Source organism: Erpetoichthys calabaricus, chromosome 12 (genome assembly GCF_900747795.2).
Source record: "Erpetoichthys calabaricus chromosome 12, fErpCal1.3, whole genome shotgun sequence".
Classification (NCBI taxonomy): Eukaryota; Metazoa; Chordata; class Cladistia; order Polypteriformes; family Polypteridae; genus Erpetoichthys; species Erpetoichthys calabaricus.
Window position 1 is genome coordinate 119,231,006 of NC_041405.2, and position 144,179 is coordinate 119,375,184.

The 144,179-nt window shown below is 38.5% G+C and overlaps 2 protein-coding genes across 5 annotated transcripts; both read right to left on the minus strand.

The window, feature by feature from the left end:
* Positions 1–34,670: 34,670 nt before the first annotated feature.
* Positions 34,671–108,369, minus strand: LOC114662540 (long-chain-fatty-acid--CoA ligase 4-like). Of its 4 annotated transcripts, none has more exons than XM_051935089.1 (17): positions 108,288–108,369; positions 77,491–77,567; positions 72,947–72,995; positions 68,065–68,296; positions 63,495–63,672; positions 62,355–62,464; positions 61,370–61,508; positions 60,104–60,254; positions 56,046–56,169; positions 55,498–55,569; positions 54,311–54,450; positions 53,108–53,280; positions 52,291–52,365; positions 48,851–49,039; positions 45,550–45,664; positions 45,298–45,455; positions 34,671–41,314 (listed from the first exon to the last, which is right to left on the minus strand). In XM_051935089.1, the coding sequence occupies exons 4-17, from the start codon at positions 68,290–68,292 to the stop codon at positions 41,151–41,153; spliced, it is 2,016 nt and encodes a 671-aa protein (XP_051791049.1). In that variant the 5' UTR covers positions 68,293–68,296; positions 72,947–72,995; positions 77,491–77,567; positions 108,288–108,369; the 3' UTR covers positions 34,671–41,150. The 4 variants fall into 4 exon arrangements, with proteins under 4 accessions (XP_051791049.1, XP_028671896.1, XP_028671894.1 ...); XM_028816063.2 differs by having other exon boundaries at positions 68,065–68,681; XM_028816061.2 differs by lacking the exon at positions 108,288–108,369 and adding an exon at positions 79,996–80,209 and having other exon boundaries at positions 68,065–68,681.
* Positions 108,370–132,357: 23,988 nt separating this feature from the next.
* On the minus strand, positions 132,358–132,663 carry LOC114663135 (potassium voltage-gated channel subfamily E member 2-like). The gene has a single exon (XM_028816891.1). It carries the CDS (start codon positions 132,661–132,663, stop codon positions 132,358–132,360), a length of 306 nt encoding a protein of 101 aa, XP_028672724.1.
* Between the last annotated feature and the right edge of the window lie 11,516 nt (positions 132,664–144,179).

Sequence of the window (144,179 nt, forward strand, 5' to 3'; positions counted from 1 at the left end):
TCTATACAGCCTCCAGTTAATCCAAAATGCTGCTGCAAAAATTATTACAAGAACAAGAAAATACGAACACATAACTCCAGTTCTTAAATCCTTACACTGGCTTCCGGTTAAGTTTAGGGCAGATTTCAAAATCCTCCTTTTAACATATAAAGCATTAAATGGCCAAGGTCCGGCTTACTTGTCTGAACTTATCATGACTTACAAACCAGAGCGCACATTAAGATCTCAAGATACTGGTCTGCTTATGATTCCAAGGATTAATAAAATAACAGTGGGAGGTCGAGCTTTTAGTTACAGGGCCCCTAAACTGTGGAATGGTCTGCCTGCTACTATAAGAGATGTCCCTTCGGTCTCAGCTTTTAAATCCCGGCTGAAAACTCACTACTTCAGTTTAGCATATCCTGACTAGAGCTGCTGATTAACTGTACAGACTGCATCTCTGTTGTTGGTCATTAGCACTAAAACATAATTAATATACAGTAAGTAATAGTTATAATTTGTTACTAAGGTAAAGTCATCTTTGATGGAGGATGACAGGAATCGTCAGGTAGAGGGGTCCTTGAATTGGCTGGCCCAGCACTATCCCAGCTGTGGAATGGCCAATTGAGGGAGACAGCTTGATGACTGAGGTCTCCAGGAGAGTAAACAAATCCAAATCATATTATGTGATATCATCTACTGTTAAATTCTGCTCTGTACTTGTAATATTTTTATTTTAGTATTATACTGTATTGAAGATTATTTGTGTTTTGTTCTGAGTATTGTATTGTATTGACCCCCTTCTTTTTGACACCCACTGCACGCCCAACTACCTGGAAAGGGGTCTCTCTTTGATCTGCCTTTCCCAAGGTTTCTTCCATTTTTTCCCTACAAGGGTTTTTCAGGGGTTTTTCCTTGTCTTCTTAGAGAGTCAAGGCTGGGGTGCTGTCAATAGGCAGGGCCTGTTAAAGCCCATTGTGGCACTTCTTGTGTGATATTGGGCTATACAAAAATAAATTGTATTGTGTATTGTATTGTAAAGTGTAAGACTTCAGGAAATTTACTTCTGTCAGTCCTAAATGATATATTGAAATAAGTTACATTTGGTGACACTATATGGCAGCAATTGGGTTTGTAAGATAGATGGATAGATAATGCTTTTATATACTCAATCTAACTAAAAATAGAACCCAAAAACATTACTGGAAGAAAAGAATCTGTGTATTGAGTTATTATATTAGCAATATTAGCACAGTGGGTGGGTGCCTCACGGACTTAAGGAGATGCTCCACACTTTAAAAAATAGTTTTTACTGGAAGGATTGTTCTTGTCTATCTATCTATCTGTCTATCTAAACTCATCAGGGACGATCACAGTAACCTCTCTGTATATTTACTGTGGGATCAATGAAGCAGAATGGACAGGCATCCAGGGCTGATTCACTCTTGTGTAGAATGCTGCCAAGATATGGAAGACTTACAAAAATAATATATGCTTCTGGTTATTTGGTTCCTTATTCTTCATTCAAGTGTTTCCTAAATGAAAAAGAGCAAATAATAAGCTGAACTTTATTGCCACATGTAAGGAATCTGGTGAAGGTCTATGTGCACCAAGATTCAACATGTAGCTTCTGTCCAGTGCTATGATAAGCAAGTATTACTGGTCAAATGTGGACCTGGCCTTGAAACCTTCGGAATTTGGGGATTTCACATAAAGGTCTAAACTAACAATGAAGAGAGAATGGGAAAGAACGAGAACTAATTAAGAAATGGCGCAAAACCAAGTTATTCAGTCAGCTAAAGTGTTATGAAATGGAACAGATAACAGTGCTGCACTTGCGCACATCAGAGAGATGACTACTAAAGAATGCATTTCATTTCAATTAAGTGGCAAATGCCTCAAAGCTCCTTTAGCTTTTCTCACATCATTCAGTTCTAAATGGTTTTACACGATTTGTTCCCTAAAAATTTCGAACAAGCATTTCGCGTCTGCCATTTACTCGAGCGGCAGCTCTTTAGCTTGGCTAGGACAGGAACTGAGAAGTGGGTTTAAATTGATAACGGCTTAACAAGTAATAATCTACGAAGCATACGTAGGGATGTGCAGCACTGGAAACCTTATAAAGCTGGCATACTGCTTCGGCATATTTTACAGTGCTTAACTTATTAAGGGCTTGCATCTCCTCGCGTTGCCGACAAGAGGGGTGCAGTGGGCGGTGGCTGGCCCCCACCATGGTATTCGCGAGCACTGCCAGAATGCCAAAATGGGAGAAACATGGGCTTCGCTTACGAACATCGGACAAGTTATTGGGAGAGCAGGACGACTGCGATCAGGGGCTAAAGCTCCGGAAGCCCATTCTCGACGCCATGTTTTCTTCAAAACTATCAAATAGCAGGTGGATTTCCATGAAATGAAGAGACTGCATAAATAAAAATACCGTCTTTTAATAAACTCGGCACACCAGTTCCACGCCCGAAGGCTTCTTTGTCTTTCTCGCCCACTTGGCAGCTGACTGGCCACGCCGCTCACGCACCTTATAGTCGATGCGGCTGTCAGCCGCGGCTGGGCGACAAAGAAAATTAATCCAAACAAATACATAAGATTTATTATGTGGCTGGCGCTTCTCGGTTTAATTCACAGGCCGGTCTGTGTCTCTCGCCGTAGGTGTAATCAACGACGTTTAAATATATGATAATCGAGTGTGAATGCACACTAGTGTGCCCTTTGAATGCCTAGCATCCCCGATTGGTATAACATGAAGAGTTTCAAATGCCCTCAAACTGAAAAAAAAAATCACACACACACTGAAACGTGCCATTTAAAATGAATAGTTAAAAGCTAGAAAGGTTTTATTAAAGCTGTATGTCACAGTCTTAACTTTGGATGGATGGGTGACCCGTCTCGAGCTAGGTCTGTTATCCATCCATCCATCCATTACCCATCCATTCATCCATTTTCCAACCCGCTGAATCCGAACACAGAGTCACGGGGTCCGCTGGAGCCAATCCCAGCCAATACAGGGCGCAAGGCAGGAAACAAATCCCGGACAGGGCGCCAGCCCATCACAGAGGTCTGTTATTTAGGGTGTTATTGCTTCACCCAATGATGTATAAGATAAAGAGGGAGGAGAAATGAAAACGTTAATTTCAACATACGTGTTGAGCAACAGTTCTTTAGATTTCCGTCTGATGCTTATAAAACGGTAGCTGCATAGTCTCCATTAATGTGCCTCATCAGACATGTCTGATATTATTTCGTTTGCAATGTGTGTACAAGTATTGCGTCTATTTTTTAGTTTCTTTTTTCTGTATTTTATGTATCTATTAGTTTGCTTTGCTTACATATAGCGCCTTTCACTAACTTGCATTATATTACACGTTTTATCTATCTCGAGTATTAGTAACATATTTGACCCCTTTGGTATTTCGTGCGGTCATAAGCGCTTTTCCACGTTGAGCTCTCGACACAACCGCCGTTTAGACAAACTGGCCTCGGGTGTGGTTCACCTGGTCGGCATTTTCAAAAAACCTGGCAAGGAGGTGCTTTGCATTTAACGTTTTTTTTAAACCAAAGCCAGTCAGCCCAGTCGCGGTTACAGCGGATGATCTTCACTTTAAAAGACACGAATTTGTCACTTGATTGTCTTCTAGCATATTCTCCAGTAGGATTTCTAAGTTTAGTGTTTTGTAAAGGATGTGACAAGAAACAACCGAATGTATCTGTAATTTTAACCAAATGTTAACGGAGTGTCATTTTTAAAAATTTCGTTCACTTAGTCTACAGGATTAAATTACATTTTAAAAATATAAACCCATTAAAAAATGTTTCTTGGCGCAGCAGGTGGTATCACCTCCTCATACAGCCATATTCCTGTCCTGTTTCCGGCTTGGGTGCCTTCTGTTTTCCCAGTGTTTATGTGGTTTCCCTCCTACAATCCATTACATTAAAGTGGCCAGCTGCGAATGAATATGATGGGTGGGGGCACATCCTATGACAGGCTGGCATCCCATCCTGGATAAAATCCTCCTGCTTCATCCAGTATGCGCTATTAATACTTGCCATTCCCAGAAAACAAGCTTATAAATGTGGAGAAGGACGAACACTTATTAAGACTTACTTATTCACAATATAATTAATCGCCATGATACATTTAACTACAAGAAAACTTGAAAATAATTAAGTGATATACCGATAAAGACGACCCAGCTGTAGCATTTCTGACACCCTAGGTATATACAGTAAATATTCCAAACCTCAGAGTTTTCAGGGCATAGTCTGGGGGATAGACGTATATTATAGAGAAGATTGGGCAAATCAGACCCGCCCCCCCTTGTTGTTTAGACTGCGCTGAGAGACGTTTATTATATATATAGGAGTTTTGGGGGCGGTTCCCTTAGTGTTATATTGAGTTAGAGTGTTTCTACGTTAGATATGTAATCCTTAAAAAAAAAAAAAAAAAAAGGTGGTCCCTGTAGCTGAGCCGGCCCTGGATAAAGCAAACTAAACTTAAAAAGTTAAATAGGAAACACATTTCTATAAAAAAGATGGCACTACTGAATTCTTTATACAACATAACAATAAGGTACGTTAAACATATGTATTTGGTTATGCTATATTACAAGATCAATATTACATTTTTGGATTATCATTAAAGACAGAAGGATAAACACATAGCAAGATAAAGGCATAAAGACAGGCAGGCATATAGTGGAGGCACTACATTAGATTGATAGATGTATAATAAATGCACCGTGTCCGATAGAAGGTAGACTGGCACAATATAGCACACTGAGGTAGATATGATTGGCACTATACAACAGACGGACAGAAATGACACAGTATAAAACAAATTGAAATATACGAATGAAAACCTACAACTGGCAGACAAATATGAACGGCACTACGTAATACATGATAGGTGTTTTCAAATACGGAATTTTCTGAAGAATCTATGTTTTTATATAGTTGGTCATAATATGTCAATTTAAAAGCACACAAAATGCCAATGTAAAACCAGCATAACAAAGTGCAGTACACAATTTTGGTCAAGTGTACACACAGGACAGAAAAGCTGGGGTTTCAGGTGCGATTTAATTGTTAACACTAATACAGCCTCTCCGGTGAACACAGGAAGACATTACAGACATATTGGCCCATCACAGAAATGTGGGGCATTACAACGATGTCATATTACATATGCCACAGTTTCTTAAAAATCACGTTTAAAATATTTTTTTAGTCGCACGGCTATATAAATCAGTATATTGACACTCTGGATATTTTTAGAAATCAGTCTATTTAGAGCAAAACAGTTAACTGTGGTTATTAAGATATTCAAAGATAGTGAACAATTTTAGTACAGTACTGAGCATTTAGGTTTTAAGACCTGTCAGTAGTCTTCGCACATCTGCTTATTAAAGGCACATTTACATTACTTTGCTTTTGACTACATTCTGAATGGAATCTCTCACATTTTCCATTTTTCATCTTACCGTTGAGTTTATACAGACACCTACAAAACAGCATTGCTAATGCAGCATTAGTTTAGAATTATATGAAGACACTCAGTCCCCGTTTTGAAATCCTGACATGAATTATCCAACACTGTAGTAATAGTATTATCCCCTTTACTCGCTTAAACAGCCGAAGGCTGCGGTGCACTGCCGGACTCCCCGAGTACATTCGGTCCTGGTGTTCCCGAGGCATTCTGGGGCGCCCCACAATTCCAGAGGCGCGTCTCCTGAGAATTCAGTCAAGTCCTGTGAAAAGCGGGGACCGCGAATTGTCTCGTCCTGTTCCAGTAGCAGAAGTCATTAGCGGTGGTGGTGGTAAGCTGTTCACTGTCTTCAAGCATAACTCATAAACTTCACTGTATTTTATTTATTTGCTTAGTAAGCTCCCGGTTCGTTCGGCTCTTGACCCAATGCACTCGCGTTACAGTTCGAACCTGACGGACCCTCCTGCGGCTCCATCAGTCCTTGCCCTCATTTCTTCCGCCAGGCTCCAGTTGTTCTTCATGTAGATGTGGTACGGGTCGTTCTTGTTCACGTTCCTTCTCTCCCTCATATTGTCCCACAGGAGAATAACCACTAGGGCGGCGAACAGAAACATAACAGTTAAAACATAGACGAAGGCGTAATCGTTGCGGGTCGCCTCGCCCAGTGTCTTTTGACTTTCAGTTCCTCCGAAAAACTTCAGCAGGCAGGAGGGTAGGATGTCGGTGCAGTTCATGTCTTGGTGCCGTCCAGTTCCGGGATGGCCGCACGTGGAGTGAAGTCGGTGCGGTCTTCAAGGATCACAATGTACCTCGGAGCCGGGCGTCATTACTTAACTTAGCGCTCTAGCAGTAGTCCCACAGAGCCTCCTGACAGCTACCAGTTTATCACTTCTCAGCAGCTGTTGAAAACTTTCTGCCTGCTGGGCTTGCACATTTCCTCTGTCTGGCTCGACACGGAACCGTCTTTCATTTTAAAAAGACAGTAGCATAATTTCAGCCGGTGGATCACGTGGAGACTGCCTCTTTTCAAGTCATGGTATTTTTTTTTTACGTTGCTACGTTATAATCATTATTGACAAGAATTAATTGAGGAAGTCATTGGGAATTTCTTTGCCTTTTCTTAGTAACCTCTCTTTGATAGTACAATGACCTTACTGCTGCTGCAATCAGTTTTGACAAAGGTCCAAATTAGTGATGTCACAGTTTTTGCATTTGATTACCAGTACCAGTTAAATTTAATAATACTTGATCGCTGTTAGGTACCACATCAAAAACAAAAAAACATTCAACAGGTTTATATTAAAATTATTATTATTTGTGAATTTCTCCTTGGGATTAATAAAGTATCTATCTATCTATCTATCTATCTATCTATCTATCTATCTATCTATCTATCTATCTATCTATCTATCTATCTATCTAAAAGTACCTCCATTATTCATGCATACAATATTTTAGCACTGCTTAGTGCTTTCCAGTGCTGACCCATTGGATTCATGCTCATTTTATGATCTTTTAGCAGCATGCTATCCTTAAAAGGACCACTAGCTTTAAGCCACACTTTGCAGGCTTGCTGTTTTTATAGGTGCACCTGCCACTGGTGATATTAGGGCTTGTATCCTCTCAAACGTACGGTGACTCATCCCTGGCTGATGTCACTTATCCAGGCTGCTGCATAGCCTTCCTTTTGAAGTTGCTGTCCCCAGTGACCACTTTTAGCTCCCTGTAACAGCACACAAACTCGTCAAAACTGTGAGGTGGTCTTCTCTTCAGCTTCTGTTGTGCAGCCAGTGATGAGAGCACATCTGTAGGGATCGTGAGTGCTGTGTTGTCAGATGGCGCAGCAGGGAGTACTGTGCTGTCATTTAGTGCATCAGGGGTGTTTGACACTGCCTTGCAGGTTTCTGAATTTGACTTCCACTTATGATAGTATGGGGCCAACCAGTCATGGTGCACCACCACTGCCCGGCGTCCAACTTTTTTACCTGATATTCTTCCTCAGAAAACCTAGCCAGGATAATACATGAACCTTACCCGCTGTGGGCCAATTTAGGGCAGAGTCCCCTTTTTCGACATAGGTTGTACAGCTACACCAGGTTACCAGGATGTACTGGGTTCCCTTGGCATTGATTATAATATATCCTTTTTTGTCAATTGTTTGCATCTTTTTGATGGTTCCGAGCTAGCATGTAAACAATCTCAAGACTCCCCCGCAAGTCCTGCACTTAGTGAGACCCTGGAGTTTGTTGATATTAGGCTTAGGGGCATCCCAAAGGCCAGGTTTAGAGACTGGAGAGGTGTGTGCAGTGCAGTCGTCACAGAAGTGGACGCACAGCTAGCTCAGTGTTCTGCCTACAGGCTGCCCAGTGGAATTGTTGTTCCAGCAAGCACAGTGTCTTAGAAACTCCAAGGCATCCCACTCATGGCAGTCAGCGTACTCCCTGAGGGACTTGGTAACATAGGCACTGTGGCACCAGCAAAATTTAGTGTCCCAGAAGTGGGCTTTCTCATCTTTAATAAAGCAGTTGACCTCGGAGCTCCAAACTGTTTCATTGCGAGTAGTATGCCTTCACTGTGGGCCTGTAGGGTATGACTTCAGTCCATGGTGGGCGCTGTCTCCCTGCTAACCATCCTTGAACTGCAGCCAATTCTGGGTCTTCGTCCTGTATCTTGTGGAATTAAGTTATGCTGATGCCATGCAGTGTGGTCAGCTCTTTAAGTTTCTCTTGTATTGCACTGCTAGGATAGTCTGTTGTTGATTGGTCCTGACACAATGACTGCAGTTCTCCAGGAAGTAAAGGTTCATGAGAGGGCATCAGCATTGCAGTGTCGCCTTCCGGCTCTGCTTGATGACAAACTCATACTCCTACAGTGCTTTTATCCAGCTTGCCACCTGACCCTCCAGCTCTTTCAAATTCCGAAGCCAAATGAGTGAGACATGGTCTGTCTGTAAAGTAAGCTGTGTAAAGGCCAACCCTGACACAGACAGAACCAGGACACAAGTTCAAAGCACACAGGGCTTTTATTTCCTTTTTCTTCCTTCGTGGAGAACATCTTCCCCCGTTCCCACACACACACAACACAGTCCCAGAAGCACAGTACCACATAATTCTTCTTGTCTTTACTCTTTTCTCGTCCACTCCTCTCTGGCAAGCTTTGTCTCCCTCCTCTGGCTCACGGAGTAGTGGCTGCTGGCTCCTTTTATACTGCACCCAGATGTGCTTAAGGTGCTTGAAGACCTAATTCCGTCAGCACTTACGGTTGTGGCAGAAGAGCTGCTCTGTAGGGCTCAGCAGCAGCAGCTACAGCACCCCCTGGCGGCACTCACGGATCCCAACAGGGCTGCACCAAACTCCAACTCCCATGAAGCCCTGTGGGAGTCCTAAGCACTGCTGCAACCCAGGGGGGCTGCCATCTAGCATTCCGGGGGAGGTACTGTCCTGACCAGGCTTGCTCCCCCAGTCCATACAGTGAAGAGGCGTCCCGGCCGGACAAGGACCCCGGCCGTCTGTGACAGCTGGTACCCATAAAAGTATGGAAGGAAGTGCCACAGACTGAAGACCACTGCCAGGAATGCCTGGCACATCACACGGTAATTTCATTCTGGTCAGTTCAGGCAGTGGCTATAGTAGCTGATCACTCTCTCTGTCTCTCCTTCCATCTGGGAAAGGACTGCTCTAATGCCCTGATTACTAGCATCTGTGTTAGGATCAGCCAAAACAAGTGCAGAGATCAAACACAGTCTCAAATTCTGGCATTCACTGGTAAACACTGTCCCGGTTAGCTAGTGCATTTAATGGTGCTACTGTGTCTGCAAATTCTCTCATGAACCGCCGTTAATAAGATGCCAGTCCCAGGAAATATAAGAAATCCTGCACATTATTGAGCTGTGGCCAACCACCCACACTGGCAATCTTCTCATGGTCAGTAGCTATCCTCACTGTGATGATCATGTGACCCAAAAACTTGATTTCTCTCCCAGCAGGTAACACTGTGCTAGGTTCAGTTTAAATTCTGCAGTCTGGAAGGTGGTGAACACTTCCTTTTGGTGGGCTAGGACTCAGTCAAAGTCAGAGGTGTGCACCAAGATATCCAAAATACAACACCCAGCAGCTTAGCGTAATGCCAGCCATCACTCACTCCATGAGGCATTCAAAGGTGGCTGGGGCATTATATGATCCAAAAGGTATAACCTTGAAATGCCACGACTCTTGCCCGATGGCGAAGGCAGTGATTTCTCTGGCCTTTGGCTTTATAGTCACTATAAAGTGGCCTGTAGCCACTGCGTAAGTCCAAAGAGCTAAACCAGCTGGAGCCACTTATGTGATCCAAGGTGTAATCTATACGGGGCAGCGGGTAAGAATCAGGCTCAGTGACAGCGTTTAACTTCATGTAGTCAACATAAATGTACCAAATGCCATCCTTTTTCTTAATGAGGATTGCTGGAGTTAACCACAGGTTTTATGACAGTTCAATCACAGCCATTTCCCGGATCTCTTTTTCAGCTATCTGACATTTAGCAATGCCTACTGTTGTTATCACACATGGATTGGAAGAGCACTACCTGTCTTGATGTGCTGCTGACTTAAATCTATTTTGTTGCAGTCCTTATTACAAGTAGCAAAGATGTCTAAATGCTCATCCAGCAGAAGGCAAAGTTATTGACATTGGTGTTCTGTCAGATCAGCTGTACTGTGTTGCCATAAAGCCATGACAGCTGTATTGGTAATGGTGGATGGAGGCCATCCAGGTGGGTGTTCAGGTCTTTTAGCTTTTTAGAGCCTTTGGACAAATGCCACTGTCATTGTTTCTTGCCAGTGGTTTTGGACCTGTTTAGGCTGTGGTCGTAGTGTGTTTCTAGCAACAAGTATTACTCTCCTGTCCAGACACAGCTTTCCTTATTCAAAGCTCAGGACTGCTCTTTGTGCTGCCAAAAATTTACTCCAAGGATGCACTGGTCCAAATGCCTCATAAATCTATTTAACTCAATCCTATATTAAGACTTGAGCCACACATTAGTCCTTCTAATGTCTTCCAGTGTTTCCTAAACAGGTGTGTGGCAGAGGAAGAACTTCAGAGAAGACCACCTTGGCAATTTTGAGCCTCAGCTTGACATGTAACTCTTAAAATCTGAATTGCAACTGTTGTCCCAACCTTGACAGTGTCAACTGGATCCACTTTCAATCTAGATAGAGGTTATTCGTCCTTCCAGAATGGTCTTCTACTTGTGTACCCATAAGGCAACACACCATATGAGACTGTCTGTCTTCTGAGTGAACCTGCATCTTAATCCCTCTCAATGATTATGGCCCCCACTATCACTACTTCTCTCTTTCTGGATACTGGTTTTGAGATACCCTTTGGGGCTCCTCATCCCTACATATCACCTCAGAGGTATCAGAAGTATTACCCTGCTCTTCAAGGTCCTGAAAATGGCTGTATACCTCACCCTCCGGATTGACATCTCTGAACAGTGTAGATCACTTTCATTGCAATTACATCCTACCTCTTTGATTTGGAGTCTCCTCCTGTGCTAATTTGTACTCCATCTCCCCAAAGTGACATCTGGGCAAGATGTATTAATTTATTTGCTACAATGCTGGCTAGCCACTTCCTTCTCAAGTTCAGCAACCCTGAGCTCAAGGTGTTGGATCAACTGACATTTTCCACAGATGCATGTCTCCTAGGAGCTGACATCACCAGACCCAGCTTCCAAAACGTCCAACATCATATGGGACTTCATTGTACTGGCCTTGTGATTTGTTTAGGTGACAATTAAGTCCTGAATTAATTTTGAGTTCTGCAGTGCGTTGGCACCCTGCCCAGGATTGGTTCCCTGCCTTGTGCCCTGTGTTGGCTGGGATTGGCTCCAGCAGACCCCCGTGACCCTGTGTTCGGATTCAGCGGGTTGGAAAATGGATGGATTAATTTTGAGTTTAATGAACGACAGCACCAGTTTAATGCATACTGTTGCTCTCTGGGCCCAGTCATTTTTGTTAAAGAGACCGCACTATTGCAAGCATTCTTCCCTCTACTGCTGACACAATTTAAACTGCCTGCTCAATGTGTTTTATATCTTACTAGACTTTCCCTTACACCTGCCTGCTTCCCTAAGAAACACTCCCTTCGCTGCTTCATTTCTTTGTAACCCAAGGCAGAGATCAATATTGTAACTGCATAAATGCCCTACTTTTTAAATGTGCTCTTTACCCTCACCTTCAACTTGTGCAAAATGTACTCAAATCAGTGCTGTCACCATAAGTGTAGAGTTTGCATGTTCTCCCAGTGTACATGCATGTGAACGTGTCTGGCATTGGACTGGCATCCCTCTTCAGAATGCCAGAATAGTTTCCAGTCCTCAATACCCTTAACTAAATTGAGACAAGGAATGCCACTTTCCATAGTTAATCTGGGAATTTAGTTTAAAATATTTTCAATTTTTACTTTCATTTGTTATAGGCTGCACTTAATTTTACTTTGGATTTAAGCACAAAAAGGTAGTTTAAATTACTAAATGGGAAGCCCATATTTTATGCTGCTGATGAGGCCTAACTGAGATGGATGTCACTACCTTAGGGATGGAGTTTATTAGGTCTGGGAGTCAAACCAGAGCAATGGGTGCATTGATCTTTAAATAAGGATTTTGGGCTTGTTCCAATAGCAAGAGCATTGAAGAGGGTTGTGTGTAAGATCTGGGGTTCTTTGGAGGAGGAGTGTAGTGAAGGAGCATCCCAAAAACTGTGTTCAATTCTTAAACATCCATTTCATCAGGAAATGTGGTTGTAATAAGGGGACAAGGAATCACTCCAAAACAGCTAAATCAAAGTTCATAAAGTTTTGTTTCTATATTACTGTCAACTTAAAAGCTGTGGTCAAGGGCTTGCCTTGTGACATTTGGTGGCAGATGTAGAATCCTTTAGTGAGACTAGTGAATTTTTTTTCCTTCCCAGAAATAGCACCAAGGAAAGTTTTTCTGTCAGTGGATGATGATGTGGTTGCCAAGTCATCTGATGGCCTGGATAAGGTTGCATCTGGAAATGTTGCAATAATTTCAAGTGGCCCATAAACAGTGGGAAGGATATTAAGTGAGTTCATGTTAGAGCAGCAGAAGAAAGAAACATCAAGAACAGTACCAATTTAACCAGTCACAGGCTGAAGTAACATTGATCTGTGGAAAGAACAGCAAGTGGCAAGGAGGTGATGGAGTCTAGAGAACCTGTTACTGCTCAGGCCAACAATATAAGCAAACCAAGTCAATCTGTTAATGTTCATGTAATGGATCCATCCATCCATTATCCAACCCGCTATATCCTAACTACAGGGTCATGGGGGTCTGCTGGAGCAAATCCCAGCCAACACAGGGCACAAGGCAGGAAACATACCCTGGGCAGAGTGCCAGCCAACCGCAGTCATGTAATGAATATACCCATTGAAACATATAAAAGCCGGATGTGATGCCAAGGGCCTCACAGCTTCTTATGATCGTGATTGCTGTCTGAACATCTTTTGTTTAAAGAAAAGCAGAGCTACACTTGTCACTGTGTCTGCAAGTAACCCTGTTACTAATATCAGTTTCGCCTGTTGTAACTTTAGTACTTGATTTACGGTGTACAGAGATAGTGAAATAAAGAAAAGCAGTTGGTGTGTGGTCAAACCGCTTCCAGTTTGCGCAGGTTTTTACACACATGCGCAATTCTAAGTTTAAAGCCGGTGTCCTAGCCAGGTGTCTATGAGCTGTCAGAAAGGCTCACTTGGACTCGCATGGGGGGAGCAACAGTTTAAGGCAGGCCCATTTTCAGTATTCATTTTGGGTTAAAAATTGTTCAGTCTTGGTGATTCAGAGGATTTTGTTTTCTTATTATGTGTAGTTTTTTTGTGTTCAATTTAAGGCTGCAGTACTGGATGGAAATGTAAAAGAAGTTTATAGAGTGTGGTCAGTTTTCTCCACTAAGATGGTTGAGTTGAAGAGCCGAGCAGGGGAACGACTGAAGCCTCTATATAAACTCAGTGATAGCATTAGTACATGGCCGATCAAACTACACCAGAGCGTTTTGTGAGAGCAGAGCCCGCCAGTGAAAGAGCAGTGTTGTGGCTCAGCAATTGGCTGTCAAGAGAAGTTATGAGTGTACTCCTATGTGTGAGCCAGGTTAGGCTCCTGATTATTTTGTGGTGAGGCTTTATTAATTGGATTGCAGGATGAAGTAAGCAATGATTTTTTTTACTTTTTATTGGGGGGTTGATATTTTACCTTAATTTTTGTTGTATAGCTGTGTAATTTTTTCAGTTGCTCTTTTTTAGAGTGACACAGTGAGGTTTATTTTCTGTGTGTTTTTGCATTTTATTATCTACTTGTGTATATTTGACCTGAACTGTATTTTTGAATACACCTCTTTTACACAGTGAATATTTATCACTTTAAGAACTTTCTTTTTGGAACTAACCTATTGTTGAAGAAATATCAACTTGTTATCTTTAACATCAGCTGCCACCACAATGCCATTATTTTATTTTTTTCTCTGCCTCCCGCTTTATATCTTTGATCCCAGTCAGTCCTGAACTACCAGCAAGCTGTCTGTCTCTCAGTTTTCTTGTGATGTTGGAAAGGTCCAAAGAAGCACCCATATAATATCAAAGAAGATACAGACATTATTTAGCAGTATTTGAGTGGGTATCACTAGTTTGTGCCTGGAGATACGTTTGTAGGTATGGACATTGCTGAATATTTTGGACTGTGATAAATTGAAAAAGGCTGTATTACATAAGCGGCACGGTGGCGCAGTGGGTAGCGCTGCTGCCTCGCAGTTGGGAGATCTGGGGACCTGGGTTCGCTTCCTGGGTCCTCCCTGCGTGGAGTTTGCATGTTCTCCCCGTGTCTGCGTGGGTTTCCTCCGGGCGCTCCGGTTTCCTCCCACAGTCCAAAGACATGCAGGTTAGGTGGATTGGCGATTCTAAATTGGCCCTAGTGTGTGCTTGGTGTGTGGGTGTGTTTGTGTGCGTCCTGTGGTGGGTTGGCGCCCTGCCCAGGATTGGTTCCCTGCCTCGTGCCCTGTGTTGGCTGGGATTGGCTCCAGCAGACCCCCGTGACCCTGTGTTCGGATTCAGCGGGTTGGAAAACGGACGGACGGACGGATGTATTACATAAATTTGACCTATAGGCTCTGGTTTCGATCTGCAAGGCAAAGTGAAGGCGAGTCATCAAAAGAGCTACAGGCTACATAGAAGAATTTGTATGTTAAACGGATTGATCCAGTGAATCATACAAAGGAAGAAATGGGTAAAATAATTATTCTAGAACAGTTTCTGCAAGTGGCTGATCTGGAGATGAGAACATGAATATTGGAGCATACCCCAACATCATCAATTGAAGCAGCACATCTAGCAGAAGTATACATTACAGCTCATCAGACACTCATAGATATCTCACAAAATAGATAGTGTATAGAGGACATATGGGTGTATCAAAAAAAGTCAATTTATAGGTCATCTTCAATCTTAAAGACCTAGTGTTAGTGCAAAAGCAGGTTGCCCAAGTTGTAAGTTTTAGATGTGGCAAGAAGGGCCTTAGAAATCCCAATTGTCCTCCAGAGAAATCTTAGATTTGTACCTTATCCTATTCCTGATAAGCAGCTCCTCCCAAGTCAGGAAAGATTAGTGTGGGTAAATATAGCTGGTAAATGTCGCCAAGGTTTCATAGGTATGGGAAGTTCCTAGTCCTTAGTACGAAGACATTATTTTGGTATAAAAGCATTAGAAACTGATGTACAGCAGGTGCCAAGTTGTGTTCATTGGGATAAGGTTGCATATCCATTTGTTAAGACCATGATGGAGGTAAGAGAGGAGGCAATTGTTTTCTGTGTTTTGAGGTTCTTGATTCAGTACCTATGCTGTACTTCTTGTTTTGGATATGCTCTATATTGATGGGTTATTTAAGCCTAAGAAGGCTTGAAGGGTAGTAACTCAAGCCCAGACAGCATGTCAGCATTTCTGTAATCAGGAAGGCTGGAATACTTTGCCATTTGGGTCCCATGAAACAGGCATGGTTCATAAGATGAGAAGGCAAAGAAAACAGGCAAGGATTATGGAAACTCTCAAGACTGAGAGTCTCATCTACTGTTTCTTTAGATCTGGACCTTACAATTCCTGCAGATGTTGTGACTTTGCAGCTTAATGACATCAGCTTGCGGACATGTTTTCAGAAAGCACATGAAAATAAAAGCTTGAGAACTGGGAAAATGTTTATGGGAAGTAGCAATCTGCATTATACAGATGAATATGGGAAGCAGCGTGTTGCACCTACTTTAGTAAGAAAAAATATACTGTACTTCAACTATGGCACAGTATTCCTTGGGCAGGTCACATGGGACAAGCAAAGACTAATATAAGGATTGCCCATCATTGTTATTGGCAAGGACTGAATAGAAATATTGCCAAGTTTTCTACGGCATGTCCTGATTGTTAGTTGATGAGGTGGAAGCTATCCATAATGGACACCGTCCAACTACCAAAATAAAGTAAACATGATAGACTGACTGATAGAGCACTTTTGGTACCACCACCTAGTGTTGATGTGCCATTTTCACATATTGCAGTTGACATTGTAGGACCTGTGGAAAGAAGCAAAAGTGGGAATAGATGTAGGTACTTGTGGTGGGTGACCATGTAACTCATTATCTTGAGGTTTTCCCTCTTTAAGAAGTTGAGGTCTACACAGATTGCCAATGCATTAATGCAGTTATTTTCTAGACTGGAAATACCAGGAGAAGTCATAATTGATCAAGATTCTAATTTTAGCTCCACTCTTATAAAACAAGTATATAATTTATTAGGAAGTAAGTGGATACGGACTACTCCATACCTTCCTCAATCTGATGGTTTTGTTGAAAGATTAATTCAGACCCTCAGGAACATGCTAAGAAAATACTGGTTGTGACTAGTATCGGTGGTTGACTTACCTTATGTTTCCTTATTAGGAGGTTCTACTAGTCTCTACAGGAGAAACCACGTGAGCAGTTGAATGTTGTTTAGTATGCGTTCAAGATGTTAGAGAAAATGAACTCCGTATCAATTATTAGTTCATGAAAATATGGTCAAGGCCTAACAAAATCAGAAATGTTGGTTTGATCAAACTTCAGGTAACAAACTTTCTAACAAGCCAGTAGGTATTATTATTATTATTACCAACTTCTGAGAGCAGAATTCTGGATAATAGCCTGAAATAGTATCTCAGAAATGACCTGTCACCTGTGAAGTAATTATGCCTAATAGGTTTGAGAACAAAAGGGAGATTTCTCATGTTAATTTGTTGAAAGAATGTTGAAGCTGATACAGAGCCACAGCTTTTTGTTTGTAAGACTGGGGAGGAAGACAAACAGTCAGAGTAATATTTTCTAGTTTCCATCACAAACCAGCAACTTGAATTCTATAATCCATCAATGGAACAAAGTGATGACAAAGGTAGTACCTTTAAATTTGTTTGGTGAAAGGCTTGGTTGAACAAATCTTGTTCACCATAACACCCAGTTAACATCTCAATGGTCTATTAGATGGTCTGGTACAGGATTCCTGCTCATCTGAAGGACTGCTCAAGAGGAACTTGACAGTATGTTGCAGTTGAGGATAGGTTAACGTTCATCTGGTGAGTGGAGTAGCCCTGTTGGTCCCAAAAATAATGGTCAGTTTCAAAGTGCTATTTTAGCATTAGATGTATAACCAATGCCCAGAGTGGATGAGCTAAGTGAGAATTTAGGTCCAGCCAAGTTTTTATTTACATTAGATATATGTAAGGGTGATTAGCAGGTGCCATTAACAGAGGTATCTAAACTGTTAACAGCTTTGAAGGCCCCCTTCTGGGCTGCACCAATCTAACATTGTGTCTTTTGGTATACACAGAGCAGCATCCAGTTTTCAAAATTTGATGGACCAGGAGACCACGCCAAGGCTTAAACAGATGATGTGATTTTCAGTAGCAGTTGGGAGGAGCATTTACAACATTTGAAAGATGTGTTTCATTTTTTACCAGCTGCTCGATTAGTAGTTATCCCAAACAAATGTTGTGGAATTGGAGTATTTGGGATACAACCAGCAGTTGACAAGATGGAAGCTATCCATAACAGACTCCATCTAACTACCAAAGGACAGTTGCAGTCATTATTGGGTGTAATAGAATGGTATCAACATTTTATTCCTGACTTTTCCAAGAAGGCTGTTTCACTCACAGAACTACTTAGGAACAATCAGTGAAATCCTTTAACTTGGGACACTGATGTTGAAATAGAAAGTTACAGAAAAAGAAAAACAAAAAAGATTTGGTAAGAATATTAATGAATAAGTAACAACAAAAACAATCTACAGAATATACAGTATATAAAAACAGATATATAACTAGTAGAGGAGTAGCATCCTTATACAATATCATAATGTAAGTCTCCAAAGATGAGCTCAGTGATAAGCTAAGATGACCGGGAGAACAGAAAAAACAAAGCAAACAAACAAACAAACAAAAAACTCTGCAGGGGTTCCAAGGGCAGGAGAAAGGGCATTCTACCCAAAATACATTGAGTTAAATATGATCTTTTAGGAGGAGATGGAGACTTCAAGGTAGAGATGGACAACACAGCTTTAAAGTGGCTGAAACATATGTGGTATGTTAATGCCAGGATAAGTCGCTGGTATTTATCTCTGCAGCCATTTAAATTTAAAGTTCATTATATAAAGGGACAGGAGGATGTTACTGCTGACCTCTTATCTTGACCTATGGGGGTGTGGGGGGTGGGGGGTTTGTAACAAAGAATGTCATCCTCTACAATTAATCTGGAGATTTAGTTTAAAATGTTCACAGTTTTTATTTTCATATGTTATAGGTTACACTTATTTTTACTTTGGATATAAGCACAAAAAGATAGCTTTAGTTAATAATTGGACAACTTATATTATATGAGAGATGCTGCTGATAAGGCCTAGCTGAGATGGAAGCCACAGTCTAGGGGGAGAAGCTGGTTAGGTCTGTGAGCCAAACCAGAGCATTGGATGCTGCTTTCGGGTTTATGTAGGAATTTTAGGCTTCTTCCAATAGCGAGAGTGTTGAAGAGGGTTGTGTGCAGGTTTTGGAGTAGGTGGGGGAAAAATTGAATTTTCCCTTTTAAGTAATGGAACATGAGATGTATATTTTATGGGTTACTTTAATTAGTTTTATTTGTTGATTTGAGAGTCCCTGTTGAGATGGTACATCCTGGTCTTACCCTATTGGTTGAAAGTACCTGCAGAAGCATAGAGCCTCAGAGTATTTGCGTAATTTTTAAACACAAAAATTCTCTAAAGTTTTAGTTACTTTCAAATCCATATACCCAATTTTTTGAACTTCTACTCAATTAGTATCGGCTTAAAAATCATGAAGAGTCTTGAATTCACACTACACAGATTCAGCTCTCAACACTTATGAGCATGCACTAAATTTCCTAAGAAACATTCATTCTTGACTTTTAGTGTCCTCAATGCTTTCACTGTAGATATACAAATATAGATACACATCTTTCCAACCTGGAAAATATAAAGTCAGTTTTTTCATTATAACTAGGGGGCTTCACCCCCTGCTTGCTTCGCTCGCCAACCCCCGTGTTTGGTTTTCCGGATACACACTTTTAAGATTTTTTTTTCTTTGAATTGTTGCAATTTCATTAGTTTCACTTTTATTTCAGAAAATATGCAAAAACAATATTTGGAATTTTTCGAGTCCCAATATGCTGAATCTGTTAAATGAGGTCAGTGAGACATGTGTTTAATGACTTTGTTAGGTTAGAGATAATGAAAACTGGAATTCAAAAGACTCAAATAAAATGTAGGCGTGAAACACATGCAGAGCAAGATATAGAATATGAAAGCAGAAAAAAACGAAAGTGTCAAAAAAAAAGTAAACATCTCATTATCGCAAAAAGAGAAATTATTACTTGGAAAAATAACAAAATGGCGAATAGAGATCAAATATATGGACACAGGTGATATGTCAGAAGTATGTAAATATTGTAAGGCTTTGAAGTTTCAGTCAGAGAATTTCAAAAACGGGGTTTACCTCAAATGCATTTATTGGTTACTTTGCAAAAAAAATTATTAACTGATGATGATGTACGTAGATCACTTTGTCTGTGCTGAAATTCCAAACAGAGAACCCTATCCTGAATTATCTCTAACCAGCTCTGCATGTGTTTGACCCTTTTGTTTTGTAACCTCTTTATGACGTTTTACTTTCTTTCCTACTCTGTCTTTTATTTCTGACCTCACTTTGTCCTGCTTTTTTTTCAATGACACCTGGTCCATGGTGATTATTTTCCCTTTTTCAAGTATTAATTTCCATTTATTTGCGCTACTACGATCTTTACTTTCTTTTTTTTATACTTTCTAATTTTCCTACTTTCATATTCTTTAACATTCTCCACATTTGTATCGTGCATACGTTTTTTTTTTTTTTTTTTGGAGACTTTCGAATTCCACTGTTTTAATAATCTGCTCTGTATGTGTATAGCACCAACGTTTGTGAACGTCTTTATGAAGCTCTACTTTGTCTTTTACTCTGTCTTTTAATTTTGAGCCCGATTGGATGTGCTTTGTTTTAATTCCATGTGTTACAGGCTGATAATTACTTGCCTTATTTTCTGAATTTGCGCCTAGATTATTTTTTCTTTTTTGCTCTTTTTTCTCTCCAACGCTTTTGAGTCTCTTTTCTCCATGCTGCTTTCTTCTTCGCTTATTTGTCGATGTTTCATTTATAATGTATTGTCCTTATACACTTTATATGTGCTGAGACCCTGGATCTGTGTGTGCTCACATCCTTCACAAGACTGAATGTTTTGCTGCCCCGTTGTCTTATTTGATATTGATTGTAAGTAGGGCGTGTCTTGCAAGAATCTCATGTTCTATGTCATCGCGAGACGGTCCTGGGTCAATCTCTTGGCACAATGTCTCATGTTTAAGGTCCTCGCGTGTCTTTTAGCTATCGTCCGTGATCATCTCCTAGTCATTCACTCCCACAGGATTTTTTTTTACAATAGAGAGACAATCTATATAGATAAAATCAAAATAAACTCTGTCTTTAGAATTTTTCAGCACTGTTTGATGTTATGTATTATATTACACACTATGGACCTCATTTCATCCCATGCATTGTCTAATTGTACACCAGTCACGCAAGAATGGCTGAACTGATTCTTGAAATTTTGCATGTAGGCTACCACTGGTCCAGTTTAAAATACAGCCTTAAAGACATGTACAAATTTGTTGGTACCGTTACGGCTCTTTGAAAAGTGCTGTAAGCCTCCTGAAAAAGGATTAAATGAAAATAATTCATACCTTTGATACATAATCGAGTAAAACAAAGCAAGTGTGAAAAGAGATGAAGCATTGCTTATTCTACAAAGATGTTCTAAATGGCCTAGACACATTTGCTGGTGTCCCTAGAAAATATCATAAATAACTGGGCTACAGTGATTTTTCTAACTAGCTATTTTCTTAGTATCACACGTTTCCAATGCTACAATCAGCCATTCAGGGTATTGAAAAGGATAAAAGTAGTCACTCTGCTGTTTGGTATCTTCATGTGTCCCAAACTGAACACGGACCAGAGAAAGCAAAGGAGAGAGTTGTCTGAGGAGATAAGAAAGAAAATTACAGACAAGCACGATAAAGGCAAAGGCTAGAAGACCATCTTCAAGCAGGCTGATGTTCCTGTGACAACAGTTGCAAATATTAATAGGAAGTTTAAGGTCCATGGAACTGTAGCCAACCTCCCTGGATGCAGCCACAAGAGGAAAATCAACCCCAGAAAGGGCAGAAGGACAGTGAGAATAGTAGAGAAAAAGCCAAGGACAACTTAGCTGAACTCCAAGGTCAAGGTCCATCAGTGTCTGTTCACACCATTGCTTTTTCAGTAACAGTGTGCTCAATGGAAGAAAAACATAAAAAAGTCACAATGGAATTTGCTAAAATGTATACTGACAAGCCATAATGCTTCTGGGAGAATGTCTTATGGACAAATGAGACAAAACTGGAGCTTTATGGTACAAGACATCAGCTGTGTGTCCACAAATAAAAAAATGAAGCTCTCAAAGGAAAGAACACCATACCCACTGTGAAACATTGAAGATGCTGTGTTATGTTTTGGGGCTGCTTTGTTACATCTGGCATGGGGTGCCTCAAGTCTGTGCAGGGAACAATGAAATCTCAAGACTACCTCATTCTGGAGTGAAACATATTGGCCAGTGTCAGAAAGCTCTGTCTTTGTTGCAGGTCTTGGATCCTCCAACAGGATAACAACCCAAAACAATAGCTATAAGCACCCAAGAATGGCTAAGAACAGAACACTGGACCATTCTCAAGTGGCCTTCTATGAGCCCTGATGTGAATCCTATTGAGCATTTCTGGAAAGAGCTAAAACATGAAGTCTGGTAAAGGCCTCCTTCAACTCTAACACAACTGGCGCAGTTTGCTCAAGAAGAGTGGGACAAACTACCTATGGACAGGTGCAGAAGTCTCCAGAAACCCCTTGTTTACTTTGATTGCCTCTAAAGGTTGTGCAACAAAATATTAGGTTAAGGGTCCCATCATATTTGTCCATGCTGTTTTCATTTGTGTTTTTATTTGAAATCTTCTGTTGAATCAAAATTCTAAAGCAAAGTCTGAATTTCGTTAAATGCTGATGCTAATCAATGATGGATGCTAATTATTTTTATCAGTTTCAACTTATTTCAGAGACGATTGTGGGTTCTTCATTTTACATAGAGGGGTACCATCAAATTTATCCTCTTCTGCATATTAAGGTTTTTCAAAAAATTCATCAGGGACAGGAAATATAATGAGGGGACAAGCCAAAAACTGTGTGTTATTCCAAAACAAGTAAGTTAATCTTAATGAAGTTTTTCAAGTATTAAACCAGCTGAACGAACCTAAAATCCAGGCTGCATGGCAATGTCTTCAGGAAAGGTGGTTATAATGAGGAAACAAAATGCATCACTTCACAATGGCTAAGTCAGAGTTCATAAACTTTTGTATGTATATTACTGTTTGTACAACTTGAAAGCTAGACTTGAAGGCCTTTCAAAAGTTCCATTGAGGAATGGGGATGTAATGGGAGGTGGGTGGTGCTGAGTGTGGACTGGGTGGGGCAGAAAGCCAAAACTGCATTAAAACAGCAAAACAGTTTAGCCAACGGTAATGCATTTGGCGCTACTTATAGTGAAGGCTGCATTCCACATCAACAGTGGCAGAGAGGATGTAAATAGCGGACCAACACCAATATCACGCATCTCTCTAAAGCGGCTCTGTCTATTTTCACAAAATTTTCTGTTTAGATTATTGTTCTTGTAATTTCAAATATGGGCTTCATGGAGTCTCACAATTTCATTAGAGAGTCTTAATGGGAGGGTCATCTCCAGAAAAAGCAATTGTTACCTCAAAACAGACAAGTGGATGTTCATGAAATTTTTGCATGTATTTTAAAATTAAGCCAAATTAGGGTTAGAGTTTAGGGAGTTTCAAAATTTTCATTATGAATATAGGGAACAACACAAAAACTGGTAGTTTTGCCCAGCTTACATGCCATTTCAATAATTCAATTATTCAGCAATTCCTCCACTCTTGTACGTCACCCTCCCTCTTCTTAAAATACGTATTCACCATAGTCATATCCAAAATCCACTATCATCTGACCATCTTCATTCCCCTCCTTGACATCATACCTACCCATCACCTCCTCATCTCCTCTTTTCTCTTCACCAACATGTCCATTGAAATCCGCTCCAATCACCAGTTTCTGTCCCTTGGGTACACTGTCCGTCACTTCATCCAACTCACTCCAAAAATTTTCTTTCACCTCCATCGCACACCCAACATCAACAACAACAACAACATTTATTTATATAGCACATTTTCATACAAAAAGTAGCTCAAAGTGCTTTACATAATGAAGAAAAGAAGAATAAAAGACAAATAAGAAATTAAAATAAGACAACCTTAGTTAACATAAAAAGGAGTAAGGTCCGATGGCCAGGGTGGACAGAAAAAACAAAAAAAAACTCCAGAAGGCTGGAGAAAAAAATAAAATCTGTAGGGGTTCCAGGCCACGAGACCGCCCAGTCCCCTTTGGGCATTCTACCTAACATAAATGAAATAGTCCTCTTTGTAGTTAGGGTTCTCACGGAGTCACTTGATGCTGATGGTTATACAGACTTCTGGCTTTTAATCCATCCATCATTGTTGGAACATCATGGTGCTTTGGGTAGATGGTGGTGGCACAAGCCACCACCAATAGGACACCGGAAAAGGAAACAGAAGAGAGAGTAGGGGTTAGTACAAATTTTGAATGAATAGTTATTATAATGAATTGGATATACAGAGTGTCAGGATTAAATTACAGTGAAGTTATGAGAAGGCCATGTTAAAGTAATGTGTTTTCAGTAGTTCTTTAAAGTGCTCCACTGTATTAGCCTGGCGAATTCCTACTGGCAGGCGATTCCAGATTTTAGGTGCATAACAGCAGAAGGCCGCCTCACCACTTCTTTTAAGTTTTGCATGTGGGGCATATGCACTAACAACATTCATCATCACACCTCCACTTTCCATCACATGTTCATTTTCCAGCTTCATAATCATTACTCTGCCTGACACTCTTTTCACCTCCAAAACACTCTTGACATACTGTTCCTTCAGAATAACTCCTACCCCATTTCTCCTCCCAACCACACCATAATAGAACAATTTGAATCCACCTCTGATCCACCTGGCCTTACTCACCTTCCATTTAGCCTTTTGCATGCACAATATATCAGACGTCCTTCACTCCATCATATCAGCTAACTCTCTCCCCTTACCAGTCATACTGCCAATATTCAAAGTTCCTACCCTCAGTTCCACTCTCTTTATCTTCCTCCTCTCCTCTTTCCTCTGGACATGTCTCCTGCTTCTTCTCCTTCTTCTTCGGCCAACAGCAGCCCAATTTCTGCCAGCATCCTGTTGGCTAACAGTACTGGTGGCGGCTGGTATTAACCTGGGCCTTGACTGATCTGGTATGGAAATTTGTATTGTTGACTACATATTGATCTGGCAAAATCTTACACTGGATGCCCTTCCTGACCTAACCCTCCCCATTTATCCAGGCTTGGGACCGACATGAAGAAACACTTAGCTTTGTGCATCCCCTGTGTGAAAGCCATAGTTTATTAAAGTGGGATTAAACGTCTACTATATTTATGAAACTACAGGAAAATAAGAAATACAAAGAAGTAGACTTCATGGTTCTAACCTAGCAAGAAATTATCATAATTGTAGAATCCAATCATACAAATTTTCGACTCGTGGGAGCAGAGAAACTGATAAAGAGGTGGCATTGATGATGGATGGGACACTTATGTGCATTCTGACCTTAATTTTTTATGGAGATGTAGCTGAGCAATGCCAGTACTTCAGATATAAAATATTCAGAAAGTGTAAAAAAGATATTTCTTCGATTGCAAAGTATCACAGATCCATTTGTCAGGCACTGTGTTTCTACAAAACAGCAGAGGGGCCATATTATCTACACTTCAGGGACAGTAGTCAGTTCTCTCATGAATGGATATCCTGTCAAAATGTTCCCAAGACTGTAGCATAAAACTTTTCATGAAGTTACAAGGTATTCTGGAATAACATTTGGGCCTCACTCACCTGAGTTAAAGACGTTAGGCATAAATGGGACCCACAGCAAAGTGACAAAACAGAAAATGTTACCCACTGATAAGAATGTGAGACGTGGCCACAAGCCTGGCTAAATGCATCATCCTCAAGGGATCTGGAACAGTTTTCAATAGACAGGCAAGCTGAAAGGGTTAACTTTTGACTGATATGCCTGGCATAAGTGAGCTTAGCAACCGCCTGTGGTCTCATGGTCAGTTTTGGAGCCCCAGAAAGGCTTGAGACAGTCCTGTGGATGACTGAGGTACACTAACACTGAATGACACAGTATGAAGCACAAACCAGCAGTGAACCACAGCGTCACACTGCACTAGCACCATAATCGAAGGACCACGGAATCCGCTCTAATCAAAGGATTCTTTAGGGGAAAATGTGGGCCGTGCATGCACAACAGTTAGAAATTCAAAAAAGAATGTCAAAAAAGGGAAATTAGCTTTTAACAGTGGTCTGTCCGGGTCCCATTTCTATCCAATGAGGATGTTGCGGCACAGCTTGAAATGTCCAATCTGAAGCAGTTTTATATGGAGGACATGGCCAGACCTCCTCCAGCGTGTTGCAAAGTCCTGATGAATAACTTACTGAAACTAAGGGGCAATTACTATTTCTCAGAGGGTGTAGGTGTTACATAACTTTATTTGACAAATATCAATGTGTTGTGCTCCCTCAGAATATTTTTTATCAAGTATTAGAAAAATGGAAATGTTACAGTAATAGAGAAAATACATTTTCACTTTGAGCTGCCATCTATAAAAATGAATAATTTCAATTGTACTGGAGTGCACAGCAGGTTTATTGATGCAGTGCTACACTGGAGTGCAAGGTCATTGTGCCTTATGTAGACTGTCCTCTAGAGGCGGTTCTGAATTACTGCACCAGTCTCATGAAGCCTGTTGAGATGTTAGTTAAGGTGTAACTGATGATTGGAGATCTTCTCTCATGTCAGTGGTTTTGAGCCAAGCAGAAACCCATTCTTTTATCAAGAGATTCCACCAAGTTATGTTTTATTTACATAGCTTCTTGTAGCTACATTCAACCTTGTTTCTTCAGTTTGGGTTCTTGTTAGGGTTATACATTGAGCTTCATCTTGTTAGTGAGCACCTCGTGTCCTTAGAGGCAGGCACGTTTTAATAATAAGATTAATTAAGTTCGAATCCCGTAAATGCCAATAGGAACTCTGCTCTGTTGGGCCCTTGAGCAAGGCCCTTAACCTGCAATTGCTGAGTGCTTTGAGTAGTGAGAAAAGCGCTATATAAATGCAAAGAATTATTATTATTATTAAGATGCTTCTTCAGAGTGGCTGCTTTTAGTGTTATTGAGTGCCACGTTTTGCTTTTAATGACTGAAATGCAAGTGCACCTCAACAGTCTGGCCACCAGTCTGGTGTGTAGTAATCTGCACAGCTAGAAATGGCTGGTAGCCTTGGAATCCCTGGTAAGACGACCCCTGTTTAATGAAACTCTGATTATCTCAAGTTGGTGCGAGTTCCCCTCCTGAACCTCACATGACAGTATCATCAGTAAACCAGGGCTGTAGGACTGCTGAATAGTATGGCAGTGATGACACGTAGACGGCTTTTCTTACTTAGCTCTCCACTTTAACATTATGCCTTCATTGTCTGCTACTGACTGTGCAGATGTTTTGAAGTGCTAGTGTAGGAGTCTGTGAATGCACAAACGTATGGCTGTTGTAGCTCGTGTCTACCACTTGTCTCATTGGACTTTATAAATGACAATTCAAGGATGCCGTGTGAATTTCTTCAACATAACAGCACTTGCCAGCACAGCTAAAGTACACATTTGAGAAACAAAGGATTAACACCATCAGAAACTAGTGGAGAAGAGCTTGCTGGTGCTCTTCAGTGGCGGTGCAATGTGGGCTTGTGCTTTATCTGTGTTACTGCCTACTCTGAATCGACTGCTTAAACCAAGCCTCTGTGTGTGAGTTTTTTTTTCTTGGAGTCCTTGTTGAGTTGTGGGTGGGATGTAAGTTACAAAAAACGCTCGTTTGGATTTTGGGGTAGAGAGTGAGTGGAAAAAGGACTTGTGTTTTAATAGAGCGAGGTATGCAGACTTAGGCCTGGGATATACTTAAGGCTATGAGGACGCTGCTGCTACACGATCAGTGTACTGTCTACACTTGGGCATGTACTTTAAGAAAATCTGGAAGATTCCACCAGATGGCAGTGCGAGAATTCATCATGGTGAGGAAACAACGTCCCATTTTGCTGTGTTGTGAGTTGAGGTAAGAAAGATGTTAAAGATAAAAATTCTTTGCATTCTGATGCTGTTGAGAAGATCCAAAACATGTTGATAGCGAACAACAATGTTGATGTCACGTTCCAAAGCCTGAACACACACGCCACCCATATTTTTCCTGGTAGTGTAACTCGCACATGTGCCACATTAATTTCTGGCGGCACATGTCAAAAGAACTCCAGGAATGCGTGGCAGCTATGATGCATGTTCATAAGCATTCTGAGTGTGACGTATAAACTGGCCCTTATTGTTGGATGGTCTAGCTTTGGGTTGTTTTTGTTTGTTAAAAGAAATGTGGTTGCTTTTAAGCTAGAGATCCTGCTGGTAACTGGGGTTTGAATCCTTTGAATTGTGAAGTGTGTCGAGCTGTGTAAGTTCTGTTCAGCTAGATAGCCAAATTAGTGTTGTTCTCCTGCCTTGCACTTGCTTTTGCATGTAATTGTCTCTATTTTTTGTTTTTGAAAAATAAAAGGATTCTTTTATTTCTTAAATTGCTGTGGAATATTCAAGATTTGTGGGCCTTTCAGATGCTTGTAAAGTTGGTGCAACAGTAATTGCGTGATAATAAGAATTGTGGACTTATTTAGTTTGTTTGGACAACTGGAAGTGTTTTTTTAAACTTTGAAGAGTCCATTTCTATATATTGTGATAGTCAAAAATTAGTGTCCTCCTACCTTGCTTCTGTTTTCGCCTGCAACCGTTAACATTTTTTATGTCTCCCTCTGTCTCCAGGTCGAATCCTATAAACACCAGAAGTGACTGTACTCCATTGGGCCTCTGAGCAAAGTCTTTAACCTGCAATTGCTCCATCTTGGGTATGACGTTAACCTGCATCCAGCCCTGCAAGCAGGTCTTCCATCTTGCAGGAAGGACTCGGGAGTTGGTGGAAACCTCACACTGTTCCATTCCATTTGAACTGGTGTGGTGCTGAGGTGTCTCCCACTGCACGGCTGCACTCGGGTCCTAATTTGGGATCCTGTGGTGGTGCGTTATGTGATGGGAGCAGCCACGCACTGTATCAAGTACATGCTCCCAATCTCTCTCTCTCTCATTTGTGTACAGCCTACTTATGTACCCCTAGACCTTTAGTAGGCCGTAATAGTCATTAAGAGACTAAGCTGGTAGGGGGAGGATATGGATTTTCCAGGAGGGGAATGAATCTTCTACTCCAATAACATCAAGACAGTCTCTAACTGTGCATTCTTTCATTACCTTTTCACAGCAGCAGACTCTTCGGGAAGTGACTAAATTGTTTCTCATGGTTTCATGTGCACATCTACGCGTGGAAGTGTGTGTATCTGTCCAGCCCAGAAGTGAGAGGTGGAGTCGGGGTATGGGCTCCACCTCCGAGGAAACAGAAAACTCGCTTAGCCACTAATAACACAAGTGGGGTGAGCAGGTCAGCAAAACGAAATCTCAGAAGAAAGACAAAGTCACTTAGCCACTAACATCGGCAAAACGGTATTCCTTTTACTTTTCCTACTGCCGCTAATGCACAAGCGAGGTGAGCACATCAGCAAAACGAAACTTCCTAGGAGAGAGATGACCTGAGTAGTTCTTTTCGATTACCTGACATCTCTACATTTCAATTTATTTTCTGACGATTTCAATAGTTTCTAGGACCCTGGGCTTTTTACAGCACGGGCTTACACGGCTAGTAAATACTGTATATAAATGGTCATTTGTAGTGTATATATTTGACGTTTTGTATAACTAGGGGTCTTCGCCCCCTGCTCACTTCACTAGTCATCCCCACCAAGGAAACGTGGCCGCTCCTCCGAAACCCCTCTTTAACGGTGATATAATGGAAAACAAATTCCTTTTTATTTACCTCCTCTTTTCTTGATCAGCTGCTGCCGCCGTTTCAAGTGATCTGCACTTCACTTGCCTACCCCAAGACCCCCGCCAGCGATACATGCAGTTGTGAAGAGGGGGACTGAATGCACCCCAAGGAGACGCGATCGTTCCTCTGAAACCCCTCTTTAATGGTGATACAATAAGAAACAAATAACAGTTATTTTTTTTTACCTCCTCTTTGCTTGATCAGCTGCTGGCTTGCTGCTGCTCCTGTGTGGTGTGATCTGCATTTCGTGTGACGCTTTGAACGTTTTAAAGTCACTGCCTTGTCTCTCTTCTCCCCCAGACATCCTCAAACACTATTCGATCTCTTTTCACTGTTCCGTTATTTCGAGTAATATTTTCCGTTTGTTTGCGCAAATGTGAGCTTTACTCTCATTTTCTTAAGACATTTGAATTTTCCTACTTCAATTATCTCTAACCTGCTCTGCACGTTTATCACGGGACTTCCTTCCAAAGGTTGTAAGTATGACGTGACTTGCCTGTCTTGTGGGACGTGAAAGTGTTTCTCTGTCTCTGTCTCTCAAAGATCTCTCTTCAAAAGATCACGTCTCGTCGCGGTCTAGAGAGATATATGAATATTATTATTATTATTACATCTTTCTTGGTGTGATCAGTTGAAGCAGACAGTGGGGCAGGTAGCCTGTTTAACATTATGTTTACCCCACCCCCCAGGAAAAAACGATTAAAAAATGTTTTTTCAACAAGAAAAAAAAACGCTGTTAAGTTATAAGAGTAACCTGTCAATACCAAAACATCAGCATAAACACAGTAGAAAATGTAGATCTAATGTCCACTGCTGTACTGACGTAGATTTAGTGCACGTCCTTTATGTGATGCGTTTTGAAACAGTCACCAACCCACAGACCAACGTTGTACTCAGGACAGTAGAAGTGGGTTTCTTTGTGCATTCTTCTTATATTTTTTTGTCTGTTACTTGTGCATGAAAGGGTAAAATGATAGTGCCTGATCCACACGATCAACATGACCCCTGGTGTTACTGTAATCTACCACATCACAAGGCTTAGTGACACAAACGTTGACAGTTGCCGCATTTTGAACAGTGCTTTTAGGGAGCTAACATCTTGCATGTCCTTGCAAATGATCGCAACTATTTTGCTTTTTTGTCATGAAGCTACCGTTGCACCATGTTGAAGCTTCACCAGGTACTGTATATCACACCGGTTCAGTCATGCAGTGAGCTATCACGTATCCGTTTCACCTTTCATATTAACGTCTAATGACCATTTCACATCATCATCACTGTTGTTCGATCTGAACAATGTTTCAGTTCATTCTAAAACTACCTTCGTCTTTGTGTTTTTAGTTGGGGGCTCTGCCCTAACTCATAAATATTGAGTGTCAAAATGTATAGAAATATTTATGAAATTTCTTTGCAGCATGGTGTTATTTCATCCTCTTGATGGCAGCAAAAGCATTATTTGGGCTTAAAAATGTAAAGCGGCTCATTACAAGTCACCCCAAGTCTGATGGCACTGCTTAATTTAAGATGTATAAAAAGAAAACAACTTTAGCCAACTTCACATAACAGTAAACTTCATCAGCAAGATGTAAAACATACTTTGACTCATTTCAGTTACCCACTGCACAGTCCATAGTAATTAAATGTGTGCTCACAGCTAGAATACAGAAACATTTAGAAGCGGACCACCTCTTTCTCCAACTGTTGACGCCCCTTGCCTCACCTTTTGATGCTGATTGGTCATTTGGTTACTTTTAGTTATGGCACGATTATAGTGGGGTCTCGAATCAAAATGCTAAGCGAAATGGAATAGGTCTGCTTTGTGTTTAGTTATGACACATGATCTATGAACATAAATTCAAATGCAATGCGCTTTTGCATTGCAATTTAAACTTGCACGAAAGTCATAATGAAAAAGAATCAATCATTAGGTTCATATGTTTTTAATTATGCCAAAATTAAATAGCCTACTTACATATGGATTGCATTTAATTTTGGCATGAGTAACCTGCCATATTTGAGGGGTGTCTTGCATATGCACCCCTTTTTAACTCTCCCCACAGCATCTCGATGGGATTCAGATGTGGGCTTTGGCTTGGCCATTCCTGAACCCGCCACTACTTTTTTTTCAGCCATTCCTTGGTGGATTTACTGGTATGTTCAGCTTCAACCTCCTGAGAGATGGTCTCTCATTATAGTACAATGAGGAATTCATAGTGGATTTGATGATGGGGAGATGCCTAGGCCCTGATACAGCAACGTTTCCCCTACCATGCTTTACAGTTGGTATCAGGTCCTTCTGGTCAAATGGTTTTCAACAAAAATGTGTTCTGGTACTGTGGCCAAGTAACTATTTTTGCCTTGCCTGTCCAGCTCTGGTCATCGTTCATGAGCTAACTTTAGTCTTGTGGTGATGTTCTTTCTGGACAGGACACGTTTCCTCCTGGGACATCACCCATGTAGATCCAATCTGTGCTGCCTCATGCCATTTGACATCAACGGTGGTAAGAGCTACCTCAAGGTCTTGTGATGGAATTCTTTAGAGGAGTGTTTTCAGCATATGTACTACTCTGATGCTGAACTTGCTGAGGTAGCCTGGCCTGGACTAGCTGATAGTTGCTTGAAATCTCAATTTCATCAAAGATGATTTTCTGGATGGTGGAATGTCCAGATATCCAGCTTTCTTGGAGATCTTTTTAAATGCCTTTCCAGGCATCTATAACCTTCTTTCTGAAGGTCTTTGGGAGCTTTTTTGATCTAGGCATGGTGGTAACATACACTTCAGCAACAAAGAGCAAACCAAACTAAATGTTGGAGGTTTAAATAAGACGAGTTCAGAGGTGATCCTCACTAAAGACGTTCAGATTCTAGTTTTGAGCATTTGAGGTAGTCATAAATATAGGGATTTATTTACTTTTTCCACATGCAAAATTTGCATTTATGTTTAGTTAAATTATGCAATGGAATGATGTTTGTTATATCATCTTTATCTATGCATGCTGTTTAAACGAAGATCAAATCTTAATATGTCCACTTATATTAGAAAAACATGATGCACAGTGTGTCGTGTTATGTTGGTGGTTCTGCAGCCTTGCAGTAAGGAGACCGGAGTTCAAATCCCAGGCCCTCCTTACATGGACTTCGCATGTTGTCCCCTTGTTCGTGTCGGTCTCCTCCCAAAGTCCCAAGACATGCAGGTCTGGTGGGTTGGCGACACTAAATTAGCCCTAGCGTGTGTTCATCCTAAAATGGACTGGTGTCCTGTCCAGGGATTGATCTTTCCTAGCGTCTTATCCTGGCTGGGATAGGATTCACCCCTCCATAGCCCTTCTCAGGATTAAGTGGTCTTAGAAGATAGTATGGTATGATAAAAAAAAAAGGACTATGTGTACTTTTTCACATGACTGTATGTGGCAAAACAAAAGTCAGAAACACAAGTTATTTTTTTTTAACTTTATAAAGTTTGTCCCAAACGTCTTACACCTTATGCTTCCATTCTCTTTTCAGTGCTACAGGTATTTGAGCCGGTGCTTATCTATCGTGCACATTTCACGGTGGATGAACCGTTGGGACAAGAACTGTTGGAAGTCTGCACTTGCGCTCATTCGGTTTTGTTGTACCTTTTTATACTTGAATATCTACTGTATTTTTGGCTGTTTTGCTTATTGGTTTAGAGGGTTTTCTTATTCAGCTAGCATTTTGGGTGAGAAATATGGAGTTCTTTTTATCACATTAAGGCTGCTAAGCTCATGTAGGTTTACATAAGTAGCTCTAGTGAGCCACTTTTATAACGGTAATGATCAGATATCGCATGTCACCTACAAAATAAAATCAAGTCATGCTCACATACTTGTGTGTGCCATGGAAGTAATTGTACCAAGCATATAAAATGGAATATTGGCCGTTTTTCTTAGATTCTCTCTCCATGACCCGGACCACAGTATTTTCCAGTCTCTTGAAACAGAATGTAGGATCTACAAGACTTTGGAGAAATGGGCACCACTACATTATGAAAGGGTTACACACGTTTAGTCTTCAGACGCCAAGTGTTGGATATCAAAGGCCATTCTCTAGTACTTATGCAGGCAGAAGCAGCTCATTAGTATTTCATCCGCTGTATCTACAGTAGATTTTCCACTTCACCATGAGACAAGGTGGGTCTCCCGAACTGCTCATCTTTGCTGTTTGCACTTTAAACATATAAGCTTGTTTTCTTCCTCTAAGCCAGTTGTCTCAGAAATCCACAAGACAAAAATTGATTTGAAATCAGCACATCATGAAATAAAAAACAATATATTATGTTGTTGTTATTTGTATGCTTTTTGACATGTGCCTTGAAAATATTAAAAGACTGCATGTAACTCTCAAACCCAATTAATCCATTTCAGGGCTACAGGAGGAACATCCAGCAGCAGGCCCAAGTTAGGAAAGTGCTCTGTACACTCTCACTCGCTCTGTGCCAGTCTGCCATTACCTAACATCACACTCGCTCTGTGCCAGTCTGGTTACTGCCTAACATCACACTCGCTCTGTGCCTGTCTGGTTACTGCCTAACATCACACTCGCTCTGTGCCAGTCTGCCATTGCCTAACATCACACTCACTCTGTGCCAGTCTGCCATTGCCTAACTTCACAATCGCTCTGTGCCAGTCTGCCATTGCCTAACTTCACACTCACTCTGTGCCAGTCTGGTAACTGCCTAACATCACACTCGCTCTGTGCCAGTCTGCCATTACCTAACATCACACTCACTCTGTGCCAGTCTGCCATTGCCTAACTTCACAATCGCTCTGTGCCAGTCTGCCATTGCCTAACTTCACAATCGCTCTGTGCCAGTCTGCCACTGCCTAACATCACACTCACTCTGTGCCAGTCTGCCATTGCCTAACTTCACAATCGCTCTGTGCCAGTCTGCCATTGCCTAACATTACACTCGCTCTGTGCCAGTCTGGTTACTGCCTAACTTCACACTCGCTCTGTGCCAGTCTGCCATTGCCTAACATCACACTCACTCTGTGCCAGTCTGCCATTGCCTAACTTCACAATCGCTCTGTGCCAGTCTGCCATTACCTAACTTCACACTCACTCTGTGCCAATCTGGTAACTGCCTAACATCACACTCGCTCTGTGCCAGTCTGCCATTGCCTAATCTTCAGGAATGTGGGAGGAGAAGCCACACAAACTACAGACAATGACCAGGTAACTGGATCCCTGAGGCAACAGCCAGTGCTCACCATGGAGCCACCCAGCTTACAGGAGTTAAACCTAAACATACGTTTTCAAAAAAATGTAAATGTGTTAATTAAAAAAAAGGTGTAAAGTGTGATGTGTTTTAGATATTTTAGTCAGTTGAAATAAAAGCTTATATATTTCAGGACAAAACACAAAGAATACAGGTGGTCAAGTCTCTCTTCATTTTTTTTATTCAGAATTTATTACAATACTATCAGGCACCACAGCCACTGTGGTCCTTGTAAATATTACAGTATCTTTAGTTTACACATTGCAGACATTCTGAAAGCAAAGTCAAATGTATAAAAAACAACAACAAAAAGAATTTAATGACTGAGACAGTAGACAAAACATCGGTCAAGTATTTATTTCTACATTTCAATAACAGCAGATCTGTGTTTTACTAGTAGATTTGGTTTGATATTTCCTGTTGCTACTGAGCTTCAAATCCTGCACACAAACATACACAACCTGCAACTATTGTAGGTCTAATGGTGTTTGGCCTTCAGGTGTTTGTTTAAAAAAACACATACAAAATACAAATATAAAGATTCTGGCAATACAAGCATGGCATCATTGAAAGAGGAAGAATGAGCATTAAACCAAGCAGCCTGGGAACACGTCTGTCTAGTTTGGGCCATCACTATGGATGACATACTGCCACTATATATATGACATATATATGACTATGGATGATATACAGCTATGACATACTGCCACTGCCTCTCAAAACTAAACGAGTAAGACATAAAAAAATCTCTACAAATTATACTTAGATGAGTTTTCTCCCATCACCACCGTACACCAAAATAATTCTAAAACTTTGCACACTGAGGTGGTTATTAAGTACGGATGTTCAGGATTGAAATTGCCCCTAATGGACTCGGAATTGGGCGCCCACAGTGCCACTCACTGTTACATTACATTAATATGTCTTACAGGGGGTATCAGAACGTGACACATTTGCACTAACAGACTCGTGAGGTTTACTGCCCCTTGGTTTCAGCTCTGCATGTGGGATACACTTAACTAAACTGCCTGTCACAGTATATACCAAAATGGCGAGACAAAGGTATTACATTTTTGAGTGACTCAAATAGAACAAGAGTTGTGTTGCTTTTTATAAAAGTTACAACACAAACAAGTGTATCCGACTGAAGCGCTGTACATCTTTAATAAACTAATGCATATATACATCATCGGCATCTCTCTCAATACCAGTTCTAAATATTTTTAGTATTTATTCAAAACATTGTGCAAAGAGTATGACAACTCATGTGTCACAGCGTCAAGTGTCTCGAAGTGCAGCTACGTACTAAAGATCCTTTATACAAACACTCCCAGCATATAAGTCATGCACATATCAATAGAAAACAGATCTGCACCAATGTCACCAAAAGTACTCTCTTACATATCGTTTTTATTTTATAACAGACACGCATTCATAAATAACCACACCCTTCTCATAAAATGACTGAAAAAATTAAACAAAATGCAGGCAAAACATAAGAAAAATTAAAACAACATTCTAATATTGTGAACATGAACTGCTTTTTAGGATCACATGTCCGGTTACTTATTTACTGAATTGAGTTTGTGACTTTGGAATTTTGTTTAAACTCTTTAAATGGAGTAGCCTTTTTTTTAAATAAATAAATAAATATGTACATCAATAAATACCTTCTTTTTGGTTTTGCCCTTCACAAGTGATAAAGAATCAAATGCACCTAAATGTTCAGTCCTGATTTTCCCAAGTTAAAGTTAACGTTGTTTCAGTTGAATTGAAAACACAAGATTTTTAAGAGCTCCCCAGAGTACATATGCTGTAGCTTCTAAGTCAAATGATACCTAACAATTCAGATGTGTTTACTTTTATTTTACTTTTTCCACATTTCTATTAAATAAACAAACAAACACACTTCCCACCAAATATGACTTCTACATTACCGTGTATAAAAATCTGCTGTAAAATGAAGCTGGAAAAGTTCATCCATTTCTTACATTTTTCAGCTTCCAATTCAGTGTTGTCATGAGGCAGCTCCGATCATAAGGAGTCCCCAAACCTGCCATGTTTGGGATAAGGAGGCGAGTGCTCACCAGAGAACTTCAGAAACAGGAGGAGAACTTACACACTCCACACTGACCGTGAACAGGCCAGCCTCCCGAATGCGTCAGGCAGCAGTGCTAAGCACCGTGCCAACATGCTGCCCCAGCTCTAATACTTTTGATTGGCAGGGAGACTAAACATTTTTGAAGTACTCAGATGATTAAATGCTTTCAATGATTTAATGTACACATCGACCCTTCAGCTTTAGGGTGCAAGTGACTTGAGCTCATACAGTGGGGAACTCTGGTCCTGTAGGGTTGCACGTTTTCCTTTTGACAACGTTTCTTATATCAAGCATTTTAGCTGACAGCAACACACATTTTTCCTCCAGTATGGTACGCATTGGGATTTCATTTGCTAGGCTGGATTTGCAAACCCTATAACCATTTTTCTTTTTCTTTCGCAAACACTTTTTCTTACAAATTTCTACTTTACTAGGAACACCTCTGTGTTTAAATAGTACCAGGTAAGCTGGTTTGTCTTTACAATATGCTCCATATTTGTAAGTGACTGCTGGTCACAAAAGCAATAACTTTGAAATTTACGTGAAAGTGAAATATATTGAAGGAAACAAGCAAATAACTTCAAAAGAAATTAACAAAACTTCCATGATCTCCTGAGAAGATTATTATTTGATCCGATTATCACAAACTATAAATAAACCTTACACTACTGGCAGTTTCTGAGATTGCAGAAGACAAGCACTTCATTTGGTAGAAGGGATTGTGTGTAAATTGAAAGATTAAATGGAAAGGGAACCAACCAATGCCATGGCCCTGAAGAACCAAGGCTCCCCAACCCTGAAATAGACAGTCCAGATCAGTTTACACAGCACAGCTCACAGTAGCCAGACAGACAATGCAAACCAATAATTTAACTTCATACATCAAACTTCAATAATAAGCAATAAATAAATAAAGGTGTTCTTAGACTGCTTAACTGTTCCCTCAAGCATTATTAGGAATGGCATGCTATACAAAATAAGTGCAAACACAATGGAAAGTAAAATAATCCGTTTTACAGTTATGAATGATCTTCTTCACGATAAAGTACGTCATACCATAAAAACGACTAGAATGTTTCACTGATTATTCCACTTTTCAAGATTTCTGTATAATAAATAATAGACCATGTAAATATAATTGAAGTTAAACTAATTAATTGTCTAAGAACACAAACAGGAGCAGGACAAGTGCAACAAGGCCTTTTAAAAGTGGGCAGGCTTTGGTTCTTATTTACAGCAATAGAAACATTAGTAAGGCAGCCACATTTGAAGCTCAAAGAATTTCAGGAACAAAATGTTTCCAAGGCATGTCACTTTGTTGAAAATACAGACTCTGACAGAAGCACAATGGAAATGCATCTGTTTACACATTTATTTAATTGTTGATTTTATTTACATATATCAAAACCTCTATGTTCACACTTCCATTTGTGGATTCCAATCTGCTGTTATTAACCCTGACATTAACCCCGAGTGTGACCTGGGCTCACAACTCTATGTGATTACAGTTAACCATGAGTCAGATTCAGAATGACATGTAATGACCCACTTTATATTTTTATGCCTGAATAACTCTGAATAAAACAGGGTCCTGCTGATGTCTGGTATATGAAATAACATCGAACTGTAAAAAATCATGAATATTTCTATGTGCTTTTACCAACTCTAAGGTATTTCATGAATATTCATGATTGGGGCAGAGCCTCCAACTAAAAACACAACTGCAAATGAAAAGCCATAAAGGCATTTTTAGAATAAACAGAAACTGAACCATTACTCGATGTTGTGAATTGGTCATCAGATGGTGACACAGAAAGTGAAACTGGTGCATGATAGGGCACTGCACAGCTGAACCGCCATTGTATGCCTGGTGAATTTGGCTGCGTGTAGCTTCAGCATTGGCTGTGGGTGATTGTTCCAAAAGGACAAATCTGCATCAGTACCGCAGTGGATAGTAGACATAAGTTTTTTACTCTATTTATGTACACATTTTGCTATTGACATATTTGTTTTTACGGAAAAAAAAAATTCACCATTTTTGGCTTGTTTTTCCTGGAATAAACATAACGCCAAAGAGGTTATGTAGTAAAATAATTGTTGTACTTTTTTTGTTAGCCCAGCATTAAAACTATAAAATCTGGTTTAATTTCTAACATTAATAATCATGCCTACACTATAAACAAAGTCTCTGCTGAATAAAATCAATATTTGCCTATTTGTATTATGTTTCTAGAGTCCAAGATTACGATTTCTTATAAACTCCTTTAGCACAACTATGATTCATTCATTGGAAGTGGTGGACAGATTCCAAGACTTCACAGGGGCCTAGCTAACATACAAGACACATTTTATTGTGAGGATGTGAAATCTGTCCAAATGACATTCATAATATTGAAGAATGGTGAAGGTAACTATATAAACAAATGGGCACATTCCCTTCTAAGTCACTTAAAAACGGAGCATTTTGTTATGTACAAACCTAGTCCTGTGAGGTAGTTCTGTGAAACACTTTCTCTTGCACATGTTATATAGCTTATCATGGTTTTAAATGGAAAACAAACCAAGATATGACCTGCCTTGAAAACATCTGAATTTTACAATTTTGCAGAAATGTACAAAAAATGGAATGGAATCCAATTCTGAAAACACTAACCTCAAATATTGGCAAGCAAAGATAAATGAAGTGTAACAAAAACATTTAGAATTTATAAAGTCCAAATATGAACCTAAAATGAAGGCAGGTGAATAGAGCAAAACAGTAATGGAAAACATGATTTTAAAAAAGACAGATTAAAGGCGTTTGCAGTGTATAGAAGAATTTAGCAGGGAGCAGAAGGATCAGCTGTTAATGGCTGTGATGCTTAAACCCAAGCAGGTAAAAAGGAAGAGCAGAGATGGTTTTAGATACCATTTTGTGGCTAAAGATTGGTCCTAAGCTGTGTTATATACCGTATATACTCGCGTTTAAGTTCTCCCATGGATAAGTAGGGGCTTGGTTTTACCGTATAATTTCCGGTATTTTATAATGTCGTTCGTTTAAGTCGAATGTGGAAAACTCGCGCTATTGGTCCAAGAGATTATGATCTGCTAACGCCCAACTGAGAGAGAAACCATGGAGCACACTGCCTTTTTTTCCCCTAAGTAATGTGCCTACATAACCACATGGTAATACCTAAACTATTCCAAAGCTACGTTTGCACTGTTTTGTGTTATTTTAAATTAAAAGTTGTTGAAGTGACGAAAGAAATTGGTAACTGGACTGCTACAACAAAATTTGATGTGTCTGAGAAACTGGTGCGAGATTGGAGGAAGGAAGGAAGATGTTAAAAAAAAAAAAAAAAAAAAATTTAAGGGTAGCATTTTTGAATGGGCATATAAGTCGGGGTCTGATTTTATGATCGATTTTTTGGGTTTCTAGACCCGACTTATACACGAGTATATACAGTATATATATTACCTACAGTACAGCATCAACTTAAAAAAGTAGGCAGATAGTTCTTGTTGCATTTGTCATGCAAAATTGGCGGGGCATTATTTGCAAAACTGGGTTTATTCAGGCCACTTCCGTTTGGTCAGATTAAAAAAAAAAAAAAAAAAAAAAATGTTGCATGCCCAACACAAGCATCTCAAAATGACTTTTGTAGAATAAATATGATTTACACAGTAGAAAAAAATATATACATCTTTCTCAAAATGCAACTAAAACACATATAATAAATGTGTAGAAAATTAAAAAATGATATTTCAAATTAGCATCTTGCTCTGTTTTATAGAAAGAAATATTTCTAGAGTGCACATGAGTTCAAAGTCAAATATTATGATGCAGTGCAATTCTTGCTCAAGAATAACCTGTCCCGCATGACTAATCATTGCAAACCGTGAATGGCAGGATTAAAATATAATATACATCAGGACTTTGTGCGAATATTACACTGCCATAAAGAGATATCTGCATCCCCTAAACAAGTCTAAAAACAATCACTTTGTACACTGCATTTGGTCATTTTAATAACTTATTTAAAATAAGAAGATATTACTTTCTCCCTTTTTAACAACAAAAAAAATATTCTCAAAGATGAGAATGTATGTATGAAACACTAAACTGAGCCTATAGACACTGTAGTTACAAAAGCTCAAAGTACAAAACTTAGAAAATGAATGGCAGTTTAAACACGTGTTTTCAACTTTTAACCTTATGTATTTTTTTTTTTATATAAAATTTACATTGATACATGGTCACTTTATTTACAGGTTTCAAGAATCTAAAGTAAATCTAGGAACTAGTCACTAGAGAAGTAATGGACGGTACCACAGAGTATACTGAAAGCTGGAATTGTTCTATGTTTTGAGAGAGACCGGCAAAAGTAATATGCCCATCAGCAATTTTCAAGAGATCATATGACCACCATTTTAACAACTAAAGTTGAAGTACAGTTTAAAGATTGAAAATGCCACAGTTTAAGAAATCATGAATTGACATCAAATCTGCCTACTTCACAATTTAACGATATAAGAGTTTGTGGTTACTTCCCCCCATACATTCTCTCTATGTCATTAAGATAATGGTTTTTCAGCTCTTTCCGTTTCAGTTTGAATGCATCTGTAACCAGTCCAGTCTCTGGGGTCCAGGGTTCAGGACTCAAGCGAACCTTTACAGGGATTTCAAACCGCTCTAGTTTTACAGCATCTGGAGAAAAAAAAATATGTAAAATTACTTCTTTCACAGATGTACTTGACAAATAACATTTGCATAACTAACTACAAAGCAAATTGAAAAGAATACATTTATTTTGTAGACAAATATGTGGACAGTAATTGACAAAATTACTATGTTTGAATGAACGAAAAAAGAAGACTAGGTTAAATTTAAAAGACAAGTCTGGAAAAGCAAAGTTCCAACCACATGATTCCATTTTATTGTGTTCATGCCACTGCATTCTGAGAATCAAGACCACCATCTGTTCAATGTACAATGTTGGAGGGTTAATCAAATGAGAGGATGAATACAGAGAATTTTTTTAAGGAGCCAGAAGCAAATTTTTAGAGTGTCATCAATCAACTCATAGATGACAGTGAACTACAGTGGATATTCGCCAAATTTTCATTTAAGCTCATTTGGGAAACGTATATTTTGACTTAGAATTTAATTAACCTTCAGCAATATACTGTAGTTAAAGCCTCATGGTACAATCCTGTCATCATGTTGATACTTTTGATATCTGTGTCTCCTATGCTACTCCATTATTGTTATGGCTGTTTTTTTATGGAGAATGAAATACTACAAATTGTAAGTAAAAACTTACATTAATCTTGTTTTTATTCTAAATAGCATCAACATTCTTGTAATCTGGGAACAATTCCAATGTATCTTATACTGCCAGTCAACAAGTATTTAAAACCATTTCTCTGTTATGTATTAAAGACCTTATAATGCTTTATTAAAAGTATTACAACAGCCCTCTGCTGTAGAATCTTTCGATACCAAAGAACTCAAACAGTAAGTGTAGGCAATTGTATAATGCTGACTGTGGATAAAATATTAATATCACAGCTTACAATTTTTGACCACATCCTCCCACATGTTTATGACAATTTGCCACCCAAGCTCTAGATAGACAAATTAATAAAAAAAAATGGCAGAAGAACAATCAAGAAATCAGAATTCAGTTTTTAAACACTTCTAGTAACTTTACTTTACAGTACTCCCTCACTATATCGCGCTTCGACTTTCGCGGCTTCACTCTATAGCGGATTTTATATGTAAGCATTTTTAAATATATATTACGGATTTTTTGCTGGTTCGCGGATTTCTGCGGACAATGGGTCTTTTAATTTCTGGTACATGCTTCCTCAGTTGGTTTGCCCAGTTGATTTCATACAAGGGACACTATTGGCAGATGGCTGAGAAGCTACCCGACCAGAGCGCGTATTACATATTAAATAAAACTCCTCAAATACATTTTGAGCAAGGGGGGATGTTCGCACCCCTACAGGATACGGCCACTCCTCAAAAAACACTGAAAGATTACCTTCACATTGCTCTCTTCCTTGCTGGGCTTACATATGGCTGCTTTGTCAAGCGATTTGCTTCCCCCACGGTGCTTCGCATACTTAAAAGATCAAACAGCACGTATTGATTTTTGATTGTTTGCTTTTCTCTCTCGCTCTCTCTCTCTTGCTCCGACATTCTCTGCTCCTGACGGAGGGGGTGTGAGCAGGAGGGCTGTTCGCACCCCTAGACAATACGGACACTCGTCTAAAAATGCTGAAAGATTACCTTCACATTGCTCCCTTCTGTGCAGCTGCTTCGTCAAGCAACATGCTTCTCGCACGGTGCTTCGCATACTTAAAAGCTCGAAGGGCACGTATTGATTTTTGATGGTTTGTTTTTCTCTGTCTCTCTCTTTCTGACATTCTCTGCTCCTGATGGAGGGGGTGTGAGCAGAGGGGCTGTTCGCACACAAGCCTAGAGGATACGGACGCTCCTCTAAAAAATGCTGAAAGACTACCTTCACATTGATCCCTTCCTTGCAGCTGCTTTGTCCGGCGGTGCTTCGCATACTTAAAAGCCAAACAGCCCTATTGATTTTTGTTTGCTTTTTTCTCTCTCTTTCTCTCTGACATTCTCTGCTCCTTACGCGCACTCCTTTGAAGAGGAAGATATGTTTGAATTCTTTTAATTGTGAAACGGAACTGTCATCTCTGTCTTGTCATGGAGCACAGTTTAAACTTTTGAGAAAGAGACAAATGTTTGTTTGCAGTGTTTGAATAAAGTTCCTGTCTCTCTACAACCTCCTGTGTTTCTGTGCAAATCTGTGACCCAAGCATGACAATATAAAAATAACCATATAAACATATGGTTTCTACTTCGCGGATTTTCACCTTTCGCGGGGGGTTCTGGAACACAACCCCCGCGATCAAGGAGGGATTACTGTACTCCTATTGTAGCAAGGCTACATAACTTGTCAGTCGGGTTGGCATCTGGACTATCCGTCACTTTATAATGTGGTTGGGAGGGTGTCTATAAATAGCCCTTCAGGCACTTTTGAGGACGACCCAGTGCTGGGAGGATCCCACCCGGTAAATATTCCAGCTGCCAGTTGCCGGCATCATGTTACCATAACGACCAAGCGGGGAAAACATGTTTCGGCAGGAAACTTTTCTTTTTAAGGGGAATGGCGGATCGAGGAATGGGGGAGAAAAAAAAAAAAGAAGGAAAAGGCAGAAGACAAGGAGGCGACTTTCTATGCTTTAAGAATCATTCAGGATCTGACTTCACCCAGGGACGTCTACTATTTGTGGGTGGCCACCCCGAAGTAATAATAACTGTGACGTATCCTGAGAAGAGGCCAGGGGCTTGTGTTCTCCGGGTGCTCCCACTTGGCGAGTCTGACTCGTGATTGAGTTTCTTCGTGATAGTCAGCGGGGAAGCTGTTTTCGCCGGAGGACTGTTGTGTTTTCCTCATGTCATCCTATGGCAGGAACTGAACTGCAGGATTCTTCTCTGTATATATGGACTGTTAAATCTTTCTTTCTTTTTTTTTTTCCAAGGGAACAATTCTTTTTTATTTTTCTTTAAGTTTGTGTCAAACCGGGGATTAAGGTTTGGCTGCTGGGGAGGGCGTCTGAGGAAGGGGGTTCACCAATGAGCACTCAGGCACCAGGCAAGTAAATGTAATCGTTGGATTTCAATATATTTATCAGTCCCACTTTCTTCTGAATTTTTTTTTTTTTACCCCCAGTTATTTAAGGGCGTGCATAGGACCGAATATACAGATACTATTTTATCCTTCAAATATCGCCCACTTCCCTCTCGGGTGGTGGTCATAGTGTAGGAATCACCCAATATGAGAACGCGATTTCTACACTATGACCCATAAAAAGCAACAAATTAGTTAGCCCAACACTAACCACTGTTTATTTTGACAACACATGTTACACTCATGTTACATTAAGAAGACTTTTGCAGCAATTTTCAGTTGTAGCCTTTATTTACATAATCTTAATGAGTTTGAGGCAGTTGGTGGTGTGCTCCTGTAAAACTCGTTGTGTAATGTGACATGCCCAGTGACTCACTCCAAGTAGTCAATGACTCGCTCTAACAAAACCAAACAATCAAACAGGTTTGATTCATCTTCATTAGTAGATGTGGGCTCTGTGTGCAGAAGAGCAGGCATCCAATGAATGCTCATCCAAAAGTGCAATTCATATATAGTAGCAAAGAGAAATAAGGAACACAGGTGTTTTGGACGTCACAAACAAAAGGCATGCTCGCCTTTCTTATGTCTCATGTTTTATGAACTACTACAGAATGGGGGGAAAGAAAAAAAAAAAAAGGACAGATTTTGTGGCTGAATTCAACATACTTGTTAACCCTTCACACAATGCCTGGCTCCGTTACACAGCAGGCTTTTGGCTATCACAAAAAAGGGGCAAGCAAAACTGTGCTGGAAAGTCAGTATGCAATGCCTAAATGTGACATGACTAACAATTTTCAGTCGTATAAATTAACATGGCCTTGCAAATAGCAGCTGCTGTCAGGAAGTCTGTCTTGCTCAGTGACTTGAAGTTGTACAAGGTGACATTGGCTTTAGTCTGACAACAGAGCAACCTTGTTTAGACCAGGCGGCAAAGATCTTGCTTTCCAGATTTTAGAAAGGTGCTACTCACTTGAAGCTGCTACTTCTTTGATTGCTTTAAGAACTTCAGCCTCCATGCTGGGATGGTTGCAGATCTCTTCCCAAGAGCCTTGAATTCCTTGCTTGTTTGCCAAAGCGGTCAATTTCTTTTGATTTGGTACCACAAAGCTGATCACATAGTTCTGGTCACTAAGAGAGAATGTTAAGAAAACTGATAACTTGTGTTCAACGTTCATGTCAAGGAAACATTTTCTGTGCAGTTCAATGTCACGTTTAGGGTTACCTGTTTGCATAAGCGCAGATGTTGTCGATCAGTGAGCAGTTCTTTAAGGCAGATTCTACTTTTCCAAGGGACACATACTCTCCAGCCTGTAGTTTTACCAAGTCTTTTTTGCGATCTGTAAACCACAAGAAGAAATAAAAGAAAAATCATTTGAAAAACAAAGTGTTAATAGTGCCATAAATATTCCCATAAATAGATGTTTCCATATTATTTGAATTTCTTTGTATGCATTATGCAAAAATATTTTTGGAACACCTAAATTAATTGCTGGCAAAGTAGAAAATCATATACCAGTAACAAGGAGTATGTGAATTTCCCTTTGGGGATTAATAAAGTATCTATCTATCTATCTATCTTAATGTCATAGACACAGCATACTAGTTTAGAATGTGACACAATGCTGTGCATATTCTTCAGTTGTCTGCATGCATTTTCCTCAGAGTGCCCTGGTTTTTCCTTCCATAACCCCACAGGCATACTTTGTTAGATTGACTGCTGACTGTCAAGTTTGGACTCTCTGTACTGGCAGCACTGAGGAAAAGGCAGGAAACAACTCGGAACAGTTTCTGGTTCTCCCTGTCCCTGAACTATTTTGGAATGTGATGTTAAAACGTACACACAGAATTTATATTTATATTTTTGGGAGCTGGTCATGGAAAAAAATTACTGTGTAATTAATCCTCTTTCCAGGTAAATGATAGCCCTTATGGTTATATTACATAACACTGACATAAAATGCATTCAAAATACAAAAATAAAAAATTATAAAGATGATAATTACAGCACATTATTTGATGTCTACAGACCAAAAATTCAAGAAGTTGTGGTTTAACACTGTATAAGAATGAATATTTTTTGGTGATCACCGACTGAACAGAACAAATAAGAAAAGGAGGCATTACTTTTTACATGTGCAAGAGGTCCAACTTGTGGATCACATGTACTGGTTTTACATAATGTGTGTTAATTTACTGACTAGTACTGACTAGTTCAGTTTAACTTGAGGTAAAATACATTCTTTCAGGATTTTCTTCCTACAAGGTTCCAGGACATAAGGTCACAGAAACACGAGTAAGGAATACATCAGGCTTGCAGATTTGCAGTTCTTTTGAATAACACATTCTTTCAAGAAAACAGAGACTTGTATGTAGGTCAGAAATACAAATTAGAGTTTCAGTGTACATACAACATTACTACTACTATTACTACTAAAATAAAAAGAGAAAATTGCTTCAGAAGAGAAATTAAACAATCAGTAACTATTAATATTTATATTTTCTTAAGAAAAATCTAATTTGTCACCAGTTCCTCATTCATAAATTTTAAAAGCAGAACATGGCTGTGATACTAGTACAGGACACAAAGATATTGGGTTCAGAACTCTGAGCTAGCAGTCTCTGTGTGGCTCCATTTCTTCCTGTTTTATCTCTGGTATTTTTTTCTTATTCTTTACTTGCAGGAACCAAACTTATATTAAATGATATAAATAAAACCTCACAAAAAACAAAGTTTCAGTGCATAAAACAACATATTTTTCTGTCTTAACAAGTGACAAGCTTCTGGCTGGCCTCCTATCAATGATGCTTTTGGAAATCTACTGCGAGTTAAAAAAAAGAGACCCATTTTTCTCTTTGGTGTTTACTGAATTATAACCACTTTGTTTCCTATTCCTTATATCAGAAGTAATTCAGAACCTTAAGGGGAAAAATGATTTCCATAAGTGTCTGAGTAACATTTACAGTTTATAATATCATATGATTTCTGGATGTTTGCCAGTGTTGTGTGCTGCTTTCCAAGCTTCTTTCACTATCTTCTACACCGTATGGTGTTTCCCAGTCTCTCTGTAAAGTAGTTCACACTATACTTGAGCCTTTAGGAGACACCAGGTATTAAAAGCTCTCCTACTGAGGGCTCAAATACAACAGGTATATAAAATCTCAGACCCACTTCAGTATGGGAATGGGGAAAATGTGCAATGTAATGCCACTTTAACACCAGTTTCAAAAGGGAAAAAACAGACTGAAGCAAATTGTGTTGACTACACTGGTAAATGTTTAAATGTCTTTTTGGGCATAAACACAGAGAGATATTTCTGTGTTTATGTAATATTTAGCTCACTTTTCCTTTTTGCAAAGATAAAATTCAGTCTCACTGTACATATGGAAGCAAACAATATTTTCTGTAAATTTGAAAATGAAAATCAAAAGAAATAGTGTGTTAAAGAGTAAATAAACTGCAGCTGTTACATTTAACTACTTCTGCTTCCTTTTATTGAGATTACTGACAGATATGAATGAACTGGATCAAAATCAGAAGCAATCTGAAAAAAGGACTCCCAGTTAATGAAAGTTTGAAAGAATTCAATACACCTTATTTTAAGTTTGGATTAGTTCACACATCGACATCTGTAATTGATGACTTTGTAACCTGTCATCCCCAGGTTCATTGCAGATGAACTGTCCATTACATACTATAGGGTATCGCATTGGTAATTAAGCATGTCTCACATCATAGTTGTGTATAGCACGCAGCAGCCTGCTGTTCAAGCCAAACTTGAAAGAACTCTCCACATTTGATATTTATCTGCTCAGGATAGTTTAATCTGATGTGACTTTCAGACATCTGAATTGTTACACAATACTAACTAACTTTCAGTCTTAAGCACTATTTAAATTTACTTCATTTTTTCCTGTGTCTGAACTATTTTGTACCAGGTGTGATATATCAAAGTCGATTGGTAAGGCTTCCTTAGATTTGAACATAAACCTGCCTGCAGAGCACCGAGTTGGCACTATGGAGTAAATTGAAATTTCACCTCAAGGTGTAAAACAGGAATGTTTTGGAATATAAATTTTCAAAAAATTTTGAGCAAAAGCAGTATGGCTGTGCAATAAAAAAAGGTCATAAGAAAGGCATATTGAATAATAGTGGGCATCAAGAAGGAAATCAAATGATAGACAAGTTATTATCACACTATAGAAAAACTGACATGAGGGAACAAGTGCAAATACTGGCAGCAACAGCCAGAACACAGGTGGGTTGAGGACATGCAGGTAGCGTACCAGTCTACTGATGAGCACATTGAGGCCCACACACATTAATTCCAGATCAGTTTACATCTGCTAATCAGCTATTTATATCTGAGTGAATTGTGTAAAAATAGGGGAATTTCTGAAGGAAACCTGCAAAATTTAATTCAATGGAACCTCAAGATAGAATTAAACATCCAAGTGCTGTGAAATGACTTGGCCAATGTCAGCAAATTAGAATACATTGTACAGCCAAGGGCCTATATACTGACCGACTATTTGAAGGCATCCATCCAGATGAATTTCTCCAATATCTCCTGTGCAAAACCATCTCTGTCCATTTTCATCCACAAAAAAATCTTCACTGACTTTATCACATTTGTAATATCCTTTTGTGACATTTGGTCCTCCAATCAAAATTTCCCCACGGGGGTTAGGTTTGTCCATATCTGTATATCCACCTATACAAATCAAATAAAATGAACTCAGATTACTATGAGAATTCACATTAATAACATATAGATTATATTGCTGGGATGGGCTCCAGCACCCTGCTACCTTGTTCAGGATTAAGAGGGCTTAGAATGCATGGTATGTAAAGTATACAGGAACACTGTTTGTGACTAATTGGTGTTACTGCTTGCCCTGCAACCCTGGCTTGGATAAAGAAAATTGACAGAGAGATACATTTTCTGTGTCTAAACATTCTGCTACTACTGTATGTTTCAGTGTCCTACTCTTATTTCTAGAATTGTTTTCCCCTAAGTTGGCTGAAAAAAAACTAAGGATCTACAAAGTAACCTCTCGTTCTAAAGCTCAAGAGAATAGTTTATATAAAGTTATTATATCCAAACACGGTTTTTGCGAGTGAACCTCCAGTCTAGAATGCTTGAATAATATAAATCACTTACAAAAAAATTCAATTTTCACGGAAAAGCAAAATCTTCTGCCTTATCACTTTTACATTTTGGAGGTATTATGCATGCATCATATTCTTTTATATTCTTATGTTTCTTTGCTATTCTCTTTCACCCCTGAACTTTTTACCATCCTCTGTCTCTCAATTATTGTATTCCTTCAAAAAAATGTTTGTAAAGTTTAAAGTCAACTGGACTTAAGTATAGATATGTTTTTAACTTCAGAGAAATTCATGCAGTTTGTAATATGGTTTGTGTTACAATAATACAAGTCAAAACACAAAAGAAAGTGCACCGTTCCTACAAAAATGAACATACTTAAACATACTCTCACTTTCCTTCACATGATTTCATTCTGTTTACAAGTTTTCACTCTTGTCTATCATATTTTTACAGAAATAACAGAACAGTATAACTCTTAAATTCTCCTTGAATATATTTTCTGTAATATATGAGATCATTCACAGATATCACACAAATATTCAATTCCAAACTTTATTATTATTATAATTCCAATTTTTTTTTATTTTCCCCTGTTAAAGTAATGAACACTTTCTAAATCTTTTAAGTATAGTAATTTTGTTGTGTTTATTTATATATAAAGCTTAACTTCACACCAAATGTACTAGAAACAGATATCTGGATTTAATCTAATAACATGCCCTTACAAAAAGGTTCAGGTTACAACTTGAATTATGGTACATTCATCTAAGGATGTGAAGAACCAAAACTGTTCAGTCTTAATTAATGTTTAATGTAGTTGATGACTAAATGAATATTCCACATTTCATTTTTAGCCTCTAATAGTGTATATACATACAGTGGAACCTCGGTTTGCGAGTAACTTGGTTTACGAGTGTTTTGCAAGACAAGCAAAAATTTTTAATAAATTTTGACTTGATAAACGAGCGAGGTCTTGCAGTACGAGTAGTATGTATACTTTTTCTCTGCTGAGCGTCATGTGATCACAACTGAGCTGATGGTTCTTCTCTCTCTCTCTTGCTGTGGGTTGTGGGCAATCGTCTCCTATTCTCTGTCTGAGTTGGCATGCCTCACTCATAGTAAACATCCGTATGAGTGTATACTGTTTACAACAGCATTAGCATTGTGACTGTGTGTGCGCGCGCGTGTGTATATGTGTGTGTGCTTGCTCATGTGTGTGTGCGTGTGTGTGTGCTTGCTCGTGTGTGTGTGCGTGTGTGTGCTCGCGCACGCGCATGTGTGCTGTTACGTGCGAGTTCCCATTCTTGCAAACTAAGACACAAAGCTGAGTCAACACCAGCTTTATTCAGTTTGAAACACACACAGCAGTCAGGCAGTGCCCTGCGCATTTATAATGCTCCTTGTTCCTTATATCACCCATCGACGGCAAGCGCTTATAGCATGTCCGTGATCTTTTCAGATTCGCTTTTACAGCGAACTGCTACAGCGCTGGGAGACTGCGATTGCTTTGGGACGCTCTTCCACCTGTCGTCCCGCTGGGTGGAATCCCACAAGAGTTTAGAAACTCACTCACACCAGCCATGATTCTTTTCAAAGGTAAAGTGCAGGTTAATTTGTTTTATGTATTTCGACGGCAAGCGCTTATAGCATGTCCGTGATCTTTTCAGATTCGCTTTTACAGTGAACTGCTACAGTGCTGGGAGACTGCGATTGCTTTGGGACGCTCTTCCACCTGTCGTCCCGCTGGGTGGAATCCCACAAGAGTTTAGAAACTCACTCACACCAGCCATGATTCTTTTCAAAGGTAAAGTGCAGGTTAATTTGTTTTATGTATTTTTACTTTATATTTTGTATTAATCATTTTTATATGAATAGTTTTGGGTGGTGGAACAAATCATCTGAGTTTCCATTATTTCTTATGGGGAAATTCACTTTGATATACGAGTGCTTTGCACTACGAGTACGTTTCCGGAACGAATTATGCTCGCAAACCGAGGTTCCACTGTATTTATAATTTTGACAGGAAAACCAATAAATGTTTTAAGTCGGAGGTACTGCACTTGTACAGATACACAAATTTCTATAATAATATATGATAAAGGAAGCAAAAGTAAATCATAATTTATGATATACAGTAAAGATTAAAATGTTTCCTTCTGATTTTGTTAATGCAATATTTTGGCTACAGATGGGTTCCATGCATACAGAATACACAATGTATGGACAACATCTTACACAACAGCTATGTCTCTGAAATAAACCAATATGTTTACTAAAGAAATCTTTCATTTTTAAAGGTGCTTTAGAGCTTTAAGTGGACCGGAGGGTAAAAATGTAGCAAGGTTTCTCTTTAATTTTCGCATATAATTTGAATGTAATGATATTTATTAGTTGTCCTAAACAACACTGTAAAAATATCATTTTAAACATGTGTCAGGTTACTTATGCAAGCTTGTTAGTATATTCCAATACCAATTAGCAATTTTTTGGATGTTATGGACAGTTTACATCAACTTGAAGTCACAGTTTTCACTCAATTGTTTTTAAAATTAAAACTATATTATTACTGGGAATGATTTTTGAAAGCATCATTTTTTATCTAAAATTTTTCAATCATACCAAACACTGTTTCTGTTATGACTTTAATTCTTAAATATGATTTATTTCAGGATTCAAGTGACAAAAAGTTGTATTTACTGTTCAAAACACATTAGAGAGACCTGACCTTTCAATTATGTTATAGCCTTTTCATCCATAATGATAAGCAGTGAAGCAAACTTGCTAACTTATCACGTTAAGAAGAAATATTTTTGTTTTCATTTTTATAAACAAAAGAACAAACTAACATTTACCTTCAATCCAGTCCCGCAGCTTGATTTCACAGCATATGAGAGGGCCCCCCACCCGCCCAGTGCTGTAATCTGCAACTACAAGCAAAAACAAAAGCATCACCTCAGATGGGCAGAACAAATGCAGAGACACACAGAACCAGTCACATCATTTTATCTTATTGTCAACATAAAACTATATATAAAAATACTCCAATTGGGAGAAACATGGGACAGATTTTTTTTCAGTTATTTTTTGTTGTAAATTGTATTGTAAACACAGTCAACATTCTGCACAGATATACAGAAATTACAAAGACTTATATTTTGTATTATTATACAGTTCTTTAAACAACTGTACTATTTAAAAATAGTATGTTCAATTGTGCATAAAACAGTTGCTCAGAGATTAGCCCTGATGCTCCATAGCTTAGATGTTTGGGTGTTAAGTTTAGACATGGGCACATTCTAACGTGCTCTTCCATGAGACACTGCAGGAAAACCAGAATACATCAAGAGAAACTCTCATACATAAGGGGAGACTATGTGAACATCACTAAGAGTCAGATTAACATAACTGTTTTCCTAATAAAACATAGGGTACAGTTTGAAATTTACAAAAATCAGAATTTACATTTTCAGTTTAAATGTTAATACATCTTTCATCTATAACAAACAGGCCTGTGAATGCAATGGAAACACTACATAAAATAAAATTTGTGTTCTTACAGCTAACTATTAACTTTCAGAATTAATTTTACTTACACATAAGCAATTAATTTATTTCTTAATATTATTCCAAGACATAACTGACTAGGAAACACTTGGTGGAATAACTTACCTTCTGTGATTGTCCCTGCTCCACAGGTCTCTGTCAATCCATAGCCCTGTCCAACAGGACAGCAGAAACAGATATTCATGAAGCGTTGGGTGGCTGGTGACAGTGGGGCACCACCTGAGAGCATCATTCGCACATTGCCCCCTAACAATGATTTCACCTTTTTGAATAAAAACCTAAGAAGTTGGAGAATATAAGGGTTATCTTAAAGTAGCTAATATTTACAACAAAAATATGCTTTATAATGAAAATGAAAGATGTATACTATATACTACACAGCAACAAAAATATACATTTGAAAGCGCAGTTTATAAAACCATATACTGTAGATATATATGTAGACAAAGAAATAGCTATAGTAATTATCAAACAAACATTTTTTTTAGTCTAGAGCCAATCATCCTATTGCAAGATTCCAATAAGAATGGAAAAATAAAGATCTCTCAAACTCCATTTAGCTATCAAAAATCTAAATTTGGCAAATAAAATGGAATGCACAGGGCTGTTGTTTCAGTAAAATATGGACCGGACCAGGCTTCGCTTGTAGAGCTTCATGGAATACTTCAAAACTTAAAATACATAGGTTTAAAATACAGATATGGTACAGTATTTTGGAAAAGATGATATATTTAGTATAATTGCCGACAGAAACGCTGAGAAAGTGTAACATTTAGTGACGTTGGTAACTTTGGTGTTTTTACTTATACGAAAAAGATTTTTTTTTTTTTTATTTTAAATCATAAAATAATATTTTGTAAAGGGCTTACAGGAAAAGGACTATTTCATATGTAGTTGTCTTATATATATCAAATCTACTTATATTAATTTCAGGAAAAGTTTTTTTTAACAAAACTGATTAATCATAAATTCCTTAAAGTAAAACTTTTCTTAAAATATGAACACTTGTCTAGAGAAAAACAGCTGTCATGTAATCTATGGATGGGGCTATGCCAAAAAATTACAAAAAACAATTCTGCTCCTACTTTTCTTAATTCAAATACAACGCACTCAAGTTAGTTAGTTTACCACGACAAAAGAATGTTTCCTTTACCAGTTATTCTATCTATTCTTTTGATTAGAAGTAAAATTACAAACCCTAACAGCAAATTTTAAGGAAATTAATTTTTTCAAAAATCTTTTTACAAAGAAATCCAGATTAATTTAGCTTACAAAAAATTAACCAAAAATTATAAAAATGCTTCTTACATATTACAAAGTGGGGCATCAAATCCTCTTTTAATTTGTTCAAGTTTATAGTCGTAGCCTAGTTTAAATAGAGTTTTCTGGATGTAATTCATCTCCTGCACTTTGCTCATCACATTCTTGTAGATTCTATCCATAATTTCCTATAAAGGAAAAATATATTAAATGTAAAATTACATATTTTAAAAGTGTATCAAACATTGAAACAAATTATTCTTACATTAACAAAAATTACTGCACAATGTACATTATATTGGCAAAGAACATCAATAAATTAGTTTAACGTCTTAGTGCTGGTGTCAGCGCTATAACCCACCAAACTACTTCCATGGTCACAGCAAAAGGACAGTGTACATATATACACACATACTGTAAATTTATTATTATATACTGTATATACACACACATACATATATACATACATACATACATACACACACACACACACACAAACTCTATAAACACTTATAATTTGTATTTTCAGATCATCAGGAATAGCATTTCTTAAGGCATGGGTAGCGTTCAGGTATCCGCCACACACCCCAACTGAATTTTAATCAAAAAGCTCATATATATGTCATGTGACCAAAGAGCTTACACCCAAAACTTAACTGGTTAACTCTCATGATTTTTGGTAAAGTCGAGCCACTGAACTTTAGAAGTCCTTCATAGTCATTAATGGATGTCTAATGGCTTAATTCACAAGTCTCCATTTGCAGACACCCAGTTATGATGGACATTCATTACATGGTAGGCCATGTCTGGGCAGTATTATGCAACTTCCACTTCATGATTATCAAATTAACATTGCTCAGAGGTAAATGGAAACACTACAGTGTAGTTTTCTACTTAGTCAGAATGTGTAGTATTCTTTCAGACGTATTATGCGCCCAAAGATGTACAGCCAAACCTACCCTTTTATACTGAAATTGACTTCAGGGCTCAAAACCACATAAAGGAAAATTAATTACTCTTCACTGGGTATTTCAGCTTTTAAGTGGTAACTGTTTGGATAAAGCTGTAGGCCCTGCTTTAGAAACCCAGCAAACTATAAACTTCTTAAAAATTAGCAGTGTATTTCAGCCCGACATCACACTTTATTTTATTTATTTTTTTGTTTATTTAAAACACTGCTTATACGAAACAACCTATTCTAAATGCGACCTATAAACTTCTATATTGTTACATACCGGTACAGCAGCCATGAGCGTAGGTTTCAGTACAGAGCAGTCACCTTTGCTTCCCTTCTTGATTTTTGTTGACTAAGAAGAACAAGGGATGACAGGAAGCAATTAATAAAAAAGGCAATTCAGAAGCATTATGGAACACAACAAAGTAATTAACATTGTTGAAAAATCATGATATTAAAAATTGTCATACAACCTATATGAATGGTTTTCAAAATGGTTTCCACATAATCTTTGATAGTGTAAATAAATGATTCATATGTATTTTTTACATGACAGAATGTAAACATACAAATATGACAATTCAGGTGAAAAAATGCAGCACTAGCTCTTTAGAGCTATGACATCTACTGATGTTTTATTCATAAAAATTTACACATTATCTTCATATGTAATGAAAACACAAAAAATAACAGGAATTGTTCAATGTTCAATCAGACAACCTTAATCAGACCATTATGTGGGTCAAATAACCAAAATACAACATTCAATACCATATGATTAAATTACATATCATATAAAAGATAGAGTATCAAATGTTTAAAAATTACCTGATCTGATAGGGTTTGTGGAGAAGAATAGCCAATTCTACAGCCATATGTGACACAGGAGATCTCCGCTGTCATTTCCAGAACATGAGCTAAAGGCAGATATCCAATGTATGTGTCTTTTGGGCTGTTAAGCAATATACAGAGTATTACTAAATAAGTGCTAGGATTACATATTTGCAAAAACCATAAATGTGCACTCAGTATGTCCAGTAAATTACATAAAATGAATAGTCCTACTAGGATGAAATAAACCTGCTCATCAACATGTACACAATGAGGGGTGATCAAAACATTTTTACCCTAACACACCAGCAAATCTAAACAGGCTTTATTCTTTAACATAATCTCTCTGAACACTAAAGTATAGGGTGGTTCAGATCTACTTTAATTATGCAACTTTTAATGCAATGCAGGAAAACAATGCAAGACAAAAGAATTGTTCGAAATATCTTGTAATAAATGAATGCAGGGCAGGTGCTGCCATGTTTCAGCAACAAAAATAATTTTTTGTGAATTCTCTATGTAATAAACTTAATAAGTTATAGTGTAATGAAAATTGCATAATTAGATCTGGACCACCCTGTACATGCTTTAAGCTTTCACAAAGCTTTTCTATTACACTTGGGTAAAGCAGTTTGTCTACAGTGTGCATCCACTCTTTTGTAACAGACTTGACTTCTTCATCATTGGTAGAGCACATCCCACAAAGCTGGCCTTTTCTGATTAGAGAAGAGATGACAGTCACAAGGGTCAGGTATGGAAAACGGGGTAGATGTGGCATTTATTTGAATCCAGAGTTTTACAGTTCAGCCTTTGTAACTCACAGAGTGTGAACGGAGGCTTTGGCATAAAGTAGATGGGCAATGGTCAACATGTTTTTTATCGCCGATTACTGTCACAAATGCAATGCAAATTGGGATAACAGAGTCATGTAATCAATATAGACTATACCTTTAACATCATAAAAAAAATTGTGCTTATGATCCCGACAACACAAGATTGGACCTTTCATTTCTTTTGATGGTGGAGAATTACCATATTTCCCATGGTGCTTGGATTCACAATAATGTATCAAGAGTTTCATCTCCAATTATGAGACACTTTAAATTTCTCCTACTTCATAATCATAAGCTTGAGATTCTACTTAGAACTTCGGATGTGGAAATGTTTTAAGACCTTGTTCATGTCTAATTGTTCAAGAATGATGGACAAGACTGACCAAAATTAATCCTTATAATGTCTGCTATCTCATGTATAATCATGTTGATTTTAAATTTCAATTCACTCTGTTTTCTTTTGTAATTGTAATTTTCTTTTGTGATCAGCATTAAAGGTCAACCAGACATTCAGTCATCATCAACAGACACCATACCACAACAGAATTCTGCAGTCTATTGACTGTACCATAGAAATGGGACTGATCCCGACATTGCTCTGAAAGCGTACAAACAGTATAAACTACAAATGTTAGAAACATGTAATTCATATACTTTAGTACACACAAGTTATTAATCTTTGGCTACTCACAAAAATCACAAAATCACCACTATAGAATAACCCTTTCTATAGTCTCAAATCTTATTATTCCTTATACAATTTGATATTATATACCAAACAGTATAATAAAACACAGATTTCACTGTATTTTCATATTCTACACTACACTTTTAATATGACTTAACTTTACAGAAAATAATACACTGTGGCTTGTTCACTGTTCTACAGAAAGTATTACTCTTGTAAATGAAAGCTACAAAACTCAAAAAGACTTGTTTATGCAGTAGAATTATGGGAAGATTATGGGGTGGGGGGGGGGGGACAAACATATTCACACTATTGTACTGGAACGCTAACATTTAAACATATGTGCATGCACATATGCCTGTGATGAATAAAGTGCTCCAAACTAATGTTTACGTCCAAGTAAAAAGCACAAGAGAATCATTATTAAGGAGGTTAAACTGACAAGTAATGTTGGATGGATATTTTGCTTACTGTGAAGTGAAGCAGCAGCCATTTTGGAAGTAGAATTTTAACTACAAATAAAGTGTATAATGAATGGCCACATTTTCTGATACTCCTCCCCAATAGTCTGGTCCTCACATTTGCTTTCAGAAAAGCCAAAATTCAGGAAGGCGTGAACTAAAATTCACTCACAAAAATGTTGTTGAATTAGCTGGTAAATGAAAATCTGGAACTAAAAGGGCAACAAAAGTCATTGTTGCTTCTGTAGCCATTCCTGAACATTTCTACTAAGGCAGCGAGCATTGTTCCACCCCAAAACCCCACAGAAGGGTATATTGTCAAAACGAAGGGATGCACTTCATTAGCAACAATTTTCATATACACTACATGACAAAAAGTGTGTTGATACCTGACCATTACACGTGTGCAAGCTTGTTAGACATTCCATTCCATTAATTCACGCATTTATCTCTAGTAGGATTGACTACTGCAATGCAGTGTTCACTGGATGTTCAAACTGTTCTTTATACAGCCTCCAGTTAATACAAAATGTGGCTGCAAGAATTATTACAAGAACAAGAAAATACGAACACATAACTCCAGTTCTTAAATCCTTACACTGGCTCCCGGTTAAGTTTAGGGCAGATTTCAAAATCCTTCTTTTAACATATAAAGCATTAAATGGCCGAGGTACAGCTTACTTGTCTGAACGTATCATGACTTACAAACCAGAGCGCACATTAAGATTTCAAGATGCTGGTCTGCTTATGGTTCCAAGGATTAATAAAATAACAATGGGAGGTCGAACTTTTAGTTACAGGGCCCCTAAATTGTGGAATGGTCTGCCTGCTACTATAAGAGATGCCCCTTCGGTCTCAGCTTTTAAATCCTGGCTGAAGACTCACTACTTCAGTTTAGCATATCCTGACTAGAGCTGCTGATTAACTGTACATACTGCATCTCTGTTGTTAGTCATTAGCACTAAAACATAAGTAACATGATAGAATTGGATACTAACCCTCACCTATTCTGTTTCTCTTCTCGGTACTCAAATGTGGCACTTGGTGCCACGGCCCACCTGCCAAGTTGTTTTGCCTGCCTAAGGTAAAGTCATCCCTGATGGAGGATCGCAGGAATCGTGAGAAAGAGGGGTCCTTTCTTCAGATTGGCTGGCCCAACACTGTTTCAGGTGTGGAATGGCCAAATGGGGGAGGCAGCTTGATGGATGAGGTCTCTAGGAGTCTAAAATTATCTAAATCTTATTATGTGATATCATCAACTGTTAAATTCTCCTCCGTACTTCAAGAAATTTTTTTGTTTTTTTATTGAGGATTTATTCTGTTCTATGTATTGTACTGTATTGTATTGACCCCCTTCTTTTGACACCCACTGCACGCCCAACCTACCTGGAAAGGGGTCTCTCTTTGAACTGCCTTTCCCAAGGTTTCTTCCATTTTTTCCCTACTAGGTTTTTTTTTTTGGTAGTTTTTCCTTGTCTTCTTAGACAGTCAAGGCTGGGGGGCTGTCAAGAGACAGGGCCTGTTAAAGCCCATTGCGGCACTTCCTGTGTGATTTTGGGCTATACAAAAATAAACTGTATTGTATTGTATTGTATTGTATAAATAATCCTGTGACACTGCTGTATGTGAAAGACCCAAGATTACTAATTTCCTGCTACACTTATGCCTGGGCCCCTGTTGCCCACTACCATGCCATACTTGGAGCAATGAAAATTATTTAGTCTTGCTTGTTATCTTACTGAATTGTAAACAAAGATGATTGGGTGATGCTCATGTTTTTTTTTTTAAATTAACTTTATTTGCGTTTATGTTTCTGTCATCGACTAAGCATTTAGTTACCGGGGAAAGTTAGGTGTGCCTAATGAAGATGCCACTCTGCGAAGTTTGTCTCAAGTTAGTTTTAAAAATAACGCATGCTTAAATAGAACAATACATATACAGTAAGAAATACCTGAAGCAATGGAAAATTGTGATTTCAATAATGATAATGTCACAGTGGAATGGGGTGCTTGTGTTGTAAAATTAGTTTCTCTTCAATGAATCTTTAACCTCCAGGAACACTAATGTACTCACCCTAGACCTGGTATCCTTTCACACTGTCCAGACATACCAGCTATCAGATTACTATGATCAATCATGACTCCTTTTGGAATGCCAGTTGAACCACTGGTATACATAATAACTGCAAGATCAGAAGAACTAGGACGAGATGGAGGAACACTTACTGTGAATAAAAAAGAAGATATAAATTTAAGACATGGGTGAATATAAGTACAGTAACACACATAAACGTGTTTTCATTATTTAGTATGCTAATACAGTGTGGTGTCCAGTACAAGAACTGAGAATAATCCAGATATTGACACTTTTTTTTAATGTTTTTTTAAATAAATAAAGCTGAAGTTGTAGTCATGCCCTTACAAACTTTGTCACAAATTTATTGTCAATGCACATTTCAGAAGGATGGATGGATGGACAGATAGACAGACAGTTAGATAGACAGATTTCCCTTGAATAATTCAGACACACAATAATACCGTTATTAAATACTGGCAATAATAAAAACACATGAATGTGTTGCCACTTAAGCTTTTCATATTCATTATATCAGTTTTATTAATTATATACATTAGTGGGAGCCAAACCACATTTACTCCAAATATGATAGTATAGATTATTAAAATAGATACCTAACTAAAATACTAAATATGTTTATTTAACAGATTATAAATGTCAAAACCGCACAGTGGGTAGCCTTAACATCTACAAAAATCCAGCATCCTGTGCTCAAATCCTATACCTGGAAACTATCAGTGTGGACTCTGCACATTCCTCCCTTTTCTGTGCAGGTTCATTCCCAACTGGCTCCTGTGTGAATGTGACTGGCATCCTGTCTTGGGCTTTTTGCTGCCTTGTGCCCAGTTCTGCCTGCCAGTCTAAAAACGGCTCCTTTGCAACCCCAAATTTGATTGAGCACATTTGAGAATATTAATGTGTACATATCAAGCCTGCTTCTCGTCTTATCATAACTTTTATTGAAGCACTGCACATGTCTTTGGAGTCAACAAGTAATAACTCACCCTGCTTCAGATAATTTTCTACATTACTGGATATATTAGCACCACAGGAGCACTAAGCAGTACACAACCACGCAACAAAATTATTGCTTAAAACTAGTATCCTTTTCTTTTGCAAGATTTAAATGTATTAATTTAATGCATAATAATTATAGTTCATTGATAAAAAAAATATAACTTGGAAATCTTTATTAAAGAGATACTTTTACTCTATTTACATATACAGTACATAGTAACAAACAGGAAAATAAAATCAACTTACAGTGTTCAGGTTTGGCTCCCAGCTCCTGAACAGACTCTAAGCTGTGAATCTGGATTTCTTTAGGATAATCAGCTGTCTGGATGTTCTTTTTATCAACATAAATAACATGCTTCAGATTGTGAAGTTGCGAGAAAATGCCCTGTTTGTAAAGTAGGAAGGATATAGCAGAATCAAACATGGTGTGTTTAATATAAATAAATAAATAAATAAAAAAAAATCAAAAACTAAAATACATTAAAGAAAAAAAAGAAATAAACCATTACATGAAAATGTAACGATGAACACTTTGCTTCTACTTAACTAATAAAATGCTACATAATACATATACAGTATGATACAGGATGGGAAAAACATATGTAATTTCAACACAAGTACATTTTACATTCAAAATATTTCCTATTTAAATTTTATGACATTAATATTTTCCTGCAATTTATTTACTGTATCTAGTGATTTATGGTGTATTTCCCTAGATCAATTAGCCCTTGACGTAAAGACAGTGTACTACAGGGCACACATAAAACATTTTCACCACGGCAAGCTACCATTTGGGTTTGCGAGGTAAGGACCAACTGTTCTTATTTATATTGCTCTGTATCAATTTAAAAAAATGTATATTTAAAACAATTCAATAAAAAACAATCTTCAACTCGATTTACATCTGCCTAGATATAGAACACAAAAACAGAAACCAGTCAAAAGTCTACTAGATACCCTGCTTAGCTAAGCTGCTTGTAATTAACTGCTTATGTTTTCTCAACAATGCCTATATTTAAGTACGCTACATATTTCCTTAGAACCAATTCCTGTGATTCTTCAGCTGTGAATGAAAAACTTGTCAACATTTTCAGATATTGTTTAGTTACAATTTGTCTCCATTAGTCACTGCAACAATTGGGAAGATTTTATTTTAATAACAAACTCTTCCGTATAAGATATCAAAAAAAATGTATTCCCTCCCTCTACCACACAAGGTAAGACTTGCCTTGAGTTTAGTTTCAAGAAGTTCCACGCTTGTAATGAGATGAGTGGCGTCACACTGATTTAGTCCATAAACCACAGCATCTTGTCCAAGTGTGGCATAGAAGGTCACCACTGTGGAAATATTGAGTATTCAGTTTGAATAATTAAAATAAAAGATATATAAATGTGTATACCACAGTATGAAATTGACTTAGGTACTGTTCTAAGCTCAAGTAAACAAAACATAAAGGAAGCAATCACGTTTTGTACAAGTGATTTACATGTGAAACTTTTTCTTATTCTTCACAGAGGCACCATCACCATCTTTTGAAATTTTGCCATTTTGTTTTACACCAGCTTAGAAAATTCAAGGTTGTTGGCACTAGGTAGTAATTCACCTTTGATATGATGCAAGCTCTCTGAAGGACAAAAAAAAAAGTACATTCACAGATACTCAGATTCATATTTGGATTTTAAATTAACATTACATCAAGTTTCTGGTCTGGGAGGATCAATCTGTGAACTCAACACATATAAGGTGAAGGGAATTGCATCTTAGAAACAAATCATGAAACCAGTACTGTATTGTGTAGGACTACCTACATAATGAACTGGCAACTTTTATGACATTAGTATGTCATTAAATTAACTGGCATAAAAGCAACATCTTTACTTGTACAGATTTCAGACTAATTGTACTAAGAACACATATATACATCTATTTAGATTGTTTTCATTGACAATTTCAAATAACCTATGTGAAAAACAAGCACACATTTTCCTTCCCCAGGCATATACATAAAAAAAAAACATTTTTGAAAAGCTCACTAATGCTTATATCAACCAAACAAATTTGGGACAATGCCAATGGAATTAAATTCAAAACCCAGTATTAAAGTACAGTGGAATCCTAACCAAAAAAATTGTATTTCTTTGTATTGTGACTTTATCTGAATGCACATATTATACTGTATATCTATATTAGGTTTAAATTAGAACTTTTGATTTCAACATTAGGCTTTTTTTTTGGTATTACATATTTATTTTTGTTCAACGGGCAATCAATTTTGATACAGTTTGCTCCTTTCCAGCTACTTAAAAAAACAAAACTTTACAATTAAAACAAGGAAATACACACAAATTTTAACGAATAACAACTTACATGGAAAATTGTATCGGAAACAAGCATTAGCTGCAATCATCCATTCGGCCCTGGTCTCACAGAAAATGGCAATTGTGTTCTTTGGTTTTTGTCCCAAAGCAGCTAGGCCACTGCCCAAGTGATTCACCTGAACATCCATTTCTTCATACGTAATCCATTTGTAGTTCCCCAATATCAACTGAAAAACAGAATAGGTAATAATTTCAAGTTTATAGTTTGCCAATTAGAACCAATGCTTCTTTAGACTTTAAAATTTTGTGCGATATATCCCTTCTTGTCAAACAACTATTTCAGACAAACTTCCTTGCTTAAGCAGGGAAAGAATGATATATAATATAAAAACACCTGAAATTTCTGAATAAATCTGTAATGTTCAAAATAAGAGTATATTTCAGCTGCTCACTGTTTCTTAAAACTAAAAGCATTTTTTTTTTGTACCACTGGAGAAATGCCAAAGAGTACAAAAATTAATGAATGAATGTATGTTGTATTCTTCAAAGGAATAAAGAACAGATGACAAGAGATCATGATGGAATTATACTACAGGTAGTGTAACAAATATTTAGTTCCCAGTTGTTTGGTGGGACGGCTTCTTCACTTACTTACCTCTAAAGCACCAAATTACCATTGACACTGGTTTTCTCTTCATCACTTTATTCCTTCCTGCTTGCAAGACTTTGCTCCACCTCACCTTTCCACACTAAACTTAATTTGCAACTTGCAGTGTGTGGCAAAACCCATTTTGGGGTCAGACGCAGGCCTATAATGATTAAGTGCCAACAAGCCACATCATTACCTGGGTACCATAAAAACAGTGCACCAGAGCCATGACCGGTCTTTAAATGGCTATTTTGATACAGTATCCTCCAGGCTATCTGCCCTTGTTTATAAATAAATGGGGCAAACTGTGCATTTATCAGGTTTGACTGCTGACCTATCTTCCTGATGTATAACTGGCATCTTCTCACTTAGTCTGCAAGAATCCTTCTGTCAATGTAACACTGCTGTAGAAATTATTCTTGTAGCAGTGTTTATTGCTCCCTCATTACCTCCCATCTGAACATAATTTGTACTGTTTTCTCTGAAATGGTAGTTAGCAAGGGTCAAAACTGCCCCCACCACACAAGCAAGAACATATTTATAGGGCACTGTGCTAATGTCTTTGACCAGCCAAGAAAAGTGTATTTAAAGCAAATAATCATAAAATACTACAATAAGCACACTTTGACAAAATGACAAGCATGTCTGTGGTTTAACTAGAACATTTATATCATGTGAGATGGCTTAAACAACAAAGGTTTTGTAGAGAAACCACTCCCCGAAGCACCCAAGTTCCATTCCATGTGTTTGTTAACCAACTTTAAAAATGATTTCTTTGGGTGGCCTAAGAATGGTCTGCAGTATTAGTATCTATCTATCTATCCTTTAGCAGCCAGGACAGCAATTGAACATTTGGTAGTTTCCATCTATCCTACATAGAGAACGTTTTGCCTGTCCTTCCTCATAAAGCTTTTTTGTCTGCTCCATATTTTATGACTGTCTTGCTTAGATAGCCCAATCTAAGTCTTACCACAAGCCATCTTTTGAGTTTAAATCTAGATAACACACACCCCAAACCTTAATTTTTAGAATATACAGTCATTGCTATGCCAGATGACACATTTTTGGCTTGACGGGTTCTCCTCCATAATGTTTTGGTATAATTCTGAAATACAGTAATCCATCGCGCTTCGCCTTTCGCGGCTTCACTCCATCGCGGATTTTATATGTAAGCATATTTAAATATATATTGCGGATTTTTCGCTGCTTTGCGGGTTTCTGAGGACAATGGGTCTTTTAATTTCTGGTACATGCTTCCTCAGTTGGTTTGCCCAGTTGATTTCATACAAGGGACGCTATTGGCAGATGGCTGAGAAGCTACCCAACTTACTTTTCTTTCTCTCTCTCTTGCGCTGACTATCTGTGATCCTGACATAGGGGGTGTGAGCAGGGGGGCTGTTCGCACACCTAGACGATAGGGACGCTCGTCTAACAATGCTGAAAGATTATCTTCACGTTGCCACCTTCTGTGTGCAGCTTTTAAGTATGCTGCATGGTGCTTCGCATACGTGTCATGGAGCACAGTTTAAACTTTTGAAAAAGAGACAAATGTTTGTTTGCAGTGTTTGAATAACGTTCCTGTCTCTCTACAACCTCCTGTGTTTCTGCGCAAATCTGTGACCCAAGCATGACAATATAAAAATAACCATATAAACATATGGTTTCTACTTCGCGGATTTTCTTATTTCGCGGGTGGCTCTGGAACGCAACCCCCGCGATGGAGGAGGGATTACTGTATTCATTTTTTGAAAGGGTCCTGGGTGAATGCCATTGCCATTCAGCTTGTGCTGCACTGTATGGACAAGGATATCGGCAGCAGGAAGTAAGGTGTGAAGAAGTTTGGATAGCATTTTGGGGTTGGTTCTCTTTGACAAACTCTTCAGTTAACTTGCTGCTCTATTGGATAATTTCGAAGGGTGCATAGAGTTAGACTATTCATCTTAAAACAGACAAACAAAATTAAAAACAATAAAACACTGTCTAGACTAGCAAGCCATTACAACTCTTTGCCAAAGGCTCAATTAAACTAAGCTGTATAGGTAAGGCCAGATTGTCAAAGTTTAGTATCCAACTATTTTAGTCCCTGTCATGCTTATTTTTCTTGCTTGAAATGACGAATCATTGCATTTTCAGTTAATTTTGCACATTATTGATTTCCAATTTTACCTGTTTTATTTTGCATGCAACAATATGTCCACCTGCAAACATGTGATTTGTTTATATAATCCCATTTAGAAAGAACAGTTATAATTAAACAAGAATGTTATAGTAACAACATAAAATTTAGATGCATAACTTGTAAACAGTGCTCCAATTACAGCAAAAAATGAGTTTATCCTTAAAGTAAAATGATCAAAAATAACAAGCTACCAGAATTAGTGATGCAAATGAGAGCTGAATGTCAGTTTAAAAAAAATTTTGTATGTCCACAAAAACACTCATATTTGAATATGATCATATCATCAATCATATGAATATGATTTCATCTGGATATCTAAAAAAATTTAAGGATATAAGGATGAGCATCTGCAGGTAGTCCAGCAAGTGTTTACAAAATATATAAAAAAGTGTAAGCAAAAAAACGGAAAGAGAGAATTACAGCCTGAAATCATTAATAGCAAAGGAAAACAAACATGTGCAAGTGTGAGGGATAAATAGACATTGGCCTAGTGAGGTGACAAGACATGCTAAACAGTCACCAGGTGTCAGGGACATCTGGCTAAGGCCAATGCCTGAACAACACTTATTAAATAAATTTAATACACCAACAAGGATACATGGAGCTGCCAGAAGTATGGCATTGGCAGGTGTTTCTTGTTCCTTGGTCCAGCTCCATTACACTGTACACTTATACATTATAAGCATCATTAATGTGGACTTTTACAATAATGGAACTTAGGGATGAATGGGAATACACAGTTCCTGAAGGAAAGCACCAGAACACTACTATGTACAGGAGCATAGTTTTGCCTGAAAGGCGGTCAGTATTCTATTAAGTAGTAGAGGTGAACTGAAATAAACTTTTAAAAGTCAAATGTTTAAAAAACAAACAAAAAAATGTATTGGACATACCCTCATGGTTACAAATTCAATACTTTATGTATTCACACTTTCTTAAAATGGCCAATAAACAAGTTAGATAATGCCATACAGTTATTTGTTCCAATGCAAACCTTCAAACACCTTATTTAAAGTGAGGGCTTTCTCAGTGTGATGTGTGGTATCACATTTAACCCAAAGATATTTTGAGCATACAGGTGCCAGTTTTGCTCTCATTAAACCACAGAATTCTTACACAGCTGGTTATAGGGTCTTTGGTAAAATGTGGCCAAGTTTATTATTTACACATTTTTCACCAAAGGCATTAATATCAAATGCAAAGTTTTTCCCATTTTAATTATGAGAGGCATTCTGTTATAGCTACCACTGAGTCATGGGAGATTTCTAGACTAAAACCAGTCTATTATTAGATTTGTGATTGTCCAGAGGTCAATGTATTTAAAATAGAGTTAAGAAGAACACCTTAATTATAGAAAGTGACAGGCAGTTAGATTCCTTAAAGCTAATTGTGTATTTTCAAATTGTTTACATCAATTGTTATTTGTTTATGCCACCACAAATTAAGAGAATAATTGTGGAATCTTATTTTAGAACTATTTTTGAAGATCTGTACAATTCTGTTTTTGCCTTGGTGGGGATTTTTCTGTCATCATTGGCAAGCATATCCATTAAATAAAGATTCAATACTATTAAATAATACAATGTGGGGAAATGTGATGTGGGAGAATACCTTTAATGCCACTATAAATACAAAATGAGAAATAGGCTATAGTATTTCTGAAAAGGATTTGATTGTTCTGGTCCAAAATACTGTTTTAAATTTGAAATAATATTAGGGTATCACTTCACCACTATTTTCCCATAAATTAAAAACATATGGTTGTAGCATTATAGATTAAAAGTGCAATACCTTTTTAAAGACTTTTCCTGTAGGTTGAATTTCATTTTCTTCACTCAGCACTTCCCTTGTGCCAAGGCATTCTGCTTTTGAAAACTTCTCCACTGAATGATCGAATAACTTGTCCAAGGTATCAACTCCAGGAAAGTCCATTGTAGACAGAGAATCAAATCGGTCCACAGATCGGTAAGGGCCTGATGGCTTCCCTGATGTTGACTTTGCCTTTATCCGTTTTGCCATTGTCCTTTTCATTTGAGCATCAGTAAGAAAATACCATGGAATAAAAGTAAAGATTGTATATAGCCATATCAACAAGTAAAGAGGGAGTAAAAAAATGTTTTTAAGAAAATTCAGTTTGAAATTCATGTCTTCTAAAGTTAATAAAAAAACAAGGAAGTAGTAGTGCTGATGTGAAAATGTTCCAGCTATATCTTATTCTTTTGTCTTTTTATTCTTCTTGATGAAGTTAGGACTGCTGTGTTGTTAGGTGTCAAATTAAGGCAGATAAGCAGGCAGTGAAGCAGCAGTAATACCGAAGAGGAAGTAGCATAAGTTAACCCGTGCTGTTAAAATGTACACATATTGCTGGCTTAAATAAAAACAGAAAAAAGGAAAAAGCAGTGTAGGCACTAGTTAGACAAGAAAAAGACAGCAGGAAAGAGAGAAAAAAGAACAAAAAAAGATTATTAGTGATGTACTGATATCTCATACCACTTTTACTATTCAATAGCTTTAAATTAAATACTAAATTAAATAGTAATTTATGTGACACACAGCTGTGTTTAAAAATCTTTAAATGGTGAGGCTCTACCCATTTGCAGAATGTCTAGAGAAAAATCTCAAATATGATATTTATGCTATCCTTCTTCTTTTAACATTTACAAGTCCTAACGTTTTTATGTTTTGGTTATACTGTTTACTACTTTGGAATGCATTTCTGGTTTTGAACACTACTACATTCTGAACATCTTTACTTCCCATTGCCTGTATAGTTTTTCCATACACTTCTCTAGACTTCATAGTATGTGAATTTGGCAATTATCCATTTTAACTGTCTAAAAATACATACTGTATTTATACTCATATTTTCAGGATTTAATTCACTCCTTTATGCCTTGTACTTCACTTGCAGTTGTACATAAACATACAATTAGATTTCTGTACCCACTTAATCATGGGAGCTGGAGCCTATCCCAGCAGTCTCACTGCATGGCACAAATCAGACATGAATGGGACACCAGTCCATCGCAAACTAAACGTATACTTCTGGTCAATAATTGACATATAAAAATAAAAATCTTAGACTTAATTATTTAACTTTTTGATTACCTCTCCCCTTTGCACATATCGACACAGGAATGAATTACAGCTGCAAGCGGCAACACTTGTGACCAAATGTACTAAGAGGTGGGAAAAGAGAGTACTAATTCCCATAAGTCTCACCTGGCCATATTTTATTATTCATGTCTTTTACAGGGAATACTATTTCAAAGGGTTTAAAAAAATTACATTGCACAAATTTTAAAGTGCATATGTGCCACAAGTATGTCGTACATGAAATGTTACTAAATATCTTAGAAAAAATAGAGAACCTATTAAGTATTTCTGACATAATAGATTCAATGTGAAAATAAAAGTATGTGTAATTAATGCTTTTTAAAAAGCTCAGAATTTTTTCTTTTATTATGAACATAGCAACTAAAGGTTGCTCAAGAACCTTCCACCCAAAGAATTTTAAAAAGCATGTTACAGCAGCTATACAAGTTTTCGCATGCAACAAAACAAGTCAGTGCAACTTTATAAAAATATAAATTCTGGTTCAGGATTAACAGCTAGAAAGCTGTTTTATTCCCCAGTTTTGCCATGCTTCTCCATAAAGGCATATACATGGAAGTTTTGAGTAAGTCAAAGAACCCACCCTGAAAATAATTTTAAACCTTATTTAAAAACGATGTAGCAAATATTGCATATTGTTCAGTAAATCCGCTTTTGGGAACTTCACTGAAACAAGAAATATTATATATATATATATATATATATATATATATATATATATATATATATATATATATATATATATATATATATATATATATATATTTACAAAATTGCACAGGCTTATTACACAAAAGATTTGAAGAAAAAAAAAATGGCACATCAAACAATCTATGAACAATATTACTTTTTTAAGCAGAGCACCCCACAACTTTAAATAAGGCACAGCACAGCAACTTAGCAGATATTACTAGCATTTTAGTTTTTTTCTTAAATGTGTTAGCACCACTTTAACTGAAATTGCAATATCAAGCAGGACTAAAATAAATCATAAAGAGGAATATTCTTCTCATACCAAAATTGAAAGGTATTATATCTTGGCCTTAAATTAGATGCATTCGATATAAACAAAAAGAAACATATGTAAAACGTGAGAAGTATTTAAGCAAAAAAATATTTAGCCCAGGAGCTTAAGAGCTCTCCAACATGCCAAAGTGCAACCTCTGGCAGAACTGTTCAAAGTCCTATGCTTTTCTGAAAGGAAAGCACCATTTTATTAATTGAAAGTTTGCATTAACTGCTCAACACATGCTTGTTTTTGCAGGCAGCCTTTTTAGTTTGTTATTGCCCTGCAGATACAAAATTGTTCAGTCATGAGTCATGTTAAAGGGTTTTAATTCACTGTCTCCTTAGTGTTTGCCAAGTGCTCAGATTAGAATTACTGAATTGCCATAACTTTTGGTCCAGTGCACAATATTTTAAAGACTTATCAGAAGAAGAAAACAGAGTGTACTAAAGTCATACTAGTACATACACAATAGGGATGTGCACTTTTTATATCCAGCCACACCTGTGAAGTTTTTTGTCTTTGATTAACTACCCAATAAATAAAGAAGTAACATTTTCTCAAAGAGAGGTAGACATCTGTGTGGGACTGTATTATTCTAACACCCCTGTTACAAACTGCAGTGCTTAGATGCTTTCCCATTTCTTTTCTATTATTATGACTTTTAATATAGCAACATACAAAGAATGTATTAGCAAATGTTTAAATAGATTACATTTACTTACACAGTAATGTGCAAAATTCTAGATCACCAAGGGAAACTCATTTTAAAGCTAGTATCTGGGCAATACATGTTTATTTGCTCCTTGAAACATTATATTACATTAGAATAAACATAGATTCAATAAAAAGTAAGTCAGGATTTTGTGTGTCCTTCCTTATAATACAAAATATTATACACTGCTGTATGGTATTTTTATATAGTACTGTAGTAAATTCTTCTAAGACCATGGCAAGAATTTCCTACAAGTCTTCATTTGAATTTGGCTGATTTTTGTTCTTTTTTCCTGTACCCCACAGAACTTCAGCTGCAATTGGGTATTAAGGCAGTTTTAATCCTGTTTGCAATATGTGTGGGGTCATTATCATGCTGAAAGCCAAAGATTACACCAATGAGTTATTTATCTGAAGTTACAGCCTAATAAATTAAAACTGTTTATATTCCTCTGCAGTCATTACTTCAACGTTTTTTCATGATCCCCTACAATGTTGGCTAAAATGTAGCACCAGACTGTGATAGACCTACCATTGTGCACAGAGTACTACAAACACACTTCAATGTATTTCTTGCCAAAAACTTAAATTTTGGAATGACAACCAGTAGGAAAAAGTCTTAAGAAATCCTAATTTTAAGATCTGTCATGTACTGCAATCTCTTCAGCTTGTTACCTTTCTGCAAGAATGGGTTCTTGGCTGCAACATGCTCTAAAAATCACATTTCTTTTAACACTTCTTAGCAAGATCGAAGGGTATAGTTTGATGCTAGATCACTCTGGATCGGACACCAAACGATTTATATAAGTCTTCTGCTGCATTTCTTGTTTTTATCTTTCACTGCTTTAATAGTCTTTTTTTAAATGACAGCTTTAATATAACTTCTTGAAAATCCATTTACGGGTGCTGTTGCTCACTGACTACAACCTTGTTTAAATAAAAATATGATTTTATATCTGTCAGAATGTTATGGTAGCCATTTTCAAACCTCTCCTTGAGGCACCCCAGTATTTGTGGAATAATCCAATAAACCCATTATTAGTTAAAATTCATGATTAGCATGAATGTTTCAGCTGATCTCTACCTCATTAAAATTTTACCAATAGCACCACTGATTTAAATGAACAGACAAATGGAACGGATAGGATGTTTCAAGGGGAGGTTTGGACATCAAACTTGTTTTGTTCTACCCATCTCACTAAAGGATCAATACATTTTTTGGAAAACAGAAGAAATATTTATTACTTTTAACTGTATTAGTATTAGCATATAGTCTATAGTTATAATTTCCCCTTGTAGACAAATATTATATATCTAGCTGTTGTCTTAAGAAGCAAACAAATACTTAACGTCCAGAAAAACTAGCCTTAAAAAAATCATCTTTTTGAATAGCCCAATATTTTTACACAGTACTAAATACAGCCTTTATACTTTAACAAAGTCATCACCTCTGATAAGGTAAACTGGTGGAGCCAGTTGACCCTGTCTAGTCAGATATAAAAGGTGAGGGGGTATTGGGATCTGATTAGATATCACAGGGTCATCTAGTCATTATTGACTGATGCTGGAAGTAAAAAGAATGTAACAGTAAACTTTACTTGACATTTTGAGGATGCCTTTTTAAAATTTTTTGGCCTCTTCATATGAGACACGACAGTGAATTAAATTCTACTTTAAAATGTTGACAAAACAATTGTAATAGGTAGTCTACTATTGTTTTTTCATGCGAGATACAAAAAAAGGGTTATTCATACCCACTCCTTGTTGATATTTTTAATTTTATTTAAGAACAATACACTTACTTTGGACAGATTTAAAAGAATTTACAAAAACACTTACAAATTCTGTTCACGTAGTTGAATGTCCTTTCTTGATCTTTCTTTGTTTTCTGTCACATACATGCAAGAAAGAAAGATAAAAATAGCTACATCATTCCCATTTTTTAGAGCGATACAGACCAAAAACAGAAATCTATTAGTTCCGGTAGTAGGCCTGCTCAAACAATGGCCTATGTGGTGATTGAAAACCTAGTACTGTATACAATATCTGCCCCGACTGATTCAGCTTCCCCTATCAAAAAAAAAAAACAAAAAACACACACACACCTTTATTAAAGTAGGAGCATCAACTGCAAAACAGCAATTCTTCAAGTTTAGAAAAAAAAAAAAAAACAACAAAGGAAAAACAATTATTTTGTCAGTTATTTAAGTATTATACTGACAGATTTAGGGACTTTTCATATAATGAGTTTAAAGAGAACTTAACTGTTTTGTTCCTAAAGTCCAATACCTTGCATAGGAGAGAGGTGATGATACAGTGTAACAAAAATGGAATATACCATTTTATTTAATATACAAAAAAATTGTCAAGACTCGAATCAATAACGAAATTGTCTATTTCAGAGTGGGCATATGTTCAGCAAGTTTTGAGGCTTTTGCTTCACGAGCATACTGGTAACCCCTGAACAAAATGTGAAGCTGCAAGAACACAAAACACAATTGCACACAATAAATTAAATGTATGAGTTTGGATTCACCAAAAATAATAATAATAAAAACTCATTAAAAAATGACACGCCTATCTTTCACTATTTCTGGGGCTAGTCTGTCTCTTTAATTACTATGGACCTTTTTCAGTCAGGCTTTAGGCCCCAACATAGCACAGAAACCGTGCATTTACGTGTCCTAAATGACGTCCTTTTGGCATTGGACTCAGGACTTCATGTGATTATGGTTCTTCTCGATCTATCTGCTGCGTTTGACACAATCGATCATGGCATCATGATCTCCCGACTCGAATTCTGGGCTGGTGTATCTGGCTCAGCCCTCGACTGGTTCAAGTCATATTTCTGCAACAGGACCCTTAAGAGTCATGTTGGACGATTTTTCATCTGAATCAGTCCTACTCCCATGTGGGGTCCCCCAGGGTTCCATTTTAGGGCCACTACTTTTTTCAATCTACATTCTGCCTTTAGGTGCAATTTTTAGAAAACATGCAATTTCATATCATCTATATGCTGACGACTGCCAAATTTATTTTTCCCTTAAGCCAAACTGACTCCACCAAAACCTCTCCTCGACTGCCTATCTGACATTAAGGATTGGCTGGCTGTAAATTTCCTTCATCTGAATGATTCAAAAACCGAGGTCATTGTTTTTAGTCCCGACTACAAACAGATTCCATCTTTTGGCCTCGACTCTCTTCCCACTCCAGTAACTTCATCTATCTTTAATCTCGGAATCAAAATGGATTCGTTCCTGAAAATGGATGCTCAAGTCAATAGCACAGTAAAATCCTGTTTTTTTCCAGCTCAGGGGTATCGCCAAACTCAAGCCTATTCTGTCTAACCATCTCCTGGAATCAGTAATCCATGCATTTATTACATCCTGGCTTGATTACTCTAATTCCTGCCTTTATGGTATCAGCAAAGCCACTCTTTCTAGACTACAACTGGTTCAAAATGCGGCTGCAAGGCTTCTAACAGGGAGTGGCAGAGGCCAACATATTACTCCAATTTTAAAAACCTTACATTGGCTGCCGGTTAGATTCAGAACCGATTTTAAGATACTCCTCCTAACTTATAAGGCATTAAATGGTCTAGCCCCCGCCTATTTGAGTGTTTTGCTCCATCGATACAATCCCCCTCGCGTTCTTAGATCCGCAGATCAGCTGCTTCTAACCGTTCCCAAGGCACGTTTCAAAGCTCGTGGTGAAAGGGCTTTCTCCGTCGGTGCACCCAGGCTCTGGAACTCCCTACCCTTAGTGGTTAGGCAAGCCACTTCAGTTGCCACATTCAAATTACGCTTAAAAACGCACTTCTTCACATTGGCTTTTAATTCTTAACTTGTTTCATTTTCTACTTGTTTTTAGCTATTTTCTCTATTTTATTGGGTCCTCTGACCTGTTTTTAGTTTCTTAGTTCAAATTCTCTCTTAATGTTTGCTTTTAATATTTTGTTTTTAGTCCTGTTTGTTTTAACTGTACAGCGCTTTGGTCGGTTGTAATGCTGTGTTTTTAAGCGCTCAACAAATAAATATGGTATGGTATGGTAAGGTATAACATAGTTATACATAACATGCAATGGTGCAAGAAGAATGAACTGCAAGAAATATATTCAGGATATGCTAATATATGTAACATTTACAAAGAAAAAAGATAATTATCTCTGTTTGTTCATAATATACTCTGCATGGTCTATGTAATTTGTTAGACAAGGCAAAAATAAGAGGTGAACGACAATAAACTTCTTGGCAGATGAGGTTAAGTCAGTTCAGAAAACCAGTGTTTTGTAATTATTGGTATAATCAGAAAATGAACTCTGCTCTAGACAAGCCTAGACTGTTCTTTTTTATTATTACAATTTCTGTGTTATCATAAAGACCCTGATTATGTACCTAACTTACTATAACCTTATGTTAAGAATAAAAAAAACTATCTTATTATGTCAGATAAGGCTTGATATGACATGTATTTGTTATCACATTCAACATTAGCCCTTTACTGACATTTTTAATGTTAATGGACTTTAGCATACAACCTGTACGAAGAGGGTCAGATTCGATAATTACCTTGCTATCCTTATCAATGTCTTGTTGCCATTACCTAACTGAGGTGATAGGAACACTCTTAAAAAACTGATTTTGCAATTATATCCACAGTATATTAAATGCCTTACTTATAGCCACAAATTCCATGAGTCTGCCAAAATATTAACATCAATTTCTCAATGATATATTTAATTATAGCCAAAAAAATACATTTACAAAAGGACATTTTAATTAGCATTGTTTTCTGTTATGCTCAGTCTAAAATGTTGATGATATAAAACCACTTGGCGGTATCTCATTTCTTCACTCTTTAAAATACATTTTCTATCCTAACAGTAATATTTTTTGCAAGTTGATTTTTTAAATTACTTTATGCTTTTTTTTCTTAATAATGTATCAGATTTTATACTTATTATGTGATTATGAGAAATACCATCCAAAATGTAAAATTTCCATTAACAAAAAAGGAATATATAATTCAATAACATTTATTTAAACTGCCTTGTCTTCTTGGTACTCATTATGATTGCAAATTTCATTTTTTAATATAAATCTGTGTTTAGTTTTTTTTTTAACCATTGATTCAGCAAGATCAGGCATAAAATGACCAAGCAGTGGGACGCTGTAGGTCTAGGATTGTATATAAGGTGTTCTTTTAAAAAAAAAAAAATTTTAGATATATTATAGTATTATATCACCTTTACACTAATAATAAAAAAATATCAATTAAAAGCTACCATACATTACAATTACATAATGCCAGTAGACCAACAAGTTTATCTCACCAAAACATTGGCACCAACATAAGCATGAGTTTCCGTAATGCTCAGAGAGAACACAAATGAATCCGATATCTTACATACATTTCCTATACCTGCTGACAAAAGACAAGGTTCTTGTGCAAGTATGGTAGGAGATAAGAAACAGGGAACAGACGTCTCTAAACTAAGTGCCCCTTCAAGTGTATAAATATTTCTAGCTACACAGCTGTGCACTGACTGAAACCAAACAAAACTGAGAAATCAAGTTGTAAACAACATAACCAACATTTATACACATGCTTGAAAAGTTACCTTTTAAAGAAGTTATTGAAAAAAACATTAAATCTACACAAATTACAAGGAGGAGAAAAAGTTTATTAAATTTCAGTGGATACTTTTTACCTTAAGGTAAACTATTTTTTTCCCCCAACAGGAAAATCTCTGTCTTGTTTCTCTTTATGTTTTGATGAGTTAAAAAAACAGTAACTGATAAAAGCATTAAATGTAATGCGATCTTTTAGTTTGAAAAACGATTTTATAATAAAAATCAAATGCACTGAAATTAGAGGGAAAATTCACAATTTCAGTTTTAGGAAAAGTTCAAATTATTTTTTGGTTTGATGTCACCAACCCACCTAACACATATTTGAAACATTTCAACTTACGTAGTTCGGCTGATTATAATAAATTGATTGGTTAGAAATAAGGCAAACTAAAGGTGGCAATGCCTGTATCATTTCATCAAACCTCTTAAATTAAATTAAGTTAAACAGGGCTTGTTAATGCTGCACACACCCCTTATATTCACAAGACTTGATCTTAATTTTAAAACCAGAAAATTAGAGGTGCACATGACAAAATACAGTACTGACCATTAGACTGTACCAAAAATAAAAAATATGGTAAGCAACACAGATTTAAAAAAGACAAACAAGAGTATTATAATGTCATAAACCAAATTGTGTTTCTCATATCACTGATTGTGTCTAAATTTCTATGAATACCAAATGCATATCATTTAATATTGACAGAGATGTTTGAATGACAAAATACTTGATCACTATAACATACTCACCACAAAAGTTGATGTGTGTGCTGTTAATTGGTTTCCTACTCTTCACTTAGTATTTCCTTTTTAAGAGGTCACAACATCTGAAAGCACAGAAGGTACAAACATGGTGCATATAAATTACTCTGGTTTTCAGCTCATTAAGTCTGGTCAGGCATGCAGTCAGAATTGGTCGATTAAAAGAAAACTGCATAAGTACAATTTTACATAAACTACCAATCTTTAGTTTAACAACATACACACCTATCCACATCTATTGACATTTCCCAGAACTTTACTTTACTCACCAGTCAGCTTATCTTAAGTTTTGCATGAAGGAATAGAAATGTAGTAATTTTCATTTCTAAAATACGTACTAAAGAGTTTAAGAATGAAAATTCCATTTTCTCCCACAATGCAAAATAGTAACCTTCTCATACAATTGCCATTTCTTTGAACACATACCCAAGGCCATAACATGAGCAAACAACTGATAAATCAAGAACTTTAATTTATTAAAAGGGTGGGGATTCCTTAAAAATGAAATCTCATCTCTGCTCCTACTGCTTCCAAAAGCAAATCAAGGATTTATCCTGATTAGAAATTTTGGCACGAATCTTTCAGAAGCAGATAGTGTCTATTTTATATACATCAGTTCAGACACTGAATAAAGAAAAAAATCAAAGTGAAATCTAATATTACATCAGATATGAGTATAAACAACTAATGATTTAACACAAAAAAACAAGATCCTGTTTAAGTTGTAAAGTCACATGATACTACCTCCTTAATAAATTTACATACAACTAATTAAATTGTTAGTTTAGTGCTCAAATTCTGAGGAATGGGAGGCTCTATGGGAAAAGTAACATATGCTGTATATATCATCACATTTATATGCATTTATTCACATGCACAAAGTACACTTTGCTTTGCTTCTTATGCAACATTATAAAAAAATAAATGAACACAGCTGTTGCATCATTGACTGAAGCCATCTTTTACAAAAAAAAGTGTAAATATATTCTAATTTCATTACAAAATATTAAAACAAGATTGATTTCAAGGAGTAAAAAACTGCAAACCATAGCCAGTCACTTAAATTTAAATTCTCAGTTGTCATTATTTTAAATCAAAAGTGTCAGCAGACAGGCACGATGTTCTGGTCGAGGTTGATATTATTCAAATTAAATAAAAAAGTTTAATGTATTATAAAAGGTGAGCTACAACTTGATACAGGTAATTACGCAATTTTCTTTTAATCAGAATTATCTGAATGTTGCAAACATCCTGTCATACATTTCTCTCTGCAGATGCATTATCAAACATCATCTATTTTCCTTTGGTTTGCGCTTATCTTACTGAAACTTTTACAAAATAAACTGAAATCCTAAATCATCGCCATCTACAACTGTATTGGTGTTAAAATGAGAAATACTTGTAGGATTGTATGTCAGTATAATGGTGAAGAAAAATAGCGTTAATGAACGAAGGTAATACCACAAATAATATACCATACCAACAGCAAGCCATCAGCATTCAATAAACAAATACAATAAAACTGCAATACGTTTAGAGTTTTCTACATGTGAGTAAATAAATATATGACTCAATCTTTATTTTATATAGCACCAATCAAAGTATAATATAATATGATGCTTTACATTGAAAAACAATGAAATTTCAAAATGAACACAACTACAATAGAAAAGCTTTCAAATAAATTACAACTACATGCTTAAAATGTACACAACTATAGTACAAAAAAGAAACTCAAGATTACTGAACTTATGATAAATGACTTGTAATTTTATATACACATATATATATATATATAAAATTATGTATATGAAATTACACACACATACACATAAATACAGTTTATATATACATATATGAGCATACCAGTTGTGAACATTTGTATTACACATTTTCACGCACACGCAAATGTTAAATACGCAGTCAAAGTTTAACTCAGTGACTTTATTGTTTAAAAGGACTGCGAAAGAAAATACAGTGTGCCGATATTTATAACACAAAAATAATTGCATGTGACTAAAAACTAACCAATGCCAGTGATCATGGGATGACACCACAGACATTAATCATCCACACTACTCAAAGTAAGGATTTTTAAAAACACGTATTACTATAATACATTATTAAATAACAAAAATACACATAAAAAATACACTTCGTTCAAGCTACTATTATAAATAGTTTTAGTTGACATTTTTGCTTTCACTGAAAAAGACCTGTCTGTGTGTAATACTTATGTATGTACTACAGAATTTTAAGTATTTGAATGCAAGCCTCTTTAAAGTTGAGCTTTTCCCTACACAACTTTACACTAATATTAAACTGAAATATTTTAAATGTGCCATTCCAAATCGTTCTGTTCATACAAGTATCTTTCAACACGTGAGCAGCAATAAAGTTCTTCTCAAACAAACAAAAAAAAAAAGAATTCCTTCTATATTAAACGTTTAATCTCTGACACATAATCTGAAGAGAAATACAGAGAGATCCTACCTGAATTCTCCGGCAGCTCGTTTGAAGAACTCTCGTGTTAACTGCCTGCTCTCTCCTGATCGCTGCTTTTTTGACTTTGCCACTAACGTGGTGTTCTGGCCAGTCTCCGCCCGTCTGTGAATGACGCTTTTACGCCTTAAGGAAATGATGCAACAACCTAAACTCATCCCTGAGTCACGGGTAACACCAGTGCGCAACCTTGCTGTACCACATCGGTGGATTTCACATTAAAGTGGATAAATTTTATCATCTCTTAACCCTCCCCCGCTTAGCCATATTATTATATTACTAAACTCAATCATAAAAATAATACAATGAACTTTATACTTATTGCCCTACAATCTTTCCTGGCCCACAACCCCTTTATTTTGATACAAAAGAAACGAGCAAGTTAAAATACCACAGGCGCCTTAGGTAAACTCCACTCGGTTTAGCAGAAAGTACCCACTCCGGCTCGGAAACATAAGCAGTGCTACCTGGTACCAGACTCCAAAATAAAACTGCAGCCAAGTTATTTCCTGGTAATGAGCTATTGGACAACTGTAAAAACTTGGAGCCGACATCGTGGTAGAACAGAAGTGTAGAAAGTTAAGTTTTTTATTATCTCACAGTCCAAAAATGTGCGGTCTAGAGCATAAAATCACATCATTTCCGCGATTCGGAGAACATTCACAATCCGGGAAACTAGGCTTCCATTCGCTATTCAGATAATGAACTGGAACCAGTGGAGGGTCAGCATACATTTGAAAACAGATCTCACAAAGAATAAAGTCACGACCTGCGGTGGGCTGGCGCCCTGCCCGGGGTTTGTTTCCTGCCTTACGCCCTGTGTTGGCTGGGATTGGCTCCAGCAGACCCCCGTGACCCTGTAGTTAGGATATAGCGGGTTGGATAATTGATGGATGGATAAAGTCACGGCCGCATTCGCAGTAATCTTGAGATATTCACTGTATTTATTACTATACAAACAACTGAGGTGAAAACAGTAGTAACTTTTTGAATGACGTGTCCTGGGAAACACGGAGAAACTGGTAAAATCAGGTCACCTTGGTTTAAAGGATTGCGTATTTCAACATAATTGAGCAGTACGAAAGGTTCAGCGTCACGGAAAAGTATTGGCACACTATGTGGTGCTCTTGTAAAGAAATGCGAAAGCAGCACTCAGGAAAGCAAAATCAGCAATAACCATATATAGTCACTTGCCTGAAAACGTAATAAACGCTCCAAAACTACTGTCAACTTCTTCAACAGGGAGCTCGTAACCGTAATGTGGTACTTTTTAAATCACAATCCGTTTTAGTTATCTAAAAGTACGGACGATTGTATTCTTAGTCGCGCTTACTTTAAATATGGCAAGCAAACCCATTTTACACGAATGTCCGCGTGTCTACTTAATACTCTCAGTAATCTCGTACTGTGATTACAGAAGTGACTGTTTTTTTTGTTCTTTATTTCGCCTTATTTCTTGTATTAGGAATTTGTTAGTTTTCGCATACCCCTTGGGGTCAGCCATTGTACAGCGCCCCTGGAGGTTAAGGGTCTTGCTCTAGGGCCCAGCAGAGTAGGATCTCTTCTGGCAGTGACGGGGATTCGAACCGGCAACCTTCTGGATACCAGCACAGATCCTTCGCCTCAGAGCCACCACTCCGCCCCATAGTTTAGTATGCAACTTGTAAATGGTTCAGTGTTTCACCCATTTATGTAAGAATCTTAGCTTTTTTTTTTTTTTTTTTCATGAATCCTTGTTCCTAATTTTTAGGGTCACACTTTGACTATATACCTTTCAAAAACTGAAGCTTGAAATTAGGCTGATACTGCAGATCATTTCTCAATTCCTCAAATCTGGTCACAGCTGGGATATGAAGTACAGTAATGGAGCTGAGAATATTATGTCTTGTTACATTACCTGAATGAGGTGTGACACATGTACACTCAAAAATAATGGTTCTTTAATGGAACTAAAAAGTTCTATTCTGGGTTCTGTAGTTCTTCATATAACCATTACTTGACAAAGCATAATTCTGGGAAGGGTTCTTTGCATCTGAAGTTGGATCTTGTATTTTTGAAAAGGTTCTAATATGGGGTCAAAACAGAAATCTTTCAAGTATGGTAGGCTGCAGGACATTAACAGATTAAGAAATTCTGGACATATTCTGTGTTACTATACCTATGCAGCAAGAGTCCTTTTAAAATCACAAGCCATTGGTGTTTCACAAATCTGTTACCTTCTATTCATTATTATTCACTCTAGGGAGTCTGTTACAGACAGAAAAAAAGGTTCTTTCTGGAACCTTCACGTGGATGAGTCTTTTGGGAACTTTGTTCCCCTACGGCACTGCTCTGAAGAACCACTCAGGCACCTTTATTTTTAAGAGAGTAGAATGTGAATCTGTTCCACTGTCTGCAATGTCACATTTACTATTACCAGACTAAGGAACGGGCTTTTCAGCAAGACCTAAAAACATACTTTTTGCCTTGTCTTTAATCACTCCACAATGACGAAAATTGTGCTTGCCGTCAGAACACAGAAGTGTTTATTAGTGGAACATCTTCCGCCGCTAACTGTTGATGCCCCTTGCCCCACATATTGACATTGTTTGGTCATCTGATTACATTTAAATTTGGGACGATTAAAGTGTGGTTGCGAATTGAGATGCAATAAACACAGAGCTGTCGCTAAGCAAAATACATTACATTTATGTTGCTTTAGTTATGGCACGCAACTATGGACATGAATTGAAATGCAATATGATTTTGTATTTCCCGTAGTAAAAAGCAATTGATCACTTTGTTGATAAGTTTTAATTCTGACACGATAATATGTTGACAAAATTAAAATGCCCCAGGTGCACGTGTGTTCCATTTCAATGTAGTTAATATGCTGGATTGCATTTAATTTTGGCACAAATAATTTTCCATACATTACAAGTTCTATAAAAATTTTTAAAGTTTCTCCACTCAGTGAATATACTGGCCAGTTCATTGGTTCAAAGCTAGGTCTGGGCTAGTTGGCTGTAAGCACAACTTCTTTCATCCTTCAAAATTTGTGTCTACTTTTCATAAACCAATTTTTACTCACCTTATCTGCTTGTTTTTTCTGACCTTTGGCATGTTCTAAGTACTTAAACTCCAAAAGCCAATATAGTATTTTTTTAGCATTCAAAGATAATTGAATGGGAATTGCTATACACAGGCACTATTGATAAGAAGTTAACTTAAGTTGCTTGTTTAAGACATCCAAAGCAACATCATCTATTTTCTTCTGAGCACAGAGTAATGACATTTAAACACTCCAAGACAAGCTCATTCCTAAATAGTCCCATTTACTTTATGAACGTGATACTACATTTTAAATTTGCCTGGTAATATTTCATAATTGAACAATATTATTTGATACAAATTATATAAAAACAAAGTTTAAATAGTGAACAGCCAAAAATTGTTAAACTGATCAAACAGCCTGGACTAGGTCAAACATCCACTTTCGAATCTTTTCTTTACTGGGCCTCTGGAACATATTTTTTGGTTCTGGCATTAAAGGATAAGTTTAGTATTTTTCATGTCAAACTTATTTTTTCACAATCATAATATTAGTTTGCCACATAAAATTGTGTTTTAAAGTGAAGCAACTTTTATTAACTTTAAAAATACTTACAGCTTACAATGGAACCCCACATCCATTAAAAAAAGCCTTAAACCTATCTTAAGGAGCAAAGGTTTTGATTTAAGAAAACAGGTCTTTTGCATTTATGAGGCACTATCACACATTTTTAGTCAAATTTTCTCAAGGTATGGATTTGTTACTTGCTTGCTCATGTGTGGCTGTAGAGTTATCATAATGTAACACTGATCCCCCTGCCCCCACCAATTATTTTACATAGACCATTAAGTGAGATACATGGTGCATGGCACAGTGAAAAATGCAAACAGGAGTTTCATTGTACTTTGTACACATAATAATGAATCTCAAATGAACTAATTGCAAAGCATTTTCTTGTAAAACCTTACTTTTGTTTTTTAAAGATGGAAGCCACTTTTACTGTGTTTTGCAAGGCTTGAAGAAGAGCAGTATGTACTGATATGCCATACTGGTTTTCTCACATTCAAGCACAGAGTGAACGCCTGTAATTTCTGTTCTGTTCTTGTCACATCATTGCCTGTTACAGGAGTCCAATATTCTCTCTCACTGATGCATGTGCACAATTGGTCAATCCAGCAAGAGCAGGCAGTGTCTTCCCTATTGTGAAAGATTACTGGCGATCATAGGTGTGTTTTTCCCCATAATTATTGTCTAGCTATCTATAGAGCAGGGAGAGCAAGGGAACCACGGAATAAGATGGATAAAGAAGTGGGCAAAGACACAATGCTAACTGCAAGCCTCTTTTTAAAATGGCTGAAACTCACAACAAAGGTTTGTTTTTTGTCTCTTTCCTTTTCACTGCAATATCCATGTAACCTCATTATGCGGATGAATACTCAATTACATGTTTGGTTTGGGAAACTGACGTATTTGAGGCTAAGGAGCTGCGATGGTATCCTGAAGGTTGCCGGTTCGAATCCTCGTCACTGCCAAAAGGCCACTGCTCTGCTGGGCCCTTCAGCAAGGCCCTTAACCTGTAATTGCTCCAGGGGCGCTGTACAATGGCTGACCCTGCGCTCTGACCCCAAGGGGTATGCGAAAACTACCAAATTCCTAATATAAGAAATTGTATAAGGCGAAATAAAGAACAAAAAAAAAAAAAAAAAAGGTTCTTTAGAACCCTATTGTAAGCTCTTCACTTTAGAACGCTGTTTAATGTGGCAAATTATTACATACCATGATAATAAAGAAATAAATTTGACTTGAAAAATACCAATCTTATCCTTTAAAATCCATGCTGAAGACACGTGTGTCTATATCACAGGTATGTTGCTGCACCATTGGATTTTTTTCGTTTCTATTTTAATATAACACTTTTAAGACCTACAAAATAGTTCCAGATATTACACAAATTAACTTCTGCTTACTCTAATAGTCTTGTACCCTATGATGCAACAGGCAGTTCAGGCTAGAGCACAAAAACAAAATATTTTCCATAATAAGGTATACTTCCTTGCTTACTGCATGTCAAAAGTGACAATCAAATGACAAAATTAAATACAATTAAGATCAGACATCACAATATATACAGTAAGTGTTTTCAGACATTGCTTAAAAATCTTAGAGGAGTTTGTCTTGAGTTGAACAAGGTTATGAAAGTGACAGATTTAATTTCAACTCTGTACATGCCAAAATGGCATGTTGTGAAACTTGACAAACAGGGCTGGGCATGCAAATAAGGGTCACTAGGTAAAAGGTTATGCAAGTAAATAGAAACACTATGAATCACTGTTCAATCCTTGAACTGCTGAGATTAATCATTCAATACATGGGACAAAACAAATTAAAAACTAAAAAGTTTTGATCTAAAATAGACAATAGTTGTTTGTGTAATCAATCAGCTGTTTCAAAATACACAGGTACTCATCCAAGAAAAGCCTTACGCAAACACTGAAGTGCACATATGTACTACCTATTACTGTATAATCCATCACTGTTGTGTACCTTTATGCCACCCTCTGTTCATGTGATGCCAGTACCTATTTCTAAAGCAATTGATTCAATGCATAAATGAAGAAAGGAATGAGATGCCAGTCCATAGCAGGTACACTCATGTACACACACACACGTTATCACCAGACTAGCTATATGTTTTTAGGATGTGGAAGCAAATTTAATTTTTACATTATCAGCATCACAGAATACATGTAACCTTGTTTTTTGTTTTGAAAAACCTTACTAATAAAAGATAAGCCAGCAATTCACAAAAAAACTAAATTTGCTGTGAAATCTAGAGGTTTAACTTTATAGACAAAGTTGTTAAACTATGGTGTTTAGTGACCAGCAAAACTCATGCCACTTATATATATATATGTAGATATGTATTTTTATATATATATATATATATATATATATATATATATATATATATATATATATATATATATATGGTTGAAATAGGTGGTAGGTAACCACCCATACAATCAGATTGTGACACAGACTACGAATGCCGTGAATGTAATTACCCCGATCTACATGCTGTCAAATAAACGAACCACACACCGTGGCGCAACGTTAGGGGCATCGCCTCTGGCGCTGACGTCCGAGGTTCGATTCCCGAGAGGGAGTGCAGTGGAGTGTGTACACCTGATGAGCCCAGAATGAGGGCGAAACACGTGTCGTGTACTCTTTGCATTTATTTGACAGTAAACTATTTCAACCATTCTATGATCTGCTCCTCACAAACTGAGGGCACCGTGGCAGATGTTAGCAGATGGCTGGCCAACCACAAGCGTTACCTGGTAGGTAACCACCCATACAATCAGATTGTGACACAGACTACGAATGCCGTGAATATATTATATATATATATATATATATATATATATATATATATACACACACACACACATATATATTATATATCTATACTAATAAAAGGCAAAGCCCTCACTCACTCATCACTAATTCTCCAACTTCCCGTGTAGGTGGAAGGCTGAAATTTGGCAGGCTCATTCCTTACAGCTTACTTTCAAAAGTTAGGCAGGTTTCATTTCGAAATTCTACACGTAATGGTCATAACTGGAACCTCTTTTTTGTCCATATACTGTAATGGAGGAGGCGGAGTCGCGTATCGCATCATCACGCCTCCTACATAATCACGTGAACTGAAAACAAGGAAGAGCCCCAAAGAGTGCTGAAGAAAACATTCTCCGTCAACCCCCACACTCCCCCCGCCCTTCCGCACATCACGGCATTTTCGTTAATGAAGTGACGTAATACTCCAGCTCCACCTTCTTCACAAGTTCATTCACCAAATTATTTGTCAATTATATTTCACAGTAAGAATTTACAGCACGACTCAAACGCAGGAACGAAGGTAAATGACGTTAATTGTTGAGTGTCTTTTAATACTGTGTAAGCATACATATTACCACATGTGCAATTAAGCGTGTGCATTTACGGGGTGATTTATCAGGTTTAAAAGCTCGCCTTTTATTAAAAAGGTAAATGCAAACTGTTTTCATTCTGAAGGGCACAAACCACGTTGGATTTCAGCCATTAAATGCGCAAAAATGTCGGTACACCAGATAAATAAGTGCAACATATTATCAGTTGTATTGTATGCTTACAATACATATAGAAATGTGTTAATCGTTAACTAATAGTATGGGATGGTGTTTTTCGACTCAGCTACAGATGCCGATGGAGACTAGAACTGCTTTGGAAAAATATGAACGCCTTGGGGCCGATCTGGAAGAAGGTAGCGCAGCGCCTTGATTTAAACGATTCCATGTCTTGGTGGATTTGCGTAGCTTATTGTCAATATCTTTACACCTGTTTTTAAGACTTATTGACTGAAATGGGATTTCACGAAAAAAGTTAGGGCTTTGCTACAGGATTCACCCTCCACAAGTTAAGGAAGTAAAAATAAAGGTATATATTTCTGTTTTATTTAAACCTTTTAAGTTCATATGCATAGCCCCATTTGGCTGTTTTAGTGTTTTTTTTTTCTTTTTCAGTAATGTTTAATCTCCTTAAAGAAAAACAACATATGCATTTTACTTTTTTTGTATCTCTTTAGTAATATTTTAGTGTAAAAGGATAACCAGTATTTAAACCTTTTATGTTACTTTATAAAGTTATTTTACATAATGTTGAAAAATTAATAAGAAAGCTACATATTTTGGCAGCTGCTGCTTTAATTTTCAATGAAATGAAAAAAGCTCTCCAAGAGAAAACCTCAATGAAGAAGAAACAGTTTGCACTATCTAAAAAGGAGAAACCCTCATTTATAAAGGTTTGCTGCAGATGACTTAACTGAAAATAAATGAATAGTTCCTATGTGTATAATACATATTTATCTATTTGGTTTATGCCTTTATTCTAGCAACTTGCAACATCCGAGGTACAATTTGTTACATTACTTTTGTTTTTTGCAGCACAGGCAGGTGAAGTGACTTCCTCAGGGTCACACAGTGGTGTCAGTACCAGGATTTGAACTGACAAGCTCCGGGTTTGCTGAAATATTACGGAAGAAAGAAAAAAAAATGAAAACGGGCAAATGGGGCTATGCATACAAATGTCCATCCATCCATTATCCAACCCGTTATATCCTAAATACAGGAGCCAATCCCTGCCAACACAGGGCACAAGGCAGGAAACAAACCCCAGGCAAGGTGCCAGCTCACCGCAGGGCGCACACACCCACACACACCCACACCCACACACCAGGGACAATTTAGAATCGCCAATGCACCTAACCTGCATGTCTTTGGACTGTGGGAGGAAACAGGAGTACCCGGAGGAAACCCAGACAGACACGGGGAGAACATTCAAACTCCACGCAGGGAAGCGAACCCGGGTCTCCTAACTGGCACCTTTCACTGCGCCACCGTGCCGCCCGCATACAAACTTAAAAGGTTTAAATAAAACAGAAAACTTGTGGAGGGTGTATCCTGTACCAAAGCCCTAACTTTTTTCATGAAAGCCCCTTTCAGTCAATAAGCCTTAAAAACAGGTGTAAAGCTAAACTTGCAGCACCGCTATTCAATTACACTTGCCTAACGCCTCTCCTAAGGGGAGATACTGTGGGATCTGGGCATCAGTCAAAGCACCAATCACAGGCCCGATTAGAAAGCGGGAAGCTGTGATTTGTCGTCTCCCTCCCATGTAACAATCACAGCCCGTGTTACAACGCACTATGTATGTATATGTATATGTATATATGTATGTGTATGTATGTGTGTATATATGTTGAGATATATAATATATATGTAGATATGTGTATATATGTATATGTATATATATGTTTACATAACCTCTTTAACACACTACTTCTCCGCAGCGAAGCGCGGGTATTTTGCTAGTATATATATATATATATATATATATATATATATATATATATATATATATATATATATATATATATATATATATATATATATATATATATATATATATACACACACACACACACACACACACACACACACACACATACATACAGTACATATATATATATACACAGATATATAGATATATTATCGATATGAAGTCAATGACCGAAGAACTGCTGGGGAAAAAAATCACCTAATGTAACATGGCCTTTTAATAAGCCCATGATGTTAGGTAATATTGACTAATGGGATGCATATTTACCATCGTTTTGTTATACTCACTTCTACCTGTCATTATTCTTCAAAAGTAAATCATTAAGAAAAGTTGTGCTGCAAGTTGTGTACACTAATTGACTATGATTTATTCATTGTGAAGAATAAAAAAACAAAAAAATTGTATATATTGCCTACAAACAGGAATGATGTGTGAGGAATTATTTCTCAATTTTTGTCCTGAAGGAGCAAAAAGGAAGTGAATAACCTCCTTACCAGAAACCAAATCCCACCTTTTATTAAACATGACTAAATATTTACATTAAGTGTAAATACTCGAGAGTATATGCTGTGATCCGAAGAAGAAGGCATGTATAAACCTACAAGAATAAAAACAACTAATGTATGGTGCAGGACCTTTAGCTATAGTGCTTCCAAACTCTATGATCTACCAGATAAAATTGGAAACATCAGAATTTAAAGCAGAGCTGAAGACTCACTTTAGAATAGCTTACTCTTAACTGAGATAAAGGTGATATAGTTTATATTTCTTTTTAATAGTAGTAGAATTAATTTTGATTGGGTATTCTATACTTTGCCCTTCTGTCTCTCTCCTGAACCATTTACTGTATATGTTTGGTTAGTAAAAAAAAAAAAAAAAAAAAAAAAAAAGTTACGTCAGTATTGAGGGGTACAGATATTAATTAAAAGAAAGTGGTTCAGTTAAAATCATTAAGCTGCAACTGTTAAAAGAACCAGTTTATAAAAACAAAAATCAATTAATCTCTACGACAGTCAATGGGACTTCCTTAATTACAACAGGGGACCATGGAACTTGGGTAGTTCTCCTTCACATGTCTCCATATAATAAATGATTAAACACAAGTAAAAAATTGTTTAATTGAAATGAAAAATTTCATTATAATGAATTTAAATGAAGCAATTCATTTTTATTTGTAAACAAAGAGCCAGGGCAGCAAATCAGGGGTATGCAAATTATGTGTTACACAGGGGGCCCCCCAAGAACATCCACTAGCATAGGTGTTGTCATCAGTTTTATCAGTGAAAAGAAACTCAATTGCAATTTTTTGTACATATCCAGTTTTTTTTTTTGTTTGACTGTAGAAATCAGTATTGCACGCAATTCAAATCAGATATACTGTGTATCAGTGTCTATTCTGTATTTGTAAAATTATTAAAAATTATTTTATCAAACAGATGTGAGCTAATAGACAACAGTGATGGTCCAGGTTGGCTCCACTCTCCCTGTTCTTTTTGGGAGCCTCTACAACTTGCAACCGTCAATAGTCATAACTGACAGGAGCCAGGAAAATGAGGACACACACAGGCTCCTCTTGCATTGAACTGCCAAATTGGGTGCAGATGTGACCCTCCGCCCACCCCAAGACATGAATGCAGCACCCGACTAATTTGCCCGCTTTTGCATATGAGCTTGAGATCAGCTGAGCACCACAACTCACTATGGAGTAGCATCATCAGGAGCACACCTGTGCCCATTCTGAGTCTGCATATTAGACATTCATCTTTATGAGAACCTGACATTAAAAATTTTCATCAAAGGACATTTTGAGGAAAAAGCAGTAGAAATGTGCAGTACACTGTGGACATAAGATGTTTATAACAGCAGAAAAATGTGTGCTGGAGAATTGTTCTACGAATAATTGATTTTGATTAAGGCAACCCAGGGTAACAATTGCAACTGAGGTAGATGTCTAAAAATCAGTAAAATCTGTAATAAAGCATGGTCTGAAAAGGTTAAGCAGATGCAAACTATTACAATCCCAAACAATAATATATACAGGTATTAGCAAACAAAAGCATACTCAAGGGTAGACTGTTGATAACAAGTCCTGTGTACTAGATCTGAGTGAGAGATAATTTGCAAGCCTGTGCAAGTCACTGTCAAGATTCTTTTCACATTCCAGATTATTCTACAATAGTTGTTGTTGCAAAGAAAAATAGTAAACTATTGTACTGTATAGATAAATTCACAACCATTAATGGTTTCTTACAAAAGTGAATATTGAATTTGTTTATGAGACTAAGTATGATTCAATCTTTTAAAGTATACAGACTCTCAGAAAAGTGACATAGTATCAAATAAATCCTTGTGGTGTCCATAGAACTTGTTTTCAGGCTTTTAATACCATAGTTTGCTGTGAAGTGTCTTAAATCAGAGCCAATATATCCTAGGGGGGAGAACATGAGAGACTGGCAAAATTCAAGATTTTTTCAGATGCACAGAATTGTTCAACTAAAACAGTACAGCATCTCATATTGCAAGGGAAGTACTTCTTTTGTTCTGGAATTCTTATCACTTTGAAATGCTTATGCTTCCCGCATTCACCCAATTTATCTTCATAATATTTTATATATGATAGTATACACTCACCTGCCACTTTCTTAGGTACACCTGGCTAATACTGGGTAGGATCCCCTTTTGCCTTCAGAACTGCCATAATTCTTCGTGGCATAGAACCAACAAGGTTCTGAAAACATCCCTCAAGGATTCTGGTCCATATTGACATGATAGCATCACAAAGTTATTGTACATCTATGATGCAAACCTCTAGTTCCACCACATCCCAAAAGTGCTCTGCTGGATTGAGATTTGGTCAATGTGGAGGCCATTTGAGTAAACTCATTGTTATGTTCAAGAAGCTAGTTTGAGAAGATTTAAGCTTTGTGACATAGCGTGTTATCCTACTGGAAGTAGCCATCAGAAGGTAGGCACACTGTGGTTATTAAGGATGGACACAGTCAGCAACAATGCTTAGGTTGGCTGTGGCATTTAAATGATGCTCAATTTGTATTAAGGTGCCCAAAGTGTTCCAAGGAAATATCACTCACACCTTTACACCATCAGCAGCAGCCTGAGCCATTGATACATGGCAGGATGGATCCTTGCTTTCATGTTGTTGACACCAAATTCTGACCCTACCATAAAAAAGTTGCAGCAGAAATCAAGACTCAACAGACCAGGCAACAATTTTACAATCTATTGTCAAATTTTGGTAAGCCCATGCAAACTGTAGCCTCCTGTTCTTAGTCGACAGGAGTGACACCCAGTGTGGTCTCCTGCTGCTGTAAGCCCGTCTGCTTCAAGGTTTGCAATGCTGTGCATTCAGAGATGCTCTTCTGCATACCTTGGTTTTAATGAGTGGTTAATTGAGTTACTATTGCCTTTCTATCAGCTCAAAGCAGTCTGCCCATTCTCCTCTGACCTCTGGCATCAACAAGGCATTTTATATATTATATATACTGTATTTTATATACATACACACACACACCCTATATAATATATAAGCTAATTCTGTCCATTGAGCACTTACACTCTGCTGGGCGTATTCAGAGTTAATATTTGCAATGCACAATCTATTAGATTGCAATTGTTTCCAAAAGATGTGCATCACAAACATTAGTATCCTATGCCATGTATAATTGAAGCAACAGTCAAATTGACTCTATAACTTAATACATTCTGATACTCTTCCCTCATTAATATAGCAAAATGAGAACAGGAACAAAATATTTAAATATACTGATCAAAAGAATGAAGGGAACACTTAAATCACACATCGGATCTTGATGAATTAAATATTCAAATGGGAAATCTCTAGTGAGTAATGTGTAATTCATCGAGAAAGGAATGATGTAACAATGATCAATGGAAACCAAAACCACCAACCCACTGAGGGCTGGATTCAACATCACACTGAAAATCAAAAGTCAAAAACTGAAATCACAGGCTGATCCAACATGCATGAATTTCATCATGGCAATGTGTGTATGGCCCTCACCCACATGCCTGTATGCACTCCCGGCCATATTAAGGCACGCTCCTGATGAAACAGCGAATGGTGACCTCTGGGATCTCCTCCAAGACCTGGATCATAACGATATATAACGTCCCAAAGGTTCTCAATTGGATTCAAATCTGGAGAGAGAGAAAGTTGTCACTTTCATTTGCACCGAAACAGGTGAAGTTGATTCAAAATCGCTTATGCTTCCTAACTGAACAGATTGATATAGCTGAAGTTTAATTGACTTGGTGTTAGACTTTGATGATTAAGTGTTCCCTTAACATTTTGAGCAGTGTATGCAAATTCCAACAACAGCTATAAAGAAGGTGTATTTTCCTCCCATGATATGACCCCCACAAGCATACAGTCGGTTTACTTCCTTCTTTGTAACAGTCAACAGGCTCCAACAGAATCAGTACTATACTTCCTTTATCAGCCTTTATTTCCTATAGTTTTTTTTTTTTTTTTTAATTCAAAATTTTTTTTTATTAGGTTATAGTATTGGTTGTTTATGCGACCTGTTAAAATTAAGACTGAAATGTGTTTTTATTATTACTTGGGGAAAAATGCCTTGAATGGGCATTTCTGGAATGACTACCTCAAGTGAGCGTGTAGCAAGTGCTGTTGTAGGTATTGAGAACTGCTGTAACCCTCTGTTGCATTCATTTAGACAACACATTTGTACTTAGTTTTAAGCACTACGTTAGTTGTACAAGAAGTATTACTGCAAATGTATGGCTACAATTGTAAAAGACTGGAGCAACCACTAAGTGCCAAATTCACTTTATACATTGATACAGAAATGTAAATTTACAAGGCAACAAAGTATGCTTCTCATAGATAAACTAATGCTGCTTGTGCAGATGTTGATTCAAACAAGCAAAATGGATACCAGTTCTTCAAAGCAGACATATCCACTAGGTACTATAATTGAATTCAATTACAAATGCTGGAAGTGGACATTAGGTTTATGGCAACCGCTACTCTAGGCTACAAAAAAAGACAGAGGAAAACAGGATTTGTTTGCTAACATATTTCCAGTAACTTGCAACTTGCTAAGCACGCATACAAAAATGTCTAATCACTAAGTGAATTTTTAAGACACCACAGTTTCTATCTCAACATCAAAAAAAAAAATATATGTAAACTTGGCTCACAAGCACTTTCTGCAAAAACATAATAAAATAAGAAACAACAAGCATATGTCCGTGGTACCATGATTAATCTGCTATAAGGGGTAAATTGTGTGAAATTTAAAAGGCAATGGGCAATCTGTTATTTATCTATCTTGGCAATCATATACGCAAAGTGACTCTACCAAGACTTGCTTGGAGAAATTAACCAATAGCCCTGGACAGTGCAAAATTAACCTTGCAATTCTTATATGAGTCAATGTTAAAACAACATCAAAAGATTAAAGATAAAACTGATAAGCATACATCTCTCACCATGACCCTTTTACATTTAATGCTTTTAAATTCCGTTTCCAGGGACAACCTAACCAGTCCTACAGTGAACCAACATTGTGCAAGACTCAAGTGAACTCTAAAAAGCAGTCATTTCTTTGCCTTCATTCATTCATAATTACAGCTCTAGGTTCCTCAAGGGAACCTATCAGTGATTTTTCAACTGTCGACAATACAAAAGCACCTACAATTGTAATTATAACTTCTTTTTCTTTTGGCTGCTCCCCTTAGGGGTTGCAACAGCAGATCACCTGCTCTCATATTTTCCTGTTCTCTGCATCTTAGTCTGTAGCACCCGCCACCTGCATGTCTTCTCCCACCAAATCCATAAACCTCCTCTTAGGCCTTCCTCTTTTCTTCTTGCATGGCAGCTCTAACCTTAGCTTCCTTCTCCCAGTATACCCAGCATCTCTCCTCTGCACATGTCCAAACCAACACAATCTTGCCTCTCTAGCTTTGTCTCCTAACTGTTCAACCTGAGCTGACCCTCTAATGTACTCATTTCTAATCCTGTCCATCCTCATCACACCCAATGCAAATCTTTATCTCTTTATCTCTGCCACCTCCAGCTCTCTCTCCTGTTTTTTGGTCAGTCCCACCATCTCCAGCCCATATAACATAGCTGATCTCCGTTTTGTATACCTTCCATTTCACTCTTGTTGGTACCCGTCTGTCACAAATTACTCCTGACACTCTTCTACATCCACTCCCCTCTGCCTGCACTTTCTTCATTACCTCTCTTCCACACTCCCCATTACTCTGTACTGTTGATCCCAGGTATTTAAACTCATCCACCTTCGCCAACTCTACTCCCTGCATCCTCACCATTCCACTGACCTCCCTCTCATTTACACACATGTATTCTGTTCTGCTCCTATTGACCTTCATTCCTCTCCTCGCTAGGGCATATCTCCATCTTTCCAGGGTCTCCTCAACCTGCCCCCTACTCTAAATATAGATCACAATGTCATCAGCAATCATCATAGTCCACAGGGACTCCTGTCTAATCTTCTCTGCCAACCTGTCCATCACCACTGCAAATAAGAAAGGGCTCAGAGCTGATCCCTGATGTAATCCCACCTTGAATGTATCCGTCACTCCTACTACAGTCCTTACACACTTCATTTCTACATAACCTGTACAAACTTCTCTGCCACTCACGACTTCCTCATACAATACCACAACTCCTCTCTAGGCACCCTGTCATATGCTTTCTCCAAGTCCACAAAGGCACAATGCAAGTCCTTCTGGCCTTTTCTATACTTCTCCATCAACACCCTCAGACCAAACATTGCATCTGTGGTGCTCTTTCCCGGCATGAAACTATACTTCTGCTCGCTACTCATCACCTCACTTCTTAACCTAGCTTCCACTACTCTTTCCCATACCTTCAGGCTGTGGCTGATCAGTTTTACCCGCAGTAGTTACTACAGCACTGCACATCACCCTTATTCTTAAAAAAAATCGATACTAATACACTTATTCTCTCCTCAGGCATCCTCTCACTTTCCAAGTTTGCATTAAACAATCTGGTTAAATACTCCACTGCCATCTCTCATAAACACCTCCATGCCTCCACAGGTATGGCATCTGGACCAACAGCCTTTCCATTCTTCACAGCTGTCCTTACTTCCTCCTTGATAATCCGTTGCACTTCCTGGTTCACTATCGCAATATCACCCAAATCTATCCACATCTCTCTCTCTCTCTCTCTCTTCATGAAAGTGCAATAATGTGCTAAAAGATGGTGTCCATATTTACAAGGGGAGACCCTGTGTTCGGATTCAGCGGGTTGGAAAATGGATGGATGGATGTGTATATATTTTTAACAATTTGAAGAATCCAAATATCAACTTTGTTCAGCAGGAAAAAGAAAATCAAAGGAGTGAATTAGGAGTGAAAGAAGCACTGACCAGCAGCAAAAGGGAAAAAAAGAAAAGGTTGTAGCATTGGACATTGAATAATCCTAAATTAAAATGAGATGGATGTATATAAAAAAGGAGTTCCTATTTCAAATTTATTTTATTTAGCTTTAATCCAAAGAAACATACAAAACACAATGCTACAGTGCAACATGGTTATAAGCAAAATGCAACAGCCTTTAAGCCAAGCTGGCCACTCTTTTCACATCCATTTTAAACTTAATTTTATAAACCCATATTATTTGACAATGCACATATAAATACAGGGATGGGGCGGGAAGTCTGCATAGTGGAGTTTAATGTGAAGCTGGTTGCATGTCTCTTTTCAGAACAATATTAAAATTGTAAATGATGGACTGGTGCTAAAATTAAACAACCTAATAGATTTAATGGCAGGCAATAAAAATTAGTAACAGCCGATTCTGTGATAAATGTGTTTTAATTTGCTTATCTCCTTATAAAGGGATGTAGAGAAGTTACCCTTAACAAGTTACCAAATGTATCCCCATGTTCTTGTTGAACTAATTTTAAAATATCAGTCTCAACCCACTGTACTAATTCCTTTCATTCACACTTAAATCATGTTACCTCTTAATCTTCTTTTGCTTAAACTGAAAATACTAAGCTCTTTTAATCTTTCACCATAACTCATACCCTGTGGTATGGAAATTAGCCTAGTCGCTCTTTTCTGAACTTTTTCTAGCACGTCTATGTCTTTTTGTAGACCACAGACCAAAACTACACACAATACTCCAAATGAGGTCTAACCAGTATAAAGCTTAAGCATAACCTTGTTTTACTTGTACTCTACACACTGTGCTATATACCCTAACATTCTGTTAGATTTCCTATTTCTGAACACTGTCTGAAAGTTGATAGTGACAAATCTACTGATTCCTAAATCCTTGTCATAAGCAATACTTTTAATTTTCAGACCTCCCATTTTGTATTAAAAGTTTTTACTTCCTATGTGTAATACTATACTTTTACTTAGATTAAATTTCATCTGCCACAGATGCTTCAGTTTTATTCGGTGTAATTAATTGCAGACTTTATATATTATACTCAGGAGGCCAGTGCTTAAATTTCAGGAAATAAAAATTATCAAGGATTAATGAATTCTCCCAAATAGCAATCCAAATTAATCCAAGCCATCTAGTCAGTGCTCCCAGTTTTAGATCATGGGTAAGAAAGTAAACAACAGACTTATTTTACACTGCTAAAGGCTCCAATATCCTGTTTTCTGTTAAAAGTGCATTATTCATCACACTATGGAAATTGCTTAATTCAGTTTGGGATCATAGGTAAAAGGTCCTGGCACCAGTTAGAAATGTACAATTTTTCAATGTTTTATACCAAGCACAAGATACTCCTTCTTTTCATTTCTTAAAAATGGGGACCATCACCCCACCTGGCCAATCCAGAGGTATATTGCCTGACATCCATGCAATGTTGAAAAGACATGTCAACCAAGACAGCCCAACAATATCCAGAGTTTTAAAAAAAACTCAGGGTGAACATCATCCATCCACAGAGCCTTGCCACAGGGGAGTTTTAAAAAAAACTATAAAAAAAAAAAAAAAATACCTTAGCAACAAAGTTCCAGTGACAGGTAAGTCCCCCTCCAAATCACAGGGCTCTGCTTCCTCACAGGAAGGTGTGTTGGTGGGATTTATATGGTCCTCAAAGTGCTCCTTCCACCGCCGATTATGTCCTCAGGTGAAGTCAGCAGCACTCCATGCTACAAACTGCATGGACTAAGTAATGCTTCTCCCTCAAGAGTCGCATAACAGTTTGCTGGAATTCCTTGGAGGCTTACCGTTTCTATGGCCTCACCAAACTCCTCCGACACACCAGAGTTTTTTGCTTCCGCAACTGCCATGACTGTGCTTTACTTGGCCTTTTGGTACCTGTCAACTAGCTTTGCTGTCCCAAAAGCCAGTCAAGCTCGAAAGGCCTCCTTCTTCAGACTGACAGCTCCCTTTATCTCTGGGTCCACCACAAAGTTTGCTGATTACCACTGCAGCAGGTTCCAAAGGCCTCAGCAATGGAATCACAGAACATGATCCATTTAGGTTCAATGTCTCCAACCTCGCTTGGAATGCAAAAGAAAATTGCTTGGAGTTTAGAGTTGAAGATCCCCTGGGCAGGGTCATCCACCAAATGTTCCCAGCATACCCTCGCTATATGTTTTGGCTGGCCAGGTCTGTCTGGCATCTTCTCTGGCATCATTCCTGCCATCTAAACCAATTCACAAACAAGTAGTGACTAACCTGAAATCTGAATAACCCCAGTATAAATATGTTATCTTTCCAAAGACTATAGGGCAGAACAGCACAGACATTTTGACATGATAAAATAATCATTTTAGAATATAAAGGGACTTAAAACAAATATAGACAAGGAGAGGACAGAGTCCAGGGTTGAGTCAGCAATTTTAATGAGATCTGGCATTTAATATCTAAGTGTACCTGTGCCATGTGTTGTCTGCCCATCAGGAAATCCAGTCTCCAGTAGCAAAAACAGCTAATGTGTGTAAAATCAAAATCTACAATAATAATTAGCACTTGGACAATGTTGCAACTAAAGGCATTTATCTGGCAAGTCCAAAAGGATAGCACAATCCACTTACTTGTTAAAGTCATGTGCACATTAGGCTGGCTCTAGGGAACAGAGGAGTCATCAATGTTATCTATTAGTAGTCTTTCTAAGCATTTACTAGCCAATTACAGTATATGAGTGATACGAAAAAAAAGGGCCTTCAGGAATGTTACATTAGTTTTATTGGGAATAATCAAGAGTGGTGGAATTCTTTTTAATATGCTACATCATTTAAGCATTTTGAAATTATGTTACTTTTAAAGAATTATTTTTTGTCAATAAAAACTATTACTAGCATGTGTTAAAAGATTTTAAATAAGCCAATATTAAAAACCAAGTAGACATCTATACTTGTAGAGCAACTGTGAAATTTCACTTATTTTGGCAAACACTCCTGGGATATCTGATATAGGTTACTTGTTTGTATCAGTAGAACAGCAAAGCATTTTCTTGTGACTAGTGAACACATACAAGAGTGTTGCGCTAGTCAACTGCATATGATGTTACATGGGAAGTATATGTAGCAGAGAAGTGGACCACTGAAGGAAGATACAGGATAACACCAAATGTGAAAGGGCAAGAGACAAGTTCTTGTTTTCCAGAGCTCTTGCAAGCCACTTGAAAGCTAGGAAGTTTAAAAGAAGGAAGTATGAATACGAAGCTCTGGGTATCAAAAATTATAAAATATAATAGATTGTCAGTTTATTCAATATAGGGTTATTGCTAGACAGAAGTCATATTGCTTCACCAGAAAGGCACTTGGCAGCTCTTCAAAATGCATTTATCCTGAGAACACTAGTGTTATAGAATTGTTAATAATTATGGGATACACAAAATATTTCGACTTGAGGGAAAGTGCAAGAAAAAAAACTTTAATGAATCAACCATTTATTTATATAGTATCTTTCATTAGGAGTACTATGATATAGTGCTTTGCGAAGCAATCAAAATCAGTGTGCAAGCTGCAGGCATAAAACTAGCAGAATTCTAATTTAAAACAAGTATGCCAAACTACCACAGACAAAAGCAATTTCATACAGTGGAATAAGAGGACACAGAGAATAAATCAGCACAGTGGTCACCAACCAAATACAGACAGCAAGAGGCTTCCATATGGACCACAAAACATTTCCACTGCAGTCCAAGGTAAGGACAAGGAATATAAATGAGCTGAAAGCCCAGTATAAGCAATCTACATGGGTTCTCTCTCATTCCCTTACAGCACAGCAGCGAGCAAGAGAGTGTTCCCTAAGAATACAATGGATTCCAGAAAAACATAAAAAGCCATTTACAGATGGGGAAATAGTAACGGAGTGTATGGATGCCACATCTGAAACACTACTGGATGGAAAAGAAAGACATGAACTAAGAGAAAAAAATTGAAAGAAATCCCCCTTTCAGCCACAATCACCACCAGAACCGAAGAAATACTGTACTAGCACAGGATTTACAGTTACAGCTTGATGCTGCTATTCAGAGTGTAACTTGCATAGCTTTAGCAATTGATGATAACAACTGATATTAGTGACAATGCCCAATTGTTGGTATATGTCAAGTTTTACCATGCAGGGATGAAAGATTTTATTCCAGACCTCTTAGATGTCACATCACTTAGAACACATACCAGAGGGAAAGACATTTACCTGGCCATAAAAGAAATGTTACAAAAGAGAGGGATTCGTCTGAAAGATGTTGTGTCCATCAACACTGACAGAGCTCCTTCCATGATAGGTAAAGAAAAAGGAGCAGTGACTATAATGAGAGAGGGCAACCCAGACATATCTCCTCATATTACTGTATTATCCATCAGTCTTTCAGAAAAGTATGAAGAGGTTATGTAAATAGTGATCAAACTTATCAATTTTCTAAGGGCATCCTCCTACTACTCACTCTGGTCGTTTGGCTATTACTACAGATGCCCATAGTCTGTGCTACATGCAAGGTACTATTACATGAGGCATGTCAAGCAGAAACTGAAGCAGGGTGTACATGCAAGACAGCTAAATCATCTGTATGTACTGAAGCAGCAAACATTCCTCCCTGTCAATGTAAACAACGGATAGACATTTTCAAAAATCCTTATATATAACTAGCTACTACCATCAAAGTGGACAGGATACTAGGAGCACTTACTATTTCTAGCATTCTGAACAAAAATTCAAATCCACAGAGCAAACACAAGCAAATATATTATAATGTGATATGGTATTTTGAGAAACCTTACCTCCTAAACACTTACACCAGTCATTCAGTTAACATTCTCTCTATATGGTGTCATGCACACAGTCTTGGCGAGTTTCCTATGGAGATTTTTTTTTTTTTTTTTTAAAAAAAAGAGTAAACCAAGGGTGTAGCAAAGGTGGTGGAGAGTTTATTCATACAGTCTCATTTTTTCTCCCTAGGGTGGAAGAACAGTGACTCGAACATGTGGTATATCATATCTTCTTCAAGTTGCACCTCTTCTGCCCAGCTGGGATAAAAAAAAAAAAAGATAATCACCCAGCAGGAGCTGTCCTTTAACCAAAGGCACTAGAGTAGATCCAGCCCTTACGCCTGTCTGTCATGCATCATCGCCTGTCTGTCATGCAGCATAACTAGAAACCACCAAACTGCCTACTTTGGTCAAATTACAAATTTTCAGTGACAAAATCACATTAAATAGGGTTCTCCTGCCTGGAACCACTACTCCTTTTCTGCCTTCTATTAATTTCTGCATTTACAATGGCCTTTTCATGATAAATCACTATAAAAAATACATGCATATTAGAAGAGAGAGGCTCCAGAGTCTGTTTCAGTAGCATTGGACACAAAGCAACCCTACTTGGCGTGCCTGTCCACTGCAAGCCCACTTACAGAAACAACCAAAGTTGCACAGGGTCAATGCAGTATCAACAATCAGTGGGGTTGGGTGTTCACTAAGATACAGGCTGAATGTGTAAATTCCACTCATTTAACAAGTGAGCATTGATTTTAAACAGAAAATGCTGGAGCAATTGCACAGCAGAGCTAATCATTTTGCCACCATGCTCTCCAAAACTAAAAGTAATGATCTGAAAAGTAATACATACAAAACAAATGTATCACCAACAACCTATAATGTAGAATTTTCATGTCAGCATTCTTTTTTGGCGAGGATGCACTAAGGCGCAGTTTACCAGGGTAACTTGTGTAGTCGTACTGTTAGACAAGTGTTGGACTTAGGTTACTTTAATTTATCCTGCTGATATCCTGTGAGATAATAGCCAACTGGTCCAGATCCAAGGAAAGGGAAGAAACAAGAAATTAATGAGACAATGTAATAAATCTGCAGTGCTTTTAACTGAAAGAATCAGAAGGAAAACAGAGATTGTCCTTATATCAAACTCTGAAAGACATAAAATGAAAGCCAAAGGAAATGCCAGCACATTCTATTCAGTGCAAGTCCAGATGTCCAAGGTGAAACATTCTACTAGTAAGTTCACTAGAAAAAAAAAAGGTCAGGATATAAAGATGGCCAAGGACAGAGGGTTGACATTACTCTGATAATCCTTAATAATGCTTTGTTTCTGCTTAATCTCTCCACATACCACTGTCGCTTTACTGAGCTTGAAATAAGACCACACAAATCAGCAGCCAAGTTGATGTTTTACGACAGCTGCATTTCCTACTCACAAGACACGCTGTGACCGTTAGTAACCTCACTTTTTAAAAGGAGACCATGGAAAAATGAACAAATGTGGTGCGTCAAAGAAATACAGTCACAGGGCAAAGCAAAATGATTGAAACATTGTTAGAGAATGGAGAACTCAATTAGACAGATAGTTAAAATGCTTTTTAATCACAGAACAGACTTTTTAACAATTAACAGTATCTGCTCTTGTAGAAAATGTAACTATTCTGATGACCAATTACTACATTTTTGTTTACCAGTTACATAATTGGAATCCCCCTCCCCACGGTTTTATTTGAATTGTTTGCCCCTAAGTCCCTGCATTGTCAAATGAATCTCTGAAATAATGCTTAAGAAAAGAACTGCTTACATTACAAACCTATTAATTCATTTTTATTCTTTGCTCCTACTAAGTACATTTATTACACCCACAGACATATATACATACACACACGTTATATATAGCAAAAAAAAATAAAAAACACTTTCTTACAATGCCTGGCCAATAATAACCTGCGCAGAGATAATTCGAACAATCTGTTCTATTTTTAATACCATCACCAACATGTGGTCCTTTTGTCACTATGGTAACCACATCATCTGACGTGATGGTTTCGTAATCATACCATACTGGGCCATCCCCAAGACAAAAGGCAATTTGTAGACTTAAAAGAACAAGGTCCAGAAGAATAGCATAGATGGAAAATCTGCAAGAATCTTTGTGTCTCTATGCCAGGCTTTATAAAATCTACATCAAAAAAATTGGTATTGTTCCGAGAAGTGAAAAATTAGGCTGACTCAGCATTCTGACACGTCATCCTATTTGTCAGTAAAATTACATTTTTAATCTTTTAACTTATTTGAAATAGACTGGTTATGTTTATTTTAAAAGAGTTTTTTTTATAGAGCATTCTGTGAAATATGTTTTGCCAGAATGCCAAGATGTTTTAAGCCAATAATGTGAGAAGCATTAAGTAACTGGCCATTGACTATGTTAACACCACAGATGAGGAACCTCTAAATGGTAAAGGACACTGCAAAATTTAAACAAATGTTTATATAGGACAACTTTACTCAATCCCTAATAAGCTCTGATATTTCTGTGTTCATTAAGTGGTGAATAAGGCAAAAGAAAATTGAGCTGGAATTCAAGTTCACATTTGTGTACATCCATTTTTTAACCCACTTATCCGATTCAGGATGCTGGGAAGCTGAAATCTGTGCTGGTAGCACTGGGCACACATTTTAAGTTTACTTCCATACTGTATGTACATAAGCACACTGTCTATTAAACAGTACTATAACACAAACAGCAGATAATGAAAACACCACCAGATGATGCAGTATATACAGGAATAAAACTATTTTATGATACGTGATTAGTTTTTTCTCCCTTCGTGGATCTCCAACTGCAAATATTATATATATATATATATATATATATATATATATATATATAAAAAATACACCAGTGACACTTGCACACTTATTAGTATGAGCAGCACTTTAGTAGCTTTAAAACACTAGGATAAAAACTGTACCTGAATCTTATGCTGCAATTTTATTTTAGCATCACCATCAGACACCAGAAAAAAAAAACTGTTTAGAAACAGATACACTCACATGGAAACAACTCAGAGTCACCAGTTAACGTTACGTGTGTCTTTAGGACATAGGAGGAAAAGAGAAGTACCCAAAGAAAAACTCATGCACAAATTAGGAGAACATGCATACTTGGCACAGACAGTGCTCATGCTATATTTTGAATCAAAGTGTCTAAAACATTTATTATTTAAATATTAATCTTTGCACTGTGTTTCACATACTTTTAACATTGTTTATGTAGCAAAAATAAAACTATTAAAATTAAATTTAGCACAGGTAATTGCAAAACTATCACATTTTCCTGAGGCTACAAACTTTGGCTAAACACAAGCTTCAGGAATACATTGACTGGGCAAGTATCAAATCTTATCTTGTGGATGATGTACAGTTACACAATGGGACTTCCTCTTCATTACAAAATAAGCCAGTAAATAAGGTGATACATGAGTTTAAAATGAGGAATTTCTACTCCTCCCAAATATATTTTTGCATTTTCATGTTCATTTTGTAAGCAGTCCCTTTTGAAGTATTAATAATGGATGTCTTAAACAGGTCATATAATATAAAAATGTATAACACAAATGGATTTCCTACAAATACATAGTGTAGGCTGGAATAAGCTTTTTTCGTAGCTGTAGTGTAAGCTGTCAACTTCCAGACACAATGTGGAGTAAATTATATGGGTTACATGGGACAAAATGAAAATATCTCAATGTATAAATTTGGAAAAACAAAATAAAAGAGAATGGGCATAAAACCCTGCACAACAGGAACAACTAACTTCATGAAGAGCCAAAACACCTTCCTGGATTAAACCAACCAATACTGTTTAATTAGGCAAAAGAAGCATGTTTGTTCTCCCTATGGTGTTTTCAGCATTTTCCTTCTTTAAAACAAATTGCCAAAAAGATCATATGACTATTCGGTTTCATTACAAATTCCATAATTCATTAGTACATTACTATGGTCAACATGGTGTATGAACATACTTCTTGTCATGTGAATTCCTCAGCTGACATGACAAAATTTCTCCTGTACACATAATTAGGTTTACTTGCTCGAGGTGACAAATGGGTTAATCAGGATGTTAACATAGGAGCCAGTAGTGCAACTGATTTAAAGCTTGAGGCTGCATTACACAACATGTACATAAAAGCATTAAACTTTTTTGTTTAATGCTTTACAATAAACTTTAAAACCACCCCACTGGTTTAACTTTTAAGAGAAAACATTTCTTGATATATCATTTTGAGAAATATACATTTGTAAATATGACCCTTTAAAAGCAGTTCAACAATTTGTGTGGTTTTAATGTAATATATACTATACTATATGTCCAATTAACTAAAACCAGCTTAAATCCTAGAAATGTGTCGTGTTTGTGGCATCTTCCAGCCCAGGGGTCCTCAATCACAGTCCTGGAGGGCCGCAGTGGCTGCAGGTTTTTGTTCTAACCTGGTTGCTTAATTAGAAAGCAATTCTTGCCGATAATTTAATTTCATGGCTTGTTAGTGCTTTAACTCTGCTATGTCAGGTCATTTTCATATCCTGGATTTTCTTCCTCTTTCTAAGCATATCATCCGAATGATCTGAAGGCTAAAATGGATGAGTGATTCTTAGTCCTTCACTTTTTCTCTTTACTTTCCTTCCAAGTATTTAATTAAACCAATTAGTGCATGATAAATACACTGAGGTGTAAATGGTAACAAGCTAAATGGAGAAATGCTTGTCTCTTTTATCATTTGCATGTTATTGCTAATAAGGAGCAATTAAAAACCAAGACTACTGCTGTTTAAGACTAAAATAAGCAATAAGGGTTCAAAATCTTAACGAACGAAACAATTAAAGTGAAGCAGAAGTGTGACTTGAGCAATAAGTGCTTCTTATTAAGCAATTGGGTTGGAGCAAAAACCTGCAGCCACTGCGGCCCTCCAGGACTGTGATTGAGGACCCCTGTTCCAGCCCAACACCACTTCATGACTCACTTAAGAAACTGGCCTCACTTTATTCCACAAAATGAGTCCAAAGCTTCAGCTTAAGCTGGGTAGATTAATTTTACATTTTATAAAGTGGTACAGTGGTTAGTGCTGCTGCCCTGTACCTCCATGGACCACTTAGTGCTGGCAACCCTGGGTGTCTCAGCAATTACTCTCCAGGCAACTATATATCGGCCTAGTTCTGATGAACATGCTCAGAGAAGGACTAGCATTGCATCCAAGGTTGGTATCACAGCCGCTGATGCTCTGGCATGCTCTCACTCTCACCTGGAAAAACCAAGATCAGATAAGGCATGGGTGCGATCTAATAAAACAGGATTTTACTTTTTACAAATACTGAACATACTATTGTACCACAGGTGAAAACTACAGAGTTAAATTGTTCTTTTTCCACAAACATCCAATGTCCAATTCCATCCATCCATCCATCCCTCCATCCATTTTCCAACCCACTAAATCCGAACACAGGGTCACGGGGGTCTGCTGGAGCCAATCCCAGCTAACACAGGGCACAAGGCAGGAACCAATCCTGGGCAGGGTGCCAACCCACCACAGATGTCCAATTCCTGTTTACACCAAATTATTTAGAGTACTTTTCTCATCCGCAAATTTTACCAGTTCCTTCGCTGTATGCAAATCTCCTTTCACTGGATGCCAAATGTTCCATCTCGTTTTGTTGTTCAAAACATCTGACAGATTAAGTACACTGTAACTGGCTGATATCCTCAGGCACACCCTAAATTTGATGAAGTGGGTATAGCAATATTATGTATATATGAAGCACACATGCAAATCCTTATAATTATTTTACCACTCTGTTTAGTCTTGGTTAAAAACAGAATAAAGTATTTAGAGCAACATGGAGATGAAACATTAACTAATATTCTCCACCACAGTGTCATTAATACAAGTATTAAGTAGGTATCATTTGATAGCATCACAGGAGGTGTCAGAGATGTATTCTGTTGATGACATTTCTGATTTGAGTGGACCATGGTTAAATGTCAGCTACATATTTTTGATAGTGCATACTGAACTCAGATTACTTCAAAATCAAAGGCAGCTTTCCTTCCAGCAATTCATCTATGATATGATGACCAGGGAAGGTAGGGGAGAAAAAAAAAGGCAGTCCTACAAGGCAAATGCCAAAATAATACCAGCCTGAATTATTCACAGAAATCCTTTACGATTTTTTGTCGTTTTGTTTGGAAAAAAACGTGTAGACATTTGCTGTGGAAAATGAACACATCAATTATATAAATGAGGAACATAATTTAGGCATGTGCCTGTAACTTTTGTCATTGGAACTGCAATACAAGGAAGTCGCCTCTGCATGTCTCATATATAACAAATACTTTACTGAAAGCCTCGTAGCTTGCAAATTAATTTGACTACTGATACCGTGGCGTGTATCTATAGTAACTGGGCACTGCACTATATCACATGAATACCACTGGCTGTCTTCACTCTGCTCAGATGAATTAAAGCAGCAGTCGCACTGAAATCAAGCACGTGCTCATATAATTTGGTAAAGAATACGTGATTTAAATATAATGGGCGAATCTGAAATATGTGGAATATCAGCGCGTATTAATGATGGTGAGATGTGTTAAAAACCACACACATATAATCACTGAACGAATAAAGACGGCAAATAAAGCAACGTGGTAGCTTATCTGTCTTTTTATGAATGACAGATAAGCTAATGAACGTATGTAAAGCTCTCTGAGCAATTCCGACAGCAAGGCGTACTTTTGATTGCTTGACCTTTCCCCCGTACTACTTCTACTCCTCCCGAATGATACACACATGTAAGACATGATGCTGGAGCCCATACCTTTCCAACCGGGACAATAGCCGAGCAGTCGATAGCCCGACCTCGCGGGTGTCTGGTGTGCAACAGCTGACCGGTACGGCTAAGACCAATTCGCAACTTCACTTCCCCTTTTTAAAACACAATTCTTAAAACATTAATTAATGATGTATCCGTAAAAAAACGATTACCCCTTAAGACGCCGCAAGTATTTCCTTACCTATATTTTAACCATTCGCCGACAGCTGTCTGCTCACAAGGCTGGCTTCACGCTATAGGATTTGACCGAGAGTAACCTCACACCTTCCGGGAAAACGAGAAAACCCGGAAATTTCTACGTCATATGACTCCATTGTTTTCAGCCAATCGCTGCGCGCATCGTAAACGCGCCTACTCGATTCCGTTTTTTTTCTAATTTGTAAGCGTGGTAGCTTATAAATAAAAAATGAGCAGGTTCCAGTTTTTTGGTTGTTTTTTAGTGTTTTATTTGAGAATATAATATATGGTATATGAATTGGCACATATCCAAACAGACCTTATTTATATTAATAGAAATGATAGTTTGAACTAGCCAAGGTCAGATGCTTAGGGAAAAAAAATTCTATGCGCTCTCTGTCTTGGCAAGGATTTTTAGGTGGAATAAAGATGACACCTTTGGTTTGTACCTTACAAGGTTAAACTTCTGGAGCTTTATCTAGCTGTGTGCGGCGCTCTAAGTGTCACTGTTCGAATCTTGCCGGCGACAACAGTCTTTCTGGCTCCTTGGTAGAAGTTTTAGGATTGCAAACAAAATCTGACCAACAGAGAAGCGATTGGGCGCCCTCAGTGTAAGAAGATAACCTCTAGAGCATGATGCTCAAACTCAGGTCCTGGAGAGCTGCAGCCTCTCATTCCAGTCCCTTGGTTAATTAGTAGGCAGTTGCTACTGGGACATAAATGTGTTGCCTTGATTTCAAAACCTAAATTGCTTATTTTCCTTAAGCAGCTGCCAATTAACAAATTCAGAGCTGCCCCAGGTCAAAAACGTGGAAGATTTTTTCAGTAAAAGAAAATAAACGATATTATACATGTCTGCTGTTTCAGAGTGAGTAGACTGCCAAGCTATTTAATTAAAGGGAATAGTCACGTTTTTCGATCTTCTAATAGTAAAAAAAGTACTCTTTAATCAAGTACTCAACCAAAAAATGATATTTTTTTATATTCTACTTGCAACAAGTACTTTGTAGTGGTGGCCAAGAAAATTTTTAATCTCATGTTTTCATGCAGATCACAGAGAAAGAAGTTTGACATTATAAAAGGCAAAAGTGACCATTGTGTACAGCGGCAAATGATGCACCATCCATGAACAAAAATCTGAATTTATTTGTGTTGCATAATCCACATGTCAGTTATTCCAGTTACTATGTTTAAAATGTGCAAAACACATGCTTTTTAGCTACAATATCATTAAATAGTGACTTCTGACTTATCAGCTTGCCCATAAACAGGAAATCTAAAGTCTCATGGGACTGGAATTCCAGCTACTGTAAAAAACTTAACACAGCTCCGAAATGGCAGACAGGACTCCTTTCTGCTCTTCGCGGGAGTAGCTCTGCTGTAGCCACCCTAAGGAAGGCTGCTTGCATTATGAAGGGGATGGGGGAAAGCCCTCAGAAGCCTCATCCCGGAAGAGTCAAAACCACTAGAGAGTCAATGAGGTCAGGCTTGTTGGGGATTGGAACTGGTGGGGTGCTGAGGCATCACCCACTCTGCATGGTAGCACTTGGATCCCTGTTTGAGGCGGCCCATTCACGTAGGCTTGTGGAACGACTTGTCTCTTCAGTATGATAATCATCTTCCTATGCTGTTGGAGGAGCTTCGTAAATTCCACATTTCAATGGTGGCACTCTCTGAGGTGCGCAGACCTGGGACTGGGCAGATCTCTGTAGGTGGGTACACCGTTTATTGCTCTGGTCGTTCTGATGGCTGTCATACTCAGGAAGAAGCCATTGGTGTGGAGAATCAACTCCTTCCAATGGTGTCCGATGACACTCCTTTCATTGATCGTATTATGAGACTCAGATTAAGGCACTCACTGGGTGTCTTGTCTGTTGTTTCAGTGTATGCTCAGACTGATGATGTCTCAGTGAGGGAGGCATTCTATTCACAACTTCAGTTGGTGGTTGATGGGTGCCCTCAAGGTGACACTCCTCTGGTCATGGGTGACTTCAATGTGAACACTGGCACAGAGAGGTCTGACTATCCGGATTGTGTTGGTCCCCATGGGTCTGGCAACCATGGTAAAAGTGGCTCCATGTTCCTTGACTTTTCAAAAGGTCAGGGGATGCAGGTCACTGGATCATGGTTCCAGTGCCTTGAGGTGCATCATTGGACTTGGTACTCCAGTATTGGTGGCCTAATGAAGGTGGCTGATCACATCCTTGGGGGAAGATACTGGAGGCTCCTACAGTACTGCAGGGTCTACAGAAGTGCCCAGTTTGTGAATTCTGACCACAGACTTGTTGTTGCTACTCTGAAGATCCAGCTTAGGTCCAATAGGCTTTCTCCTGATAGGACAATGAGGCTTGACCTGGCCTGACACCAAGATCTGGCTATTTCTAAATAGTTTGCACACACTTTGTGCGAGGAATTTGCAGACTTGGGTGTGTCTGCCAATTCTAATGTGATGTGGGTGACTTTCTATGACAAGACTCTGAAGGTTGCTGAGGGTTGTGTTGGTGATGCTGGTGTTCTCAGAAGGAGGTGTTTCATCTCACAGGGCACCCTGGATATCATTGAGAGGAGTCACAGCACACAGCTTAATGGAAGCTCCGGTCCGTACCGAGAAATGAGAAGGATGACTATGAGGGCTCTGAGGGCAAATAAGGAGGTATTTGTTACGGGAATCTCTGAGCAAGTAAAACACCATCTTTGGTCTAGTGACCCGCATCCTGCTTATAGAGGAACTGAAGCATTACACGCATCTAAATCTGATTTTTGTAGAGTCCCAGTCAGGGCAGGTAATGGAATGGTCCTTACAGATGATGCTGCAGTTGTGATCCGCTGGGCTGGCTACTTTGAGCAGCTGTTTAAAGCTGATCCTCTAGCTATGCTGCTGGACATTTCTGGGTCCACGTTTCTTGAGGCTGATCCTCAAATTAGCTGTGAACCACGCAATCTCACTGAGATTGCACAGGTTATGAATCAACTGAGGTTAGGGAAGGCTACAGAAATCTGTGGTATCCGGGGTGAGCTTCTTCAGGCTGGTGGAAGGGCTGTCCTCCTTGCATTGCAAGCATATTCATTAGGATTCCTGATCACTTGCTCACCTACCAGCAACCAGAGCAGTCTGGTTTTACGCCTGAGAAGTCTACCATCAAGCACATCCTAGTACTGAGGGTTCTCTAACGCGAATATCGGCAGAATTTCTTGCAGCCTTTTGTAAAGTGTTTGACTCAGTTGATCAAGTTGCCCTGTGTGACATCCTGAGACTTTGATTGATCCCCCCAAAGTTGCTGGATATCATGGCCTGTCTCTACACTGGTACTGTGAGTGCTGTGCAGAGTGGAGGCAGAACCTCTGCATTTTTCTAGTTCATTCTGGGTTTTGTCAGGGGTATGTTCTTGCTCGTACTCTGTTCAATGCTTGCATGGACTGAGTGTTGGGCAGAGTTGTAGGGTCCAGCGGCTGTGAGGCATCTGTTGGTGAAGAAAGATTCACTGATCTTGACTTTGCTGACGATGATGTGATCTTTGCAAAGTCAATGGTGGCTCTGAACGGAGATCTTGAGAGACTGAGTGAGGAGTCTGAGTGTCTGGGCTTGTGAGTGTTCTGGATAAAAACCAAGACCCAGGCCTTCAATGACCTCTTATGTACAGCTGTCAGCCTCATCGAGAGGTTTACTTAACTCAACAGTGACATTCATGTCTCTGGTGACTCTTCCTATGAAATCAGTAGATGGATTGACAGGGCATGGGGGGTCATGAGGTCGCTGGAAAGGGGTGTGTGGTGCTCCCGAAATCTGTGCAGAAGAACTAAGGTCCAAGTCTTTAGAGTCCTGGTGCTTCCTGTCTTTGCTATATGGCTGTGAGACATGGATGCTATCCAGTGACCTGAAACGAAGACTGGACTCCTTGGGCACTGTGTCTCTTTGGAGAATCCTTGAGTACCACTGTTTTGACCTTGTGCCGGACGAGTGATTGCTCACGGAGTCCCAAATGAGACACATTACCTGCATTGTGAGGGAGTGTCAGTTACGGAAAACAGCCATGTGGCACGATTCCCAAGGGTGATCTGGCATGCAGGGTCCTCATTGTTGAGGACCTGAGCGGCTGGACCAGGCCAAGGGGACTTCCATATAACACCTGGCTGCAGTAGATAAATTTCCAGAGGGTAGGACTGGGCCGCGTGTCTCCCTGAGGGGTTTCCAACCAGGATCCCAAGCTGTTTCATTGTATGATGGGTGCTGGCAACGTACTGTACCAGTGCATCCTCCCCAACCTGACCTGACCTGATCTAGGTGATTATCTGAAGGAAATCAAACTTTGGGATTTATGAGACATTATTTCATATTGGACATGTATGACAAAGTCTGCCATTAAAAAGAATTATACAACTGGAAAGAACTTGGTTAAATTAATGCACAAAATATGAATATATGAGTTAAACTATATTTATTGAGGTATTAAGCATGTCATGTTTTATTACAAAGAGAAATCCAAAGTACAAAGGCATATCACTTATAATATAATAACAGACTTGTGTAATACAATTACAAAAAAGAATCAGTGAATTCATAATGTTGTTTCTTTTTTTTCTACATAGTAGATATAAAATTGTGAATTTCCCATTGGGATTAATAAAGTATCTATCTATCTATCTATCTATCTATCTATCTATCTATCTATCTATCTATCTATCTATCTATCTATCTATCTATCTATCTATCTATCTATCTATCTATCTATCTATCTAGTCAATGTTTTTATTCTGCCATAGTCTGCTAATCCCAGTACTAGAATTTAAACATACTGCAAAGAAATTGTGTTTAATGTATGAGTCTGAACAATGCACAGATGTTCTTTTCCATATCATTTGGAGGTTTATGCTGCCAGCCCATTAATGTAAGTGGTACATCAGTAATCTTCAGTATAATCACAAGAGGGACCCAATAGATATAATCTCTCTTGGACCAAATGTAAGCCTTACAGGGACCTTGAGGATGCATAAATATTACTAGCACATCTTGTTCCTCCTCTGATGTTGCATGGATGTTGCTTATCCTCCACGGTTTGTCACAGACACACAAAGCATAGTTTCCAGGAATTGTGTCAGTGAGACCGACTCCTGATTTCACAGCAGTTTGATCCATTGCTTTGGGATAATTCCTACTCAAATCCACAATGAAACTAGGACCACCTGACATCCTGCTGACCCACAGACGGTTTGGCATGTGTGGAACAAATGAGTGTGGAACAAATGAATGTTTGTCTCTTGTTCCAGAAATGATGGCTGACCTAGAAAATCTTGTTTGCCATTTTTTCACTCATTAACACTTCCTCTTTACTAATCCAGATGAAATGGATATTTTTGATGGTTTGGTTCAAGGTACCAGCTTCATATTTTGTGCATTTACTAATTAAGCCATGCTTGTTCTAGTGGTATAATTCTTTTATAACTTATTTTATGCATGGGCTATATGAATTTGTAATATACTGTAGGAGTGATTTTTTTCCATTTTTAATGCCTCATAAATCAGAATAATTGATTTCTTTCAGACAGGCACCTAAGTTGCTAAAGAAGAGTCAAAATCTGAAAGAATTATAGAGATAGAGATCAAAAGAAGCAAAGTTGTACTCAAGAAGTAAACTTTTTCTGAAATCACCAATCAACTTAATATTGTGTTACATGGTTCTGAAACACTAAAGTAAAACATACTGCAATTCAGATTAAACAGCATCCACACAAACAAGCAAAGAAGATGATACATTAAAAAAAAAAACTCTTTAAAAGTATCTAAATGAGATACAGGAATAACTTATCTAATTAAACAAGTCAATCCCAGTGCGCAAGGCAGGAACCATTCCCAGGCAGGGTGCCAACCCACCGCAGGACACACACACTAAGGGCAATTTGAGGATTGCCAATACACCTAACCTGCATGTCTTTGGATTGTGGGAGGAAACCGGAGCAAACCCATGCAGACATGGGGAGAACATGCAAACTCCACGCAGGGAGGACCTGGGAAGCGAACCCGGGTCTCCTTACTGCGAGGCAGCAGCGCTACCACTGCGCCACCGTGCCACCCACAAAATTAAAATAGTAACATAAAAATGCAAAAATAGTAACATACATTTTTGCACTTATTAGCTGTCTTTCCTGTCATCTGTATTCCCTTTACAGCATTCTCATGTGAACACAAACACTTCTTCAAGGCCTCCCGATCCTTTTTACTGATTCTGCCTCCTGCTGCTGTGAAAGAATTGAATAGCACAGCAAAATCACCTTCTTTCCAACACACACTGCTTAAGGCAGAGCACACTTTCATCTAGAAAGGTTATATATTTACATATAAGTGAGTATTGGTGTCAAGTTTTACTGATATTACACCTAACATTTGTTTACGGGCAGAGATACGGGCTTGTTTTAAACAGCCCAGAATATTATTATGAGTTACATGCATATGTAATTAAGTTGCAAAAGTGAAATACTGCAAGTGCATACATTTTACTAGCTGTATTGCCCAACTTTGCCTGGGAAAAGACAATTTTTTTAGACAAGGGCTAATACTGTTGGTAGACAGTGTGTTGTATTGGTTAAGGCTTTGGACCAAAGACTTCAAACCCTGAGACTGTGGGCTGAAATCCAACTACTGACACTGTGTGGCCACGAGCAAGTCACTTCACCTACCTGTGCTCCAATTGGAAAACCAAATGCAGTGTAACCAACTGTACCTTAAATACTATTAAGTCACCTTGGATAAAGGCATAGTTCAAATAATAATAATATTACATCACTAGAGGTGCTTACTCTTAAATGTGCTATACACAATTGTTCATGAGTAAACTATTGATGCACTACATTAGTTCCTACTTTTTTTGCTTTTTCTGCTCTTTGGTTGATGGTCATTGCACAACACAATTTACAGGAATGTGTATTCTTTTGCATTGAAATGGGTGATCAGTAGGAATAATATAAAATTGGAGTATACATTCAAGTATTATCATTAGATGTTTATGATTTTCATTTGCTTACATCATTCCTCAAGTACAGTATTTCTTTTCGTTTCTTTCACTATTTGTATATACAGTAGTTTCCATTTAAGTCTGCAGATGTTAATGTATATGCAAAATAGTGCTTGAAGTGGAAATACATAAGTGCCGATACACTATGTGTTACTGTATGTTGTCACACATGTGCGCATGGGAGGCAGCTAAAGGGCTTGAGTAAGGGCAGTTCTGAGGCATGCTGGGATGTGGCAGAGTGCACTGACTCTTTTTCTCCCTTTCCTGTAGACCATTCACGGGAGATTTCACCTGGCTCTCTTGACGTCACTTCCGGGACCGAGCCTATGGAAGGAGACCTTGCCAGCTCCGGCCCCTGTGATGTCCAATCCGGGCTCGAACCAATGGCTGAAGACCATGAGCCCGATCCCTATGATCTCACTTCCTGTGTTCCCCTTAAAAAGCTTGCACCTTTTCCCTATTCCCTCACTTCTGTCTTGGACTTGGTTGTGTGCACATCAGTGCAGTATTCATTTAAAAACGACTTTTGCAGCTAGGAAATCAATTACATGGGTGGCTGCCCCAAACCTTTCTATGACTCTGAGTCAAGTTTGTGACAATGCATTAATGTGAAGAGTGACGAGCAAAAAACATTTCCCCATTAGAGAGTCAAGCACCACTATCTAAGACTGATCATTCTCCCTTGGAGTTTGCAACACCATGATCAAAGAGCGAGTTGAAGGGGCATTTTCCCCACCAATGTTTTCCACGCCTGCAATCAAAGAGCAGTGGTGGGAGGGATTCGATTTGCAGTGGCGCAACTGTGAGCTGTAATTTGACGGAGAAGAATGGATAGCCAAGATGAAAGCCTTCCTCGAATTTAGTCAAATGTTCTTTTTCCATTTCACATGGTCAATTCATTTATTTTTTCTGTTCAAGGATACCATCCCATCTTCAGTCATCCATCCACCCTATTGGTTAATGGTGGTATTCATGTGGCCTGTCATTGACTTCTGCTGCATCCTTCATTTGCATAAAGCATGCTCTCAGTGCAGCACAGAGCACATATGTTAGCATAATATTAATAAATGTACAAAAATAAAAAAAGCTCATGTGTTAGCTAATTTTCTTTTTCTATAACATCACCAAATTTCAATCAAGTCCATCAATGCATTTTTGAGATTTTGGGGAAATTAATTTTTTGAACTGTAGGGGGATTTTTACGCCTAAATATTGATATATCAAAATTTTATTTCCTAGTGGATGCCCAGTGCCCTAGATGTACCATCCTGCAAAATTTCAGACATTTAACTACAAGGGAAATAGTGTTTTGTTCATTAAGTGAGTGAGTCAACTTTGCATTATTTATATATATATATATATATATATATATATATATATATATATATATATATATATTGTGGCAGGCAGCTGGGTCCCACGCCCCTTCTACTTATATTCCGGGGGAGCAGCCATGGGCTCCTCAGTACATGGGACACTTGGTGGCAGCCTCAAGGCTGACGATGGTGCCTCAGTTTCCAGCAAGGTTCCATGGGACATGGAGTTCTCCACAACCCTGTGGGGATCTGGGGTGGCCGCCAGGAGGTGCAGCACAGATCCTGGAGCAAACCTGGACACCTCTACAGCCCCGCCCGGAAGTGCAAATAGCAACAGGTGATCAAGCACCTGAAGCACTTCCGGGTGGGCTATAAAAAGGGCCAGCATCCACCACTCAGGAGCCAGAATCGGGAGGAAGAGGATGAGGTTGCATGGGAGGAGTGGTGGTGCCAAAGGAAGAGTGTTTAGTCTGTGGTTTAAGTGCTTTTGGGACTGTGTTGTGGCTGGAGGGTTCACGGGAAAGATGTGCCCTCCAGCTGAAGAAAAATAAAGTCTTTCTGTACTTTTACACGTGCCTCTGTGTAAGTCTGTGCCGGGTCGAGCTCTATACTGCATCCAATTCACATATATATATAATATATATACAGTGGTGTGAAAAACTATTTGCCCCCTTCCTGATTTCTTATTCTTTTGCATGTTTGTCACACAAAATGTTTCTGATCATCAAACACATTTAACCATTATTCAAATATAACACAAGTAAACACAAAATGCAGTTTGTAAATGGTGGTTTTTATTATTTAGGGAGAAAAAAAAAATCCAAACCTACATGGCCCTGTGTGAAAAAGTAATTGCCCCCTGAACCTAATAACTGGTTGGGCCACCCTTAGCAGCAATAACTGCAATCAAGCGTTTGCGATAACTTGCAATGAGTCTTTTACAGCGCTCTGGAGGAATTTTGGCCCACTCATCTTTGCAAAATTGTTGTAATTCAGCTTTATTTGAGGGTTTTCTAGCATGAACCGCCTTTTTAAGGTCATGCCATAGCATCTCAATTGGATTCAGGTCAGGACTTTGACTAGGCCACTCCAAAGTCTTCATTTTGTTTTTCTTCAGCCATTCAGAGGTGGATTTGCTGGTGTGTTTTGGGTCATTGTCCTGTTGCAGCACCCAAGATCGCTTCAGCTTGAGTTGACGAACAGATGGCCGGACATTCTCCTTCAGGATTTTTTGGTAGACAGTAGAATTCATGGTTCCATCTATCACAGCAAGCCTTCCAGGTCCTGAAGCAGCAAAACAACCCCAGACCATCACACTACCACCACCATATTTTACTGTTGGTATGATGTTCTTTCTCTGAAATGCTGTGTTCCTTTTACGCCAGATGTAACGGGACATTTGCCTTCCAAAAAGTTCAACTTTTGACTCATCAGTCCACAAGGTACTTTCCCAAAAGTCTTGGCAATCATTGAGATGTTTCTTAGCAAAATTGAGACGAGCCCTAATGTTCTTTTTGCTTAACAGTGGTTTGCGTCTTGGACATCTGCCATGCAGGCCGTTTTTGCCCAGTCTCTTTCTTATGGTGGAGTCGTGAACACTGACCTTAATTGAGGCAAGTGAGGCCTGCAGTTCTTTAGACGTTGTCCTGGGGTCTTTTGTGACCTCTCGGATGAGTCGTCTCTGCGCTCTTGGGGTAATTTTGGTCGGCCGGCCACTCCTGGGAAGGTTCACCACTGTTCCATGTTTTTGCCATTTGTGGATAATGGCTCTCACTGTGGTTCGCTGGAGTCCCAAAGCTTTAGAAATGGCTTTATAACCTTTACCAGACTGATAGATCTCAATTACTTCTGTTCTCATTTGTTCCTGAATTTCTTTGGATCTTGGCATGATGTCTAGCTTTTGAGGTGCTTTTGGTCTACTTCTCTGTGTCAGGCAGCTCCTATTTAAGTGATTTCTTGATTGAAACAGGTGTGGCAGTAATCAGGCCTGGGGGTGGCTACGGAAATTGAACTCAGGTGTGATACACCACAGTTAGGTTATTTTTTAACAAGGGGGGCAATTACTTTTTCACACAGGGCCATGTAGGTTTGGATTTTTTTTCTCCCTGAATAATAAACACCATCATTTAAAAACTGCATTTTGTGTTTACTTGTGTTATATTTGACTAATGGTTAAATGTGTTTGATGATCAGAAACATTTTGTGTGACAAACATGCAAAAGAATAAGAAATCAGGAAGGGGGCAAATAGTTTTTCACACCACTGTATATAGGTAACCACCCATACAATCATATTGTGACACAGACTACGAATGCCGTGAATGTAATTACCCCGATCTACATGCTGTCAAATAAACGAACCACACGCCGTGGCGCAACGTTAGGGGCATCGCCTCTGGCGCTGACGTCCGAGGTTCGATTCCCGAGAGGGAGTGCAGTGGAGTGTGTACGCCTGATGAACCCAGAATGAGGGCGAAACATGTGTCGCATACTCTTTGCATTTATTTGACAGTAAACTATTTCAACCATATATATATATATATAGTAGCGGTGCGAGGAAGTGATCGTAGATGGAGAGGTAGGTTGTGGTGCCAGCTGGCAACAAAACTTATTTTATTTTCACAATTAATAACAGCAAAATAACGAAAATCGTCACTTTTCTTGTGCTGCTCAAAAGGAAACAAAAGTCTTGTTTTTCACAAGGCAGGAAACAAAACCGGCTCCAGTATATTTCAGCCGGGTCCACATCAGAATGTGACAATCATTTCTGTGGTCGCTCTGCTCTTATAAAATGAGGATCAGAAGGGGTGGTGCTTCATTTGGCTTGATGCCCTCGAGGGTATCCCCAGGCTGTGAGGGAAGAAGGAGACAAGTCTTTTAATTGCAGCACCCCCTCTTGCCCTGGGGTGGTATTACTTACTTTAAGTGAGCATGAAAGATGACCATCTGGCACACATGTGTGACTATATACTGTACAAATATATGCAGACTATGTAGTAGGTACACATAATAATACACTTGAACCTGTACTTGCTCACTTACAGCTACAGAATAATGTTTTTTTGTCCAGGTACTGTGGTTTTGTTCGGCCATCTTGTGTGTATAAGATTCATTTGGGGCAGTAACACATTTTACATCCAGTTATCAAGTATACAGTATATTTTTCATTAAATCATTCAATTTATGAACCTGTTTATTCCAATGTAGCACCTGTGGAGCCAGAACCTATACTGAGAGTACTGATACTGATGCAAGGCAGGAACCATCCTGGGACAGAAAGTCAATCCAGACCACGGCATACATATAAACACATGACCAGAATAGAGTCACCTAATGATCTAAACCTGAATGTCCTCTTATTGAGTGAGGAAACCAGAGCATTCAGGATAAACCCAAATAAAATTATTTGAATATGTAAATATCATCTGGGATGAATGTATTCCTAAACCACAATACAATATTCCAGTAAATTTGATGAATAACTGAAATTTTAGGAAAATGCACAGATCTCCAAAGCCTACTAGAATGTAAGCAAAATTTGAAATTGTAATTAAACCCAACAGAAGAAACAGAAACAGCTGTCATCTACTGTTCTTCATTTTGGAGGCTGCTTTGCATGTCAGTGTAAAGTAATATCTTGTTAATGCCCACTGATTGCAGGAGTATGATAATCCATGTTTGGTGTGATGTATTTGTACAAGTTGGTCTAGATTGGCTTTTTGGCACTATTTTTTTATGTTTTCAGTCACTTAATAATTCAGCCACAGGCCCAGGGCTGCTTCCTGCCTTGTTTCCATTACTCTCAGGATAAAATGGAGCTGTTTGCATTCTTGACCATGTAGGAGCAGGTTACAGTCAATTTTGAACAAGCGGATCATGCAGTTCTATGAAATATTAATACCTGATTATAATTACAATGCTCCTGAAAATATGAAAAAAAATGCAAAATAAATTAATAAAGAAAACTGCATTATTTTCATAACAGCAACAGCGCCCCGAAATGTATGATTCTGACAACTCTTCTAATCCATTCTGCAGGTTTCATGCAACATTTTGGTGTAAATTCTGAATTAGACAAGTGTAACGATATAGACATAACATTCTGAAATCTGCTTAATCCAATTCAGGGTGTCAAGGATGGAGACTACCCTGGCAACACTGAGTGCAAGGCACAAATGAACCACAGCAAGGGAGACTAGTCCATCACTGGGCTACAGACCCATGATCACATCACCAACTAACCTAACACTTGCCAACTGAAAGAGCTTCACAAAATCTTACATTTCATAGGCTGCCACATATCTATCCATTTTATAAACCCACTTATCCAAGGCAGGGTTGAGGGGCAGCTGGTAATCAACGGGCGCAAGGCATTAACAATCCTTAAACAAGATGTCAGTCCATCGAAGTGTGACTGCCATATATCAGATGAGAATAAGACAATCTGAAGGCTACATCAGGTACCCTTAGACACACATTTCTCATAAAGAACTCAACATACATTATTATTATACTGTAGTATTAACCTTCCATCCTTTTTCAAAGATTGTCTCCTGTCTTCTGAATAGTGCAGTTTATAGGTTAACTTAAATTTTTAATATATCCCTTTTGTCCAACTTTCTAGGAGTAAGCTCAAAATGCTCCATAATCACTCTCAGTTAAAGGCTGGACATTGTAATATGAGCAGGTATACGTTCAATCGTAAAAAGCATTATAAAAGGTCTTAAAGTGACTTCACAGTCTAAACATACTGTACTTGGATATAATCTGCTTCCTTTCGGTCTGGCTTTCAGGTTATGACAGTCACACCCTACGTAGCTGATGGTATCAGAGATTCTGTTGACTGCAAGTCTTTGAATCAACATTGCTGATCTCATTAGGATGCAGGACACTGGCATTTAGACCTGAGAAAAAATGTGCTCATGATCTTTTATATTAGGTTCAGGTCACCTTTACAGTTTCTAATGCAAATACAGAAAATGCAATTTTTACCAAATACCATTTTATGAGGATGATATGCTTTTACTTTCCCAAGACCCTGCAGTTTTCCTAGCCATGTCTAATGTATAGTTTCATTTTTATCTTTTTCACCATGCTTTAATACAACTGAAATTAGACAAATATGGTGAAAGTTACAGCTATTACTTCTGCTTTTATTGATTTTTCATGTCACTGACTACAATTCATAATGGTTAAAGGGTAGAACTTGCTGAAAATACAGACATTTAGGCATATTTCTGGATAATCTCCCCTTGAGTTAGACTGCTACCATACAAATCCAGGAGACAGGGTCCATATCCCAATTTAGTTACTCTCTGTGCAAAGTTCTCCACGTGTCTGCATGGAATTTCCTTCCACATCCTAAAGTCTGCCATGAATTGGATTTGGTTTCTGCCAGGTTAAGATATCGTTCCCTACCCTGCACATAAATATATTGTGCTATTTATGATAAACTACCACTTTGCATCAGTAACTATTAAACATCATGTCAATGTGACTTCAGTTTACCAAGGTTTTCAGTAATGATGGGAAAAATTGCTTAATTTGATTCGGTCAGTATTTTTGGAATGCATTGTAACAGAAACTCAAATCAGCTCTTCTCATTTCTGGAACTAATTTTAATTCAAGGCTAATGGATGTTCTTCTGCAGTGGTGCTTGTTTTAATTTATGACCATTATACCTTTCAATCTGCTTTTTCTAGTGAGGGTCACAGTGGCACCATACCAAGCTGGACTCCCTGTCTGGCTATCCTATCTCCAGCAACTTCTCCCAGCTTCTATTGGGGAATTCCCAGACAACACTCCAGGTTGGTTGAGAGGTCTAATCCATTCAGTGCACACTGGCTCAGTCTGCCTCTTGGGTTTTTACAGACATGCCCAAACCACCTTAACTGGCAGATCCAGCAGATTAACTCCAGGGTCTTCACATATTTCTAAGCTAATCAGCTTGTTTTTATTCCTTTTTAAACATGTAAGTGTACATTGTGCATTTTACCTTGGGTGCTTTAATTTGTGTTACTGCTAGAACACACTAGTAAAAGAGATTTTAAATCTCTAATTTTTTTCTAGTTAATGATTACTGCAAACTGCTTCCCTTTTTTGGTAAATGAGGTACAGTAACTGGGTGTTTACAGACTAACTTTGTTCTTCCCTGTAAGCAGGATGGCTTGTGGCTTACAGCAGTGTGTATGTACATTACACCTTGTACTCAAGTAAGCACTTTGATGAATACTTTAAAAATAACTCAGTGGGACCAATTATTTAGCCCATATATCTCTCAAATCATAAACTTTATCTAGTCCATTGACCTACTAGTGAGTTTTCCACTACTGGCCACTCAAAAAGTTTTTATTTGTCAGGGCTTTGACCCAAAAGTGTCATATAGTACTTGTTCATGGTCAATTCCAATATGTTATATACAGTAGTTGTTGAAAATTAACCATTAACTCTGAAAGTTTGTTACACCACATTTCATACCATGTTCTTGGAACCATTCTAGGACTTTTCTAGTATTGACCTGCTAAAAAAAAGAAACAAAAACACATTTGCAATTTTTTTAAGTATGCATTTGATCAGTAATAATGTTTAGACATAATGTGGCATTCAGGCATTGCTGTGCTGATATTAAGGGACTCAATGTGCCACAAAAACACACTTTACCGTTAAAACATTCTATACTATTGACAACAGAAGTATGGATCCATAGACTCCTAGAGATTGTTATATTCTACCATGTTTGTGTTTCTTAGCCCAATGCCACTACTCCTTGGATAGAAGGCTGTATGGATTGAATACTAGCATTTTACTAATTCACATAGTTTTTTGCAGAAAAGAGAAGAACCTGCACTTTTGACTAAGTATGATATGCCTTTTTTGTCACTGCTGCTATCAGCTGTTAGCTGCCTGCCTGCCTGTTAGTCTCAATTGTTCATATAAACTTCCATCAACCCATTTTCATCTATAGTTTCTTTCTGACCATGGGAGTACTGTTGATTAATTTTTGGTTTTGGCTGTGACCTTTTCACAATATGTATTTGTGATGCTTATGTAGTGACAACCCAAGCAAGGTTGCTGGATCTGAAACATTCATATCAGTTGTTGATTGCTAACTATAATCCTCTAGATTGGCCATTTTTATGGGAGGTTGATGCCTGCCTTTTGGCTTTAAAAATCACTCTGTGCTCATTTAAGGCTTCCACTGACTGATTAGACAGTTACATGGGAAGCACAGGTGAACATCTAATAAAGTAAGCATTGATCTATGAAAAAAGGTTACAAACCCAAAGCCATGCAATCCAATTCAGGGTTTGGGGTACGGCACATGGCACTAGCAACCTATCTTGACAGAAGTGGCTAAAAGTCAGAAACCAGCCCTTGAAAAGGAAGATAGTCTATTGCAGGGCCTATTCACACGCACAATCACACTCACACAGTGACAGGCTCAGCTGGAATCACCAGTCAACCAAACTTCCATGTCTTTAGGAATACAGTATGGGAGCAAATAGGACAAAATCAGAGAACCCAGATGAAAAATCAAAGAGCCATGGATAGGATGACAAACTCCACATGGACAGTGATAGGGAAAGAGATTTGAACACAGGGCGGTGCAGTGGTAGCACTGCTGTGTTGCAACAACTAAACTGGGATTCACATCCCCAGGTACCTCCCTGCAGGGAATTTGCATGTTTTACCCATGTCCCAGTGGAGTTCCTTCCACAGTCCAAAGCCATGCAGGTTAGTTGGGTTGGCAATGCTAAACTAGCCCTTACCAGATGGTGTCTTTGCGTGTTCACCCTGCAATTGGCCGGCACACTGTCCAGGGATTGTTCCTGCTTTGTGCCCATTGCCTGCTGAGATAGGTTCTAGCTTTCCCACAAAACTGTTCTGGATAAGCAGCTTTAAAAGATGGATTTTAGATTGGATTTGAACACAGGAAGATACAGACCAGTAGGATATTCACTACCCTGTTTCCTTTTAAAATACATGTACATTGACAATTTGTGGAAACTTTTTTTATATACTTTTTTAAACCATGTATTCTAAGAAACAATGCGGTTTATTTTTTTTTCATTCAGTCATATCATTAGGAAATACATTTTTGAGTCAAATAAAAAGATTCAGTCTTCATTGTACTTAATTTTCCTAAATAATATTATGCAAAATGTGCATGCCTTTTGAGTTATGTCAGGCTGAGATTTTCATTACTTAAATCAAACCAAAACTCAGCTAATTTCTACACATATTTTCAAATGTTTTTTTTTTTTGTTTTTTTTCCAAATATGAATATAGGGGACAGAAATATAGTATATCCTAACCCCAAAATAAGCATTTACAGTACGCCTGCAATCAATGTGTTAAGAATATGGGTACATTTTATGACTGGTGAAGTCTTCCAGAGTTAAAATTGCTTCCATTCCTTAACCAGTGCAGACAATAATGTCAATTATCCTTCCATTTTTCAAATCTGCATATTAAGTAGTAGCTAGATGATGGAGTCTTCCCATGGGCTCACCACCTATGGGAGGGGCCAAGGAGGTCGGGTGCAGTGTGAGTTGGGTGGTGGCCGAAGGCGGGGACCTTGGCGGTCCGATTCTCGGCTACAGAAACTGGCTCTTGGGACGTGGAATGTCACCTCTCTGAAGGGGAAGGAGCCTGAGCTAGTGCGCGAAGTTGAGAGGTTCTGGCTAGATATAGTTGGACTCACCTCGACGCACAGCTTGGACTCTGGAACCAATCTCCTTGAGAGGGGCTGGACTCTCTACCACTCTGGAGTTGCCCCCGGTGAGAGGCGCCGAGCAGGTGTGGGTATACTTATTGCCCCCCAACTTGGAGCCTGTACATTGGGGTTTACCCCGGTGGACGAGAGGGTAGCCTCCCTTCGCCTTCGGGTGGGGGGACGGGTCCTAACTGTTGTTTGTGCGTATGCACCGAACAGCAGTTCGGAGTACCCACCCTTTTTGGAGTCCCTGGAGGGGGTGCTAGAGGGCATACCTTCTGGGGACTCCCTCGTTCTGCTGGGAGACTTCAATGCTCACGTGGGCAATGACAGTGAGACCTGGAAGGGCGTGATTGGGAGGAATGGCCCCCCCTGATCTGAACCCGAGCGGTGTTTTGTTATTGGACTTCTGTGCTCATCACGGATTGTCCATAACGAACACCATGTTCAAGCATAGGGGTGTTCATATGTGCACTTGGCACCAGGACACCCTAGGCCTCAGTTCGATGATCGACTTTGTGGTCGTGTCGTCGGACTTGCGGCCACATGTCTTGGACACTCGGGTGAAGAGAGGGGCGGAGCTGTCAACTGATCACCACCTGGTGGTGAGTTGGCTTCGATGGTGGGGGAGGATGCCGGCCAGGCGTGGTAGGCCCAAACGTGTTGTGAGGGTCTGCTGGGAACGTCTGGCACAGCCCCCTGTCAGAAGTAGCTTCAACTCCCACCTCCGGCAGACCTTCGACCACATCACGAGGGAGGTGGGGGACATTGAGTCCGAATGGGCCATGTTCCGTGCCTCTATTGTTGAGGCAGCTGACCAGAGCTGTGGCCGTAAGGTGGTCAGTGCCTGTCGTGGCGGCAATCCCCGAACCCGCTGGTGGACACCGGCGGTGAAGGATGCCGTCAAGCTGAAGAAGGAGTCCTACAGGACCCTTTTGTCCTGTGGGACCCCGGAGGCAGCTGATAGGTACCGGCAGGCCAAGCGGAATGCGGCTTTGGTGGTTGCTGAGGCAAAAACTCGGGCGTGGGAGGAGTTTGGGGAGGCCATGGAGAATGACTTTCGGACGGCTTCGAGGAGATTCTGGTCCACCATCCGGCGTATCAGGAAGGGGAAGCAGTGCAGTGTCAACACTGTATATGGTGGGGATGGTGCGCTGCTGACCTCGACTCGGGATGTTGTGGGTCGGTGGGGGGAATACTTCGAAGACCTCCTCAATCCCATTAACATGCCTTCCAATGAGGAAGCAGAGCCTGGGGACTCAGGGGTGGGCTCCCCCATCTCTGGGACTGAGGTCACCGAGGTGGTCAAAAAACTCCTTGGTGGTAGGGCCCCGGGGGTGGATGAGATACGCCCGGAGTTCCTCAAGGCTCTGGATGTTGTAGGACTGTCTTGGCTGACACGCCTCTGCAACATCGCATGGACATCAGGGACAGTGCCTCTGGATTGGCAGACCGGGGTGGTGGTCCCCCTCTTTAAGAAGGGGGATCGGAGGGTGTGTTCCAACTACAGAGGGATCACACTCCTCAGCCTCCCTGGAAAAGTCTATTCAGGGGTCCTGGAGAGGAGGGTCCGTCGGATAGTCGAGCCTCGGATTCAGGAGGAACAGTGTGGTTTTCGTCCTGGTCGCGGAACAGTGGACCAGCTCTATACCCTTAGCAGGGTCCTGGAGGGTGCATGGGAGTTTGCCCAACCAGTCTACATGTGTTTTGTGGACTTAGAAAAGGCATTCGACTGTGTCCCTCGGGGAATCCTGTGGGGGGTACTCCGAGAGTATGGGGTACCGGCCCCCCTGATAAGGGCTGTTCAGTCCCTGTACGATCGGTGCCAGAGCTTGGTCCGCATTGCCGGCAGTAAGTCGAACCCGTTTCCAGTGAGAGTTGGACTCTGCCAGGGCTGCCCTTTGTCACCGATTCTGTTCATATCTTTTATGGACAGAATTTCTAGGCGCAGCCAGGGTGTTGAGAGGGTCCAGTTTGGTGGGCTCAGGATTGGGTCACTGCTTTTTGCAGATGATGTTGTCCTGTTTGCTTCATCAGGCCGTGATCTTCAGCTCTCTCTGGATCGGTTCGCAGCCGAGTGTGAAGCGGCTGGGATGAGAATCAGCACCTCCAAATCCGAGACCATGGTCCTCAGCCGGAAAAGGGTGGAGTGCCCCCTCAGGGTTGGTAGCGAGATCCTGCCCCAAGTGGAGGAGTTCAAGTATCTCGGGGTCTTGTTCACGAGTGAGGGAAGAATGGAGCGTGAGATCGACAGGCGGATCGGTGCGGCATCCGCAGTAATGCGGGCATTGCATCGGTCTGTCGTGGTGAAAAAGGAGCTGAGCCGCAAGGCGAAGCTCTCAATTTACCAGTCGATCTATGTTCCTACCCTCACCTATGGTCATGAGCTATGGGTAGTGACCGAAAGAACGAGATCGCGAATACAAGCGGCTGAAATGAGTTTCCTCCGCAGGGTGTCTGGGCTTTCCCTTAAAGATAGGGTGAGAAGCTCAGTCATCCGGGAGGGGCTCAGAGTAGAGCCGCTGCTCCTCCGCATCGAGAGGAGTCAGATGAGGTGGCTCGGGCATCTGATCAGGATGCCTCCTGGACGCCTCCCTGGTGAGGTGTTCCGGGCACGTCCAACCGGGAGGAGGCCCCGGGGAAGACCCAGGACACGCTGGAGGGACTATGTCTCTCGACTGGCCTGGGAACGCCTTGGGATTCTCCCGGAAGAGCTAGAAGAAGTGGCCGGGGAGAGGGAAGTCTGGGCATCTCTGCTCAAGCTGCTGCCCCCGCGACCCGACCTCGGATAAGCGGGAGACAATGGATGGATGGATGGATAGATGATGGAGTCAATTCTGATTTCTGACTGCATTAGCTACAAGGCAGGAACCCCTGTTGACACAGCTATCACAAGACAACTGCAACCCAAAACACAAATATCTTTGAATGTTAGAGGCAATGGAATACTTTGAGAAAACCACAGAAATATGGGACAAACATGCAAACTATGGGAAAACTAGGAAATGAATGCAGGTTCTTGGAGCTGAAAGACAATAGTGTTAAATGCTGACCACCATACTGCTCATTATTTCAATTAATTAATATTTAAGGAGCAATAAAAAAAAAAAAAAAGTTTTATAACATTATGAATTTGGCAACTGTAATGAAAGCTACAATGTTTATTTATTATTGGTGTAAAAGACACGGGGTGCCACCGAGCCCCAAAACCCCAGGCACACCACACTAAGCAGTTCAAGTTACAAAATAAAGGTTTTTATTGCACAAAACACCTTCTTTTACAGAACAATTCCACAGCCTTTCAATAAACTACTCCTTTTCCTCCTCCAGCTGAGCTTTGCTTTCTGCCTCTAGACAAACTCTTACCAGAGGAGGTTGGACAGCTCGCTTTTATGTCAGACATTGGAGTACTTCCAGTAATGGGTCATAGCCTGAGGGAAGCCTCCTGAAACTGGGAGTCCTCCTCCCTGCAGTGCCCCCTGATGGCACCCAAAGAACCAGACAGGACTATGATTTCCATAAACCCCTGTGGCCATGTTTACTGGATCCACCAGCGGAGCACTGCCTTCTATTGTACTGGGGATGAACTGCTTTTCATATCCCAGCGCCTCCATACTGTCTAATGATTTATTCCTTTGCATGGGATGTGGATTCTGCCCCATCTCAGCTGTGTTATGCCTCCTTCCATGCTGTTCTTCCTTTAGAGCATCCTGGCCAGGAAAGGGATTCCTGCTTATCTCCTATATTCCAAAAAATGTGTTAGGTTAATGTGCCCAGTATTGGAGTGTGCATGAATGTCTACTGTACTGCAATTAACTGTAATTTGTCTAGATTTGGATACTGCCTTGCACCTGATGTTTCCATCAATCCACTACTGAGCCCACTTAATCTAATTCAGAATGGCAAGGGTGTGATCTTATCCCAGCACAATTGCGGTAAATAACAAGGTTCACACAATGTGCCCACCAAGAAATGTTATAAACCCTGCCTGCACATTTTTGGGGTGTAGGAGAACAACTGGACTATTTAGAGAAAGCAAACACATTCAAGGAAAACAATGCACCAAGTCCACACAGAAGTAACTAAACTGGGATTCAAACTCAGTCACTGTTAAGCAGCAATGCTGTCACTGAGCCACCCATCATTATTAATGACTTCATAATCAGAATTGTAGTCATATTTACATTTCTATAACAGATTAAACTGTTTGCCAGTTCTGCATTTTATGTAAAATGTATTTGCTTATGCAACTCTTTGTCCAGATGCATAAAAAAATTAAAGTGTAGTCATCACGTGAACCTGTGTCTGTTCTGTTTTATCTGACACTTGTACAGAAACCTATTTAGGAGAGAAGCCCTAGCTAAAAAGTTTAATGTTTTAAAATAACATAGAAACATAGTAGTGAGAACATACATTTAACACCTACAAATTTTCAAATCTTTGAAATCTCTGATGAATGTTAATACAAGAAAGTAAAACTATCATTTTTAGCAAAAACACTAGCAATTAGGTTTGTAAACAGACATGTAATTAAGGGAGTAAAAGAACTCTGGAAATGAAAGTGGTAGTAATGAAATCCTGTGGTCATCAGGGTCATGTAGGTAAAGTTTACCAGGTTTACTTTGGAGAGAAAAGTATACAAACACAAAAGGTAGCAAATCTCTCACAACCATTAAAACTTCAATTGTTGATACCAGACTAGAATATGACCTGGGTCTCTAATGTCTATAGCTATGATGACATTTTTTCAAAATATAATGTCAGGCATGTCAAAATTAACTTTTTAAAACATACCTAATAATACCTTTCTCTTTTGCTTTGAATTGTTTGGGTTTTTCAATATCTCCTGAGCAGAACAACCTTCTACCTTATAGCTTGTTAATTTTTTTCATTAATTTCTTTGGAATTATTCATTTATCCACTTTCTGAGCACCACTTTTCCATCACAGAGTCCTGGGAATTTAGAAACATACTATAGTGACAATAGGCCTAACACATGACCTACTGTGGTTGGAAGAAAAGGACACACTTAGTCATACAACTTCATCATATTTCCAGGTAACATTTCCTTTAAGGGAAAAGACAGGTGATTACCTGGAAAAAACTGGGAGCAGAGAAGCACAGACAAATTCCATATTGATTGTGCCCAGGCTGTGCATGTTCAGCTTGTATCATCATGATGTTCTCGAAGAGCTTTATGTCCCTAAAAAGGTCTACAGTAATAAATTATACACAGATTTAAATGTACTGAAGCTGGAAATTAATGAATGTTCATCACTTGTACCGGTTGCATTTAAGGTATACACTTCTATGTTAGAAAGGTTGTGTGTTTATACATGGTATAGGGTTTGTGCAATGTGCAAGTAACAAGAAAAAAAAATTATGAATCAGTAGGAAAAAAATAAAACTGACTACTCAAGTTTTTGAAAACAATAACAATGTCTCCTTTCTCTGAAATTTCCACAATGTAACCAAATCAGCCACACCAGGTATATTTGCTCTTTTTTAGTCACATTTGTACTCAAGTGAATGGTTAGGTTTCCAAGAAATAACCCAGAAATGTTAGACTAGATTGCAGTGACATTATCTCAATCAAGAGGCAACACACCCGTGAACTGATAGTGAGTCAGCTTGATGTCAGCAAACAGATCACTATGGTGCTATAAAGGACAAGGGAAGTTCAAAAAATAAAGATTGTGTAAAAGTATTTTACCTAACTACAACAATGTACTGTATTGTTAACACAGTGACAGTGGACCACATCAGGCCAGAAAATTATCGGCAAAAATTCATTACAAGTCTTAAAAAAAAAATCACTTGCCGCTTTGCATTTTATCTTTACCTTCTAAATCATATCCAAGGTCAACAATGAAAAAGGCAGATGAATGTGGACAAAGTTAAACCTATGTTCCATAACGTTATGTAAATGATCCCTTTAAATTGATACTGTACTGTGGTTTAGACATAAAATATTGTAGCTTCTTAGACCTGGTGATCTAGTTCAAAAGTAATCTGTGAAGAGGTGGACCTTCCTGAGCTAATTCAACATAAGAATACTTGGAGCAGTGTGGCCAGCCACCCGTCAACTCATTTAACGGTTTGGGGACAATACAGCAATTTGGGTGGAGCCCTTTGAAGAACTGAATCCATTGCTGTTCATGTTCCTAAAACTTCCTTAAGTCTAAATATAAATGAATACGTTTTTAAAAACTGCTTTAAAGATGGTCAAGTTGAAGAATATAAACTATGTATAAACAACTAATTTTAGCGCGGCTAGCTCGCAGTAGTTCATGGGTTCGCCTTCCGAGTCTTCCCAGCGCGGAGAGCGCTTTGAGCAGTGAGAAAAGCGCTATAGAAAATGTAAAAAAATATTATTAATTTAAAGGATTATTAGGAATAATCAAAAATAGAATTTAACGTTTTATTTTTAAATTGTAACATACTGTACGTTTTATATATTATACACAATTTAGGTATGAAATGTTCAATTTCACATAAATAACTTAAAATACAAATTAATATTTGAATATAAAATATGATGTACGATTATAGAAAACAGAAAAATCCCTGCTGTTCCTCTTATTTTAAAGCTAGCGTTTATGTACATATTTGGTTAAATATGTTAGAACAGAAATCTATTAAAGATTATGATTTTCTAAAATTACCCATCGATAACCAAAATAGTACACAAAAACAAATAGCACAAAAGTAATGCATATGTTTAAAATGAACAGATATTTTAACAAATCAGCAAGCGTAAAAATGATCCCGACAATTTCTCTTTGGTCTTCACTCCCCCGTTTTCCTTCAAGGCTCCTGGACGTCTGTTTCTCCAGCTGTTCCCTTCCAGTCTCGATTCCGATTTAGGGGTGCGGTGATGGACTGAGATTGTACACAGATGTCGGTACACTATTTGTTTACTGGCTGAAAAGAAGAAACGTGTACCGTGTAATGTCAAGCACGCAGAGGAGGAGCCCTCGCTGTTCTCTCCGAGTGTCCACCGGCGGCGCGGTGTGGCTCAGTCCGCCTCTCCCAGTCAGTTCAGCAGCTGCTCGATCTCCACGCTATCGCGGTCCGACTCGAGCGCTCGGGCTCCCTCGGCCACGTTCCAGTTTTTCTTAATATAGATGTGGTAAGGGTCGTTTTTATTCTCGAGCTTCCTGGATTTGATGTAGGCAAGTAGCAGGGCCATGGCGATAGCGGCGTAGAATACAACGATAACAATGATGAATAAATGCGCATTCTTCTCCTTATCGGCGCTAGACGTCTGTGTTCGGTTGCGGAATTCTTCGAGCAATTCCCTAAAGCAGGGGGCGAGACACGGGCTGGCGGTGCAGTTCATCCTCTCGCTAGAAAATATCCGCACAAAAACTGCTGTCTCTCTTGCAAGGGGCTTCGTAAGCAAAGGGTGTCTTGGCGTCCGTAGGGAGCGGGCGCATTAAGTATAACAGTCGAAGGGGAAAGCCAGCATCCCGGCCACTACTTCACAAGCACCCCGCGACTCTAATAGAGTGAAGTGAGGGAAAACAATCCGCCGTAAGTGGTTCTGGGAGCTCTGGGTTTAATTAAAAACCGGACGAAGGGCATCCAGCTTTTGGGAGGTACCCAATTGCAGCACACGGATGCCGTTTTACTTTCTCTATATTTGAAGTATTGTTTTCATGGGAAAAACTCGGGTATGTAGCGGAAAAAACACGTTGCGATCTCCCTGGAGCATATTTTGAGTACTGCTGGAAAGAAGCGTGTGTTTCTGGTAACAGAAAACGTTTGTGGACAGCTTACACTTGGGAACCGATTGCGTTTGGGGGGATTTTGAATTGTTCCGCTTCGCTCTTTTAAACCACAAGTATTTTTTTTCATTCAGATTTGCCCCCGTTTTGTGATTGAAATAAAGAAAAGCATCCTAAATGTATTTCTTCTGTTCAGTATGAATCATTTTGACTCCCCTCCCATAATTTGTACAACTTCAAAAAAAATTGTTTTACCTTGCCAAGTCTTTCCAGTCAGTTTTGGGCAGGGTTGCCAGTTACTACAGTCAAAATCCCCCCATCAGCAAACCAGTTTAACACAGTTTGGAGACATATCATATTACATATTATTTAATAATTTCCATGCTTAATACACGCATTTTCAAAAAACAGAATTCTGTTGTATTGTAAAGAAAAGTCTTGTCACTTGTACAAGTAGATTACCTAACCTGATTAAGAGCTACAAATCTACTAGTCTCTCATTTTCGTAGTCCTGAGCAGGGTCAGGGTGGGAGTGCTTGGGTCTATTCCAGCCAGCACAGGACAAAAGGCAGGACTAATCCCTGGGTAGGATGCCAGTCGACCTTAGGGCGAACACACACCCAGGACAATTTAGCATGGCCAGTCCACCTGACTTAAATGTTTTTGAGTTGTGGGAGGAAACCCACTCAGATACAGTGAGGACCTGAGGCACGAACCCTGGATTTCTTGCTGCAAGGCCTGCACCACCATGCCACCCTATAATTTAACTATAATATTAGAGGGTTTGCCCCCTGCTCGCTTCACTCGCCAACCCCCCCAGCCTGCGCTATGCACCAGCCCCTTCATGTCTCTGCCGCTCGTGTTGTGAAGAGGGAGGATGAACGCACCCCAAGGAGACACGGTCGCTCCTCTGAAACCCCCTCATAAACAGTGATACAATGGGAAACAAATATAGTTTTTTTTTTTTTTTTTTACCTCCTCTTTGCTCGATCAGCTGCTGGCTTGCTGCTATAGCTGTGCCATGTGATTTGCATCTTGTGCGGCGCTTCGAACATTTAAAAGCCCGTACAGCAGCTGTCCTACTCTTTGACTTTTATTTCCGGCCCTGGGCGTGGTTAAATCTCTTGGCACAAAGTCTGGTCTCACAAGATGTGAGTTCTTGATATTTTTTTGTTTATAATTTAAGAAACAGAATAAGAATCTGAAAATTTAACATCACATTAAAGTTCGATCAATTCTGAAAAGAATGATACCAAACATATATATGTAGGTTTTAAAATAAGCCCAATTTAAAGCGTGACAAAAAAATGACATAAAAGTCACATAAAATCGTTGTACTTTTAGGCTTAGGATTTTATATAAGTAGATTATATTTTAAATTGTTCAATTTGTTTCCATACCACCTGCAAAAAAATGGCATGGTTTGGGCACTTTTTGTTATTCAAAACAGGTTTAATTTTTGACTTGATAAAAACTATGCAATATTCTGTTTAATCATATTACATTGTAATTAACTTGCTGTATAATAAATCTCTAATGGGAACCACCATTGACAAACATGTACAGTAAATGCAGTGTTGTGCTCTGTGACATGAACAGTTTAATTTTCAAATGAAATAACTCAGAATAATTTTTATCCCAAAATATAATATTTAATCACAGTTTCATTTGAAAGACAAACATTTTAGAAAAGAAAAATTAATAATTTAAATAATAAAGACACTCTTTTATAATCTCTGGTTCTATATTTCATTTACTGATGATTCTCTACCTGTACCTTAATGTTTATAGGAGCTGCCATTACAAAAAAATAATTGTTATAAAAAATATACTCAAAACATTTTGAGTCTAAACTGGTGAAGTTAATACAATGACTTCAGAGAATTCTGCAAGCTAATACCAGCCATAGGTCTGCTTTCATGTGTAGCTGGAACTCTGAATCTTGTTAAATAAATTAGAAAAATTAACTAGGCTAGGGCTAGGGCAGAATAAGTATGTCACAGAGAAATGGCACATCAATCCTAAAGCACTCTAACCACTAACCTATCAAACATGAGCATCAAGATGAATGGCTGGAGTCATGATAGGTGGCTGTTGTGTTGTACAGTATTTTTTTTATTGCTGGATGATGCTTTCATTGAGCATTGTTGAGATGGAGAAGACATGGAAAGTGTTTCTATAGGAAGGTAATTCACATAACAAAATTACCCTGCCTTGAAGAAATCAGTATTTTACCCAATGAAATTCTTTTCCCCATTTTTTCTCCCATGGCCCTGATTTCCCCCCAACCTGGCAACTCTGGTTTTAATTGACATTAGTGGATTTTCCAGCACATTGAATGTATTTGATTTGTTTGCAGCCCTTAAAAAAATTCTTAATGTAATTTTTTCAGCTCAGAAATGTAAACATATTTGGTAAAGTGCCCTAACTTTGCAACAAGCAAATACATTTCCAGATGTCTCATTTTTGTAAAGCTGCTACACATTTTGAACACTGCCATAACCTTTGTGTCAATTTTGATTCCAGCTCATATACTAGGATTTTACTCTCCATTTATGGTACTTTGTTTTCAGTCCATAAAATATACTAAATGTTAGCTTTTCTAAAACTTAGAATCATCACTACTACAGATTGAGATGGTCAAGCAATAAAATAAAAATGTTTGGTGTGAAAGATAGAATGTATGGGACACATGAAGAGTCAGAATCAAGTAAATAAAAAGACACTTAAGGCACAGTGTTGGGTCAGCATTTGAAGACACTGTAAAGGTTAGAGCTGAAAAGGTTTTAGAAGTAGATACCAACAACAAAACCCACTGCTGTCAGTTATTCATAAAATGTGTCTTATACATTCAGGACTTTGTGTATTCTGAGTTTATATGAAGCTCAAGCTTTGAGCTTTTACAGTCCAAAATTTTCAAATGCAGACATCACAGCAGTAAAACTCTTTAACTACAAAGAAATATTGATTGGATGTTTTGCCTTTATTAAATTGCCACAATGTCTGTTTATTTGTGGCAGGTATTTCAATATTTAAAAAAAAAAGGTTTTCCTCCATTGAGGTTTCAATTTTATGAGTTAGGGGCACTAGTCCTAAGTCCATTTCAGGTGTGCACTTCTTCTTCAACTGGTTTAACATCTTAAATAAAACAAACCAAGGGTAAAAGAATCAATGCAAAATGCATGTGGTTATAGATGGGATAATTCATTAACCAATTGTTTAAATTTAGGCCAAAAATGTAGGTCAAAATACTTTATATGTTTAATATCATCAACCTATTATTTGATTTTTTAAAAATACTTTCATCTTTAAATATGACAAAACTGTGAAAAATGAACATGGGTGGTATTGCATGTTTCATACTATACTCATGCTGTAAATGGAGGAACTCATTTGCTCAGGTTTTTCAGTCAGTAGTTCCTTGAATCTTTTTGCATCAGATCATTCCTGCATTGTATTTAAATTTCCCTTTAAAGTCTCACTCAAAACAAACTTGGATAGTGTATTTTCATATTGTTAATGTAGTACTAGGGTGTTGTACCGTGTTAGCCATTATGTATGTAGAGAAAAGCCAAGCAAAATGACACCTTTTATTGGCTAACTAAAACGATTACAATATGCAAGCTTTCGAGGCAACTCAGGCCCCTTCTTCAGGCCTCAGTTGCCTCGAAAGCTTGCATATTGTAATCTTTTTAGTTAGCCAATAAAAGGTGTCATTTTGCTTGGCTTTTTTCTATATTGTTAATGAAAATCTTTCTTGCTACAGTCACATCTGTCCTCCCAGTAAATGAAGACTTTTTTTGTTATTGATACTTTAGAAAACCATTTTAAACATCTCTACTCTTCCACTCTTGATGCTATGGTCCAATTAAAATACAGAGCTATCTATATATATAATTCACTAAGCTGCCGACAAGTAGCCACCCATGGAAAGCACGCAGGAAGGGGTGTGGATTCACTAAGCCGCCGACAAGTAAGACGCCCATGGCGCACGCAGGAAGGAGCCATGCCCACCAACTCTAAGACCATTGGATACGACGACAACTCGCAGAGCCAAGCACACCAACTCAGACGCGACGACTTGGAATAAACACCGTCATTTATGTTTGCCTGTGGTACAGTACACATGCACCTCTGAGCCACGTTGACTTTTCGGTTACGACGCACGACCGCGTGCACCATAGCAAACTGTTTTACATGCTACATACAGCATTTCGCATCCGCGACAAACATGCGTCTTCTTAGATGGTCCTGCAGGAACACGGAAAACGTTTCCCCGCCCACCAACACTCCTTATTCCCCGACTGGCATCCACTGCATCCGTGACAAACATGCGTTTTCTTAGATGGTCCTGCAGGAACACGGAAGATGTTTCCCCACCCACCAACACTCCTTTTTCCCCGGCCCGCATCAACCCTCGCTCTCTAGGCATTCAAACTGCCTGCTCATGTGCCCGGACGCAAAAACTCACCGACCACCCAGTTAGTCCCTTTCGTCTGTGCTAGGAGTCCACATGCACCTCTGAGCCACGTTGACTTTTCATTATTCTTTTCGGTTACGACACCCGACCACGTCCACCATCGAAAACCATGGGAAAAGAACAACGAAGCCCCGCCCAGAAACTCTACCCCTCCTCCCACGTGATTGGGAACGCACCTCAGAGCACTGCCCGCCAACTCAAACAGCTCATCAAACACATGCTTGTTTTGGTCTGTGCTGCTGTCCAAATCCAGCTGTGAGCCACGTTGACTGTTCTTTTGCCCTCCATGGCTACTGCTTCAAATGTATTTCATGGAAACAACACTTCTTTCAATGTTATAGAAATTCCTGCATCAGGTAACTGTTTGTTTCTATCAGTCGGGTTTTTTTGGAAAAATGTCATTGACGAAACTGTTGCTCTCAAACTTCGCAACATGGCTGTTCGCTGTTTGCCAACATTGGGATAACGTCGGCGATGTGGTCACAAACTGCAACAACTCACCACACAAGGACGCCCTGTCTCTCGAGGCATTCACACTGCCGGAAGACAACCATGGGATACGCAGAAAATAGCCATGTCAGTCAACGCAGATCAGACACCCAGGCAAACAACACTGAATAATCAATAGCTGCAACTACTTTGCCCGCCCCAACTCCTCACCTGAGTTGGTTTCATCTGTGTTCAGCAGTGTTTCCCAAACTCGGTCCTGGTGAACCCCTGTGGATGCAGGGTTTTGTTCAAACCAGATTCCTAATCATTAATGCCGGTGAAACTCATCAGGGATAAGTCGGTTTTTCAAACGCAGCCATGTAGCAGATAAGTCTAGCAGGATGTAATAATCCGAGATGAATGCGCGCCCCCGCGCTGAGTGAAAAGACAATGTATATTGAGCCTAGAAAACATGATCAGCAAGTCTTTGATAGGCTGCAACAAAATGATGAAAGAATGGGCGCATTTTTTCACACAAGCTGGGTGGGTGGGTGTTAGTTAGTTAATTAGTTACTCGAAGGATTTCAAGATTTAATATGCACAAGCGGTAACACTGCAAAAGCACCCCAAACCAGAAAAGACGGCTGGCAAAAAGTGGCCGACAAATTAAACACGTGTGCATTGTACTTACTGAAAGCAGCGTTATGGATTTTGCAAATGTTAATTTTTTTCCCTCTGCTTAAAAAACATTAAAAAAGTGGTGTGATTATGCAGCGTATACTATGCCGCAGGTTGGTATGCAGCGTGTAAAACAGTTTGTTTGTCGCGGATAATTTGCCTTTTACTTTAACACGAAGACAATTTCCTGTTAGATTTGCCTTTGAGATGACAATTAATAAGGCACAGGGCCAAACTTTCAAAAAGATGTGCATGTATCTGCCAAAACCAGTTTTCAGTCACGGACAGTTGTATGTTGCTCTCTCCAGAGTTCCATCTTTTCATTCACTTACTGGTATGCCTGCAGGAACACGTGCAGCGAGCAAGCGAGAGAGAGCAAGCGACACACACACACATACATACAGGCGCGCGCGAGAGAGAGCGAGCGCTGGACGCATAAGAATAATAATACTTCATTACATTGATATACCAGTGTTTTCAGTATTCAAAGCACTATCCACACAGGGAGAAACCAGGAAGCGAACCCAAAATCTTCCACAGTCTCCTTACTGCAAAGCAGCAACACTACCACTGCGCTACAAGGCAGTTAAAGAATGCACTGGGCTCGATTTTGTTTTCACTTCTGTTTACAGCGATTGGATCGTAGCGTGCATTATTGCAATGTTACTTTCCTTGGTGGCTTATTACATTATGGATGTTTCACATGTTAATTTTTTCCCTGTGCTTAAAAGACATTAAAAAAGTGTTTCTCAACCGTGACTCCGGAACAACTCAGTACGGAAGCTATATTAAGCGTCAACAACGAAGATTCGCTACACCTTAATGAACAAGTGCTGAAACTTATCCCTACCGACGAAGTAACTTTCACCAGCGTGGCCTCCATCGTCACAGACGATCCCGCTTTCAGTTACGGACAATTGTATGTTGCTCTCTCCAGAGGTCCATCTTTTCATTCACTCACAGTGGTATCCACAAACCCACCCCATTTGGACAACTGTGTCGTTCAGGAAGTGTTCACCCATCAATACATAATTATACGTCGTATGCTACACCGCGGGTTGGCTAGCGGGTCATACGCTCGCACTGATTACGTCCCTGCCCTTTGTACACAACCCCCTCCCTCACAGGTGCATGTGGACTGTGCAAAGAGGAAAACGACTCAGGTGACGAGTTGGGGGTGGGCACATGAGCAGGCAGTGCATACTGAACGAGAAATCAGCAGACTAGCATGATGGAGGGGGCGGAATGGGCGTCCTTCCCCTCTCCTCCCGTTCCGCCCTCTGCGCCCGAGCGCCGTCCACCCCTGGGAGGAGAAGGCGTGACGGCGGTCCGCCAGTTTTCAGTCACGGACAATTGTATGTTGGTTCGTTCCATGCATTGTTACAATGTTACTTTTCTTGGTGATTTATTACATTACCGATTTTTCAAATGTTAATTTTCTCCCTGTGCTTAAAAATCATTAAAAAAGCGGCCTGATTATGCGGTGTATGGTACGCCGCGGGTTGGTTAGTACATAATAATAGTGCATCTCACTGGATCAATGAAAATTTCCTCTTAAAAGAGAATATAGGTAAGTTGAACATATGTGGTGGAAAACAAGGCTTGGGGTTCAATGTTTACAAAAACGTTTACTGGTTAAGATGGAGAGAGCTAAATATTTCTCCCCAGTTTAGTTTTTCTTGATAAGTATGGTCCAAGAATTTTAATGAATACAATTGGTCATCATTTAAATCTAGTCAGTTTAATGTAAGTGAATTCTCTACTAAAGAATGTGTTACATTTTAATCACTTTTCACTGATTTATTTTTGTGAGGTATCCTGACCCTACGGCATCACATAAAACCACTTTTTGCTAGTATCACTTAATGATTTAATGGTTACTGTCTCAAGCTTAAAAACTTCTTCCAGCTTTGTTGTGGTTATGCACCCCAAATTTCTGTTTAATGTTTTGGATTTAATAGCTACATTTACATTCCTCATTACTATTGTTTTTCTCTGTTCTGGCAATGTCCCGGAATATTTTAAGAGTGCTTGTGTTTAGCAACTTAAAAAAAAAACCAAAACAACAAAAACAGGCCTTGACCCACCCACCTACAATAATTATGGGACAATGTCAGAATTGTGTATGATCTCAAAATTCTGGAAAAATAGTCTCCTTACTAGAAACCATTAGTGGCAAAAACATTTTTAGAAAATTTCAGTCTGGCTTTCTAAAATATTACAGTACTGAAAACGCTCTGCTTAGAATCACTAACAGTATTTAAATGAGTGCTAATGCTAGTAACTCTTCTTTCCTTGTACTGCTTTACCTAAGTGCAGCTTTTGACACAATTCACAACTGCATATTGAGTGACACATTATGGTGTTAGGTGGGTATGTTGGGGATTGCATTGCAATGGTTCACTTCTTACTTGACAAATTGTAGTGGCGGTCAGGGTTCATTGTCCTTTCTCAGCATTAACTAAGGTTCAATCCTAGGACCAATCCTTTTATCCATTTATATAATAAAGGGGGGCATTATTTTGCATTCATAGCACCCAAGCTTTGCAAGAGCTTGTTGGTGCAATTCAGGCTTGCTGAATCTTCATTTACTTCCAAATCCCTTCTTTAAATGTGGTTGTTTCATAAGACTTTTCTGCACTAACCTATTTGTGTTTTGTTATGTTGTTTTATATTTCTTTCTTGTTGTGTTTTAATAATCTGAACCTAATTTGACCTTTTGAGTTTGCATTTATTTTATTTCTTGTTTCAATACCACTTAAGGATACATTTTTGTGAAGCTTTATATCTTACTGTGCTTTTTTAGTTTTTTCACTGATTGGTGTGTGTGAAACATTTTGTAGCTTTGTTTTTTGGTAAGCGCCCTGTGAGTAAGCATTATTATTATTAGCAAAATCCATATTGTCTGCTGGTCATCCCCATGGTTCATTTAGCAGTAGATACGCATAGACACATGATATCTTGATAAATACATAACCAGATATTTAACCAGATATTTAAAGATAGGGCTCCATCTCCCCAAACCCAACACAGACAGACCCAGACACAAATCCAACAATACACAAGGCTTTTATTCTGCTGTGGGAAACAGAGCACATAACAAACAAAGCAGATCTCTTCTTCTTTCTTCCTCTGTCTACCTCCACTCCTTCTCCATCAAGCTTTGTTCTCCACCTCGTGACTCTGGCTCCCGGAATGAAAGCAGCAGGCTTCTTTTATGCCACACCAGGAGTACTTCCAGTGGCCCATTAGAATGGTCTGGAAACACTTCTGAGTGTGATGGAAGTCCAATGAATTTGGACTCCACAGTCCCTGCAGCACCTCCTGGTGGCATCCATAGTACCCAACAGGGCTGTGTTGAACTGCAACTTCCATGAAGCCCTGTTGGATCCAAGGGACTGCTGCAACTCAGAGGGGCTGCCATCTAATTGCTTCGGGGGACATAATGCTACATAAATGTAATGAATTATTATTATTATAATGCCATGTGCATGCTCTCCCCCAGTCCTTCCTTTACGAAAGTGTCCTGACCAGGTAATGGGCCTGGCAGTCTGTGATAGTAGAACGAATCTTGTTAACATGTTTGTTACATTGGAGCTATTTGTGTGCTAGTTTACCTTGATAAATAACATTTCAAATTGTTTTTGTTTGGCGTTCATTATCTGGTCAGACGATACAGAAAACTAAGTTGGGAAAACGTGGCCAAAAACTGATGTGGATATTTGAGATACTTTCACACTTATACACTGTTGAGAACAGTGGACTGACTTGGCAGCTTGCCAAAGGGAATGAAGCTTTGAGTTACAAGTATGAATGATAAGAAAAATACTGAAATGGAACACAGTATCTTGTTCAACAAAAAGTCAGCAACATAGTGGTATATTGTATTTCAGACCAATGAACTTTAACCTGACACAGCTAATCTGAAATGGTTGCCTCGACATTCTGGTTATAGTTCAGGCAAACTTAGTTATATCTGTTCCTTTTGTTCAGAATCTCTCAATATGACGTCATTGTTAAAGTTTTATTCAACATGTATAGCCTGCTTATTAAATCAAATACATTTAAACTGATGTGCAGAGCATACCTGATTTGCAATGGTTAATTTCTCTTCATTTGTATCCCTTTAACATGGTGTTAGAAAAATATCACCATCCGTCCCTCTTGTGTGTTGGGAAATGTGGAGAGCATCTGCCTGTAAAAACCTCTGCCCCAGTACCCCCAAAATCTGGGTCGCAACTGGGTAAATACCGAAAATGGTGGTTAAATCAGTAGAGAGAATTTCACTTCATTTGACATTGGGGCAGATACCTTTTTTCTACACAGCAATCTCTCCAGTGCAGTACAATAGTTAACATCTTATCATTGCCACTTGCATCTGAAAATCTTCAAAGCTTGTTCCCATTTGTACTGCACAGGAAACAAATGAAAAAAACACATGACGTGTAACGTTATCATTTCATCTAAGCTTTATCCCATGGGGTGAAAAATGCAAAGCAGGTTTCCGGAGTATGAACAGGCTAGCCAAGAGATATAAGATACAATTGTGCATTTATTCTTCCAGAAATTGCCAACTGTTTGTTGTGCATGGAAGGAAGATTGTAGTGGTGAGATCGACCAGTGTTTTAAAAAATTGGGTCCTTATTTAATACTCTCCTACTTATTATGTTGTTTGTTTCAGAAGCAATAAAAAATGTATATGGAAATGTAGGGAGAATGTACAGATTCCACACGGACAATGTCTATAGTTCAAGCTCTGCTACTTTACTACCATTTTCAGTTTAGGCTTTGGGAAAATAAAGTTTTTTCAATAAGTATTTTAATATAAATATTAATGTGGTAAGAGTAACTGGTAGTTTAGGTGTGTTAAAGTTAGGTATTAAACAGTTCAACAAGATAATGTTGTATTTCATCTGAAGCAGCTTGCGAGAAAGTGGCGTTTTAAGCCTTCGGTGCCTTCTGTTATTCTGGGGAATGTGAACTCAATCTCAAATAAGATCGACGAACTGGCTGCGCTGGTGAAAAATGTCAGAACCTACAGAGAATGCAGTTTGTTGTGTTTCTGCGAAACGTGGCTAACTAACACCATCCCAGATGCTAATGTGGAGCTACCCGGGTTTAGCACAGTCAGAGCGGACAGAGACACAAGTACCTGTGGGAAGCACAAAGGAGGAGGACTCGCTCTCTATGTTAATACACGGTGGTGTAACTCTGGACATGTTAAAGTCAAAATCTCCACTTGCTGCAGGGACATCGAACTGTTGGCCATAAGTCTGCGTCCCTATTACTTGCCCAGAGAGTTTGGACATGTCATTGTTGTCATCGTGTATATTCCTCCTCGGGCGGACGTGGAGATAGCGAGTGACATCATCCATTCTGCTGTTGCTAAGTTACAAATGCAGCACCCCAAGGCACTTGTGCTAATCGCTGGAGACTTTAACCATGTGACGCTGGACAAAACATTACCTGCATTCTCCCAGTATGTGGACTGCAACACCCGGGGAAATAAGACTATTGATTTACTGTATGCAAACGTTAAAG

What these genes read in the sequence shown, in the direction of transcription:
- LOC114663135 (XM_028816891.1), bottom strand. Translation starts at nt 132,663, where the DNA reads ATGAACTGCACCGCCAGCCCGTGTCTCGCCCCCTGCTTTAGGGAATTG.
- LOC114662540 (XM_028816063.2), bottom strand. Translation starts at nt 68,418, where the DNA reads ATGAATTTCAAACTGAATTTTCTTAAAAACATTTTTTTACTCCCTCTT. An exon ending in GAAAGGATACCAGGTCTAGG is followed by an intron (nt 56,170 to 60,103) that starts GTGAGTACATTA and finishes ATTGCTTAACAG; the next exon opens with CCCAAAAGACACATACATTG. An exon ending in CGCTCATGGCTGCTGTACCG is followed by an intron (nt 54,451 to 55,497) that starts GTATGTAACAAT and finishes TTTCCTTTATAG; the next exon opens with GAAATTATGGATAGAATCTA.